The 144,179-nt window shown below is 42.6% G+C and overlaps 1 protein-coding gene across 2 annotated transcripts; it reads right to left on the reverse strand.

The window, feature by feature from the left end:
* Positions 1-609: 609 nt before the first annotated feature.
* LOC126335234 (estradiol 17-beta-dehydrogenase 2-like) lies at positions 610-112,379 on the reverse strand. Of its 2 annotated transcripts, none has more exons than XM_049998284.1 (8): positions 112,199-112,379; positions 77,907-78,068; positions 61,505-61,726; positions 54,970-55,152; positions 38,939-39,071; positions 22,442-22,553; positions 8,718-8,810; positions 610-919 (listed from the first exon to the last, which is right to left on the reverse strand). In XM_049998284.1, the coding sequence occupies exons 2-8, from the start codon at positions 78,052-78,054 to the stop codon at positions 797-799; spliced, it is 1,014 nt and encodes a 337-aa protein (XP_049854241.1). In that variant the 5' UTR covers positions 78,055-78,068; positions 112,199-112,379; the 3' UTR covers positions 610-796. The 2 variants fall into 2 exon arrangements, with proteins under 2 accessions (XP_049854241.1, XP_049854235.1); XM_049998278.1 differs by having other exon boundaries at positions 61,484-61,726; positions 112,199-112,335.
* Between the last annotated feature and the right edge of the window lie 31,800 nt (positions 112,380-144,179).

Consider the following 144,179-nt stretch of genomic DNA (forward strand, 5'->3'; position numbering starts at 1 on the left):
TTCTCTGTAACGACCAGAGACCAAAAACAGAGGGTTTCAGAGGCAGTTGATCTATAGGACAGTACTGTAGTCTTTGATCAAATGTGATCAGTGGGAAAAAACTTACCAACCTCAAACTCGAAGCGTCTGAAATGAAGAAGTGCAGAAGCATACTAAATTTTGGGTGCACAAATGAAACTCCAAAGTAATGGATGAAAACAGAAATCTTGGGAAAATCCAGAACGAATGAAAAGGCGAGGTGATACACGTCCAAGAGTATTAGGACAGTACAGAGAGCTACTAAAATTACGTTCGACTGCAGTTTTTTTTTCTCCTGAGTTTTTTGATCAGTGCTGCTTACATGCCCAAACAATAACATTTGCTTGTGTGCTCGTACAGAACATTTGTTTCAAAATAAATTCAGGTATTGACAGTATATGATTATTAAATGAGTGTTCATAAATGCTCTGCTGCGTAAAAATCGAAAACACATGTGACAGTGGTTTCTATTTTCTACTTGCATGCCACTTCCAATTTCAAAGAGGCCTCTTCACAATCAGTCGGCGGTACGTGTATCTGAGGAAGGGCAACAATTTTCTTCAGAAATATACCAGTAAATAAAAGACAACATTATATTAAATATTTTATTGTTAATTAATAGAAGTATTTCACATACGTAATAGGGAGTACATAATCGAGTAACGTCACTGACAGGTGTTTTCTGCATCTACTGACGGGACTCTTTGCACCTGTGCCTGGACGCCCTTCTCATCCACCTCAGAACGTTCTTGCTCTGGACGTTGTGTCAACAACTTTCTTATCCCCATATTATTTTTATTATCGCCAGGCATGCCTGGGATATGATCTCTCTCAGCCAGTCTGGTAGGTTGGCAGCTACCGTCATTATTATTGTCGGTATGAAACCAGGCATGTGTACTCTCTGAAATCAGATGAAAGCAAATGAACAGAAATATGAAAAACACTAAAATGTAAGGGTCCATTTGCTACTAAGTATGACTGCTACTTTTCGAATTAAAAATCGACATAAAAACGTTAATGCTGTACAACTATTGCGGATGTGTAGCGCCATTGAATCGGTATTTTCTGTTTCCGGTCTGAATTCTACTTCATATCCTCTTACTGGATGAATTAGTTAGTCTCATGTTCTATGGATCGTTTGCTGGATAAGTACACATCTCAAATTATTTTGAAAATACACCAATATACTGATCATTGCCTAGATGTTTAATTAATTAATTTATATTGAATAAAAAAGAAGACATGCAGGAGTGAGATAGTAATTCCTACCCATCATCTTTTACACATTACAATAACAGAAATTTTCATACGAATTTCAAGGAGTGGTCAAGGTGAAACTTTTTCAGTTTATTTTCAATTTTTGCTTTGCTGTCAGACATTTTAAATCACTGGGTATGTGAACCAAAAATTTCGATTGCAGCATTATGCAGCTTTTTCTATGTTGAAGACAACCTTAGTGTGCTGCAATGAATGTCATTCTCTCTTCTGGTGTTGTAATTATGTTAATCGTTGTTCATTTTGAACTGCTGTAAGTTATTTATAACAAAATTCATGAGGGAATCAATGTACTGTGAAGCAGTAGTCAAAATGTGCACCTCCACAAGCAGATGTCTACAAGATGTTCGTGGGTGAGCACCACATGTCATTCCTACAGCACGCTTTGGTCAATGAATTTACCCCAGAACATCATTCCATGTGAGAATACTTTATGAAAATATGCAAAATATGTCAGGTTACTAATTTGTCTCTAGCGAAGATTTGCAATGACTGTAAGTGCAAATGTGGCTGAACTAAGATTTTTAGGATTTCCAGAATGTGTTTTGTTATGTTTAAATTCTCATCAGTGTGGCCACCTCAAAATTTTTAAGTTTACATCCCATTTATTATTTTCTAACCCTGTGTTATACTTATTGCTCGTGTAGTACCCTTAGATGTGCAAAACTGGATATGTTGTGGGTTTTTTGAGTTGAGGGTGAGACCATTTGCAGATAACCGGTCCCGTGTAAAAAGAACTAAATTCGCTTGTTGTATATTACAGAAAAGATCGTTTACATATAGAGGGAACAATACTGGACCTAAGATTGATGCTTAGAGATCGACATACGTGATTGTTTTCCAGTTAGAATAATGCCTCTGGACTACCTTGGTTGAATTACTAAGTACAACTTTCTGCATTCTTTTGGTCAGATATGACATTATCTCTTGGTTGGCTACATCATCAATCCCACAAACCCTCAGCATATCTAGAAGAATATTGATTCACACACTTAAAGATCTTAGATATGATACAGAAAATACCAACTATACATATGTTTTATTTAATGCTTGTAAAAACTTGATGACCGAACATGTAATTGGAATTTTCAGTAGAGTAACTCTTTTGAAACCGAAATGTAATTTTGTGAGGAGATGGTTGTTGCTCAGAGGAGTTACTATTCTAAAATACATCATTTTCTCAAAATGATGTCAGTAGCGGTCAGGTCTGTAGTTACTGACATCTCTCCTACCATCTTTCTTAAAGACAGGTTTAGCAAAGGCATATTTCAATCTTTGTGGAAAAACACTTTGAGTGTTGATGTGTTACAAATTTCAGACAAGAGAGGGTTTATTATATGAGAATAAATCTATAATACTCGATCTGAAATACCATGAAATCCCGGTCAGCTTTTATTTTTGAGAGAATATATAATTTTCTTCATTTTAGAAGGAGAAGTTGGTGATACATTCAAATGAATGCATTTTATGAGAGTTTTTTCCCCAACATACTGCTGTGATTTTTCTCTTAAACTGTTTTTCTTTATACTTTCTACTATATTTAAGAAAGGGTTATTAAATATGCTTGCTACCTGTGGCTCATCAGTTATAGCCCTACAATTCAGTTCAGAAACGATGTTATCCTTTCTGTGGCTGAAGAGGTACCAACATTTGTATCTGTAGATGTATTTTACGGACCAGTAGGTCTATGAGACTGCCACAAGAATCTATATTGTTTTATTCTTCATGTCACGTTTAAAAAAGCTGTTTACATCTGATTCAGATTTTTTTTACTGATTGTTTCTGATTTAGATGAGATATTACCATTTCTCTGTGACATTAGTAAATGGGACTGATTTACACTGAGAGACAAAGCAACAGTGGCCTTAGCCCGCTGTTGCCTGTACCGAAACTGTTTACTGTATGATTTCCTTCTCCATTATTACAGTAAGGCAAGCCAAAAGGAGACCCTTTACCAGGTCATTATTACACACAATTTCTTCAAGATATGATTAGCCAAATATTCTGTGTCTTTATTCTGTGTCCTTTAATTTCGAATGCTTCGCATCAGAAGATTAAATGTGTTGCGGTTTTATGCTTTTCATGGCCGCCGACTTGCAAGTCTTTTCAGTTGACATCTCACTGGACGACCTGCGTGTCGATGATGATGAAATGATGATGAGGACAACACAACACCCGTTCTCCAAGCGGAGAAAATTCCAACCTGACCAGGAATCAAATCGAGGCCCGCAGCTTGGCAGTCAGACGCCCTGAACATTTAGCTGCCCTTAGTGACGGAGTGCAAGCCAACAAACATAGTCGTAGCTCTTGTCCTGGTCAGTCAATCAGCTTGTTCATTGCACTTATTCCTGAGTGGCCAGGGACCCAGATCAAGTTTATTATGTTGTTTTCCGGTAGCCCCACAATGGATTAATGGGATTCCGCAATGATCTTTGACCTAGGTGCAGGGGTTAAGAGATTTCAGAGCTGCTTGGTTATTTTTATTATGTAGATAAAAAAAAGAGAAACATTCAAAAGTGTTTAAACCACTGATAAAGTGTTCGTTCTAATTACGCCACCAAAAGGTTAAAATGACAGTAGAAAGAGTTATTCTTTTTCAAAAACGGAGTAGAATCAGTGTCAGAAATCGGAGCGAATGAAATAACCTTTATGTTTGAACCATATATATTATTAAAAATGGCAATCCTCATAGTGATATGCTGTCAAGCCAGTACGATGCAATATGTATAAGGTATGTTACAGACATAAATAAACAAATGGCTTTAATTAGAACCATGATTACCATAGAGTATTGTATACTGTACTCACATGAAGTAAGGAAAGAGAACTAAGTAAATTCCTAACAGTCCTGCATTTGAAGAAGGGCTATAAATTACAGAACACCTGTTACAGAAGAGATATTAATGGATACATGCACTACGAAACCAACTAAACAACCGACTGACGAGGACAGTATCCTCTATAATGCAACCCTAAAAATGGCCCAGTCAGAGCACACTGCACTGGGAGAATACAGACCTCATACGTGGATTAAGTAGCTAATTATTCGGATACCAATAACGATAGATACTTCTATCATATTGTGGGGGCCTCGCATTTTACAATTGAAGATGCCTTGAACAGGTGCCTAAATGTAATGTGCAAGCTGACAGTCATATAACCAGGAATAATTAGTCAAACCTCATGGTAACTATAACAGGTTATGATCTATAAAATTAATATAAATCACATAGGATAATTGAACAGTGGTCACCATTTAGCCCAAAATAACAGTAAGATTCAAGGTACCAAAGAGGGAAGTTCAGCCCCAAAAGCTACGAGCGTCATGTAACGGTAAGTATGCACTTCTTTTTCTCTACTAAATATTAATGACAGAAGATATATCTGCCTATGCTTCGAGAACAAGTCAGAGTATCAAAGTGGGCACAGTATCAAATTACTAGAATATACTGCTATATTCTATTATTGGTCTAATTAATGTAGTGACTCCTGTATCACTATATGCATTTCCTATGCAGCGTCTTTACCAGCCAGCTGTTGTATTCTAGCTGTTGACTTGTGTGGAAACCGTGCATACATAGGCAGGTAGCATATGTGCTGGCGACTATTGTTTCTGTATTGCTGAACTCCCCTGAAAATTTTTTACTTTCCTCTTTCATCGATCAACTGAAGTCTTTCTTCTGCTATCCATGGTTTCTTCGCATTTTCTTCTTTGTACCTATGTCTTTCTTTCCAACTTCTGTGATTGTCCTTATTAGAAATCACAACTCTTCTTCAGCTGGACTGGTTATTGAGCTATTACTTATCGCAATATATAAACACCCGTAAAGAACTTCAATCATGTCTGCCTGGCCAGAGTGGCCGAGCGGTTCTAGGCGCTACAGTCTGGAACCGCGAGACCGCGACGGTCGCAGGTTCGAATCCTGCCTCGGGCATGGGTGTGTGTGATGTCCTTAGATTAGTTAGGTTTAAGTAGTTCTAAGTTCTAGGGGACTGATGACCTCAGAAGTTAAGTCCCATAGTGCTCAGAGCCAATCATTTCTCTTCCTTCCTTAGTACTTCCATATCCAACTTACTTGCGTATTAATTCTACCTGACTAACGTCTTAAATTTCAGCCTTCCCTGCATCGCACTACTACAATTGTGATCTGAGTCCATATCTGCTGCTGGGTACGCCTTACAATGCAGTATCTGGTTTGGAATCTTTGTCTCACCATAATGTAATATAACTGAAATCTTCCCATACCTCCCGGCCTTTTTTTGCAAGTATACTTCTTCCTCTTGTGAGTCTTGAACAGAGTATTCGCCTTTACTAGGTGTATTATATTACAGAACTGAATTAGTCTTTCTCCTCTCTCACTCCTAGTACCAAGGCCATATTTCCTGTAACTCTTTCTTCTATCCCTTCCCCTACAACCACATTCCAGTCCCAATGACTACCAGATTTTCATCTCCCTTTACGTACTGATTTAACCGTTCAACCGTTCAATATTCTCATATACTTTCTCTCTCTGTTAATCTTCAGCGTGCGATATCGGCAAGTATACCTGAAATATAGTTGTCGGCGTTGATTTGCTGTCGATTATTATGAGAACAACCTAACTGTTCACAGAAACACACTCTCTGTCCTAATCCTTGTCTTCTTTCCATTCCACTTCACTGACACCCCCCCCCCCCCCTGCCCCTCCACCCTACATCTAGATTGAGCCTTCGCAGTTCACTTCTCAGATTATCTAGCTTCTATACCAAGTTCAAGCTTCTGATGTTCCACAACCCGATTCATAGAATGTTATCCTTCCGATGGTTATTCAGTATTTATCTTATGGTCGTCCCCCCTTGGCAGTCCGTCCCGGAGATCCAAATGGGGCCTATTCGGGAATCTGTTGCCAATGAAGAGATCATCATGACACTTTTTCAGCTACAGGCCACAAGTCTGTCGATACACATTATGTGCCTTTAATACGGTGGTTTCCATATCGTTCTGCATCCTCATTCCGTTGATCACTGATGATTCCTCTTCATATAGAGGCAGTTTCCCATCCCAAGGGCATGAGAGTGCCCTAAACTTCTGTCCGCTCCTCCGCCCTCTTTGACAGGTCCATTGGTAGAATGAAGTTGGCTTCTTATGCCAGAAGTCTTCGGCTGCAGATGTTGATTTTTATTTAAAATTCAAGAGCTGGCGGCGTTCGAGCCCAAAAGATAGGACGTTTTGATTATTAACCAGAAATGCTACAGCTAGACCATGCGTACAGAGTGTATCACATTGTCACAATCGCAAGATGTTTGGAGGGCCCTGCTCATAATGTCCCAAACGTTCTCAGTTTGTGGAAGATCTGGTGACCTTGCTGGCCGAGGTAGGGCTTGGCAGTCACAAAGACGAGCTGGAGAATTTCTCGACATTGCTGACGGGAATTGTCTTGCTGAAATATAAGCCCAGGATTGGCTTACCATGAAGGACAACAAAACGTGGAGCACAATATCGTTGGCGTACAACTGTGCTTAAGAGTAGGGCGGACGACAGCCAAAGGGGTCCTGCTATGATATGAAATGACACCCCAGACCACTACTCCTGGTTGTCAGGCCATATAACTGGTGACAATCAACTTGGTACCCCATCAATGTACAGGGCATTTACAGACATGTCTTTGATGCTCATCGAAACTCAGTTGGAACCTGGTCTCACCACTGAAGACAATTCTGTTTCATTCAATGAGATTCCGGGGATCGATGACCAGTGAAGACTTGTCTGGAGACGTCCAGGACAGTGGTAGGATAGCAACCTGACTATCACCCACTATACGATCTGACAACCAGGAATGATGGTTTCGGGTACCATTTAATTTCACACCAGGCCTCTTTGGTTGTACGACACCCTTACAGCGCATCCGTACATACCTGTAAACGGTATTCGTTGCCCTTCGTGGCACTTCAGCAAGACAACGCCCTTCCGCACATGGTGAGAGTTTCTGTTAGTTGTCTTTGTGTTTGCCAAACCCCACGTTTGCCAGTGGGGCCTCCAGATCTCTCACCAATTGAGAACATTTGTAGCATTACGGGCAGACCTTGCCAACATGTTTACGGTTTTGTCGCTCTAACGCTCCAATTTGACAGAATTTGGCACGATGTTCATCAGGACATCCAACAACTGTAAACAATCCTATCAATCAATGCCAAACCTTATAAGGGGCAGAGGTGGACCAACATGTTATAGACTTGCTCAGTTTGTGAAGCTGTTTCCCTTGAATAAATCATAGAAGTTTTCTGAAATTGTAATCATTTTTTGTCTGCAGGTGTGAGTCACATTTATCGATTTCCGACCCATTAGAATAATTCCTTCGTGGTGCGTTTTATTTTTCTTTTTGTCTTAGAGTGTGTACTACATGTGGAAATACGGCAAGTTATACCATTTGCATAATTTTTTTGAATGAATATTTTTGGTCATGACTCAAAACATTCAAAGCTTTCTGATGCTTTTGAACATGACAAAAAGTATCTGATAGTTGAAGATTTTTGAACATGGTGCTATTTTCAGGTCGCCTGGATACTTTTGAACATGGCGCAAATACTATATGGTTTGGATACTTTCGAACATGGCTCTATAATGGACACCATCGCAAGTGAGATAATTCTGGCATCTCCGGTATTTTGAAACTTTCAAAGATTTTTATCTAATTTTTAGTTTATTTATTTTTCCCATTATATTGAATTTGTTAGTTTGCGGCCATCATCATCTTGCACTTTGGAATTTAGTGCCTACGCCATTTTGGATTTGTGGATTTACCGCCATATGAAATCTTAGGATTTTAGTTTTCCTGCCACTGGCAGCGACTTCAGCGACGTGACTACAGGTGTTACTAGTGGACGCTGTTTGATCTGTGTGCTGGAATCCCTACAGACATGTTACTCACCAAGGAACACATTCATTCTTTTTCCTCTTCAAGAGAAATGTAACTTTCTGAAACACGTACTCACCATTATGTCGATTAGGACAGCATGTTCCTTTTCGTATCTTGAAAATAAGTCAATGAATTTTTTTATTTTTTATCTTTTTTATTCAGCATGGTGTAGCATGCACCGGCACGCGTAGTGTGGGAAGCACTGTACTATGGAATTTTGACATATTATCACGCGCTCATAATCGATAGTGAAATAGCTAGCTGGAAAACCAGAAGAAACAACCGAGAAAACGCTACCGGTTATGAACATACGTTAAAAACAACGTCTGAAAATACGGTACTTCCAAATAACAACCAGAGCAGTTAAGAGCAAACATAATTTGATGCAAATTTTGTGGCGTCTCTTGCGAGAGTCTTGAGTTTTAATGCAGATAGCTAACTGGAAGAATGTTTGCCATTGGCTCTGTGCACTTCTTTTAGCGCCTTTGGAAAGGATTTTGAGAAATGCCGATTTTCTCAAGTACAAACCTGTGTATTACGGCCGACGCAGGCTGACACCATCTCATCAATCACCTCTGTGATGTTCTTCAAAGCGATCCCCTTGGACGCTCTGAGAATTACCTGGTAGGACAGACAGTGTATTAGTATTCAGATTAAAACAGTGAAAAATGAAAAGCTGCAGGAAGACAGGTATATTTTTTTTAGTTGATGCGTAGTACATGCGAAAGCAGGATTTCCAGGATTAAGTAACAAGCGTCACACAATCTTAACATTACGCAAACATTTTGATCATTTGGTATTGTTGGCTAGTCCACCCTCAAGAGTAGGTTTACCTGCCTAATTGGAAACGTTTTGTTGCTGTTGGTGCATTCCGCGTCTTTCCTTTGCCTGGTATGAGTGTTACGTATGTATTAAGTGAAGATGACGTGATGAGGTGTGTGGTTATTCTAGTGATACGTTTGCGTTGACAAGCAAAAGACAAATTCATGATGGCATATAGTCTAATCTCCTGCCCAATAGCCCTAAAGCGGACGCAGAGCGTAATGGCTCCATCTGACGGAAAAATCGTAATCAGGAATGCTAATGCCCTCACTACATGAGACACTGTGGAGAAGCGACCGATACAAGAGGAGAAATGTTGTTAGTACAACTATCACGGGGGTTGATTCCTGTGAGTAGATTGCAGTATGAAACTTCCTGGCAGATTAAAACTGTGTGCCCGACCGAGACTCGAACTCGGTTCAAAAATGGTTCAAATGGCTCTGAGCACTATGGGACTTAACATCTATGGTCATCAGTCCCCTAGAACTTAGAACTACTTAAATATAACTAACCTAAGAACATCAAACAACACCCAGCCATCACGAGGCAGAGAAAATCCCTGTCCCCGCCGGGAATCGAGCCCGGGAACCCGGGCGTGGGAAGCGAGAACGCTACCACAAGACCACGAACTGCAAAGTTTTTCACTCTTGTTCCTCTGGCACTACAGTTTGGCGTCACGTTGTAGTGGATGGGTGCCAGGAGGTGCTGTATTAAAACATAGTGTTTTGCATCTGGTGGAATAGCGGCTGTGTGGTGTTGAAATGGCTCTGAGCACTATGGGACTTAACGTCTATGGTCATCAGTCCCCTAGAACTTATAACTACTTAAATCTAACTAACCTAAGAACATCACACAACACCCAGCCATCACGAGGCAGAAAAAATCCCTGTCCTCGCCGGGAATCGAACCCGGGAACCCGGGCGTGGGAAGCGAGAACGCTACCGCACGACCACGAGATGCGGGCATTCGAACTCGGGACCTTTGCCTTTCGCGGGCAAGTGCTCTACGCTAGAGCACTTGCCCGCGAAAGGCAAAGGTCCCAAGTTCGAGTCTTGGTCGGGCACACAGTTTTAATCTGCCAGGAAGTTTCATATCAGCGCACACTCCGCTGCACAGTGAAAATCTCATTCTAGATTGCAGTAGTTATGCATACATGAAGAGGCTTGCACGAGATAGATTAACATTGAGAGCTGCATAAAACCAGTCTTCAGATTGCAGATCACGGCAATAGCAACACTCAGACGATGACCTATTTTAGTTATTTCCAAACTTTTGCACTTTATTGTCACATTAAAACGCTGGACTTGGTGGCAAGTAATACTCGATTCTATGAGTTCCTAGCGCCTCTCGGGTCTCCGTTGACTCATTTCGCAAAGCAGACATGTTTACGATGCATGTTGTTTCAGTAATTACTAATCAGGTTTCCTCAACCTGATGTCAACCAAAGCACTTTGAAAGGATTTGGACACATTTGGCTGTTAGATATAGATCCTGGCGCCAAAATTTCTTACCTAAAATTCTTACACGTCGCCGGTCGTTAAGGCACGCTTGTGTTGTGACTGTCCACCAGGAGGTAAATATTTTGAATCCTGATGGTGGAGGAAATTTTCAACGTCAGCACATCTCTGTCAAAAGGAGGGTAGGTGGATATCACCAAATGTGGCGGAGGTGTCATACGGTAACTTATTTATTTATGTACTTATTCAGAACTAATCTTCCAGCCCGTTATACAATGTAGATTGTATATCGCACATTTCAGTGGTAAAATTAATACAAATGATGACCTCGTAAAAACCATTAAATAGTTGTAATTTTCTCATATGATGACATGTTGGAGACCGTGGCTGTTGTTTGAAGACAGATGTTGATGGTGTTAGGACAGCAACCAGCCACAAATTTACTTTGAGTTCCTTTATTCAAAGGAAACCGTTACCGGTTTCGAATCGTTGTGATTCATCATTAGACGGTTTACACGCTTTCTTTCTGACATTTGGTGTGTTTTTATAGATTAATTGTCCTAAAATACAAATAAAACATAATTATAACACACAGATGGTTGCGTTACAGATTTTCGTTGCATGTAACTTACGTGAAACGTCGGTTTCGAGTGTTTGTTGTCATATCGTTCGTCCAATCGATGTAAATGCATTCCCACTGCATCCTCGTTGTTGCACACGTAATAGTTCTCACTGTACACTTTAGATTTGTCGCTGAGATCATTTCAACCACGCACCACATGTTTTGATACATACAAAGAGCTTGTCCTATGTTTGGGAAGGATCATATATCCTTTTACAAAACTGTAATGCCTTTTACATTAGTACAGAGACATTGAATTTTTTTAGCTGATGTTACTAATTTAATTATAAAGTTTTTTATGCATATTTAGAACTGTATAGGTAAAAAAGTATATTATTTTATTACATTTGGCATCATGAGAATTATAGTAACATATAAATTTGCTACTTGATCTGCAGATACGTGTATTAATATTATTTACTTTGGAGGCTGGAAAGTAATTTTTGGAAATTTTTCTGGAAAAGGGTATGAACTAACTCTGTTTGTTTGTTAAGGATATAGTCTGGGGTGCTGCTTTTGTGTGTGTGTATTTCTAATTCTGCTAATAAATTTATAGTGGCTCCTTTTTCTGTTAGATGCAAAAATTTTAAGTTGTCCTCAGTGTTTCCCACTGAATGGTTTTCTTCAGCAATATGGGCTGCAAATGCTGATTTGTTCAACTTACCAAGTCTTAGAGCATCAATATGTTCTTTGTATCTAATTTCAAAACTTCTGCCTGTCTGTTCAATGTAGAATTTTGGGCATGTATCACATTTGAGTTTGTATATTCCTGTTTTACGGTAGGGGCTCTTGGCGGCGTTTACATCATGGATTACTTTTCATTGTAATTTATTATTTGTGGAAAAGTTGATTCTGATAGTTTTCTTCTTTTTAAATAAGTTTGCTATTTGGTATGAACGTGGGCCTATGTATGGGAGAGTAGCATATTTAGGTTTGGCTTCAGTGGCACACTGATTTGGCTTGAAGTGACTGCTGTGAAGTGGATCTGTGGTTTTTGTCTACATTTTGTTGTGGAGTTTTTCTATTATTCTGGGTTTATATTCATTATTATGAGCAACTGTTTTAATTATATTGATTTCATTTTGTTGGTCTGTGTCACTCATTGGTACTTTTTTAATTCGGTGTAGCATAGTTCTGAAATATGCCATTTTTTTGGTTGCGGGGGTGGCAAGATGTTGTTGTTGTTGTTGTTGTTGATGTCTTCAGTCCTGAGACTGGTTTGATGCAGCTCTCCATGCTACTCTATCCTGTGCAAGCTTCTTCATCTCCCAGTACCTACTGCAACCTACATCCTTCTGAATCTGCTTAGTGTATTCATCTCTTGGTCTCCCTCTACGATTTTTACCCTCCACGCTGCCCTCCAATGCTAAATTTGTGATCCCTTGATGCCTCAAAACATGTCCTACCAACTGATCCCTTCTTCCAGTCAAGTTGTGTCACAAACTTCTCTTCTCCCCAATCCTATTCAATACCTCCTCATTAGTTACGTGATCTATCCACCTTATCTTCAGCATTCTTCTGTAGCACCACATTTCGAAAGCTTCTATTCTCTTCTTGTCCAAACTAGTTATCGTCCATGTTTCACTTCCATACATGGCTACACTCCAAACAAATACTTTCAGAAACGACTTCCTGATACATAAATCTATATTCGATGTTAACAAATTTCTCTTCTTCAGAAACGCTTTCCATGCCATTGCCAGTCTACATTTTATATCCTCTCTACTTCGACCATCATCAGTTATTTTACTTCCTAAAAAGCAAATCCCCTTTACTACTTTGAGTGTCTCATTTCCTAATCTAATTCCCTCAGCATCACCCGATTTAATTTGACTACATTCCATTATCCTTGTTTTGCTTTTGATGATGTTCATCTTATATCCTCCTTTCAAGACACTGTCCATTCCGTTCAACTGCTCTTCCAAGTCCTTTGCCGACTCTGACGGAATTACAATGTCATCGGCGAACCTTAAAGTATTTACTTCTTCTCCATCAATTTTAATACCTACTCCAAATTTTTCTTTTGTTTCCTTTACTGCTTGCTCAATATAAAAATTGAATAACATCGGGGAGAGGCTACAACCCTGTCTCACTCCTTTCCCAACCACTGCTTCCCTTTCATGCCCCTCGACTCTAATAACTGCCATCTGGTTTCTGTACAAATTGTAAATAGCCATTCGCTCCCTGTATTTTACCCCTGCTACCTTCAGAATTTGAAATAGAATATTCCAGTCAACATTGTCAAAAGCTTTCTCTAAGTCTACAAATGCTAGAAACGTAGGTTTGCCTTTTCTTAATCTTTCTTCTAAAATAAGTCGTAAGGTCAGTATTGCCTCACGTGTTCCAACATTTCTACGGAATCCAAACTGATCCTCCCCGAGGTCCGCATATACCAGTTTTTCCATTCGTCTGTAAAGAATTCGCGTTGATATTTTGCAGCTGTGACTTATTAAACTGATGGTTCGGTAATTTTCACATCTGTCAGCACCTGCTTTCTTTGGGATTGGAATTATTATATTCTTCTTGAAGTCTGAGGGTATTTCGCCTGTCTCATACATCTTGCTCACCAGCTGGTAGAGTTTTGTCATGACTGGGTCTCCCAAGGCCGTCAGTAGTTCTAATGGAATGTTGTCTACTCCGGGGGCCTTGTTTCGACTCAGGTCTTCCAATGCTCTGTCAAACTCTTCACGCAGTATCTTATCTCCCATTTCGTCGTATCTACATCCTCTTCCATTTCCATAATATTGTCTTCTAGTACATCGCCCTTGTATAAACCTTCTATATACTCCTTCCACCTTTCTGCCTTCCCTTCTTTGCTTAAAACTGGGTTGCCATCTGAGCTCTTGATATTCATACACGTGGTTCTCTTCTCTCCAAAGGTCTCTTTAATTTTCCTGTAGGCAGTATCTATCTTACCCCTAGTGAGATAAGCTACTACATCCTTACTTTTGTCCTCTAGCCATCCCTGCTTAGCCATTTTGCACTTCCTGTCGATTTCATTTTTGAGACGTTTGTATTCCTTTTTGCCTGCTTTATTTAATGCATTTTTATATTTTCTCCTTTCATCAATTAAATTCAATATTTCTTCTGTTACCCATGGATTTCTAGCAGCCCTCGTCTTTTTACCTACATTATCCTCTGCTGCTCCTTCACTACTTCATCCCTCAGAGCTACCCATTCTTCTTCTACTGTTTTTCTTTCCCCCATTCCTGTCAATTGTTCCCTTATGCTCTCCTTGAAACTCTGTACAACCTCTGGTTCTTTCAGCTTATCCAGATCCCATGTACTTAAATTCCCACCTTTTTCCAGTTTCTTCAGTTTTAACCTACAGGTCATAACCAATAGATTGTGGTCAGAGTCCACATCTGCCCCTGGAAATGTCCTACAATTTAAAACCTGATTCCTAAATCTCTGTCTTACCATTATGTAATCTATCTGATACCTTTTAGTATCTCCAGGATTCTTCCATGTATACAACCTTCTTTTATGATTCTTGAACCAAGTGTTAGCTATGATTAAGTTATGCTCTGTGCAAAATTCTACCAGACGGCTTCCTCTTTCATTTCTTAGCCCCAATCCATAATCACCAACTATGTTTCCTTCTCTCCCTTTTCCTACTGACGAATTTCAGTCACCCGTGACTATTAAATTTTCGTCTCCCTTCACTACCTGAATAATTTCTTTTATCTCATCATACATTTCTTCAATTTCTTCGTCATCTGCAGAGCTAGTTGGTATATAAACTTGTACTACTGTAGTAGGCATGGGATTTATGTCTATCTTGGCCACAATAATGCGTTCACTATACTGTTTGTAGTATCTTACCCGCACTCCTACTTTTCTATTCATTATTAAACCTACTCCTGCATTATCCCTATTTGATTTTGTATTTATAACCCTGTACTCACCTGACCAAAAGTCTTGTTCCCCATGCCACCGAACTTCACTAATTCCCACTATATCTAACTTTAACCTATCTTTTTCCCTTTTTAAATTTTCTAACCTACCTGCCTGATTAAGGGATCTGACATTCCACGCTCCGATCCGTAGAACGCCAGTTTTCTTTCTCCTGATAACGACATCCTCCTGAGCAGTCCCCGCCCGGAGATCCGAATGGGGGACTATTTTACCTCCGGAATATTTTACCCAAGAGGATGCCATCATCATTTAATCATACAGTAAAGCTGCATGTCCTCGGGAAAAATTACGGCTGTAGTTTCCCCTTGCTTTCAGCCGTTCGCAGTACCAGCACAGCAAGGCCGTTTTGGTTAATGTTGCAAGGCCAGATCAGTCAATCATCCAGACTGTTGCCCCTGCAACTACTGAAAAGGCTGCTGCCCCTCTTCAGGAACCACATGTTCGCCTGGCCTCTCAACAGATGCCCCTCCGTGTGGTTGCACCTACGTTACGGCCATCTGTATCGCTGAGGCACGCAAGCCTCCCCAGCAACGGCAAGGTCCATGGTTCATGGGGGGTTTGTTGGTCTGTGTCACTCATTGCTACTTTTTTAATTCGGTGTAGCATGGTTCTGAAATATGCCATTTTTTTGCTGGCGGGGGTGGCAAGATGTGTTGTTAATACTAACATATGTGGTGGTAGGTTTTCTGTAAATACTGAATTGATGTTTATTGTTACTATTCCAAATTTTCAGGTCAAGAAAGTTAATGCTTTAATTAGTTTTATGTTCCACTGTGAATTTAATATTTTTGTGCATTTTGCTAAGATCTGCTGCTAATGTATCTTTTTCATTGCTTGTACCATCAAAAGCAGTATTGTATCATCAACATATCTTCTGTAGTATATTATTTTGTTTGAGATGTGCTAGTTGGCAGAGAAGAATTTTTGTTCTATATGGTTCATGTAAATGTCAGCCAATATCCCAGCTAAGCTACTTCCCATTGCCAAACCATCATGTTGTTGGTACAGTTTGTTGTTGAAACTAAAGTAATCATGCTCTAGAATAAGTGAAAGTATTTATATGAGTTCACAGATCTCTGCAACACTAATTTTCTTATATTTAAGCAGATTGTTTCTTATAATGTTAATAGCCTCTTTGACAGGGATGTTCGTGTACTGGTTGACTATGTCTAGTGATGCTAATTTAGCTGTTGGTGGGACGTGGATGTCTTTAATTAAGTTTATGAGTTCATGTGTGTTATGTATGGGGTAGTTATTTTCAAATGTATAGTATTTGGTAATGAGGTCTTTTAATTTACGGCTTATGAAGTATGCAGGGCTGTTTCTTGAGTTAACAATCGGGCGAATGGGACAATTTTATTTACGAACCTTGTGCTGTGCACTCAGGTTTGGTGCCTAGGGATTCATTGTTATGCAGTTACGTATTTCATATATGTTCAGTAAAAAGTTACAGTTTTGTAGCAGCTTTCTCCGAACAAATCAGCATTTGCAGCCCATATTGCTGAAGAAAACCATTCAGTGGGAAACATTGAGGACAACTTAAAAATTTTGCATCTAACAGAAAAAGGAGCCACTATGAATATATTAGAAGAATTAGAAGTACACACACACAAAAACAGCACCCCACACTCTATCATTAACGATCAAACAGTGTTAGCTAACACCCCCTTCCTGAAAAATTTCCAAAAATTACTTTCCAGCCTCCAAAGCACGACAGGTAGCATATGGAGAAACAATTTGAGTAGCGGTTGGTACAACAGTGCCACAACGAACTGTTACAAATGGATTGCTTCAAGGACAGCACTATCGAGAAGGCAGAAAATCGTGTTTGTCGTATTGGTCTATCACCTCAGATTGCATCTGCAGCAACAATTTGAGTAGCGGTTGGTACAACAGTGCCGCAACGAACTGTTACAAATAGATTGCTTCAAGGACAGCACTATCGAAAAGGCAGAAAATCGTGTTTGTCGTATTGGTCTATCACCTCAGATTGCATCTGCAGCAACAATTTGAGTAGCGGTTGGTACAACAGTGCCGCAACGAACTGTTACAAATAGATTGCTTCAAGGACAGCACTACCAAGAAGGCAGAAAATCGTGTTTGTCGTATTGGTCTGTCACCTCAGATTGCATCTGCAGCAACAATTTGAGTAGCAGTTGGTACAACAGTGCCACAACGAACTGTTACAAATGGATTGCTTCAAGGACAGTACTATCGAGAAGGCAGAAAATCGTGTTTGTCGTATTGGTCTGTCACCTCAGATTGCATCTGCAGCAACAATTTGAGTAGCGGTTGGTACAACAGTGACGCAACGAACTATTACAAATAGATTGCTTCAAGGACAGCACTACCGAGAAGGCAGAAAATGGTGTCTGTCGTATTGTTCTGGCACGTTAGATCTGCAGCAACAATTTGAGTAGCGGTTGGTACAACAGCGATACAACAAACTGTTACAAATGGATTGCTTCAAGGACAGCACTATCGAGAAGGCAGAAAATCGTCTTTGTCGTATTGGTCTGTCACCTCAGATTGCACCTGCAGCAACAATTTGAGTAGCGGTTGGTACAACAGTGCCACAACGAACTGTTACAAATAGATTGCTTCAAGGACAGCACTACCAAGAAGGCAGAAAATCGTGTTTGTCGTATTGGTCTGTCACCTCAGATTGCATCTGCAGCAACAATTTGAGTAGCAGTTGGTACAACAGTGCCACAACGAACTGTTACAAATAGATTGCTTCATGGACAGCACTACCAAGAAGGCAGAAAATCGTGTTTGTCGTATTGGTCTGTCACCTCAGATTGCATCTGCAGCAACAATTTGAGTAGCGGTTGGTACAAGAGTGCCGCAACGAACTGTTACAAATAGATTGCTTCAAGGACAGTACTATCGAGAAGGCAGAAAATCGTGTTTGTCGTATTGGTCTGTCACCTCAGATTGCATCTGCAGCAACAATTTGAGTAGTGGTTGGTACAACAGTGCCGCAACGAACTGTTACAAATATATTGCTTCAAGGACAGCACTCTCGAGAAGGCAGAAAATCGTGTTTGTCGTATTGGTCTGTCACCTCAGATTGCAACTGCAGCAACAATTTGAGTAGCGGTTGGTACAACAGTGCCACAACGAACTGTTACAAATGGATTGCTTCAAGGACAGCACTATCGAGAAGGCAGAAATCGTGTTTGTCGTATTGGTCTGTCACCTTAGAGTGCATCTGCAGCAACAATTTGAGTAGCGGTTGGTACAACAGTGCCGCAACGAACTGTTACAAATGGATTGCTTCAAGGACAGCACTATCGAGTAGGCAGGAAATGGTGTCTGTCGTATTGCTCTGTCACCTCAGATTGCATCTACAGCAACAATTTGAGTAGCGGTTGGTACAACAGTGCCACAACGAACTGTTACAAATAGATTGCTTCAAGTACGGACAGCTCCGAGCCAGACGCCCTGTAGTGTACATTCCACTGACCCCAAAAGAACCTCAATTTCCGGCTTCAATGCTGCCAAGCGAGAGCTTGTTGGAAGGCAAGGTGGAGGTGTGTTGTATTTTCTGATGAAAGTTGGTTCTGCCTCGATGCCAGTGATGGTTGTGTGTTGCGTAGATGATGAAGATGTTTGGATTGTGAGGCGCTCTACTGCGCGGCTATGAGCGCCCGGACAAATTCCCAACCTTCTCTCAGGGAAATATTGCCACGAGGATGAATGATGATGAAATGGTGAGGACAACACAAAGAGTCGTCTCGAGGCAGGTGAAAATCCTGGACCCCGCCGGGAATCTAACCCTGGATCCCGTGCTCGGGAAGCGAGAACGCGACCGCGGTACCACGAGCTTCGGACGTGTGTTGGTTAGAAGGCGGCCTGTTGAGGACGTGTACCCAACCAGTCTGCGTGCTAGACATCTGGCCCTACACCTGGACCTATTGTCCAGGGCACGATTTCGTTTGACAGCAGAAATATGGTTCAAATGGCTCTGAGCACTATGCGACTTAACTTCTGAGGTCATCAGTCGCCTAGAACTTAGAACTAATTAAATCTAACTAACCTAAGGACATCACACACATCCATGCCCGAGGCAGGTTTTGTACTTGCGACCGTAGCGGTCGCTCGGTTCCGGGCTGAAGCGCCTAGAACCGCACGGCTACTCCCGCCGGCCTGGCAACAGAAGTACTGATACTAAAATGTAGACTTTCACGGCCGGAAATATCATGTCAGTTATAATTATCCGGGCTGACGTGCCGTGGTCGGTTGATGAATTCTGTGTCAATTCCTAATGTTTCGTCTCCGACTGCGGGAGACATCTTCAAGGGGGTCCGTAGCTCGCTGGAAGGTCCAAGACACCCACTGCCTCGCTACTGACTGACAGTCAGTTAGTAGCGAGCCAGTGCGTGTGTTGGACCTTCCATCGAGCTACTGCCTCGCTACTGACTGACAGTCAGTTAGTAGCGAGCCAGTGCGTTTGTTGGACCTTCCATCGAGCTACGGACCCCCTTGAAGATGTCTCCCGCAGTCTAAGACGAAACGTTGGACATTGACACAGAATTCATCAACCGACCACGGCATAACAGCCCTGATAATTATAATGGACAGCAGAAGTACTCTCATTGTTATCTCATGCACCCTGACTGCAAATTTTTACGTCAGTCTAGTGATTCGACCTTTGTGCTGCCATTTGTGAACAGCAGTCCAGGGGTGTTTTACAACAGGATGTTCAAATGTGTGTGAAATCCTGTGAATCTTAACTGCTAAGGTCATCAGACCCTAAGGTTACACACTACTTAACCTAAATGATCCTAAAGACAAACACACACACCCATGCCCGAGGGAGGACTCGAACCTCCACCGGGACCAGCCGCACATTCCAGGACTGCAGCGCTCCAGACCTCTCGGCTAATCCGGCGCGGCTACAACAGGATAACGCTTGCCCACATGCCTCTGTTGTAACACAACATTCCCGTTCGGAGCTTCGACATGTTGCCTTGGCCTGCTCAATCTCCAGATCTGCCTCCAGTCGAGAACACATGGGACACCATCTGAGGACAGTTCCAGCGTCACCCACAAAGAGCATTAACCGTCCGTATATTGGCCGCCAAAGTGCAACATGCGTGTGTTGTCATCCCACAAACTAACCTATGGCATCTGTACAATACAATGCATGCACGTTTGCATGCTTACAATCAGCATTCTGACTTATCTCGCATTTATATTTGCCTGTGATCTTGCAATGTTTATCACTTAAATATGTCACCTAGACAAACGTATTTCCGAAATTTCAATACTCTACATTAATTATTTTATGGCGTTGGAATTTTTTTTCCGTTAGTGTAGTTATATCAGAACAACACAGTTTACGTTATTTTGTGAAGAGTAACATTATACATATGATTTACAATCAGGTTTATTCAGTTTATAGGTCATAGCGGCGAACAGCGTAAAAAACAATGGCGTAGGAGGACAAAAGTGGTGGAATATAAATAATGAAAGAGGAGAAAAATCACGTAGGATAATAAGTATATTTGGTTTAATATTTCACGGCGAGTAACTGACATACTACTACTGACATAGTCAAACACATGGATGTTGCAGACGTAGCGCACACATTTGTTCACAATTCTAACAGTTTGTTTCCACTATTTGTTCCATCGTAGATTACATCGCAGCAGTCCGGAAACATTTAATGTTACTTATAATCCGTTTTGATTTCAAAATGTTTTTTCACACGACCGGTTGCGGTTCCTCTAGAACCATTTTCAGATCTGAAATGACAGATCTGAAATGACAATTATACTAATTTACTATTTCACAAATGCAAACCTATTTCATCCTATCCGATCAACATCAAATGTACCAGAAAGTACTTGCAATTTCGGTTACAGGAGTAACCCGTCTACACACAGCAACCTTCACATGTTGCGGCACATTAAATTGGTTGGCAGAATCCTCGTCATTTATATTAATTATAAAACTCTAACCGACAGGTGGCGTCTGGTACATTTGCTACATTACATATGCACATACTGTATTTTTATTGTGTATTGTGTATTTTAATTTTGACAAGTACAGATTTTAACTTTGACAACTACAGATTTTAACTAAGTATTTTAGAGACAAAAGCAAATTAGAAAAATCTACTTAATACAGTATGTGAATATGTAATGTAACGAGACGTGCATTCTGCCAACCAGCTTAATGTGACGCAGCATGTGAAGGTTACTGTGTGTGGACGGGTTACTCCTGGAACCGAAATTGCAGGTACGTTCTGGTACATTTGATGTTGATCGGATAGGATGAAATATGTTTGCATTTGTGAAATAGTAAATTAGTATCATTGTCATTTCAGATCTGAAGATGGTTCTAGAGGAACCGAAACCGGTCGTGTGAAAAAACATTTTGCAATCAAAACGGATTATAAGTAACATTGTACAACCAGTGATTGAGCTATCCCATCAGACATTATGTCTGTTTTTGCGAAAATATTTACCGAAGTTTCTGGAGGATGCAGAGACGAGAGTAAGTATTTCTTAGCACAGCACGTGATGCCAATTTCAAGTGATAATCCAAAGTTAGGTTTAAGCTCTTAACTGGTTTCTATTAAGCTGAAGTTTTCGGTGAATTTAGGACTTTCTGACTTCTGCTGAAAAACTAAAACTCATCTTAGGTCCAGATTTTGCTCCCATCTGAACGCTGAAGACAGGTCGTCATTTATTCGACCGATAGCACTAATGGTATCTACAAGTCTGATGCTGAAGTAATACTGAATTTCAGAGTTTTAATCGAACGTTTAATAAACGCTTGTATTTGTGATAAAGTAAGAGACAGTAATATGCTGCTTACAATGCGATAACGACCTAGAAGCAGAATTTTCCCTAGTAGCAGTAGAATGCTGTCTTCTACAAAAGAAAATGATGTGTGTTTGGTGGAAGTCCCAATCTCTGACTAACAGAACATTCAAGGAAGATTAGGGACAAACGCCCTGGTGATAGCGATGTCATTTGAGAGGAAGCACAAACTCTTAGTATGTAGGAGGAAAATGCGCATGTCCTTTTCGAAGGAACCATCACGATGTTTGCCTTAAGCGGTATAGGTAAATAACGTAAAACCTAAAGTTGGGTAGGCAGTCGAGAATTTAAGACCTGGTCGCTTCCGAAAGTGAGTCCATTGTCTTAACAACCACGTCGCTTGCCTGTGGGATGAGGTACAGCGTACGTTGCCTGATTGCCAGACGTATCAGTTCGTTCATAACCCCACCAATTTCTGTTCAACATGCTACAGGGACAATAGGAACAAATTCGCGTTCAGTGTATCATATATCAGAGAAAAAGATTAAAGACTGTAGTCGTATAAATTTCACGTTTCGTGTCTTTGGAATGAGCAGCAGTGAGGATTCTAAGACTTCTGGTGATAGGATATATTACACAGAATGCAGATCAGCTTACCTCACAATTCTTTCTTGCCGCCTGTCGAATGCCTTCTCTGTCATCGGACAGAGTCTTCTCACTGTTTTCAAAGTACTTCGCCTGCAAGCAGTCTACGTCAGAAATAGCAGTTCTGCAAGAAACCAAGACATTAGGAAATGAAAATATGTACTGGATATCCCAAAACAACATAAAAAAGAGAAAAACTACGATGTAAAATAAGATGCCACTTCAGGAAATATGAAGTATTTGACGGTATGATGAAAATTAGATTTCGTGGTGTATTTACATTCGTATTGTCTTTGTTTTATAGCTGTATCCATTTTTTTATTTCACAGTATAGCCTGAGCTAATCTTCCTTGAGGCATTCCGATTGTATTAATGGGCATGAATAGAAAAGATCGAAGCAATGGTCGAGAAAAGTAGCCAACGCATTAGTTTTTACAGACTGACTGAGCAATAATAAGAAAATCTTCTTCTTTCACACATTATAATATTTTCAGTAGCGCAACTACAGATACTACGTAGATCTATATTAACCTAAGGGTGTTTTAGTGCACATTACGTTATTTGCAGAATAGTTTTAATTTTACTGAGAGACGTAGTAATGTGGCGAACTTATAAGAAGGCAGACGATGGAAAGATACACAGTGGCAGACACATCTAGGCGCGACGAACCAAACCATTCATAAGTCATGAACGGGTTTGGAGTGTGGACTGAACATCAACGATGATTTTCATGTGAACTGTGTCTGATGACTGCTACATTGTTATCGTGGTGTTCTAAGGGGAAGAGGGCGCAGTCGCTGTCGTTGGCAGGCATATTTTGTTCATCTCCGGCACAAGCCTGGATAACCGTTGATCTGAATGTATCGTATCCTCAGTCCTTCACTGCTTGACCATCACATCTGATTAGCTATATGGGCAGCAATCAAGTCCACATTTCTGAAACTGCTTAAGGATCACAAAACCATGTCACGAGGGAATATTATACCATTCGTTGTACTTAAATAACGACATTTGTTATGCCACTTTGGGAGAAGAGCTAAAATGCTGATGGGATCACGTTTTCTCGTGTAATTTTACTGCTCTTTCGAGATACTAAATCATCGTAATTGACTGTATCGTATAGTGAGAGACATCAGCGAACCACACCTCAAGCGACGTGAGTAAACCAGCTCCTAGCTCGCTGCTACATCCAATTAAGACCTTCCGGATGCTCGGTAGAGTGTGTTGCGATACTGTAGGATGAACTCGAGAATATTCTGCGCTTTTCAGTGTTCCTCCTTCAACGAGAAGATGTGCACACCCGGTTGGAGGAAAGCCAGACAGTAGGAACTGAGGAAATCAGAGAACGCTCGACACCGTCAATATCCACAAATCGGAAGCACCGTTTGGCCCTGCAGGGTGGTCAGAAACCGTTCGAAAAACTTATGAGAGGTTTCAGGGAAAGCTGTGTTAAGAAATAGTTGTTGAGAAACAATTCAGTACGTTGCACCGTTTCCAAGTTATTTAGCACTGAAGTTAGCCAGTCAGATCGTTGGCCGTGCGAATTCCAAACTTGTAAGCGCTAAAACGCGACAATGCACAGATATCAGTGGTCTGTGTGTATCCACTTTTCGAACGTCTCATTACCAATGAAAATGAGCCGGTTTTGGACGTGATAAATTTAAGCTAGGTGAGAAAAAGTTACATTGCTCAGTTTGAGAAAACCAAACGAAGAACACGTATGGCGACACTCGCAGGCTACTTCAATTTGCGCGGGCAACGACCTGATTGGATAACTTCAATGCTAAATAACACGGAAAATGCGCAACAGATTGCATTTTCCTTAACAATTATTTCTCGCATTACATTCCCTGCAACACTCTTACAAGTTTTACGGGCAGTTTGTGTCCACCCTGTGTATTAACCTGTGGAATCCTGTCGACTCGTGTCTTATAGATTGCCTAGGAAGCTGATTTTTCGGATAGCTAGACAACATACACTACTGGACATTAAAATTGTTACACCACGAAGATGACGTGCTACAGATGCGAAATTTAACCGACAGAAAGAAGATGCTGCGATATGCAAATGATTAGCTTTTCAGAGCATTCACACAAGGTTGGCGCCGGTGGCGACACCTACAACGTGCTGACATGAGGATTTCTCATACACAAACAGCAGTTGACCAGCGTTGCCTTGTGAAACGTTGTTGTGATGCCTCGTGTAAGGAGGAGAAATGCGTACCATCACGTTTACGACTTTGATAAAGGTCGGATTGTAGCCTATCGCGATTGCGGTTTATCGTATCCCGACATTTCTGCTTGCGTTGGTCGAGATCCAATGACTGTTAGTAGAATATGGAATCGGTGGGTTCAGGAGGGTAATACGGAACGCCGTGCTGAATCCCAACGGCGTCGTGTCACTAGCAGTCGAGATAACAGGCATCTTATCCGCATGGCTGTAACGGATCGTGCATCCACGTCTAGATCCCAGAGTCAACAGATGGGGACTTTTGCAAGACAACAACCATCTGCACGAACAGTTCGACGACGTTTCCAGCAGCATGGACTATCAGCTCGGACACCATGGCTGCGGTTACCCTTGACGCAGCATCAAAGACAGGAGCGCCTGCGATGGTGTGCTCAACGACGAACCTGGGTTCACGAATGACAAAACGTCATTTTTTCGGATGAATCCAGGTTCTGTTTACAGCATCATGATGGTCGCATCCGTATTTGGCAACATTGCGGTGAACGCACGTTGGAAGCGTGTATTCGTCATCGCCATACTGGCGTTTCACCCGGCGCGATGCTATGGGGTGCCATTGGTTACGCGTCTCGGTCACCTCTTGTTCGCATTGACGGCACTTTGAACAGTGGTCGTTACATTTCAGATGTGTTACGACTAGTGGCTCTACCCTTCATTCAATCCCAACGAAACCCTACTTTTCAGCAGGATAATGCACGACTACATGTTGCAGGTCCTGTACGGGCCTTTGTGGATACAGAAAAAGTTTGATTGCTATCCTGGCCAGCGCATTCTCCAGATCTCTCACCAACTGAAAACGTCTGGTCAATGGTGGCCGAGCAACTGTCTCGTCACAATACGCCAGTCACTACTCTTGATGAACTGTGGTATCGTGTTGAAGCTGCGTGGGCGGGTGTACCTGTACACGCCATCCAAGCTCGCCAGTCACTACTCTTGATGAACTGTGGTATCGTGTTGAAGCTGCGTGGGCAGGTGTACCTGCACACGCCATCCAAGCTCTGTTTGACTCAATGCCCAGGCGTATCGAGGCCGTTATTACGGAGAGGAGTGGTTGTTCTGGGTACTGATTTCTCAGGGTGTGTGCACCCAAACTGCGTGAAAATGTGATCACATGTCAGTTCTAGTATATTATATTTGTCCAATGAATACCCGTTTATCATCTGCATTTCCTCTTGGTGTAGCAATTTTAATGGCCAGTAGTGTACAAACAAATCATATTAATAGAGTTTATTACAGTAATTGAACTGATAGTAGTTAACTTTGTATTTACAACTAGTTGTCGCAAGCAGTTGCCGACATGCAAATAATCAATATCCTTCAACGTATACAATTTCCTTGTAAGCAGTGAATAACACAAGTTCATAAGTCACTGTTATCGTTAATATCACTGCGGCTCTTATGGCGCGTCTTCTAGTGCCTCCCTTCTAGTCCTTGTCTAGTAGTGCGCCGAGGCCTGGCGGAGCGTCGCTTGCATTCTCTTCGGATAGAGGCCGCTTCTGTCGTGGTGGCGTCTTAGTCAGCGTGCTATTGGCTGACGTCGCCTCACAGCCCTCTGCTGTACCGTTCTTGATCTTCGAGTCGGTGCTGGTCGTTACGCCGGAACATAACAACTATGAAAAAAAGTATCGTCAGGCAAAATTCTGAAGATATTTGAGACGACTACCAGGTGGAGGTCTATATCGATAATTGAAAAAGTCATCTAAGATCAAATCTGAGAAAAGGAAGTAAGTGGAAGAAGATTGACACCATTTTCAGTTACTTCTTGGACAATGTTATCTGTCATCACCGGCGAAAATGATGATTTTGTGTTGCAGATGCATGTGTGCCATGTCGTAGGTAGATCAGTATAGTGTGGCGTAGCGTGTATGGATCCCTTCACTCCTTACCACTAAAGGCGGAGTGGGCTATTCCAGGAATAATCCATACAAGAGTCTGGGATTTTTCAGGCAAATACCAGCCTAAGAGACCCCAGTTGAGGACATCTAGGAGGGATTTACAGCTTCGGAACTTACCGTACATCTAAGAAAAACTTGAGCAGATCAGATTTTTAATTTAATCTGTCCCTGATAAAAATTATTGATGCTAGTCTACTTGAACGTGTATTTGTTCGGGTGTATACTGAGAAAAATCGATGACTTGCTCGACATGTAAAGTGATTTAGGGGTTTTGTTTCCTTTTTCTTTTTTCCCTGCACCTTCCATTCTTTACTCCTGGGAGCAGATCCGACAGATCATAGACTCACGCCTCTGTTCAGCCAATACCAGGCGAACTGACAGTGGGAGTTTCCATTTCGCAAGAAATGAGAGTGGCTTACAAGTTGTGATATTTGCCTGACAAGCCAACGATGCATTCCGTCAGCCTAGACCAGAACTAAGAAACTGAAACTATTTTAATCTGTTTCTGGTAGAATGTCATCATTATTCCAGACAAAAATTAATATTTTGTGTATGTATCTCCTCGAGGAAAAAGCATTTCAGTCGGCAATGTTGAAACTTAAAATTTTCGGGAGATATGTGGACGACACCTTCGTAGTACCGCCACAAGGGGCAGGAACGCTTCTTGCATTTCTGGAGCACCTTAACTACCCCCATCCGAGCATTTGCTTCGCCATGGAAGTGGAGGAAAATGGAGAACTCGCGTTGTTAGCTGTCTTTGTCCGCAGAATAGAAGCGGTTCCTCAGGTCACAGCGTGTTCTACAAACCAACTAACACTAACCTATATCTACTAACTGCCATCACGTACCTCAGTGCAGTGGCGCATTACGAACTGTAGTTCACAGCGCTAGAGCTACCTCAGATGCAGGAAGGTTATCATCAGAGATTAGGGATACATAAACACCCGTGCCTGTGTGGGAAACCTTACATTGGCCAGACGTGTCATACTCTTAGGGGTAGACGCCTCCATGGTCTGGGACTCCATCATTAAAGAAGCGCGTGAAACTGACGACCTGATTAACACATAGGTGTGACTCGAGCTTAGCAAGACGTGAGGTCCAACATTGGCGGTAGTAAGGCATCGTCGGCTGCAGACGAATGAATCCGAGAAAACACAAACGGGGAATTGGAGACCGGACAATTAAATTTGGCGCCAATATTCAGCTTGCTCACGCGCTGGGTCTCGTTTTGCGACCGCACTTTTCCTGCGTTGTGCATGCGAAGAACGTGGGCCGTTCCTCCGGCAAGAGGCACTGGATATAGAGGTCCTCTGTGATCTGTCTACGATGGTGTGGTAGCCCGACCACTTAGGGTCTGCGCTTTTCTAGTGCACCAGTGCATATATTGGCGAGCCTCTGCAGCAAAGCGTCAGTAAGCACCTTAGGATGGCGAACAGCTGTCTCAACATTATCCGGCGTGACACCCGTGAACCAGTGAAGCAGTTATCACGTCTGGAAAGTCTAGAGCAGCACAAGATTTTTATCCCTCCTATTATCATTGAGACAATATTTCGAATTGCTGTATTATTTGATCGTCTAGCGTAGAACGTACTTTTAACAATAATAAGAATTTTTATTTCAATTGGACATCTATGCAGTTTCCATCACCATTTCTTTGTTTGTTGGCTTGGTATGCAAACTGCTATGCTGGTCCTAGCATGTCTAACCTGCATTTTTTCTCCCTTGAAAATTGCTTTACTTCTCAGGAGACTGCAATCATATTTAGTTCTAGATCGAATGATACTCATGAAAACAAAAATATTCTGGTTCCTGTTCATGCTATATTCTACCGTCTACCCGATGGGAGGCCCTAGTCACACATTCCTGCAATCAACACATATCTTTACAAAATCATTGAACGATATTCAGTTCCTCCAAGTGGTTGGTAAATGTGTTTTAAATTCACATTTTCTTGTTTGAAGGCTATAATGAGGTTTGTGAGGTTTGCACTATCCCTAACCAATTGTTTTAGCTAAAGTACATCAGCACTCATATGACAACGGAGACAGAACTGTTTTTCGAATTTGGTCTTGTTTATACACAAAAACATCGTCAAATATGAACATTGTGTTTGGCTTTACTTTTTCCAGTGGAGGGATATCACTGATTTCACATTGCGCGATATCTCCTGTAAAGCTGATACTTGGCCTGAAACAGCGTTTTTGAAAACACACAAGCATGTTCAAATCGTACTCCATCTACATTTGTTGGCAACGTCATGAGAACATTAGTCTTGCCACAATAGCATGGACCTACAGCAATTGCTCGTATATTATAAGAAAGGAGTATTCCATTCCTCTGCCTCTTCTTCTTCTTCTTCAGGTCTTCTTTTGCATCTTCAAAGGACTAGTCACCTAGAACAAAGTCCTTGTCACGTGGATGTTACCCACCCTGCCATGATAGCAAGTAGGTCAGGCACCGACAAGTAGTGGGCACATATAGAAAGAAACACTTGTGAGGAGGGTAATAATACGTGTAACCACCACAGCTTTGTCACCTAACCAACTGAGCTACATTGCCTAAACAGAGAATGGCAACTGTCTGCTGCTGTATGATTATAGGCACAGCATTGAAAATAATGATATTAATAAGTTTAATACTTGGACTATATGCGAGAGGTATTAAATAAAACACAAATAAAGTTTGAGAGTATATAAACATTATTTAGTTAAATTTCCTCATCGGACATAGTATTTTTTTAAAAAATCATCAGACTCTTTCTTTATATTCTTTGCACCTTTACAGTATTTCCAAAATAAAGCTTTCTGTTATGCAATGAATTCCACACATATCTCCTTTGAACATCGGCGCAACTCAAAATACTCTGATTTTTCACATGAACATTTAACCTGTTTCTCTTCCAGCTCTGGGTTCATGCAGAAAGGAAGGTACTGTTCGAAATCATCAACTTGTACACTATGCACACATAGAAAGTTTACAACATCATTGTATGTGAAGACTATCCTTGGCAACCAAAGACTCAGTCTCTACAATGCAAACCATAACTCACTCTCCACATCACATATCTTCATAACTAAAGCATGCCATAGAGAAACACACTTCTCACCAGAATTCACGCTGATTGCAGAGTCATCATACACTGTTGTGGTAGATAGTGTCATACTAGCAAGGCAAATGCCCAGGGAGGTACGAGTTGGATAACACTCTGTGGTTATCTGCTGATTGATGTAGTGTTCTGCACGACATATTTTGTCCAAGTCGAACTTTAACAATCCTCGACGCGTTTTCAGTTTCTATCCTCGCATGGAGCACCCAGTTATGATGTGCTTCTGTACCCGCATTTACATGCTTTGTTCCACTAGAAGTTAAACTGTATGTAGAGCAGAAAAGCATGGGCACACTCGACCCCCTCTTATCAATAGTGTCTGCACCTTACCCCTGCGCCAGCACAGGGATGTTCCGCTGCAATGGATCATACGTTGTGTTTAGGATCACCAACAGCATTCGAAGCATTGGGAACAGAACGCACATCCTCATCACATAAATCAGTGAGCGAAACAGACAATAACAGCTCCTTGTCTTGCTCCAGCAAGTGGGCTTTTTGTGGAACCTTCTTATCCACAGCATCTGCACTCTGCCCCTGTGCTGCCACAGGAACGTTCTGTTGGGATGGGTCATATTTTGGTGACCAGTACTGACCTCCATCATGGTATTGTTTAGGACCGCCAGCAGCATTTGAGATGTCAGGAGCAGGCTGGGCGTCATCATCACCCAAATCGATGAGTAGGACAGACAATAACAGCTTCGTATCCCGCTCCAGCATGTGGGGAACGTGCGCTACAGGATCCCAGGTGATCGCTACAGGTTTATACACGCTGGAGATTGTTGCTACTCGAGGTACAGAGCTCAGTGCGGGTCTCAACAAGATGGCAGCTGAGGTTGGTGCGTGTCGAGATGTGGCAGACGCTGACATGATGGTGCTTGCCCCTGCAGGCCTTGACATGTCGAAGGCTACTCCTGAACAGGGAGGAGGAAGTGTTATGTACAGACCAAGACACGAAAACAACCAATAATAATGCCAACTACAGACAAAGATATGATATGGGATACTTACTTTTTCACTTCCTGTTCCGCAGGGCTGTGCTGGATCTCGACTGCTGATGCTGATGCTTCATAGTTTTTCTGCTGCTGCTGGCTGACTCAGTGAGACTGACGCTGTGGAGAAGCTGAATCCACCCTATATCTCCTCTGATGATGTTAGCAAATATTACCATGCTATTGGCTGAAGCCTATTATGTGACTGGATTCAGCGTTTGTACTGGTTTCTGCCCTTTTTTGTGAACTGTCGTCTTGTATTACCCCATGGGAGGGAAGGGAAAGGGGGAGGGGAGAGGAGGAGGGGCAACAGCACCCTCTGGTGGTGGTGTGGTCAACTAGGCCAGTTGGTCTACAAACCTCGAGGTGAACACATGGTTCATTGTGTAATAGGGGTGTTATGTAATTTCAAAAACGTTGACAGTTACAGCACAAGCATCTATCTACACGAGTATTGAAATGCATCTTCACGCCATCCCACTGCATTGCCATTATTTGTTGAAAAGTATTCAACCCACACTCGTCCATTATGTTTTCTTTCCACTTGTGGGGGATGCTACTGGTACAGTCCTTAGCTGTGTGCTTGTATGTAGTACAGTTCTTAAATTTACCCCTGCTCATCACCAGTATATCCTCAATTGTACACATGGATGCTTGTGCCAGAGTGGATAAACGTCTTGCCTCTTGCACTTCAGAAGACTGACTGGACTTTTATCGAATGATCCACAGTTCCAGCACCCACATTTATCAGCAAGAACTATGAAGTGTAACTTAGCTCCATCCTGCTGCATCTTCATTATTTGATGAAGCATATTTGTCTTCTTCATACATTCACCAAATATCATTGCTTTCCAAGCATGGTGCGAGTGGCTATGGAAACAATCCTCAACTGTGTGATTGCAGATAATATACCCAATAAACTCCTTCTCCAGCACAGACATCTAATCCATTGAACACAATAGTCCATCCACCCAGTCCAGCAGCTAGACACAGACTGAGCGAATTTCCAGTCATTTTTCCCCTGGGCCCCCATCGTGGATTACATCACACGAGGAGGGGAATGGAGGATGCAGCAATGTATACAAAATAAAGACTTGTGTCTGTCCTATCTGGCAGCCCAGCACAGACCAGACTGAGTTCTTTTCCTGCCAATTTCTAGGTGGGGGAGTGGAGGGGAGGGGATAGAGGTGATGAGGAGGGGGAGAGAAAGGGAAGGGTGGTGGAGTTAGATAAGTGAAGGTAGCCAAATTGACCAATTTTTCCGCCAAAATTTGAACTTCCCACCATGACACCAGTTAGACATTGCCGCCATATTGAATAAATTTGGAAACTATGCAGGATGGGCGATGCTGCTGTTGCCCAACTACTTACATTATTTGGTGAGGTTCAACACCCTGTCGCCTACTCATGGATTCACCGTTCATCAATCACTTGTCGTAAACAGTATCAGCAGTATCAGCGAACAACTAAATAGCTTCGCAGTTTCCAAGATACTCGTTCTCACGCCCCAGTTCACAAAAATCTGTCTTTTGTCAAAATCGTTTATGTCAATGGATTTCCCCATTAGCGGTCTGTGTCGTCGGTGGAATGACTCCCCATTCGTCTCTGCTTCATTTATATACTTTCCTTCTCGTGTCACATACCCACAATGCTATCAGACGGCATTAGATCTTGTCAGCAGAGGTCATAATTTCGCTCCTCAGTGTATATGCCACTGTATAGTATTTGATAAAGGATGCCCCCCTATTCTGTTCCGCTGCTAAGAATCGAAAGAAACATGTGAGTTCTTAAGCGAAGAAATTTACTAAGAAAAGTTAAAAACCGTTTATTACTAGTCTGAAGTAAAAACATTTCCATTGCTGCTTACTACTAATCTTCGTAAAACATTGTAATCTTCGTTAAACATTTTGCAGATGCACTGACGGAAAAAATTCCAAGCCCCAAGAAATAATTAATGTAGACTAATAAACTTTCGGGGATATATTTGTCTAGGAGACATTTTTAGTGGTTAACGGTGTAACAATGTAACAACCAGAATGTTGATTGCAAGTCCGTAAAGCTCGTGTATTGTGTCGTACAGGTACCGGATGTAAATTCGTGGTATGGTGTTCCATGCCTGTTGCACATGGTCGGTCAGTACAGGGTCGGTTGATACTGTCTGTGGATAACGCTGGAGTTCTCAGATGATGTCCTACACGTCCTGGTGGTCAAGCAGGCCAAGGCAACATGTCGACACACTGTATGGACATGTTGGGATACAATGAAGGTATTGGGCAAGCTTTATCCTGCTGGAAAGCATCCCCTTGAGTTTTGTTTACAAATGGTAGCTCAACGGTCGAATCACCAGACTGACGAACAAATTTGTAGTTCAGGTGCATCATACGAAATTGCACCCCAGACCATATCTCCAGGTGTAGGTCCAGTGTGTGTAGCATACAGAGAGATTAGGTGCAGGTCCTCAACTGGCCTACTTCTGACCAACATACGGCCATCACTGGCATCAAGGCAGAACCGATTTTAACCAGAAAGCACAACAGATCTCCACTCCGCCGTCCAATGAGCTCTCGCTTGACACCACTGAAATTACAAACGGTGAACGTTTGGGGAACTGGAATGCACGGTACAAATCATCTGGCTCGGAGCTGTCCTTGAAGTAACCGATCTGTAACAGTTCAGTGTGTTACTGCGGCGCCGACTGCTGCGCCGATTGCTGCAGCAGATGCATTACGATGCGCCAGAGTGTAGTGTCACGTGGCCGTCTGGATTTCTTCTTGCGGCTGTACCTTCGAGTGACCACGGCTGCTACTAATCGTGTTCAGAGGCTACATTCCTGCCAAGTCTTTTCGCAGTACCCTGGAAGGAACCTCCAGCTTCTCGTTCAAACTCGGCGAGGAGCGTCTTCGTCGTCTTAAAGGCGTCCTTGACTAACACAACTCACTACGTCCAATCTCAAAGCTAACTAACACTGGCGCCCATTACAGCGCGTGTTCAAAGCAAACCTGATTTGCATCATCACAGTGGCACTACTAGCGGCACTCTTTTGTGACTGACACGAAATTTGAGTAGACGTTAACTTTCGTTTATCTCGCAAAAAATCGTTCTTGGTGTTGGGTATGCACGAAACTTTCTACTGTCTGCTGTTAAGATTGTGCTGCTACACATACGGCAATACTACAAATTTCAGTTGAATTCTCAAATACATCTACACTCCTGGAAATGGAAAAAATAACACATTGACACCGGTGTGTCAGACCCATCATACTTGCTCCGGACACTGCGAGTGGGCTGTACCAGCAATGATCACACGCACGGCACAGCGGACACACCAGGAACCGCGATGTTGGCCGTCGAATGGCGCTAGCTGCGCAGCATTTGTGCACCGCCACCGTCAGTGTCAGCCAGTTTGCCGTGGCATACGGAGCTCCATCGCAGTCTTTAACACTGGTAGCATGCCGCGACAGCGTGGACGTGAACCGTATGTGCAGTTGACGGACTTTGAGCGAGGGCGTATAGTGGGCATGCGGGAGGCCGGGTGGACGTACCGCCGAATTGCTCAACACGTGGGGCGTGAGGTCTCCACAGTACATCGATGTTGTCGCCAGTGGTCGGCGGAAGGTGCACGTGCAGCAACGCACGGATGCACGCCAAGACCGTAGGATCCTACGCAGTGCCGTAGGGGACCGCACCGCCACTTCCCAGCAAATTAGGGACACTGTTGCTCCTGGGGTATCGGCGAGGACCATTCGCAACCGTCTCCATGAAGCTGGGCTACGGTCCCGCACACCGTTAGGCCGTCTTCCGCTCACGCCCCAACATCGTGCGGCCCACCTCCAGTGGTGTCGCGACAGGCGTGAATGGAGGGACGAATGGAGACATGTCGTCTTCAGCGATGAGAGTCGCTTCTGCCTTGGTGCCAATGATGGTCGTATGCGTGTTTGGCGCCGTGCAGGTGAGCGCCACAATCAGGACTGCATACGACCGAGGCACACAGGGCCAACACCCGGCATCATGGTGTGGGGAGCGATGTCCTACACTGGCCGTACACCTCTGGTGATCGTCGAGGGGACACTGAATAGTGCACGGTACATCCAAACCGACATCGAACCCATCGTTCTACCATTCCTAGACCGGCAAGGGAACTTGCTGTTCCAACAGGACAATGCACGTCCGCATGTATCCCGTGCCACCCAACGTGCTCTAGAAGGTGTAAGTCAACTACCCTGGCCAGCAAGATCTCCGGATCTGTCCCCCATTGAGCATGTTTGGGACTGGATGAAGCGTCGTCTCACGCGGTCTGCACGTCCAGCACGAACGCTGGTCCAACTGAGGCGCCAGGTGGAAATGGCATGGCAAGCCGTTCCACAGGACTACATCCAGCATCTCTACGATCGTCTCCATGGGAGAATAGCAGCCTGCATTGCTGCGAAAGGTGGATATACACTGTACTAGTGACGACATTGCGGATGCTCTGTTGCCTGTGTCTATGTGCCTGTGGTTCTGTCAGTGTGATCATGTGATGTATCTGACCCCAGGAATGTGTCAATAAAGTTTCCCCTTCCTGGGACAATGAATTCACGGTGTTCTTATTTCAATTTCCAGGAGTGTATATAGTAAAGTTAAATTTCTAAAAGCTGGCGAGGAACAGAACTTTACTTGTAACGAATAAATACTAATGTTTCTGTCCTTTAATTGATTCCTACCATTATCTTCTTATACCCCGTTTCTTGTTCTTATTGAACATACTGCTCACGACAGCACTACAGTAACCAGTTGAGGTCTTTTCTGCCGCTGGTTCGCATCTTGATTGTGTGCTCACATCTGACACGCGAATTACACCGCAGCGAAAACACAGACACTAGTGCAGTCCTTAGAAAACATTCTGCGAGAAGGTTTTGACGCAACGAAGTGACACATACGCTACAGTTCAACAGAAAATCAGTCATTCAATGCTGACATCATATGCCATAATCCCATGGTAGTAAATGCAAATTCGTGAACGGATATGAATTTATTTATGACGCGGGTGATGCGTTGACACGGCAGTACTGTTTTGCAAAATCGTAAAGCTTCCGGTATTACCCTCAGACACCTTTTATGGAAACTATGAGCACGCAACCTGTACAAACTACTGTAAAGTACACGTCTCACAAGCTTGCCCCTAGCATGCCGTCATGTCCCTGAATAGCAAATAAGACGATTGAAATAACTGAACTTACAACGGTCACAGTAGCTTCAACAGCAACTAGCTAAGAAAAACATCACCTACCACAACAGACCCAAAGTTGGTAGTGGACGAGTAAGGTATTATCCCCTATTCAGCCCGTTATTTGTTTTAACTTTTGTTTCGCAACCGGTTTCGGGTTTTTAAGACCTTGTCGATTTATTATCCACAAATGTTGCCACACGTGTATGGTAGCGCTTGCACACATCGTATTTCCATTTGTTTTTGTTTAACAAAATTTAACTGTTTGTGCTGTTTTGAAAGTTTATGCACATAACGTGGGACATTGTGCACAAACTATCCAAACATCAAATAAAGTTAAATTTTTATAATCCAAAACAATGGAGAAAACATACGTAGACGCTGCTATTTTCATACATGTAACAACTTTTCTTGAATAATCACTGGACTATGGCCTAGGAAGTCTGAACCAACTGTGAAACGAAAGTTTAATAAATGACACCCTTAGTGGAAAAAATGCCTCATTCATTCCCTAAGTATATGTCTGTCACACACTGCTGTTATCCGTGCTATATGCTATCACTACTGTCCAGCCTGAAATCATCTTTTCCACTGCGTCTCCTCGCTTGATACAGCTATGTGCAACAACAAAGCAACTTTTTATATTTATTCCCTCTCGCTGCGCAGTTATTTGGCTAGAAACAGGCTCATATATTTGCATATTTACAAATTGGAGCACTCAGATTTCATCTGGAGAATCAGAGACTGGCAATTTTGGAAAGCATTGTGCGATGGGAGTATATATTCTCGGATGGCGTCAAAGGTTCCCAACTTTCATTATCAGTGGTACACCGGGTTTGATGACGAGTGCCGTATCAACGTCGGTCTGCAGCGTAACATACGGCAGTAGCCGGGTGTAAGGTGGTTGAGGTATCCTAGCTCGAGAAGGAGTCCCGGGTAACAGTCGCCATCCTTTCTCGTACTCTAATTTTACATTCTAAAGAGCTACTGAACGGCGACTATTTGATGTTCGCAAAGTTACCCGCATATCTCGTTCAACGCGCTCGCTGTTTAGTGAGTACAGTACTCCTCGACACCTCGGCGAGCATAAGCCCTAAGCTAGTCGAATACCCCGTGTCAGGCGTCGCCATCACACTGCGGAGTATACAGGTACGAATGTCGGTCGGGCACATAGTTTCAGTTTGCCACATTCAATCGACGTAGCGTACGCATGTCAGAGCAGGAGAGAATTCATTCTCGACAAAGTAAGTAGTTTGGCAACACCCGTGGCCAGTACCGGCATCAGAATTGTTCATTGTTGTGAAAATTGTTGCGAGTCGGCAGTACTCAGCACAACCAGGAGCACCTCCGAAGATGCCCAACGTAGCTTTGGACGAAACGTCAGAGATGGAAGAGTTCCGTGGACCACGGCCATACAACCCGAAAGAATTTTCGGCAGCTGAAACATCCGGTCGTGAAAGCCTTCATTGTATGAAAATATGTACTACTGGCAGAACACCTCGACAAAATACGACTACAGGAGAAGTTAGCGCTGAATGCACTCTATCAAGGCAACACATGCCAAAACTATTAAAAATGTTTCCAATGGCTCTAAGCACTATGGGACTTAACATCTGAGGTCATCAGTCCCCTAGACTTAGAAATACTTAAACCTAACTAACCTAAGGACATCACACACATCCATGCCCGAGGCACGATTCGAACCTGCGACCGTAGCAGCAGCGCGGTTCCGGACTGAAGCGCCTACAACAAAAGTATTCGGTTGGTGCATACGTTCATTGCGTTTCTGGTTTGCTTGTTGGTATTCCGGTTGCTGTGGGCTTATTTATCGATTGTCATCTTTTTGTTCACTTTTATTATTTGGATTTGCATACTGTCATTTTTTCATTTGTAGATAGTGAGTGGAGCTGTGGACGGTAGAAAATGAGTTCCATAGAGGGGTGACATCAGCGGAGGCAACCAGAAATATTTACGCCGTGCATGGGGAAGATGCCATTGGACAGAGCACGGCATAAAAACCATTTTCTCGCTTAAAGGAGCATCGTTTTGACATTAGAGACTTTGCACGTCTAGGAAGACCTTCGGTGTTTGATGAAGATCGCTGAAATACATTAATCCACAATGATCCCCGTCAGTGTACTTGAGTACTGGCGGATGAGATGAACTGTGACCGTTCTACCACGTGCGACATTTGCATGCAATGAGGATGGATCAAGAATCTGGTGTATGGGTACTGCATTCTCTAAGCCAAAATCACAAAAAATCTGCGTGTGGGCCTATGTGTATCTCTGCTTGCGCGTCATCCATTGGTTCATGAACAACACCGACGATTTCTATCCTGTATCGTTACTGGTAACGAAAAATGTTATCTTTACGCTGACATAAGGAAAATAAAGGTTTGGTTGAGCCTGAACAAAGTAACAACTCCCTGTACAAGACCTTCGCGCATCCACAAAACATAGTGTTTTGCGTCTGGTGGAATAGCGGCTGTGTGGTGTTCAAATGGCTCTGAGCACTATGGGACTTAACATCTTAGTTCATCAGTCCCGTAGAACTTAGAACTACTTAAACCTAACTAACCTAAGGACAGCACACAACACCCAGCCATCACGAGGCAGAGAAAATCCCTGACCTCGCCGGGAATCGAACCACGTTTTGTCTACAGTCGCGTAATCGAGAAGTTATCCCAGTGTTGTCATACTGTTGTAAACAGTGAAGGAGAGTATAATATTGATGACAAAATCCTCTGTTACGTGCATATGTTCTGTTTTAAACTTATGGAAAAACGCTGCGAAGTTATGCACCAACGCAACCATTGTATTTATCTATATGTAGCTCTACAATATACTCAAATTGTTGTCCAGTCACGATCTACGACCTTGCTAATGCGACCAACGTAGCGTACAACTTGTGTAATGTTATTGAGCAAAATTTGATAATTTGAGAAGACTGCGTAAGAGGACAGAGTTAACTTATCATTAATGGGGTAATACACTTGACTCGGTACACATGATTTCCTGTCTAATGCACGGGAAAACTTGCATGTGGTATGTATCATAATATACTCACCCATACAAAGTCGGCTGGACCGAACAGACCGTGACGGACCATTTCTTCATTTCCATTCTCAGGACGTCAGTAAACATTATCAGTGCGCTTTTGGACAGGCAATAGGGACTCTGCATCGGGATTGGCACTCTTCCTGTAACGTCACAAACTTCCTCTTAAAGACATCGTTCATCTTTGATTCGTTGTTATTATTGTGTTATTACTGCTACGAGTTAACTTGCTTAGCTCATAGTCACCTACTAAGTTTATCAATTTCTTCAAAAATGGTTCAAATGGCTCTGAGTACAATGAGACTTAACAATGGAGGTCATCAGCCCCCTAGAACTTAGAATAACTTAAACCTAACTAACCTAAGGACATCAAACACATCCATGCCCGAGGCTGGATTCGAACCTGCGACCGTAGCGGCTGCGTGGTTCCAGACTGACGCGCCTAGAACCGCTCGGCCACTCCCGCCGGCCATCAGTTTCTTGTAGGTATAACATATTCGGAAAAATATGACATGTTAATGTCGATTGCGTACTACAGCTTTTATGTTTACTATTTTATATACCTTTTGTGAATAAAGAATTACTGACACTGTATACCTGTTATATAGGAATGAGCGCTGTAAAGTAATGCACTGAATTTTTTAAATATTAATACTCTTGAAGCTTTTTAAATAAAACAAACTTCATTAACATTCAACATCTTTTTTATGCACAACAATATATTTATTTCTCAACATAGTCACCCTGGTGACGAATACAATTCTCCCAAAGAGGGATCAGTTTGTTGATATCGTCGCTGTAGACTGTTTGTTGAATGAGCCTCACTTGTGTTTGTACCGCTTCATCACTATCAAAGTGAAGTCCTCCAAGGTGTTCTTTAAGTTTTGATAGCACTCTGACCTCTGTACATAAAAGTTTGTTTGCGTGGTTATCTTCCGCAGCATGCGGCGAAATATGTCCTTTGTAAATAAAACCGCCTTTTCTGGCTGCAGCTGTAATTTATTTCTCCAAAAAGCTTTTTTGTGTGATCTAGATCGATATAATTTTGTTTTAAAATGTTTTATTTTTATATTATCTAATAGTTTCCGTCAAATTTTATGTGAATAAGTAATCAGTTACAGTTTGTTGGCATCTGTGTTTCCCCTCATCTGGTCTGAAGGTCGCCCTACCACGTCATTTCCGAAACAAACGCACATTTTTATATTTCCAACTTTTTCTTTCACACTGTTCACCATGTTTATACTTATTTTTGTGGTGTACTATTGCTTTTTTGCCACTAGTTATAGATATTTGTTCGAACACTGTGCTTTTAAAGACGTAAATATTGTGAGTTCATTATGTTAAACAACCCGAACAGGAGGAAACACAGTGTTAGAGCAAATATCTATAACTAGTGGCAAAAGAGTAATAGTGCACCACAAAAATAAACATGTTGAACAGTGCGAAAGAAAAAGTTCGGAATGTAAAAAAGTGAGTATGTTTCGGAAATAAAGCGGTTAGGGCGACTTCCAGCCCAGATGAGAGGAAACGTAGATGCCAAAAAAAAAAAAAAAAGGTGAAACGTGGGGTGGCTGGGAGAAGTAAACTGCAGGTGTAGCAAAAGGATGTGGTTTTATTTGCAAAACAAAAATCTCTGTACATTGGTTGAGGTTATCCTCATTGTTCCGATCATTACGAACACCAACAACATAATGCTGCACGTTACTGATGTTCACACAGCCATCACCGTACACAGCTTTTCTTCTTGTGTAGATTTTAATGGAGGCACGTTTTTTGTAATCAGAAACTTGGTTACAGTACTCTATTTCTCACACACCGGCGTAGTTACGTTAGTTCAAATGGCTATCAGCACTATGGGACTTAACATCTGAGGTCATCAGTGCCCTAGACTTAAAACTAACCTAAGAACATCACACACATCTTGTGGGTGACTTCCTTCATGATAACGACATTGCTCGACTAGAGTGGCCAGGATATTCTCCAGACATGAACACTATCGAGCATGCCTGGGATAGATTGAAAAGGGCTGTTTATGGAAGACGTCACCCACCATCCACTCTGAGGGATCTACGCCGCGCCATTGAGGAGGGACAATTTGGACCATCAGTCCCTTGATGATCTTGTGGATAGTATGCCACGACGAATACAGGCATGGATCAATGCAAGAGAACGTGCTACTGGGTATTATACTGGTGTTACAGCAATCTGGACCATTTCTGAAGGTCTCGCTGTATGGTGGTACAGCACGCAATGTGTGGTTTTCACGAGCAATAAAAAGGGCGGAAATGATGTTTATGTTGAGCTTTATTCCAGAGCTATTCTAGAACTTGGATACAGTTGACCAAGTTGCTAAGGATGTAGCGATTCATAGAAATCTCTACATTAAATTTCTCTGTTCTCACTCTAAAAGCTGTATCCAGCTGACATCTCATATCAGCTTTGCCAAGCGTAGCAAATTCGATGCTACTGTTTATGTGTAGTTAATTTAATTTATGTTTTTTTTAACTTTGTCAGTGTTTTATGTCTGTTACACATCCAAGGACGTTCTGTAACATTCATTATAAGACTCTTGTGACAGAAGAAAGCATTTCTTATTTCATATCCATACAGCCAATCTGTACTTTACATAAAGTAGTGGTAAATAATCTGGTAAAACTACTTCTGCACGAACTTTGAATGTGTAGAATGTTTAAATCAGGTCTTGGCGGTCCTATCTTTTTCAGATCCAAAATTTTCTCAAAAATGAGATTTCGATTACCGATAGTTATAATTTAACGTTACTCACACCATTCACTCTAAACAGAAAACTAGCGCCTACAAGTACCACATGCCCAGAACTATTCATATATCAACCAACTTCCCATAAACCCACCATACCACACAGATTTATTGCATGCCTTTAAATTTGTTGGACTGTTCGCCAAGAGTCCGACAGTCGACTATCGACGTTGATCACTCACATACAGGGAATGGTGGCATACGAAAATTAAATAATATTTTTATTTCACAATTCGTACTTACTGCAACCTTTCCTTAGTCCTTAAGAAATGGCTGCCACTGGTTACATTACACACTGCGACCTTATACAGTATGATTTGGGGACATCTTGTGGCACAGGGTTGTACTTGCGTCAGTGAAGCACGAAAGTTGACCGAGTAATATGCATGACATGTAATACCTCAACCAATATCGAGTACAGAATACAAAATTCGGCGACATTACTTTTCAGCACGCCCTAGTAGACTGAGGATAGCGTCCCTCATGACCACTTGCAAAATAATATGATGATTACGGTATGTCTCTATCTTTAACTCACAATTTTTTTGACATTCGTTTTCCTTTATTTCTACATAACTGTCTATGATCACTTTGACTATTTACTTCTGTTCTTATTGGCGAGTCTCATATGTTACTGTCAGCTAGTGGATTCTGTGGCTGCTTTCTGTGTACTACACTAAAAAGATTAATAGTATATGTATGCCGTTTCTGGCACAAAGAGCACATTTTTTTAAAAATATCCTGTTTTAAAACCAAGATTTCAGTTTTGCTGTATCCTCTAGCTAAAAATTTATCTTTACCCACGAACAATATTTTCATTTAATTAAAAAAATAAAAATTATTTTGTCAAAGTTTAATATTCTACAAGGGCGATGTACTTGAGGACAATATTATGGAAATGGAAGAGGATGTAGATGAAGATGAAATGGGAGATACGATACTGCGTGAAGAGTTTGACAGAGCACTGAAAGACCTGAATAAAAACAAGGCCCCCGGAGTAGACAACATTCCATTGGAACTACTGACGGCCTTGGGAGAGCCAGTCCTGACAAAACTCTACCATCTGGTGAACAAGATGTATGAAACAGGCGAAATACCCTCAGACTTCAAGAAGAATATAATAATTCCGATCCCAAAGAAAGCACGTGTTGACAGATGTGAAAATTACCGAACAATCAGTTTAATAAGCCACAGCTGCAAAATACTAACACGAATTAGTTACAGACGAATGGAAAAACTAGTAGAAGCCGACCTCGGGGAAGATCAGTTTGGATTCCGTAGAAACACTGGAACACGTGAGGCAATACTGACCTTACGAATTATCTTAGAAGAAAGATTAAGGAAAGGCAAACCTACGTTTCTAGCATTTGTAGACTTAGAGAAAGCTTTTGACAATGTTGACTGGAATACTCTCTTTCAAGTTCTAAAGGTGGCAGGGGTAAAATACAGGGAGCGAAAGGCTATTTACAATTTGTACAGAAACCAGATGGCAGTTATAAGAGTCGAGGGACATGAAAGGGAAGCAGCAGTTGGGAAGGGAGTAAGACAGGGTTGTAGCCTCTCCCCGATGTTATTCAATCTGTATATTGAGCAAGCGGTAAAGGAGACAAAAGAAAAATTCGGAGTAGTTATTAAAATCCATGGAGAAGAAGTAAAAACTTTGAGGTTCGCCGATGACATTGTAATTCTGTTAGAGACAGCAAAGGACTTGGAAGAACAGCTGAATGGAATGGACAGTGTCTTGAAAGGAGGATATAAGATGAACATCAACAAAAGCAAAACGAGGATAATGGAATGTAGTCGAATTATGTTGGGTGATGCTGAGGGAATTAGATTAGAAAATGAGACACTTAAAGTAGTAAAGGAGTTTTGCTATTAGAGGAGTAAAATAGCTGATGATGGTCAAAGTAGAGAGGATATAAAATGTAGACTGGCAATGGCAAGGAAAGCGTTTCTGAAGAAGAGAAATTTGTTAACATCGAGTATAGATTTAAGTGTCAGGAAGTCATTTATGAAAGCATTTCTATGGAGTGTAGCCATGTATGGAAGTGAAACATGGACGATAAATAGTTTGGACAAGAAGAGAATAGAAACTTTCGAAATGTGGTGCTACAGAAGAATGCTGATGATTAGATGGGTAGATCACATAACTAATGAGGAAGTATAGAATAGGACTGGGGAGAAGAGACGTTTGTGGCACAACTTGACCAGAAGAAGGGATCGGTTGGTAGGACATGTTCGGAGGCATCAAGGGCTCACAAATTTAGCATTGGAGGGCAGTGTGGAGGGTAAAAATCGTCGAGGGAGACCAAGAGATGAATACACTAAGCAGATTCAGAAGGATGTAGGTTGCAGTAGCAACTGGGAGATTAAGAAGCTTGCACAGGATAGAGTAGCATGGAGTGCTGCATCAAACCAGTCTCAGGACTGAAGACCCCAACAACAACAATGATTTTAAAGAAACATCTAGTAAATGATACTTTTAATACTTTGGAGACACCAAGATTAATTAATAATGGTTAATACTGAGAACAGAATAATAATTTTTTAGATGTTAAACATACCCATTACACACAAATGTTGAACATAAATAATTTACATAATGATGCACATAAAAACTGAAAATAAGATGAACATTAACATTGGACATAAACACTGAACATCAACAATGAACATAAATGATAAACAGAACTAAAACAAGATATTGTTTTAACCTTTGATAAATGTTCCAAAATCCATGTCAGAAGTTGTTAAAGAAGCTAGACGAATTAGATGAGTAAAGGAACAGTTAAAAGAAAAGATTAAAAAGTAGAAAAAAACTAAGAATGGAATGTGAGTAATTGTACAACTGCACCAATAACAGATTAAACAAGGAATCAATGTGTTAAAAGCTACTGAATAAAGTACAGAAGCTGAAACACTAATAATTCCTTAGAATCAATATTATTTAGAAGAGTTTAATGATCCTTCCACAGTTAACCAATGTGATACTGATAAATGAGATTATATGTTAAGTATATCAGAAATTTATAATTTGTTAGAGAGTAATGAAAAAGAAAGAAAAGATTAAAGAAGAAAGATGTTAGAAAATAAATACAAATGAAAGAATATTAGAATTTATCAATCACAGTGAAGACACTGTCTTCCGATTAAGACCTGTTGGTAGTTTTAAAGATATTGCTAAATACCCAATTGAATTCAGTGGTCATAAATAAAAAATTTGAGGAAAAAAGATATGAAGGTACTAATGAATTAATGAATCTGTTAACTTAAAAACAAATTGCTATGGATGATTTAGGTGATGAATTTGATTCTGTTGATTTACAAAATTATGCTAGATTTTATAGACTCAAAAGTTGTATATAATAAAAGAAATCCAAATAAAATAAAATCAAGTAAAGGAAATGAACATACTAATTTGATAGAAACAATGGATAACAATTATTTTCCTGGTTTTTAGAAAGAAATCTTGGAGATTCATTTCAAAAAGTTGATGTAGGTTTTACAAAAGATATACAGAAAAAGTCAGTGAATATATTTGGTTGAATTATATTAGAGATTTAATCGATAGATTCATGGTGTAGAATTAGCAGGAAATAAAAATTATCATAATGAAATATGTAGAATAGCACAAATGTTAACATATAAATTTGGTGATTTTATTATTGATAATCTAAGAGGATTTGCATATTTATTTATATTTTTAAGTAATCTTATCCACATTTTTTGTAAATGAGAAAAATATGAAACTTCCTGGCAGGGTAAAGGATTAGTAAATATATTAGTTAATAAATTGCCTTACAAAAAGAATTTTTCTGGTTATAATTACTGTGGTTCTGGAACACATTTAGAAGAATGATTATCTGGAGGAGACAAGGAAAAATCCATTTGACAAAGTCCATGAAAAATTTACAGAGATAATAAAGATTTAAGAAGAAAGACTCAAATCAGATAAAGAACTTCAGTTAATTTCAAAAGGTAGAATGCATTCTTCAGATGCTTCCATTTACGATAACTTAGCTGCAATTGTAGTTAATGTACAGAAAACGAAAATTAGGAATGGGATTAAATGTTGATGAAAATGGTTGGGGTTAAAAAAAAATTCCTTATGTCTTTCTAATCTATAAAAAAGTTGGTTTAGCATTGATTATACTTTGCTACCCAGTGGCAAGACTAAGTCACAATCAGAAAGGGAGGGAGATAACAAACCTGGTGGTATTTTTAGCTATTACATCAGGTATTCCAGGTGTGAAAGAAATTATTGAATTTATCACTAAAACGGAAGAAGGTTCAAAACATCAAGGTGGATTTTTACCAATTTTACTTGTTACGTTAGGTGCAATTGATTCATTAGCTGGTAGTGTAGCAGCAATTGCAAAATCGGTTCAAGATGAACATAAAAGATAAAGAATTAGAAGAGAGGAAAAGACATAAAAAGCATTGGAGAAAAATGGAGAAGGAGAAAAAAGTTAGAAAATTTAGTTACACAATTAAAAATCAGACCTTTTGTGCTGTATTTGTAACTGATGAATTACCAAGTCATTCTAAAGAATATGAATCTGGAATAGTAAATTTAGATACATCTGATCATGTTGATACTAATTGGAGATGTTATTATAAGAAAAAATATAAAATTAGTTTTGATTCACTTGGCTGAAATATGTCAAAAACACGTTAACTATTTGGGAAAAAAGACTTATATTGTAATGATGAAATAATACAGAACCCATATGTATTTATTTTCAGTCATTTATGCTTATTTGTCTCATTCTATTGTCAAACTGTTACACCTTTAATGACTTTTAAACTTAATAAATGACACTTTTGGAAATAAGATAAATATGAAAAACACTGGAGAATTAGAAAAGGCAAAGATATTCATTTATCAATATATCCTAAAATGTAGGATGAATTAGTGTCACAAATTAAAAAAGAAAACAATCAACAGAGCCATTACAAAATAATTAAAGATATTTTATGTTTTCAGACATGAATAAAAAATAAATCCAAAAGTAAATGGAATAATCAAGCAGTTCCAAAAAGAAATAGATAAAATTTTAGAATCAATGAAACATTATATTACTTTTAAAGGCAGAAGACGAGTAGATTTAAAAGATCCAATAAGTGGTTATGGTGCAGATATGAAACAGTACTTAGAAAAGTATTTATTAAATCTAGTTACAAAACCTGTCTACACAATTATTCTAATGCAATTTTAATGCAAAGATGAATCAACTTAATAATACTAAGCTATGAAATTGCTTTACAATAAAGGGAGTAGAAAAATCTTTTCAAGATTATTTATCAGAAACCTAAATTTAACTCATCACTAAAATGAATTCAGTTTTGTGAAAGATGAAATATATGGTAAACAAATTAGTGCATTCACATTCATGACTGAGGTAAACAAAAAATTCGCAGTTTTGAATACAATTTTAGACATAAATTAACTATTGATGCCTGGAAGAATAGTAACAAAGATCAGAAATTTCATGAATCTGATATCAGTGTAAATTTATCTAGTGATCTATATGAAATAAATAACAGTAGTCAATGAATAATGATACATAAATGAAATTTTCGAACCTCAAGATTAAAAGAGCCCATTAAAACTGTACCAACAGATGTTGATTAATTATATTAGGTGAAATTAAAATTTGGTGGTTTTTGACTCTAAACAAATACGGAACCACAATCACATATGCTGCTTAAAGTGAAAAAAAAATTACAGAGGCATAGAATCATCACAGAGTCACAATAAAAAATGGAAAACAAAGAATAGAATTGCTTGTTCAATTTGTTAAATTACAAAAGTAAATTTGATAAAAAATGGAAGCTCTTTTGTTTAACAACCTAACATTTGTGAATAAATGATTAATGACTTACATAAACCAATAAGAAAAAATCTGAAAAGAAAAATATGTAATTTTTTTGGTACTGATTATTTATATATAATGTGTTCTGTCATAATTATTCCACAGTTTTCATATTTCCTTTTCGTACAATTTTCTTGTTTTAATATGGAATTTCATAGATATTGTCATTTCAATAAATGCTTGTGCCAATTCGTTTATCTTAGATTTCATAATTTTATAAAAGTTTTCAGTTCTTCTGTTGTAAATATAAGGATCAGTATCCATGTAACATAAATCAATATTCTGACGATATTTTTGTCTGGTAGTATTATAATGAAGATTGTGCATTTTTATTTTTGTGATTTCTAGAATACTCATTCCAATGTAAACTGCTTTATTAAATTTTAGTATTTTTTAAAATATGAACAGCTGCTAGAGTTTTCACCAGTCTGGTTGTTCAGATGACAACACTCTACTGATGTTAAACTAAGGTTTAAACACTGTTTAAATTTTTATAATGTAAAATATATTTTTCTTTATTATTTTATGTTCTTAATTGTTATATTCTTCTGGTAATAATGGTAAATTATTAAAGAAATAATATAATATTTTTTGTATATTTTAAATCAACTGCTAAAATATAGCCACATTCACTATCACCTGGTGTTTCAAACATTTTTTCAGGATTAAATTATTTTGAATTTAATGACTCGAAATTTTTGAATGTTCAAAAGTGGAACATTGCATAGCTATACAAGTTATTTGTGTCTAAATGTGCAATATAATATTTTCTGGCTAAAATATTTATTACCTGATTTAGCATGTCTTTTAATGCTTTGAGAATTACCACCTCAGAATCTTTTCTCAAGAAATAAAATCCTGTCAGTATCATAAATAAGTCTAATTAAATTTTTTGGCATAGAATCCCAAGATAATACTGATGCTATAAAATACCAGACTGTATTGAGTTTAGAAGATTTAATAGAAGTACCTTCAAAAATTTAGAAGATATTCCTAATATTAATATTTTGAATTTATTATATAATTTTGTATATTCTACTAAATTTTTTATATTGAATGTTTTGTGCAGTTATAAGTTTCATCATAAATATTTGGTTTATTAAGTAATGGTTTACACTTTGTTATTTAGGTTGGTTTGTTTTTGTAATTTTATTGAGAATCGAAATATTTGTAAAGATTAATGGGTTTTTTAATTATTAAATCTAAATGTTCACCTTTAAAACAACTTGTTCTTTCTCTGAACTGTCCTTCTATAAGGTCAGAAGACAATTACCAATATATGAGTCCAATAATTTAAACATATCCAAAAATCTTTTTTCCACTTCCATGTGTTTTGCTAAAAGCAATATAGTTTTTTCATTATTTGGAATAGTATTACTATCTATTGCAAATCGTTTGATAAACAAATGACTGACATAATTGGTTAATTAGTAATATAAACAGGAATCATTTAGGCATCCGATAGTTAAGTTTAGAATCTTCATGTGCAACTTTTCAATCCTTTCCTGTAAAAAGACAATAATCACTTACTTTTCTCTCCTTTAGTATGTTCTTCTTCACATTTAAAACAAGTTTTTGAATTTTCAAATTTGATATTATATAAATTTCTAAATATCATTGGAATATTTCGGTTATGTATTTCAGAAATATTTCTAGATCCTTGTTTCAACATTACACCGAATTTTTTTTGCTGTTACTTTGCCAGTATACATTACAGGCATTTTATAATCACAATAAGAATTTTTCATTCTATAGGATAATGTTAAGGTTCAATCTAGATATTTAAAGTTCAAACCAGTAATGTTTATGAATTAAAGCTTGCACACAAATGAGGAATGTGGCCTCACATACATTTGCAGATTGAAATACAGAGAGTTAGACGAGTAGAGCACTGTCAACAGAAACTCGTATGGGCAAAGTTCATTTAACTGTAGAATAATTCATAAAAAATCAAAGGACTCATTCAGAGTCTAGATGTAGACACTTGCTTTCTCAATTTGAATTTAAGTTCCTTTTTCTGAATAATGAATATGAAAGATATGCAATAAATTCATTACACATGTATATAGTATCAACTGCTGCAAATGATCATAGTTCACCTGTGCCTCCAAACCCATAAATCAAATTAAAATTCGGGTAGACACACGAAAATAGATCAGTGAAAAATACATCAAATATTCTGAGTCCCATAAACGTTATGTCCCTAACTTGCCCTAAGCCCACACAATTCGTTGTTGCTTCCTGCTCTGTTACCTCAACAAAAAATCTCATGAAAGACAGTACACAAAGAATGACGACTAGCAAAAACCCATAATGGCGCTCTTACTCTTTATTAAATGCTCTCTGTGATGTCACACACTACTGAGCCCAAATTATATACTTGACACTAATTATAAATAGTCATATTACAGCTACTTATGAAAACAGTAGAGATGTGATACAGTACTAAAAGACACAGAAAACTATTGCAGTCACTGTGAAGCCTCTCATTAAATTTGTGAATCAGTATTAAATAAGTTATTATAGTAAAACTTGGTCAAAGTGGAATGTGTTTAACTCTGAAAGCTGCCCAAAGGATAGAAGTATTTAATCGTGACACATTCAGTACACTTCTATAAACTAATTTTCTGTATAAAGCAGACAGTGGCTAATGTGGGAATGGAATGCAAATTTTAAGATTTAATTAAAAATTCGTTGTGTAATAAAGAAAAGTAGCTTATACAAAGTAGCAAGGTAATGTCTGTGCTGGTGAACTTTTTATATCAAATTGAAATTAAAAGTAATTAAGCTCATCAATTAATTAACTCCTTGCCCCATGTCACGTGCTTTCCTGAGCCAGTGTCAGGGTCCCCACCTCCTTCCTCTCCCTACATCTGCCCCTCACCATCTGTCACTTACCCTATTGGTGGGGATTTTGTATTTTTGAGGGAATTCTGAATGTTCCCAGTAAAACAGAATTTTCGCTATAAAATTCGATTGCCATTTCGGAGGACATAATATTAATGAAAATCGTTGATAGAGCTTGAAGAGGGAAATTGTTTATGACGTGGTGATAGGGAGCAGAAATCGAGAAACATCAGAGGATGGGAAATTGGCAAACTATCCACTGCAGAGGACAAAATTAGATTTTGTATGACAGGGATACTCTTGTCTGACTTCTGATAATGTAGTATACTGCGCTCCCACCGCTGTTAAGATGCTCTATGGGGCACCGCCGGTTGCTACACACAGCACTCGCATTGCACTGCACAGCGTGCCATGCCAAGCAGTTGCAGCTATACAGTGAGGGGTGTCACTCGTGGGGTGTTCTGTAGTTGAATTAGAATGTGGCGGCCCGCAGTAGAACCATGGAGACCGTCCTGCTCACCCCATATCAGACCATGCCACAGTAGAACCATGGAGACCGTCCTGCTCACCCCATATCAGACCATGCCGCAGCTATTTTGTGCAGCCCTGAGAGCTTGGCCCTCACACACCGCCGGTTGCTACACACAGCACTCGCATTGCACTGCACAGCGTGCCATGCCAAGCAGTTGCAGCTGTACAGTGAGGGGTGTCACTCGTGGGGCGTTCTGTAGTTGAATTAGAATGTGGCGGCCTGCAGTAGAACCATGGAGACCGTCCTGCCCACCCCATATCAGACCATGCCGCAGCTATTTTGTGCAGCCCTGAGAGCTTGGCCCTCACACACCGCCGGTTGCTACACACAGCACTCGCATTGCACTGCACAGCGTGCCATGCCAAGCAGTTGCAGCTGTACAGTGAGGGGTGTCACTCGTGGGGTGTTCTGTAGTTGAATTAGAATGTGGCGGCCTGCAGTAGAACCATGGAGACCGTCCTGCCCACCCCATATCAGACCATGCCGCAGCTATTTTGTGCAGCCCTGAGAGCTTGGCCCTCACACACCGCCGGTTGCTACACACAGCACTCGCATTGCACTGCACAGCGTGCCATGCCAAGCAGTTGCAGCTGTACAGTGAGGGGTGTCACTCGTGGGGTGTTCTGTAGTTGAATTAGAATGTGGCGGCCTGCAGTAGAACCATGGAGACCGTCCTGCCCACCCCATATCAGACCATGCCGCAGCTATTTTGTGCAGCCCTGAGAGCTTGGCCCTCACACACCGCCGGTTGCTACACACAGCACTCGCATTGCACTGCACAGCGTGCCATGCCAAGCAGTTGCAGCTGTACAGTGAGGGGTGTCACTCGTGGGGTGTTCTGTAGTTGAATTAGAATGTGGCGGCCTGCAGTAGAACCATGGAGACCGTCCTGCCCACCCCATATCAGACCATGCCGCAGCTATTTTGTGCAGCCCTGAGAGCTTGGCCCTCACACACCGCCGGTTGCTACACACAGCACTCGCATTGCACTGCACAGCGTGCCATGCCAAGCAGTTGCAGCTATACAGTGAGGGGTGTCACTCGTGAGGTGTTCTGTAGTTGAATTAGAATGTGGCGGCCTGCAGTAGAACCATGGAGACCGTCCTGCCCACCCCATATCAGACCATGCCGCAGCTATTTTGTGCAGCCCTGAGAGCTTGGCCCTCACACACCGCCGGTTGCTACACACAGCACTCGCATTGCACTGCACAGCGTGCCATGCCAAGCAGTTGCAGCTATACAGTGAGGGGTGTCACTCGTGAGGTGTTCTGTAGTTGAATTAGAATGTGGCGGCCTGCAGTAGAACCATGGAGACCGTCCTGCCCACCCCATATCAGACCATGCCGCAGCTATTTTGTGCAGCCCTGAGAGCTTGGCCCTCACACACCGCCGGTTGCTACACACAGCACTCGCATTGCACTGCACAGCGTGCCATGCCAAGCAGTTGCAGCTATACAGTGAGGGGTGTCACTCGTGAGGTGTTCTGTAGTTGAATTAGAATGTGGCGGCCTGCAGTAGAACCATGGAGACCGTCCTGCCCACCCCATATCAGACCATGCCGCAGCTATTTTGTGCAGCCCTGAGAGCTTGGCCCTCACACACCGCCGGTTGCTACACACAGCACTCGCATTGCACTGCACAGCGTGCCATGCCAAGCAGTTGCAGCTATACAGTGAGGGGTGTCACTCGTGAGGTGTTCTGTAGTTGAATTAGAATGTGGCGGCCTGCAGTAGAACCATGGAGACCGTCCTGCCCACCCCATATCAGACCATGCCGCAGCTATTTTGTGCAGCCCTGAGAGCTTGGCCCTCACACACCGCCGGTTGCTACACACAGCACTCGCATTGCACTGCACAGCGTGCCATGCCAAGCAGTTGCAGCTATACAGTGAGGGGTGTCACTCGTGAGGTGTTCTGTAGTTGAATTAGAATGTGGCGGCCTGCAGTAGAACCATGGAGACCGTCCTGCCCACCCCATATCAGACCATGCCGCAGCTATTTTGTGCAGCCCTGAGAGCTTGGCCCTCACACACCGCCGGTTGCTACACACAGCACTCGCATTGCACTGCACAGCGTGCCATGCCAAGCAGTTGCAGCTATACAGTGAGGGGTGTCACTCGTGAGGTGTTCTGTAGTTGAATTAGAATGTGGCGGCCTGCAGTAGAACCATGGAGACCGTCCTGCCCACCCCATATCAGACCATGCCGCAGCTATTTTGTGCAGCCCTGAGAGCTTGGCCCTCACACACCGCCGGTTGCTACACACAGCACTCGCATTGCACTGCACAGCGTGCCATGCCAAGCAGTTGCAGCTATACAGTGAGGGGTGTCACTCGTGAGGTGTTCTGTAGTTGAATTAGAATGTGGCGGCCTGCAGTAGAACCATGGAGACCGTCCTGCCCACCCCATATCAGACCATGCCGCAGCTATTTTGTGCAGCCCTGAGAGCTTGGCCCTCACACACCGCCGGTTGCTACACACAGCACTCGCATTGCACTGCACAGCGTGCCATGCCAAGCAGTTGCAGCTATACAGTGAGGGGTGTCACTCGTGAGGTGTTCTGTAGTTGAATTAGAATGTGGCGGCCTGCAGTAGAACCATGGAGACCGTCCTGCCCACCCCATATCAGACCATGCCGCAGCTATTTTGTGCAGCCCTGAGAGCTTGGCCCTCACACACCGCCGGTTGCTACACACAGCACTCGCATTGCACTGCACAGCGTGCCATGCCAAGCAGTTGCAGCTATACAGTGAGGGGTGTCACTCGTGAGGTGTTCTGTAGTTGAATTAGAATGTGGCGGCCTGCAGTAGAACCATGGAGACCGTCCTGCCCACCCCATATCAGACCATGCCGCAGCTATTTTGTGCAGCCCTGAGAGCTTGGCCCTCACACACTGGGCCGCTTCCCCTGTCCCCCCACTTCTGCTCAGCGCCACCCTCCCACGAACACTAAGCCACCTCCCCTCACCCACTATTGCTCATTGCCGAGCCGCATGGGGCCGCAGATGTCATGCGGCCAGCCAGCTGTCAAAGGGAATTCACAGATGACTGTAATGCGAGCTACTATTCGCGAGGCGCGTGGCGGAGGGTGCCTGCCAGTTCCTTTAGAATAAACAACAGATTTTTTCGAAGTTTAGCGTCTTCCCCCCACAGTTGTGTCCTGATGAACGACAACATGTATTTCGAAGTCTGCGGCTGACGCCAGGAGTGCAAAGCTATCTGTTTGTCCCAGAATGAAGAAAGGGTGTTATTCCAAAGATAACAGCCGTGTCCTATTTTCCAGCCACATGCAGTCACTTGCGAGCAAACAAAGGATATTCTCGAAAGTTCCCTCTGTCTGTTTGTCCCAAAATTTTTTTCTTTCCCATAGCAACATTCTACTTCTCAGCCAATTGCATCAACCCTGCTCCAACCTGATTCAACAAAAAGAAAGCACATTCTAACTTTCGGGTATGGCATTCTGAGTTCCTATTCGTCCTCTGCAAAATAGGGGGTAGAGCCTTAAGGTACATAAAGCCCAACTCAACTTCCCCACAACCATCATCAGCCTTTTACAGTGCCTAGTGGTGTTTATATACTCTTCGCAAGATGAAACTGTCAGCCAGTAGCAATGTCAGTGGCAGTGGCGATAGGAAACGGCCAAGCTTGGAGCAACTGCTGTGTAAGTCTTTATACAAAAATTTTAAGCTGAAATTGCGATAATTACAAAATTTCACAAAGAAGTATTCAAAATTTTTCGAGATTGTAATACATTTTCGTACAAAAGTTCTCTTTCTTGCTGTTGCAGCATTCATTCTCGAAATGCTAGAAATGCTGACCTCTGAGGGGAATAGAGCTGTCACCATGTGCAGCCAACTTGCGAGAGGGCGGGGCCAATGCAAGATACTATCTCATCAGAACATGTTTCTATATGAATCCAATCAAACTTGCTGTAATTCGTTTGTTATTAGTCTCTGTTTTTACGAGTGCTGAATCTAGTCTGTTCCAACAGTTATCCATTACTATACTTACCGAAAGGACTGGTGACGTTGATGAGGCGGCCCTTGGATTTCTTGAGGAGCGGCAGGAACGCCTTGGAGACCCTTATGGCGCCCACCGTGTTTACTTCCAGAACTTGCTTGAATTTCTCCAGCGGCGTGACGTCCATTTCGCCGAAGTCGGCAATTCCTGCGTTGTTTACCACCGCCCACAACTCTAAAATGGGAACGAAAATATCCCACACACAGTTATATTTTTCTCGTGTAAACACAAAGAAAAGTAAAAATGTGTTATGTTGTGAAAGGACTTCCCGGAAAGTTTAGCTTTGACCAGCTGTAACTGTAACCATGCTCAAATACGTTACTCAATGTACACTCGTCAGGAGGTAATTCCGTAAGGCAAAATTTAATGAAGTGTATTGTTGTTATTCTGCTCAATGAATCTGATTTGGACATACAATTAATGTTTGCATCTACTTTCTCCCTTACCTAAACGCCTTTTCTATCTCCCAGACCTTCCATCATGAAAAGTCAGCAGAACAACAAACCTCCCTACAAATTTCGCCCCATCATCTCCAAGATGGCTTTGAACACACACAACTTCCTCTGTGATAGTACCACATTTCTGTTTCCTAAGTAAACTGACTACAACATACCATCATTCCCAGTACTATTGTCTTTATTCTAACCGAACAACCAGCCAGCGGCCTACTCATGAGTATTGCTGTGAAATGTATGTCAAATTTGTCTGTTGAACTGAGAGACAAGAGTTCAGTAATTCAAAAGTGCTTTTCTGGGATTACAGCACGCTGGTTCAAGCAGTCACAGAATTTTAACGACATGCTGAGGAAGGCTACACGAGAATCTTTGCAAGAAAGCCGATGTTCTTTTTCGTCTAATGCTTTTTGACGAGTTTAGAGAGACAATAATTGAGGCAGAAGTCAAACAATTTCAAATGCCTCTGACAAACACCTCACGTTTTAATCATAACAACGATGTGAGGATCCTTGTGAAGGCCCCCTTTGCGAGTGCAAAAAGAAATAAAGTTACTAATAACGGTATGAAGTACCGCCGCCGTCTACTGATAACAGTATGTGGCGAAAATACACGGTCCAATCACATTAATGTGATCACCGCCTGTGTGCGATGTCAACGTGCAAAAACTACTGCCAGAGGGCAGGTGGCAGCACTAGCAGCTGAGGATATACTGGGTGGTCCACTGATCGTGACCGGGTCAAATATCTCACGAAATAAGCGTCATATGAAAAAACTACAAAGAACGAAACTGGTCTAGCTTGAAGGGGGAAGCCAGATGGCGCTATGGTTGACCCGCTAGATGGCGCTGCCATGGGTCAAATAGGTATCAATTGCGTTTTTTTAAAAAAATAGAAACTCCAGTTTTTATTACATATTCATATAGTACTTAAAGAAATACGAATGTTTTAGTTGGACCACTTTTTTCGCTTCGTGATAGATGGCGCTGTAATAGTCACAAACATATAGCTCACAATTTTGGACGAACAGTTGGTAACAGGTAGCTTTTTAAATTAAAATACAGAACGTAGGTACGTCTGAACATTTTATTTTGGTTGTTCCAATGTGACACATGTACCTTTGTGAACTTATCGTTTCTGAGAACGCATGATCTTACAGCGTGATTACATGTAAATACCACATTAATGCAATAAATGCTCAAAATGATGTCCGTCGACCTCAATGCATTTGGCAATACGTGTAACGACATTCGTCTCAACAGCGAGTAGTTCGCGTTCCTTAATGTTCGCACATGCATTGAAAATGCGCTGACGCATGTTGTCATGCGTTGTCGGTGGATCACGATAGCAAATATCCTTCAACTTTCCCCACAGAAAGAAATCCGGGGACGTCAGATCCGGTGAACATGCTTCGACGACCGATCCACATGTCATGAAATATGCTATTCAATACCGCTTCAAACTTGCGCGAGCTTTGTGCCGGACATCCATCATGTTGGAAGTACATTGCCATTCTGCCATGCAGTGAAACGTCTTGTAGTAACATCGGTAGAACATTACGTAGGAAATCAGCATACATTACACCATTTAGATTGCCATCGATAAAATGGGTGCCAATTATCCTTCCTCCCATAATGCCGCACTACACATTAACTCGCCAAGGTCGCTGATGTTCCACTTGTCGCAGCCATCGTGGATTTTCCGTTGCCCAATATTATGCCGGTTTGCGTTACCGTTGTTGGTGAATGACGCTTCGTCGCTAAATAGAACACGTGCAAAAAATCTGTCATCGTCCCGTAATTTCTCTTGTGCCCAGTCGCAGAAGTGTACACGACGTTCAAAGACGTCGCTATGCAATTCCTGGTGCGTAGAAGTATGGTACGAGTGCAATCCATGTTGATGTAGAATTCTCAACACCGACGTTTTTGAGATTCCCGATTCTCGTGCTACTGATGTGCAGATTAGCCGCGACAGCAGCTAAAACACCTACTTGGGCATCATCATTTGTTGCAGGTCGTGATTGACGTTTCACATGTGGCTGAACACTTCCTGTTTCCTTAAATAACGTAACCATCCGGCGAACGGTCCGGACACTTAGATGATGTCCAGGATACCGAGCAGCATACATAGCACACGCCCGTTGGGCATTTTGATCACAATAGCCATACATCAACACGATATCGTCCTTTTCCGCAACGGTCCATTTTAACACGGGTAATATATCACGAAGCAAATACCGTCCCCACTGGCGGAATGTTACGTGATACCACGTACTTACACGTCTGTGACTATTACAGCGCCATCTATCACAAAGTGAAAAAAGTGGTCCAACTAAAACATTCACATTTCTTTACGTACTACACGCATATGTAATAAAAAATGGGGGCTCCTATGTGAAAAAAACGCAGTTTATATCCGTTTGACCTATCGCAGCGCCATCTAGCCTGCCAATCATAGCGCCATCTGGTTTCCCCCTTCAAGCTGGACGAGTTTTGTTCTTTGTAGTTTTTCGTTTGACGCTTATTTCGTGAGATATTTGGCCCGGTCATGATCAATGGACCACACTGTATAAAGTTTATTGGGAGGATGCCGACAACAGTGCTGTCGTTGTAATGCGGAAATGGAGCAATTGTTCTGACGTTCATAAGAGCATGATCATTGGCTTTCGGGCTAAGGGTGGAAGCATTACAGCTAACTTTGTAAACTGAGCTGAGGCAACTCTGGTGCACTGCGGACCATGGACGGCAAAGCTGAACGGCAGCTGCGGAGGTATATATGGGCGAATAAACGAGCAACTGATCGCCCAGATGAACCAAGCGGCTACCAACAGTGTCTCCTGAACGACTGTTCAGCGAACTTGGCTGTTACTGGGCCTCCGGAGCAGGCGCCTGTTTCATGGACCTATGCTGATTGCTGTTAATCAGCGACGAGGGCCGGAATTTGCAAGCCAATTCCGTAACCGGACGTCCACAGTTTGGCAACTGATGACATTTTTAGATGAATCATATTTTATGTTCAATTGGGAAATGACTGTTAGCGTGTACTGCATGAAACGTCTGAAAGCAGACAATCGTCGGAAGAGTTCTGGGTGGCGGAGGGAGCGTTATGGTGTGGGGGAATGTTTTCGCATCATTCCCTGGGTGATCTCGTCACTCTGGAAGGCACAATAGCATTACAAGTATGTTTCTATCCTTGGGGACCACATCCAACGCTACATGCAGTTTCTGTCTCCTCGGCACGATAGCATCTACCAGCAGGACAAGGCAATGTGTGACACAGCTCTCGCCCGTCCAGTTACGCGAGCGGTCTAACGCACGGCTTTCCAGAGGAGGAAGGAGCGCCTGGTCCCCGGCACGAATCCGCCTCAAGAGGCCTGATCTCTTTTGTCGAATGGCGGACCTGACTTTGGTGAAGATGTCATAGTAGTGTGCAGCATTGATGGTTCCTTTCTGGAGCAAATCATGAAGAATCACACATTTGCCATTCCAGAATACTGTGGCAATAACCTGTCCTGCTGAGGTGGTTCACAAAAAAACATAAGGTATTCGTTTCCAACCACTAATTTCTTTCCTCAAAGTTCACTGTTTAGGAATACCTATCATCTGCGTAACTGCGTTCGTGAAGTGGGGCACCCAACGTAGACTGATTTGTTTTACTTATCTGTTATTTTATATACAGCAGAATATAACTGCTCTAAAGCTGTATACGGTTTTAAAATACAGATTTCTGAAACACAGATAATAAATATGAAGAAAGTCTTGTTGATTTAAACAAGTTTCTTAGTGTGGCAACGATTATTTCTAGGTAGTCATTGTGGCATCGATGATAGACGAGGTGACGATATTAATGCTTCTGCAAGCCATTGAAGGATGCCGATGTTCGTTATAGTGTCAGCTTATTTCATATGGTGACAATGTTTTCTTTCAGAAGGCTTGGAAGCGACAAAATGTAGAATCTTCGATCACAATAAATATTTTCAACCGCAGTAAGTGGAATGATTTAATTCAGTAACTTGGGGAGGTGAGGAATAGCTCCAGGTAAATAGCTGAATAGAATATGAACAACAGAAGATAAATACGAAGCTAATGAAAGAGGTTGTATGAAAGAATTATGTTTTATTCTGTGGGCTGGCGTAATAAGACAGGATCTGATTGTACTTGTGATAGGGATTTGGTGCAATAGTATTAGGGATACCGAACATGGTACAATGTAAGTGAGATGTCACAAGAATAGCTAAGTGGGAGACATTGAAATGTGTGTAGGCTGGATACTACTGGACTGGACTATAAACTCTATGACAACCTTAATGCCAAGAGAAAAGTCAGTTTTTAAACATCTTATCGGTGTACAACATGTCCTTGGCAGATATTAATTACTATTAATAAAACTCTCAGCCACGTTGTCCTTTAGAATACACACTACTGGCCATTAAAATTACTACACCACGAAGATGACGTGCTACAGACGCGAAATTTAACCGACAGGAAGAAGATGCTCTGATACGCAAATGATTAGCTTTTCAGAGCATTCACACAAGGTTGGCGCCGGTTGCGACACCTACAACGTGCTGAAACGGATTTCTCATACACAAACAGCAGTTGACCGGCGTTGCCTGGTGAAACGTTGCCTCGTGTAAGGAGGAGAAATACGTACGATCACGTTTCCGACTTTGTTAAGCGTCGGATTGTAGCATATCACGATTGCGGTTTATCGTATCGCGACATTGGTGCTCGCTTTGTTCGAGATCCAATGACTGTTAGCAGAATACTGAATCGGTGGGTCCAGGAGGGTAATACGGAACGCCGTGCTGGATTCCAACGGCCTCGTATCACTAGCAGCCGAGATGACAGGCATCTTATCCGCAAGGCTGTAACGGATCGTGTAGTCACGTCTAGATCCCCGAGTCAACAGATGGGGACGTTTGCAACACAACAACCATCTGCACGAACAGTTCGACGACGTTTGCAGCAGCATAGACTGTCAGCTCGGAGACAATGGCTGCGGTTGCCCTTGACGCTGCAACACAGACAGGAGCGCGTGCTATGGTGTACTCAACGACGAATCTGGGTGCACGAATGGCAAAACCTCATTTTTTCGGATGAATCCAGGTTCTCTTTACAGTATCATGATGGTCGCATCCGTGTTTGCCGACATCGCGGTGAACGCACATTGGAAGCGTATATTCGTCATCGACATAGTGGCGTATCACCAAGCGTGATGGTATCGGGTGCTATTGGTTACACGTCTCGGTCACCTCTTGTTCGCATTGACGGCACTTTGAACAGTGGAAGTTACATTTCAGATGTGTTACGACCCTTGGCTCTATCCTTCATTCGATCCCTGCGAAACCCTACATTTCAGCAGGATAATGCACGACCAGATGCTGCAGATCCTGTAGGGGCCTTTCTGGATACAGAAAATGTTCGACTGCTGCCCTGGCCAGCACATTCTCCGGATCTCTCACCAATTGAAAACCTCTGGTCAATGGTGGCCGAGCAGCTGTCTCGTCACAATACGCCAGTCACTACTCTTGATGAACTGTGGTATCGTGTTGAAGCTGCGTGGGCAGTTGTACCTATACACGCCATCCAAGCTCTGACTCAGTGCCCAGGCGTATCAAGGCCGTTATTACGGCCAGAGGTGGTTGTTCTGGTTACTGATTTCTCAGGATCTATGCCCCCCAATTGCGTGAAAATGTCATCACATGTCAGTTCTAGTATAATATATTTGTACAATGAATACCAGTTTATCATCTGCATTTCTTCTTGGTGTAGCAATTTTAGTGGCCAGTAGTGTACTACTAGTTTCCTGGCATTCATTCTAAATCTTCAGTCACTTAATTGTGGAAAATTACAGTAACAAGGTATAAGCTATCAGCTTCAAAATTTATTTAAGGCGTGGCAGCAGGTAAAAGGAATTGCGGTAATTTTCCACCATAAAATCCCTCAAGATTGTGGATTAATGATCTGAGATTAGTATCATTTAAAAAAGGGCACTGTTGGAGAAGTAGAATTTTCTTGACTGAATTTTAAAAGTATTTCATATTTGCAGTACCTTCCCGTCGTTTGTTGATACCTGTGCCTGATGCGTCCGAGAGTGCTGCTTGGACGGAGACGACGGCGTCGGCCACCTGCTGGTCTGAGGTGACATCTAGCGGCAGCACGCACAACCTGGAGGAGCAGTCTGCGGCGAGTCTGCACGCACCAGGACCCTCAGGGAACAGGCAGCCCGCGAACACTGGCACCCCCAGCGCGTCCAGGCGACGCGCCAGTTCGTGCCCGAAGCCAGAGTCGCAGCCTGCGCAGCATCTCAGAACTAGAAAATATGCTGCTCCTAACGGCCAATATTTACATTCACAAACATTTCACAACTACCAGACTGAAATTTTCACTCTGCAGCGGAGTGACCGATTCAAACTGTGTGCTAAACCAAGTCTCAGGACCTTTGCCAGTATTAATCCGCCAGGAAGTATATCAGCGCACACTCTGCTGAAGAGTTGATGATGATGAGGTTTGGTTTGTGGGGCGCTCAATTGCGCGGTCGTCAGCGCCCGTACAAAGTCCCAATTTTTACACAGTCCAATTTTTAAACAATCCAGTCTATGGTGATGACGATGATGGTGAAATGATGAGGACAGCACAAACACCCAGTCCCCAGGCAGAGAAAATCCCCAACTCGGCCGGGAATCGGACCCGGGACCCCATGATCCAGAGCCAGCAATGCTAGCCACTAGACCACGAGCTGCGGACCTGCTGAAGAGTGAACATCCATTCTGGAAACATCCTCCAGGCTGTGAATAAATCATGTCTCCACAAAATACTTCTTTCCAGGAGTGCTAGTCTTACTAGGAGAATTTTTGTGATGTTTGGAAAGTAGGAGACGAGGTACTGGCGCAAGTAAAGCTGTGAGTAAGGCTTGTGAAACGGTCTCGGGTAACTCAGTTGCCAGAGGAGTTGCCAGTGAAAGATAAAAGTCCCCATTTCGAGTGTCGGTCAAGCACACAGTTTTAATCTGTCGGGAACTTCGATTGCCCATCTTTTTTCCGTTCAATCTGTCAAATGGTTCAAATGGCTCTGAGCACTATGAGACTTAACATCTGAGGTCATCAGTCCCCTAGAACTTAAAACTACTTAAACCTAACTAAACTAAGGACATCACACACATCCATGCCCGAGGCAGGATTCGAACCTGCGACCGTAGCTGTCGTGCGCTTCCAGACTGAAGCGCCTAGAACCACTCGGCCACGCCGGCTGGCCATTGTAATCTTTATGGTAAACTGTGCATTCATGTCGAAACATGGTCATTTCCTCAACTTGGAAACCTATCTTCCACATTACCTCTCTTTTATCACGTCCAGGAGGACATGCAGCAAAACTCCATCGCATCGATACTCCTGTAATGCTGATCAACAGAAAATTCTGACTGCCTTCATGTAACTCAAACGACTCATTGAAATCATGAAATCACGTTCTCGATACTAGGACGCATGAAGAAAGTCTGTCAGGTTACCATAGAACCTGACCTCACTGGACATGGTAGCCTTGCACTGTGTAGCTGGAAAGAATACTTAACTTCTTCTGACACCGTTGGACATGCGATATTGGAATGTCGTTCATTTGTTTGCAGTGTGTGAAATCGATTCCAGTGTGGCCCTCCAATGCAACAAAATGTTGGGCCATAGCTTGTAATCGCTATAAAATTGACTTTCTCATTAACCGTTGGACATGCGATATTGGAATGTCGTTCATTTGTTTGCAGTGTGTCAAATCGATTCCAGTGTGGCCCTCCAATGCAACAAAATGTTGGCCCATAGCTTGTAATCGCTATAAAATTGACTTTCTCATTAACCGTTGGACATGTGATATTGGAATGTCGTTCATTTGTTTGCAGTGTGTCAAATCGATTCCAGTATGGCCCTCCAATGCAACAAAATGTTGGGCCATAGCTTGTGATCGCTTTAAAATTGACTTTCTCATTAAATTCTAGCAGAGCCACTCTAGTCAACCTCCAAAAAGACATACAGTCTTAGTATCATAATAAATCTTGCCAATCAGTCAGACAGGACTGGACCAAACCGTGTTTGGTACAGAAATGTAAGTGAGCGGTAAAAGTGTACATTTTTCAGTGACCACAAGGCTTCGAAACTTTTGACTGCTGTTAATGCAGAACAAGCAAAAAATATACGAAAGTCAAAAATGCAACAGTTTTCGCTAGAATATTATAAACCACATTAACCTATTATTGAATAGTTAAGATTTGCCTGCTGTCAAAGAAATTGGAAGGCTGAATACACATATCAACAAAGAATATTGCAACATTTGGATAGTGCTTTCCCTTTCAAAGTGGCGAATATTAGACCAAAAAGAATGCATAATCATATGTGCATCAAAAGTTATTCAAGTAAATGAAAGATATCTGGGACATTACAAAAGCGAAACGGATAAATAAAATAAAGCAAGTAAGAATCCAGTCTTGTTAAACACAAAAAAAGTTACAGAGTTTAGTGGAACTGCAAACACATTCAACAGCTACTTCACTGGAATATCTTAAAATTTAATAAAAACGCATTACAGTGAGAATCAGGGGCCAATAGAAAACGAGACCAACAGTTGAAATTCTCAATGTTTATTGATAATGTCGATTATGAGGAAACAGTCAAGGTAACGAAAGAACTAAAAGCCACATGCTCAGCAGGAATTGCTGGGATGTCATGAGCCAGTTTGCACCTATCTCTCCAAAATATAACTGAACTTTTCATTACTCTATGTAACCAGCCACTGAAATCTCCCATCTTTCCGGAAGTGTAAAAAACAAAGAAAGAAACATAAGGATATTTTCTTATTAGTTGTACATTCTTGACCAAAGCACCTGAAAATCAGAATCAATTCCTGAAACGAGGCATGCAAATGATACATGATTATAGATTAAATGTTTAATCGTAAGTATTTATTTAAGATGTGTACTGAGCGTAGTGGAGCGTGATGGAACCAAAACGCATTTTAACATGGATAACTATCTGTTGTAGTGTTGGATCATTAGATCGGCAACACTTATGGGAACGTGATGTTGCTACCAACCATAGTTGCAGCTGCATAATAGTGCATGTTTTCCAGTCCCGGTTCTACAGGAGGTCGAGATGCCAGTAACATGGCTGATGAATTGATTAAACGAACAGTCAGGCACCTAGAAGAGTAGCACAGAATTACAGTAGATTGTTTGTGCAATCAATTTCTACTTTAAATAATTTGAAACTATGAACATGCAGTGCATAGTTTGATAACCCATTATCGCTCCTGATCGTCTTCTTCCTTAAGTAGACTATCGATGTGTGGTACTACATACTACTGTTCACGAATAACTACAGTATTCCACATAATGTACACACCTAACTAAAATATAACACTATTGTATTCTGATTTTAGGCGTCATAAACGAAAAAATGTCAATATCATGCAATCAACATACAAGGTCGTATTGCTTCCCAACAGGCAAATTGCAGAACGACATTGGGACTACATAAACGAAGACTTTAATAGATAATGCTCTAAGTCTGATCGACACATTGCCTGCGTTACGTACCAGGGAGGCGTAGTTTGTTCTACATCTTTGCCAGAAGACGGACTCTAGAATTTTCTATACTCGTACCAATAACACAAAAGCTCTGTGTAGGTATTGTATCCCATACTGGTCCTGAAATATGATTTGCATACGACGAATAGTCAACCAGGTGAATAACATAGAATACCATCAAGACAGAGTCTCCAGTAGAGCCATCGGCATCACTATTTGTTAGTTAATGTGATCGATTTCCACGTTTAATAATTAAACCAATAATCCTATAGAGCACACTTTACTAACCAATTATAGGTCCTGATTAGCTGTAATGTTTGTATTTACAAATCAATAGTATTTACTTTAAATCTCCAGAAGATGCTGGTTTAGGTCTCGTGTCAGTCTGTCTTAGTATTCGTAAATGGGCAGGACAAAGTGATCCATGGACGCACCTTGATATCGATTCTGGGGTCAACTGAAGAAGAGGATACAACCCGTCGGCTTTGACCAATGACGTAATGGTTTACTCATAGACACTAATGTCTTTATTTTCGAGCCTTAGATAATAAATCGGTTATTTTCTGTGGCGAGGGGCCATCATTGTAAATTAATATAAATGAATGTGTTTTTAAAAGACAGGGTTAGACAATGCGTACGATTTTTAGCTCTTGTATTAATTTAAATCATTTGTTAGTTCCAACTCATTCTGTTCTTATTTTCATTCTTAGTGAGTTTGAGATATTTTGGAAGAATTTTTTCATTTTGGATAGTTTTTGTTTCTTGATTTTCGTTTGTAGGTATGGATTTATCAGCACAATTGAAGAATGGATACTGGTTCAAAATAATGGAGAAAAATAAAGTGGTAGAAGTACCGTTAGCGTGGAATACCTGAGCTGACATATGTGAGTTGCATCCCAAACTTCAGTTAATCTGTACCAGTTAACTGCAGTACGGGATACAAATTTAGCTTATGTAGACTTTTCCGCTTTCGCTAGCACACGTATCCTATTCTTCAGTCGATCTATGTAAGTCAACTGAAGTATGGGATAGAAATTTTGCAGGTGTTGCTTTTTTCGTCTCCGCTACTACGAGCATCCCATACTTCAATTGACCTATATAGGTCAACTAAATTCTGGGCTACGAATTTTTTTTCGCCTTCGAGACTTGCAGTATCGACTGAAAATATCGTCTTAGCAATACTAGCAACAGTAAAATTTTTATCCGTACTTCAGGTAAACTATATAGTTCAACTCAAGAACAGGATATTAGTGCTAGCGAAGGCGAAAAATAGCGACATACGTAAGATTTGTATCCCGTAGTGCAGTTGATCCATATAGCTCGAGTGCAGGAAAGGATAGTACCTTCGTCGTTCAACTGTTACAGGACGCCAGTATTACGTATCTCACTTTTTCGTCTTTGCTAAAGCTGGTATCCTATTCTTCAGTTAACCTATGTGGTTCAACGGAAGTACAGGATACAAATTTTCCGTATGTTGGTCTTTCCGCCTGAAAAATTTCGTTGTAGTACTAGTGCTGCCGATGGTGAAAAAAAAAAGTGACAGCTGTAAAATTTATATTTGTAGTGCAGTTGACGAACCAGGCTTCAAGTCTTCCATATTTATAGGAACATATAAATCAACTGAAGAATAGAATACTAGGACTCAAAGAAGCGATATGCTTAACATTACGTTCGAAATATGAATGTACGTGCTATGTGTCTATCATCTGTTTTCTCCGTCCTACATTCCTTTGTTTCTCAATACTCGACTCTGATGTTAAATCTGTACAATACATCATCTCTGGTAAGTTTTGACGTCATTGGTGAAAGCCGAAGTGTTGTATCCCAATTCTTCAGTAATTCCCGATTCTGAAGCTCGTTGAATCTCTTTGGTTGTGTTACCAAGTTACAGTCTCTCAGGCTAGAGTGAGGAGGACTTTAGCAGTAACGTGAGGGCGACTTAAGCGCGCGCACAGCTAGTGGCTAGGCAGTCTGCTTACGGGGGCGTAGGCCGGATGTCTGTGGAGAGTTGGCCGGTGGACGGAGCGGTGCTCGGAACCGTGGCTTGTGCCGAGGTGTCGTGTTGAGCTACTGCTGTATTTGGGTCGCCCGTGTTTATTTCGCATATCGTGCCTTTGCCTGCTGGAGAGTTATGCCTTACTGTGTCAGGCGGGTGACGAAGCTACATGCTACAATTCGTTTTGGTGAGTTTCCGGATAAATTCTAGTGTCCGATTCCACTCGTCGGTTTTGAGCAATGACGTTATACCTACGGTAAAGACGCTACGTATAATCAATCTATGAAAGCAACGGATCATATTTGTAAACAAACAAATGTAGCATATGATAAAATTACAATCACATTCACGCAGTTATTTACTTAGTCATGAATTACATAGAAAGGAACTGAAGATAACGAAAACAGTTAAGAACAAGAATTAAAAACAAATGTTCATTTCTGGCAAGAAGTATTCTCGTAATTTAAGCTACTAGAAAAGCACAGAGAACCTTTAAACTGCATTACAGTGCCGGCCGCGGTGGTCTCGCGGTTCTAGGCGCGCAGTCCGGAACCGTGCGACTGCTACGGTCGCAGGTTCGAATCCTGCCTTGGGCATGGATGTGTGTGATGTCCTTAGGTTAGTTAGGTTTGAGTAGTTCTAAGTTCTAGGGGACTAATGACCACAGAAGTTGAGTCCCATAGTGCTCAGAGCCATTTTTTTTGCATTACAGTAAAGCACATGGTGAAGTCATACTGTTATAAAATAGTTTTAATTTTATATTAATTATTGAATCTATCGGGAGAAGCTCATGAAAGTTGGGATTTTGACTGGGGAGAAACTAGAATGTATCAGAGAAATTGGAAAAGTAAACGAATCACAACAAATACGAAAGAGTAGCATAAAATGTGGAGAAACCGGCACACTGAATTCTAAAAGAAAAGCCAGTACATGACAAACGAATATCTACAAAAAAATACAGAATTTTGGAATCGATAACTAGAATTAACCTCTGCAGGTAAATGCCAGTTACAGATTCCAATCGCTCCATGATTCACATATAAATTATTTTTGCAGTTACATGCACTGAAACGTAATACAATTTCTACATTTGTAATTGCTCTCTAAAACTACTACTATGTGTAACAAAAACTGCACCAGGTAACTAGACTACGTTTTTGTAGGATCTCTTATTGATTTCAGAACTACTACCAAAACTGATAGGTATTGTAGGCACACCTTCCAAATTTTTCTATTTTTCGTAGTAATGAAGATAGTAATACCGTATGCAGAAATCCTGTAACACTTTAGTGTACACACTTGTTGATAAAACGATCTAAATAACGAATCGTGGAATGGTTGGAATCAGCAACTAGAATTAACGTACAGGGTGCCCAGAAAAGGGCTTCCTGATTTCCAAATTAAATATCTCGAAAACAAAGATCGATAGAGGAATACAGTAAACGGTATGTTTATTGTAAAAGTTGTAAGAAGTTCATACAGCAGTTTGAAATAATAGTTACAAAAGCTGCTAACAGATGGCGCTGTACGCTGTACAGCTCATATCAGCATACATAAGTGAAATAATCGTATGAAAACAATCTTTGCAAACAATCACATGACAATGTTTTCAAAATGTTCACCATTGGCACTACAGAGGTGGCGCAAACGAAGAATGAAATTCGCCATCACATTTCGTAGTGTCTCAAACGAAATGGATTCACATGCAACAGAGATCGCCGATTCAAGCTCGTCCAGCGTGACGGGATGCGTCGGGTAGACCATTTCTTTCACTGTGCCCCACAAAAAAAGTCACAGGGAGTCAAATCCGGCGAATATGGAGGCCAATCCATGCCTGCACCAGTAAATTTGGGATATTCCAAAGCAATGACTCAATTCCCGAAGTATTCTTCAAGAAAGCGAAACACTTGTTCGGTCCGATGTGGTCGGGCTCCATCTTGCATAAACCATTCAGTACCTGGTTGATCCTCTAACGCTTGTTGTGTGGCGACAAATTGTTCCAAAACTACAACGTAACGTGCACCAGTGACAGTTTCTCGAATGAAAAAAGGGCCAATAATGCCTCTGCTGCATACTGCAGCCCACACAGTAACTTTAGGAGAATACAGGGGTTTCGCTTCACACCAATATGGCTTTTCGGAACCCCAAAATCGCCAATTCTGCTTATTCACGTATCCATTCAGTTGGAAGTGTGCTTCATCAAATCGTTATCAATGATTGTGAGCATCTGATTAGCAAAGGCTACCCTTTGTTGCACACCTCGTACTGGTATGGCCTGGTGCGTTTGAATTTTGAATGGAAACATGTGTAGGCTCTTTCTCAGTATTTTCTGCGTGCTGGAACGCTTCAAGTCAGTCTCAGGTGCAATTCTGCGGACGGATGACATTGGATTTCGCTGAATAATTCCAGAAACTGTGGCGATATTTTCAAGCGTAGCTGCGGTTTGCTTGCGGCCAACATGCCCCACTAGATCATCAGTTACGCTGCCTGTTCGTTGAAATTTTGCGAAGAGCGTACGGATGGTTTCCTCAACGGGTGCTTTTGGAACATTAAATCGTGCTTGAAAACTTCGCCTTGTTGCCGTAGGTCTCTCTTCTAACCTGTGGTACTCTAGCACCAGAAAAACGCGTTGTTCAATGGAGTACATGGTTTTAATCTCTTCCTTCGTTACGCTAACCTCCTTTCACGTTTCAATAGTGGAACTAGGCATTACGCATTGCGATTAGAGCGCCATCTGTTTGCAGCTTTTTTAACTATTATTTCAAACTGCTGTATAAACTTCTTACAGCTTTCACAATAAACATACCGTTTACTGCATTTCTCTATCGATCTTTGTTTTCGAGATATTTACGTAATTTTGAAATCAGGGAGTCCTTTCCTGGACACCCTGTATATAGGTCAGTTCCAATTACCGATTTCCGTATTTGTTGGACCCTAGTTTTTGTCAAATTTCATTACTTGTGTAGGTTTAACAGTTAATATTAAAAGTTAACGCTGATTTATAATATTATGACTTCACCAAGCGCTATACTGTATTGGATTTAAAGGTTCTCTGTGCTTTTACTCGCATAAATTACGATAGTTGTTTTTTCAGACTTGTATACTCCTCTTTTGCTATTTTCGTTACCTTTAATTCTTGTCGGTACAATTTGTGGCTAAGTCATTAATCACGAGAATAGTATAATTTTATCGTGCGCTAAATTCGTTTGTTTATGAATGTGATCAGTCGCTTTCAGAGATTGCCTCTATGTAGCTTTTCTGCCATAGGTATGTCGTCATTGCTCAAAGCCGACGTGTGGAATCGGACACTAGAATTGATCTGAGTTTCCTGCTGTCTTGGTTGGTGGACGTGGAACCCTACGTCACCCATGATTGTCATTAAGCCTAATTCTCATTTAACTGCAGGTCTCGCTTTGCCCTACTGGTGTATTCATTTGTGAATTTAAGTATTTTTGTGTTCCTGAAGTCAAACACTTACACTCAAGTATACGACTTGTGCTCTATTTCCACTGTTGTGGGAAAGGCCTGTCTGGTCCTTAACTTGCTACCCGATTTTCGTTCTGAGAGCGTATTACAGAATACTTACAAATTCTGTACTGTGTTCGCCGAAGCACGCAGGGTGCAGTGTAGTGTAACGGTCTGTGTATATCTACAAGTCAGAAATGTTCAAATGTGTGTGAATTCCTAAGGGACCAGACTTCTGACGTCATCGGTCCCTGGACTTACACACTACTTAAACTTACTTATGCTAAGAACAACACACACACACCCATGCCCGAGGGAGGGCTCGAACCTCCGGCGGGAGGGACCGCACTATTAGCGGCATGGCACCTCTAACCGCACGGCCACTCCACGCGGCAGCAAGAAGTCAAAACTTTATTTAACTTTAATTTGCGCTATTTGTACATGTATTTCGTATGTTCTGATCTAAAATCGTTTCACTGATTTAAGTATTGTTGTTGCAAGTTTACATGTCACTGACGCTTTTAATGCGCCTGTGTATGATTTGTGATTCATTTGCTATGTAATTCTAATTTCTATTCTGTACGTTCCGGAAGCTCTTCTGAATCAAGCAGTCACCTGCACTCCTAAAAGTAAAGCTCCTGTTAATAGTTGATAGGTTTCAGCTATATTGCATCATCCTCCCCCGTCCGTCTCACGGGGAGGCGTAGTTTGTTTTTCTATAAAATATTTTTATTAACGTCCTGGTTTGTCTACTTCACAGACGTGTACGGCTTGTTTGTTTCTTAAGCGTTTGATGGTTTTACCTGTTTGTTTTAGTATTCATCAAAGAGCGTTCTACATTGACTACTTCATAGACATGTACAAAAGGTTCTCTTTTAAAACCTTTAAATTAATGGTTTTACTCTCTGCTTCTCAGATGTGTATAATTTGTTGTGCCTTTTAAATTTTGCTTAGTAATGGTTTCAGTCACGTTCTTTGGTAAGATTTGAACGCACTGTTGAGTCTGCTTAACAGACAGGTGCAATTTTTCGTGTTTAAAAATTACTTTGCGTTTATGGCTTCACTGACTGCTTTACAGATACATATATGACCTTAAATGTCAGCTGTCTGTTACTGTTTTTAACGAGAACTGTTGCTAAAATCTGTTTTAAATTATTGTAAATTTATCGGAATATAAAGATTTGTTTTCAGCTGGCTGATCCTTGTAATCAAAAGTTCGTCCGTTGTGTAGAATCAGTTTTACTTATTTTGATATTTGAAAGATAAACCTCTGTGATAAATAAATAATTATTTTTTCGATAATTTTATTTACGCTCAGCACCTTACTACTACCACATCTAAGCTCCCTACGTTTTCACAAACACTGGAATGCGATGTAGCGTAGCAATATTCTGCCGGCCAACAGCAAATGCTTTTTACTGATGACGATTATTCATATCAGTTTAAAAAAAATCTTAGGGTAAAGGACACGATGATAACACGTCCACTGACATTATCTTCTGGTCATACCTTCTAAATCTGATTTGACGTGGAATCCAATTACACTATTTTCAGCGTGCTGTAACGTGGATACCACAAGGCTGTCAGGTGTGGTGTAGGTCTAGCAAAGACAAACAACATGCTTGTGTTTTGTTTGTGCGCATGGCGTTAAGCTGCACACCAAAAACGCATACTTAACGGCGCTTATTTATTAAAATATCAGCCCTGATGTCTATAGGAATGCGTGGTACAACTCCCAACCGAACAGCAGAGTCCAGCCCTGAAAACCGTATGAAAGAACGTGATAATGTTACCTAGGATGGAGGGTTGTCATAATGTATGGATGACTTCGACAGCGTTTTAAGTAGAACTAAAGTCCATACTTTGATAAAATAATACATTTAATCTAGACTTAGGCGCACAGTCCTCCACTTTTGCTCCTTCATTAGCAGCAAACGTCTCAGAATTCATTATTTCATACAAGCGTGTATAATTAATTTCCAAGTTAAATATGTGATCCATGTGTATCGATTTATGTTTATGGAATCACACCACTCTACAAAGCATTCAAATATTTTGACAACGCGTGCGTTTTAGCTTTGGCACTTAGTGTTGTGTAGGCTGACATTTGGAGGGACTATCATTTGTAGTCGCACTGGTTGGGATGGGTCTATGTATCACAGCTGGGTAGTAAAAAAATAGCAACCCATGCCTGATAATGTAAGCAATACGAGAGTATATACACTTGCACATATACGTATAGACTATGGAAAAATATGAAAAAATCGGAAAAGTGAAAAAAATATGAAGAAAAATGGATAGATGGAACAAAAACGTGGAGAGACGATAAAAAAAGTAAAAAATACGGCAGAATCTACATATGACATGGTCGTAGAGGATATCTTTAGTTATCCATAGGGTGTAGTCGAAATTTGTGGTATAAGCACTAGATCAAAGTGTCTGTAGATCTCTCGGATACTTTCCTAGAAAGCTACAACTTTGCACGAAGGAAGAGAACTATTAGAATCAGAGTAAAATCTGCTCCCATAATGACCGAGATCAGTAGTAAAGGTTGAGAGAGGTTACAGACCTCCACTGAAAAAATATGTGGAGTTCGTTTACACAGAGAAACAGACGTGACGTCACACGCATATGTTTAGAAATAATAGACAATTGTACGCATGGGCAGAGGCTGTAGTTTCTTAATGTTACTACTAGCTATAAGTGATGGACTGACAATGCAGAGTCATGGTGACAAGACGAAACTGTCATGCTCTCACTGGTCCTGTGCATGAGAAACCGATAGCGTTCTCTTATTTGGATTCCGAATCCTTTGGTATTCCCTCCCAATACATGCAAGTTGCAAGTCATACATATTTGGGATCGTAAAAAGCGACGTACGTAGCTCACGTATTGTCACTACTGTAGATGAAGTTACGAGAAGCTTGCTTACAGAGGATAAAAGGGCTCTGCACACATCATGGATAGTATACATCCTATTTAGATGTATTTGATAAGCTAATAATACTACTGCTCGGCATTTGTCTAATTTTTTAATTATTTTATTCACTTTTAGCCAATTCTCCGATTGTTCTCTTAGGCTGTATCAGTTATGGGACTTACACTGCTTTCGACACATGTACATTGGCTATTTTGGAGGATACTTGTCAGACACAGGAAAGAGAGGAGTCTGGGATGCTTTCAGCTCGAGTGCTGTTCATATCTCTAATCACTACGGTGAGGAAGGTTATGCTCATCATTGTTCACTTGACAAGGTCTCCCGATAGCTATATCTGCCAGCCTGCAAGATCCTGTCATGGTCCTATAGTTTTTCAATCTTTAACATTTTAATATCATGCATTATTAATTTTTAAAAAAAAAAAGCAGTTACGCTCTTGTTATAAAGCGGCTCTGGAAGATAGTTAAAAATGACGTTCCGCCATTAGTATGAGTTTTGATGTATTGAGTAACACTGTGCGTACAAGAAATTCACATCCACCCTACCCCTAGCCCTGTCCACGTCACAGTACACACACATAATAGTGTAACTACATTCACACTTGTAGTGTATAACCGAAAATGCTGCTGTTCTGCGTCTTTGCTCAGAGGTTTTTGCTACCGATACAGATAACTCAGTAAAATGTCTTTGAAATGTGCTAGGCTGGTCCCGGCGGAGGTTCGAGTCCTCCCTCGGGCATGGGTGTGTGTGTGTTTGTCCTTAGGATAATTTAGGTTGAGTAGTGTTTAGGGACTGATGACCTTAGCAGTTAAGTCCCATAAGATTTCGCACACATTTGAACACTTTGAAATGTGCTAATCTAACATTATCCCCCTGTTTTTAATTTAAATTGAATCTTCCTGGCAGATTAAAACACTGTGCCAGGTCAAGAGTGGAAATTAGGAAGTTTGCCCTCCAGGGGGAACAGCTCTACCATCTGAGCTAGCCAAGCATGACCCATAAACCATCCTCAGGACGTACTTCCACCAATAACTTGTCTCTTACCTTTCAAATTCCACATGATTTTTCCTGTGAAACTGGAAGAAAGGAGAGACATGGCTTGGCTACAGCTTGGGGGATATCTCCAGAACGTAGTTTTCGTTCCGCCCGCAAAAGGCAAACGTCCCGACATCCAGTCTCGGTCTAGTACAGTTTTAATGTGTCAGAAAGTTCATATCACTCTGCCCGCAAAAAAAAAGGCAGATGTCCCGATTTCCAGTCTCGGCCCGGCACTCAGTTTTCATCTGCCTGGAAGTTTCATATGAGCACTCGGCCGCAGAACGTAAACTTCATTCTATACTTCCGATTATTTAACGTGGAAATCGGTTACATAAACTCATGCTGCTGCCGTGCTCGAATAAAATAATACACACTCTGTGGTCAAAAGTATCCGGACACCTGGCTGAAAATGACTTTCAAGCTCGTGACGTCCTCCATCGGTAATGCTGGAATTCAATACGATGTTGGCCCACCCTGAGCCCAGACCACAGCTTTCACTCTCGCAGCCATACGTTGAATCAGGTGCGGGAAGGTTTCTTGGGGAATGGCAGCCCATTCTTCACAGGGTTCTGCACTGAGGAAAAGTATCGATGTCGGTCGGTGAGGCCTGGCACAAAGGCGTTCCAAAACATAGCAAAGGTGTTCTATAGGATTCAGGGTTCAGGATTCATGACCTGACATCACAACTCAGCTTCCGCTAGTGCCTCTCCTACTAAAGCGGATAGTTCTGGCGACAGAGCAGTTGTCCGCGAAAGACAAAGGTCCTAAGTTTCAGTCTCGGCCCGACACACAGTTTTAATCTCCCAGGAAGTTTCAAAACAGCGGAGAGAGAAAATTCATCCTGGAAAATAAATTATATCCATTTACTGTGGGCACACGTATATACAATGTACACTGACCAGCCAGAATATTACGACAACCTAGCTAACAGCCAGTGTGTCTATCTTTGGCACGGGTAACAGCGGCGACGCTTTGTGGCATGGAAGCAATAAGGCCTTGGTAGATAGCACATATGCACACACAGGCCACTTAATCCCCGTAAATTTCGGGAGGTTGGGCGATGAGGTCTGACGCCACGTTCAGTAACATCCCAGATGTGTTCGATCAGGTTCAGGTCTGGCGAGTTGGGGAGACAGCACATCAACTGGAACTCGCCACTGTGTTCTTCGAACAACTCCATCACGCTCCTGGCCTTGTCACATGGCACATTATCTTATCTAAAAATACGCTCGTCACCTGGAGAAGCTGCGCCTGAAACGGTCTCAGTTGCTGAGCAATCTGGCTTTTTTTACAACGCTGTCGTGACAAGGAGGAAGTACCAAAGTGGGAGCCTCGCTAGTTTACGACAGTCAGTTCTCGCCCTGACGAAGGTCATGGAGGTAGTAGTCGAAAGCTTGGAGTCTTATCCTGAATTGACGCGGCATGCACACCGAGAGATTTTTATTCAAGAAATACGACGCGAAAGTCTTCGTAGCCATATTACTGTGCGGTATTCCTTGGCAGTCATGATGCATTGCACGAGCTCCACTGGACACATGGATGTCCACGTGAATGTTCCCCAGCGCATAGTGGAACTTCTCTCCGCCCCACAGTACAGATGTCAAGGAGCTGTTCCGCTGGTAGACGACGGATTCGCCCACTCCCATCGGCGTAATGAAGAAGGTATCGGGATTCGTCAGACCACGCAACGCTCTGACGCTGTGCCAACTTCCAGTGCCGGTGGTCACGTGCCTGTTTCAGTCGTAGTTGCCAGTGTCGAAGTGTTAACACTGGCATATGCATGGGTCGTCGGCTGTGGGAGACTTATCATCAGGAATTTTCGGTTCACTGTGTGTCCAGACACACTTGCAGTCTGCCCATCATTAAAGTCTTATGTTAGTTTCGCCACAGTTCGTGGTCTGTCCTGTTTTACAAGTCTGCCCAGTCTACGACGTCCGGCATCTGTTACGAGGGGTAACAGCCACTCCTCGCGACGCCTCGACGTGGTTTCACCTTGGTTTCGCGATGTATTGAAGACACTCACCACAATATTCCTGGAACACCAAACCCGAGATGCCCGTGCGGAGCCTCTGGCCTTCACAATCCGCCCTCCGTCAAACTCAGTTCGGCTGCGCGCTTTCCCCATCCTACACACGAAGAGCACGCTCTCTGACACCAGATGCACCGTACTTGTATCTGACCAACACCGACTCAAATGAAGGCCTCGGCGCTTGTTCGTGACGTCACGTCAGCTAGGCACGGCGAACGATAGGTCTGTTGCAGGCATACTCATAATGGTGGTGTCTCCCTCTCTGACACAGGAAAATGTGAAACTATTGGCGGTAGTTGACCAACGCACATTGTTCTCAGAGATTTCTGCAATCAATTAATTGTGCAATTCATAATACTTCTTAACAAAAAGTGTACTCTTTAACTTAAATTTCCACCTGTTTTAAGGATTGACATGCAAAAGCAAATTCATGGTCCAGCAGCAACAGAATTCGTGCTTCTTTGCCTTATTTGTAAATCTGAGGAAGTTACACTTGTACTGGGTTGCTTTTACAAGAAACTGTGAACATATTGGTGCTCTTCTTTACGTGTCTTGGTTGACTATGGCGTGAGGAGCACTGAATGTTAATGAAATATCTTGCGATTGTACACATTGGGGGAGAGGGTGGGGGAGAGAAGAAGAGGCAAAAGAGAGATACTTGTTTTATCAAATAAAATTTTTTTGTCTTATAAAATTTATCCTTTCAGTTGTAAGAGGGGAACATTTATATTTTATAATGTGCATGTTTAAAAAAGTTTAAGCCCAGCAGTACTTTCGATGTATGAAGCTATTTTGTTGCCTGTTTGGAATTCCTTTCGTTGGAAACGACTGCAATCTAATGACTGGCAACAGCTGGACATTTACACATGTAAATTAGTTCACATTTCCAGCGACGATGTCAAACGAAAGTAAGTAAATAAATAAAAGAAACGAGTTAATTGTAAGGGGGTTGGGGTAAGTTTCGATAACAAAACGGATCTAGTAAATATAATTGCTTGAGTGTAAAATTTCCGAAGCTTGCAATGGGCCAAAGCATCTTCTCATATTGATCTACGTTTGTTTCGATGGGATTCAGTATACAGAACTATGATCTTCATTTGTAGCTTTACGATAGTAAGAAAATCTTTCATCTAAATAAAACAACAAAATCCAAAACAATACCAAGCCTTTTGTCCAAAAATAATAGGTTTATAGTGATAAGCACGCCCAGGCGTTTCTGCCTGCAACAGACCCGGCGATCGCCGTGCCTAGCTGACGTGACGTCACCAACAAGCGCCGAGGCCTTCCTTTGAGTCGGTGTTGACCTGACTGGCAGTTAACCCTCACTGGGTGATGATGCTGTCCCCTGGACTGGTTTATTTAGATGGTAGGTTCCGTGGCTATAATGTTATGTGGCGCCATAGTGTGAGAAATATTGGCGTTAGGTGTGCTGGTTGCTGACCTGTGATGAGGACGGCGCGAGAGGGCAGGCGGTCGAGCAGCTGCAGCGGCCTCAGCTTGTCCAGGGCGACGGTGGCCAGCCAGGCCACGAGCGACGCTAGCACCGCTGCGCCCACCCACTGGCACACCGCCGTCAGTGCTGCCAACATCGCTCCTCCTATTCCTGCCACAACAGGAAAAACATGGGAACACGGCCTCCGTCACAGTTTGCGGCACTCATCAGCTACACGCTGATACACGAAGCTAGACTGAGGCTAAAGGGAGAGCGTTACTCGACGAAGCGAACCGGTGACCCAACAGGGTGGCAGCACCATCGTGTTGATGCATGAGAAGCAGGGAGGGAAAGCAGTAACAGCGTACTGTCTAACGTCCTTAGCAATAGGCCGCTGTCACATGCTACTCGTCTACACGCCGATGTCTCGTAGCGCATCGATTAAACACTAAAAACCAGTTTTCTGTGTCGGAAGTTCCATGCGGATGATGCTGTAGTATACAGAGAAGTTGCAGCATTAGAAAATTACAGCGAAATGCACAAAGATCTGCAGCGGATAGGCACTTGGTGCAGGGAGTGGCAACTGACCCTTAGCATAGACAAATGTAATGCATTGCGAATACATAGAAAGAAGGATCCTTTATCGTATGATTATATGATAGTGGAACAAACACTGGTAGCAGTTACTTCTGTAAAATATCTGGTGCGGAACGATTTGAAGTGGAACGATCATATAAAATTAATTGTTGGTAAGGCGGGTACCAGGTTGAGATTGATTGGGAGAGTCCTTAGAAAATGTAGTCCATCAAAAAAGGAGGTGGCTTACGAAACACTCGTTCGACCTATATTTGAGTATTGCTCATCAGTGTGGGATCCGTACCAGGTCGGGTTGACAGAGGAGATAGAGAAGATCCAAAGAAGAGCGGCGAGTTTCGTCACAGGGTTATTTGGTACGCGTGACAGCGTTACGGAGATGTTAAGCAAACTCAAGTGGCAGACGCTGCAAGAGAGGCGCTCTGCATCGCGGTGTAGCTTGCTGTCCAGGTTTCGAGATGGTGCGTTTCTGGATGGGGTATCGAATATATTGCTTCCCCCTACTTATACTTCTCGAGGAGATCACGAATGTAAAATTAGAGAGATTCGGGCGCGCTCGGAAGCTTTCCGGCAGTCGTTCTTTCCGCGAACCATACGCGACTGGAACAGGAAAGGGAGGTAATGACAGTGGCACGTGAAGTGCCTTCCGCCACACAGCGTTGGGTGGCTTGCGGAGTATAAATGTAGATGTAGATGTGCGACTGTGCTCCTAGTACACTATCATTCACAGTTTGACGTTTGTGAAACCAGGCTTCGCTTGAATAAACTACGTGTTGCTTTCATCACAATACTTAATTTTTTTTGTAAAAATGTGATGTAACATGCCTTTCCAGAAACTACATAGTCGCGTTCGCACACATGATGACTCGTTCATTCTGGTAATTTCTAAAACGAAGTCCCATAGACATAACTTTTTTTAAGCCAGTTGTATGGAACAAGAGCTATGAACTCTAACAGTCCACGGGTGTACTGCCGGTCCATAGTGTCCAACGGGCACACTATTTCGGCGATCAGACATGTGGCCACCGTCAGTTGCGCTGACGAACTGAGAGCTCCTGAGGGCGGGTTAAATCCCCTCCCCTCGTGAGGCGTTCCCTCCGGGGTCCGCGCCCGCGCGTAAGCGGTCGGTGAGACGCTGGTGTCGGCGTCTGTGGTGGCGTCGGTGTAATTGCCTCGTCCGCCCTAGCCGCCCGTTCGTTTCCTTTGCTGAGCGTCTCTTTGATTAGACTCAATGCTAGTTCCCATTCCCTGCTGAGATTGTAGCCGCGATCTCGGTTGATGAGTCCGTCCCTGGTACGAATTTCGATAGCCTCTCTAACGACGCTGTCGCAGTATTCAGATGTCTGTGCCAGGACCCTGGTATGTTGGTACCCCATTTCGTGATTTTGGGACAAAGAGTGCTCTGCGACCGCGACTTGTTGGGGTACCGAAGTCGACTGTGCCTCTGATTTTCTCGGCAACGATCTTCGATGGTCCGCACTGCCTGTCCAATATAAGTCTTCCCACATTGACACGGAACCTGGTATATGCCGACCTTCTGCAAACCGAGATCGTCTTTGAGACTTCCCAATAATGCTCGCGTTTTATTTGGTGGGCAAAAGACAGTTCCTATTCGGTGTTTCCTCAATATTTGTCCTATTTTCTCCGATAATTCGCCAGTATACGGTATATAGGCAGTGGCTATCTCTTTATCCGTGACTTCTTTCGTCTCCACATGCTGTACTTTAGAGGTGGGGCAGAGAGTGCCTCTGATCTCCCATTCCGAGTAACTTTTTTTCCGGAAGACAGTTTTTAGGTGTTCCAGCTCTTGGGGCAGACTCTCTCCGTCAGAGATGGTGCGCGCTCTGTGCTCCAGTGTTTTTAGCACCCCATTCCTCTGCCCAGGGTGGTGGCAGCTATGCGCTTGCAAATACACGTCGGTGTGCGTTTTCGTGCTGTATACCCCGTGGCCCAGGGTATCATCCGCCCTTCTTTTGAACGTGACGTCCAGGAATTGTAATCTTCCTTCTGCTTCGATTTCCATAGTGAATTTCATGTTCGGATGTATGGAGTTCAGTTGTGTAAGGAAGTCTAGGAGCTTGTCCCCTCCACGGGGCCAGATCACGAACGTGTCATTCACATAACTTAGAAAACAAGTATGTTTCCACTTGGATGACGCCAAAGCTTCCCCCTCGAAGAAGTCCATATAAAAATTCGCGAGCACAGGCGAGAGTGGACTCCCCATTGCGACTCCTTCTGTTTGTTCATAGCGTTCTCCGTTAAAGAGAAAATACGTGGATGTCAGAACGTGCTTGAAAAGGTCGGTCGTCTCCTCGTCAAATTTCTGTGCAATAAGCTCAACTGACTCTCGAAGAGGCACCCTGGTGAATAACGAAACAACGTCAAAAGTCGCCAGGATACCTGAGTCTTTCAGCTTGAAGTTGTCGAGAGGTTTTACCAATCCACAGAATTACGAACGTGATAAGGGCATTTACCCACATAAAAGCTTAGTAATTCTGCCTGGTATTTGGCCAGCAAATACGGTGGCGGACAAGACTGGAGCTCCTCTCAAGGACGCAGATTTAGCAGAGAGTGTCGCCAAGAAATTGATACCTCAAGGACCTCTACCGCCAAGACTTTGTGGACTCCCTAAAGTCCACAAAGAGGGGGTGCCGTTACCCCCAATTGTCGGCAACATTAGGGCACCTACATGTCTGATCGCCGAAATATTGTGCCAGTTGTACACTATGGACCTGCAGTACACCCGTGGACTGTTCGAACAAGAAATACGCCGGGAGAAACTGAAGAATCACAAGAGCTATGAAGTTCACAAAAATTTGATACTATTTCAACCACTCATTATATCACATAAATTTTTGTGGCAAGTTCCTATGGCACCAATCTGCTGAGGTCATCGGTCCCTAGGCTTACACACTACTTAATATAACTTAAACTAAGTTATGCTAAGGACAACGCCCACACACCCATGCCTGAGGAGGACTCGAACCTCCGACGGAGGGGCAAGGCGAACCGTGGCAATGTGCCTTGACAACGAGGCTACCCTGGGCGGCCCTGTATTGCATACGCTACTGCATAATGATATTTTTATCCATATCGCCAATTGGATATTTACTGTGTTCACCTTGCTTTTACATGCCTGAATACCACTGCGCTCTACATCGTTCCCTGCTGCTGTAGTTTTCATACGCTCTACTTAAGTTTAACATTTTACGGTCACATTCCATCACCTTTTGCGCTTCAGTCTGGAACCGCGCGACCGCTACGGTAGCAGGTTCGAATCCTGCCTCGGGCATGGATATGTGTGATGTCCTTAGGTTAGTTAGGTTTAAGTAGTTCTAAGTTCTAGGGGACTGATGACCTCAGATGTTAAGTCCCATAGTGCTCAGAGTCATTTGAACCATTTGCACCATCACCTTTTCCATCCTTTCGTCATCGTTAATAAACTAAATGCCTTTAAAAGAAAGCCATGACGGAAGTGTTTACGCTGCGACCTAACGACGTCCACTACTTTGTACTGAAGTATGTCAGCACCTCTCAAGTGAGCAAGTTAGCTGCTACTACTGCCGTGCATATAGTTCGCTTTGTCGGTTAATGTAACGCTACAAACAGTGTCAAAGTACAACTCGGAAATCTGAGACCATTAACTGGGCACACGGCTACGGTACTTTTCACCTGATAATTTCCATCATCAGAATTGAGAAACTGTAGTACTGTGTCCACTAATAAGATGAAACTTTAATGTATATATAATCAAACAATTTTAACTCATGTAATTTACAGTTTTGATTGTGTTAATGAGTCTTGAAACCTCGAGCATGTAATCTGATAGTGATCTCTGTAAAGTTAGATGAATGTCTTTTTTTATTTTATTGACTCTGTTTGCGGCGCTCTGAAGAAAACGATTCTCAGATATCTACTTCGCGTAATTTGATCGTGTTTTTCGATTATTTAAATCTAAAAGAACCCGTTTAACTTCCACTTAACAAAAGTAGCCACGTCTGAAATTGGCAACATCAAAAGAAGATGCAACAGAAAACTCGCATACATTGATTCACAAGCAATTAAGGAAACGGCTATAATTTTGTGCAGTTATAACTGAAAGATCTAAATAAATTCGAAATTGGTAATGAGAATGCCATAATATAACCTGTTATTGAATGTAAACACAACTGTCAAATACCTTTCTACAATAGCGAGATAGCAGCTTAACTATGATTGATTGGCGCTCAGAATCTAATGGCGAACACCACAATTTACGCTGGATGCCACATACAACGATAAATAAGTAAATTCACCTGCTAATAGAATGTCCACATACATAAAATACACCCTCAAAAAGAATACGCAAAACCACATACAATAACAGCTACAATAAAATAAATGAATAAGCCAGAGAAAATAAAAAGTAGTAACTACTGTTAAGGGTGGTCTCGTCAATGTCAAGATTTTACGATATTTTCCTTTATTATAAGTAAATACTGAGGAATATTAGTTGCAAAAGACAAAAGAAATTACAACTCAAATAGTTTGAAACGCACTGAGTCTTTATAGGGGAGAGCGCTTGGTGTTGAAGCTTATTTGTTTATAGACGTTGCGTCATGACGTCAGCGGCAGTTTCTTGGTGCTGGCGACGAAATTATTATGGCTCCATTAGTAATGCAATTGCTGTGGATACTTGATAACCATAGGCTCCACCATGCCATAATATCATGCTCCTTTGGTTTTCTGTGGGGACAGAAAGATATAACAACAATCAGTATTGTCGTAGCCTCGCTGGAAAAAAACCAGAGTTCCAAGCGCTCATAGAAAGTACTGAATCTCAAATCGTTATAAGTACTGAAATCTGGCTAAACCCGGAAATAACTTCAGCCGAATTTTTTACAAAGAACCTAACCGTGTTAAGAAACGATAAATTAAATACAGTTGGTGGTAGAATGTTTATTGCTGTACTAAGTAGTGTATCTTGTAGTGATATTGTATAGTTGCTGTGAGTTAGTATTGGCAGAGGTTATACTCGACAATCTGAATAAACTAACAATGGGTTCCTTTTATCGATCCCCCGACTCAGATGATTCGGTTAATGAACAGTTCAAAGAAAACTTTAGTGTCGTTTTAAATAGATATCCCACTCACAGTTAGTGGTGACTTCAATCTACCCTCCATATGTTATTGAAAATACATGTCTAAAGTCGGTTGCATGCATAGGACGTCGTTAGGAACCGTACTCAATGCCTTCTCAGAAAATTATTTTTAACGATCAATTCAGGAACCTACTTGAAGTTTAAATGGTTGCGAAAAAATACTTGAGGTCTTGGTAACAAATAGTCCGGACCAAGTAAGGAGCATCGTGACAGATACAGGGATTTGTGACCACAAGGTTGTTGTAGCTAGGCTGAATACGTTAACATCCAAACCCACCAAAAATAATCGCAAAATACACATATTTAAAAAAGCAGATAAAAATTCGCATAACACCTTCCTAAGAGACTGTCTCTATTACTCCCAAACTGACTGTATAAGCGTAGACTAAATGTAATTTAGATTCAAGGAAATAGTATGGACGGCATTTGAAATATATGTGCCACACAAATCAATATGAGATGGTTCTGATTCAAATGGTTCCAATGGCTCTGAGCACTATGGGACTTAACTTCTGAGGTCATCAGTCCCCTAGATCTTAGGACTACTTAAACCTAACAAATCTAAGGACATCACACACATCCATGCCCGAGAGAGGATTCGAACCTGCGACCGTAGCGGTAGCGCGGTTCCAGAATGTAGCGCCTAGAACCGCTCGGTCACAACTGCCGGCTGGTTCTGATTCCCCACGTTAGAACACTATAGAAGAAGCACTGAATAAAGCATGTCAAATTTAAAATAACGCAAAATCCCCAAGATTGGTGAAGTTTTGCAGAAGCTCGTAATGTAGCGCGAACTTCAGTGCGAGATGATTTTAACACATTCCACAACTTTTCGAAGCCCGGAAGAAAATCCAAAGAAATTGAGGTTGTACGTAAAGTATACCAGAGAAAAGACACAATCCGTATCTCCACTGTGCGATAACAATTACGATGTTACTGACAACAGTGCCACTGAAGCAGAGTTACTAAATGAATGTAAACGTAGGCTTCCGCGGCCTTTATAACAGTCCATAAAATTCTCCTGGGTTTGTGACCGTATTGCCAACTATAAAATTTCGACGTCTCGGCGGCAACTGCAAGACGCTTTCCTCAGGGTGTATTGCTAACTGCTGAATGGGCGCTTGTTTATATAATATTGAGAAGTGCTGTCATTGGATATGAGAGTGAGGAGGAAAGGTATTAGATGTTCTTTTATTGGTCTTTGCATGGCGTCTTGTCATTGGCGGAAATTGGCGTTTTCCATTGGACGTACCTTTATGGCTTGCCATTGGTGGATGTCGGCGAATAGGGTATTGAGCGGCGACTGCAGCGTAGCGCTGTTTACTATCTGCCTAGTATCGGCTAGGGCGCGTCAGTGCTCTGTGTACCCTGCACCCCTGTGGCCTACCGCACGCCTTTTGCTTGGCGAGAGCTGTCCTTCCGCACAGCTGTCAGCCAAGACGCTGGAAGTCGGTACCCATCTTCTCTATTCAAGTTGTCGGGTCGCTTGGCTATTTCTATAGCCTCTCTATTCTTCCTCCTCAAACTAAACGGCTGTTTCGCCAGTACGCGGGCCTCTCGTAATTCGATCTTCATCCTGCACTGTTCCTGGTGTTCTGCCATTGCTGATTTGTTGTATTGTCTGAGACGGATATATGTCTCGTGTTCAGATAACCTTGTGCTTGAATGAGATTTTCACTCTGCAGCGGAGTGTGCGCTGATATGAAGCTTCCTGGCAGATTAAAACTGTGTGCCCGACCGAGACTCGAACTCGGGACCTTTGCCTTTCGCGGGCAAGTGCTCTACCATCTGAGCTACCGAAGCACGACTCACGCCCGGTACTCACAGCTTTACTTCTGCCAGTATCCGTCTCCTACCTTCCAAACAACCTTGTGCTTGTTGGACGCCCAGTCTGAAATAGGCTACATATACCAGTGCACATTCGCACCCGATTTCATAAACTCCGACTGCATGAAACTTGTTAATTGTATCTTTCGTCGAGACCAGAAAGTCTTTTACTTCGTTGTTGCTACGAAAATACCTCCACGACGGAGAATTTTGCCCTGACGTTCAGTGACGCCTTGTACGTATGGAAGCAGGACGGTGTCCCGTGCTTCATTCTGCATTTCCCTGCAACATCTTTATTGGGAACTTTAAAAATGTTCCCTTACAGAGAGAGCCAGTCACTGATTTCTAAGCGGCCTTAGATTTCGCAGATGGCCAGCAAGTGTTAAGTGAGCTGACCTAGCACCACTCAACTGAGGGATGTTGAAATGGTTGCCACCACACCAGCGCCTAGGAATCAATGAGTGGCTATCTCTGCAATGGTAAATTTTTGAGGTGCTCAACAAAGATGGACAAGCGGTATAGAAGGTGTTGCCAAACGGGGCTTCACGTGTACGTCTGCATCTACATCTACACGATTACCCTCTACCAGAGGGTTCATCAAACCACCTTCAAGCTATTTCTGTGCCATTCCACTCTCGAAAAGCGCATGGAATAAAGGAACACTTAAATATTTCTGTGCGAGTTCTGACTCATCTTGTTTTATTCCGATGATCACTGTTCTCTATGTAGATGGGCGCCAACATAGTATTTTCGCATTCGGAGAAAACAGCTGGTGATTGAAGTTTCATGAGAAGATACTGCTGCAACGAAAAACGGATATTAGTGAGTGTCACCTCAGTTCGTAACATATCTGTGGCACTTTCTTTCCTGTTTGGTGACAGTACAAAACGAGGTGCCCTTTTTTTAAACATTTTCGGCGTCCTTTGTCAGCCCTATCTGATTGGTATCCTATACCTCAAAGCAGTACTCCAGAAGTGGACGGACAACGCAGTGTAGGCAGTCTCTTTAGTAGACACATTGCTTTTCCTAGATGCTCTGCCATTGGTTCACTCTCCCCACAACATTATCTATGTTACTCGTAATTGTAATCTACATCTACAAATACTTCCACATATCTACTCCGCAAGCCACCCAACGGTGTGTGGCGGAGGGCACTTTACGTGCCACTGTCATTGCCTCCCTTTCCTGTTCCAGTCGCGTATGGTTCGCGGGAAGAACGACTGTCTGAAAGCCTCCGTGCGCGCTCTAATTTCTCTAATTTTACATTCGTGATGTCCTCGGGAGGTATAAGTAGGGGGAAGCAATATATTCGATACCTCATCCAGAAACGCACCATTTCGAAACCTGGCGAGCAAGCTACACCGCGATGCAAGAGCGCCTCTCTTGCAGAGTCTGCCACTTGAGTTTGTTAAACATCTCCGTAACGCTATCACGGTTAGCAAATAACCCTGTGACGAAACGCGCCGCTCTTCTTTGGATCTCTGTCTCTTCCGTCAACCCGATCTGGTACGGATCCCACACCGATGAGCAATACTCAAGTATAGGCTGAACGAGTGTTTTGCAAGCCACTTCCTTTGTTGATGGACTACATTTACTAAGGACTCTCCCAATGAATCTCAACCTGGTACCCGCCTTACCAACAATTAATTTCATATTATCATTCCACTTCAAATCGTTCCGCACGCATACTCCCAGATATTTTAAAGAAGTAACTGCTACCAGTGTTTGTTCCGCTATCATATAATCATACAATAAAGGATCCTTCTTTCTATGTATTCGCAGTACATTACATTTGTCTATGTTAAGGGTCAGTTGCCACTCCCTGCACCAAGTGCCTATCCGCTGCAGATCTTCCTGCATTTCGCTACAATTTTCTAATGCTGCAACTTCTCTGTATACTACAGCATCATCCGCGAAAAGCCGCATGGAACTTCCGACACAATCTACTATTATATTGTGAAAAGCAATGGTCCCATAACACTCCCCTGTGGCACGCCAGAGGTCACTTTAACGTCTGTGGACGTCTCTCCATTGATAACAACATGCTGTGTTCTGTTTGATAAAAACTCTTCAATCCAGCCACACAGCTGGTCTGATATTCCGTAGGCTCTTACTTTGTTTATCAGGCGACAGTGGGGAATTGTATCGAACGCCTTCCGGAAGTCAAGAAAAATAGCATCTACCTTGGAGCCTGTATCTAATATTTTCTGGGTCTCATGAACAAATAAACCGAGTTGGGTCTCACACGATCGCTGTTTCCGGAATCCATGTTGATTCCTACAGAGTAGATTCTGGGTTTCCAAAAACGACGATACTCGAGCAAAAATCATGTTCTAAAATTCTACAACAGATCGACGTCAGAGATATAGGTCTATAGTTTGAGCATCTGCTCGACGACCCTTCTTGAAGATTGGGACTACCTGTGCTCTTTTCCAATCATTTGGAACCTTCCGTTCCTCTAGAGACTTGCGGTACACGGCTGTTAGAAGGGGGGCAAGTTCTTTCGCGTCGTCTGCGTAGAATCGAATTGGTATCCCGTCAGGTCCAGTGGACTTTCCTCTGTTCAATGATTCCAGTTGCTTTTCTATTCCTCGGACACTTATTTAGATTTCAGCCATTTTTTCGTTTGTGCGAGGATTTAGAGAAGGAACTATTGTGCGGTCTTCCTCTGTGAAGCAGCTTTGGAAAAAGGTGTTTAGTATTTCAGCTTTACGCGTGTCATCCTCTGTTTCAATGCCATCATCATCCCGGAGTGTCTGGATATGCTGTTTCGAGCCACTTACAGATTTAACGTAGGACCAGAACTTCCTAGGATTTTCTGTCAATTCGGTACATAGAATTTTACTTTCGAATTCACTGAACGCTTCACGCATAGCCCTCTTTTCGTTAACTTTGACATCGTTTAGCTTCTGTTTGTCTGAGAGGTTTTGGCTGCGTTTAAACTTGGAGTGAAGCTCTCTTTGCTTTCGCAGTAGTTTCCTAACTTTCTTGTTGTACCACGGTGGGTTTTTCCCGTCCCTCACAGTTTTACTCTGCACGTACCTGTCTAAAACGCATTTTACGATTGCCTTGAACTTTTTCCATAAACACTCAACATTGTCAGTGTCGCAACAGAAATTTTCGTTTTTATCTGTTAGGTAGCCTGAAATCTGCGTTCTATTACTCTTGCTAAACAGATAAACCTTCCTCCGTTTTTTATATTCCTATTAAATTCCATATTCAGGGATGCTGCAACGGCCTTGTGATCACTGATTCCCTGTTCTGCACATACAGAGTCGAAAAGTTCGGGTCTGTTTGTTATCAGTAGGTCCAAGATGTTATCTCCACGAGTCGGTTCTCTGTTTAATTGCTCGAGGTAATTTTCGGATAGTGCACTCAGTATAATGTCACTCGATGCTCTGTCCCTACCACCCGTCCTAAACATCTGAGTGTCCCAGTCTATATCTGGTAAATTGAAATCTCCACCTAAGACTATAACATGCTGAGAAAATTTGTGTGAAATGTATTCCAAATTTTTTCTCAGTTGTCCTGCCACTAATGCTGCTGAGTCGGGAGGTCGGTAAAAGGAGCCAATTATTAACCCAGCTCGGTTGTTGAGTGCAACCTCCACCCATAATAATTCACAGGAACTATCCACTTCTACTTCACTACAGGATAAACTACTACTAACAGCGACGTACACTCCACCACTGGTTGTATGCAATCTATCCTTTCTGTACACAGTCTGTACCGTTGTAAAAATTTCGACAGAATTTATCTCTGGCTTCAGCCAGCTTTCTGTACCTATAACGATTTCAGCTTCGGTGCTTTCTATCAGCACTTGAAGTTCCGGTACTTTACCAAAGCAGCTTTGACAGTTTACAATTACAATACCGATTGCTGCTCGGTCCCCGCATGTCCTGACTTTGCCCCGCACCTGTTGAGGCTGTTGCCCTTTCTGTACGTGCCCGAGCCCATCTAACCTAAAAAACTGCCCAGTCCACGCCACACAACCCCTACTACTCGTGTAGCCGCTTGCTGCGTGTAGTGGACTCCTGACCTGTCCAGCGGAACCCGAAACCCCACCACCCTATGGTGCAAGTCGAGGAATCTGCAGCCCACACGGTCGCAGAACCGTCTCAGCCTCTGATTCAGACCCTCCACTCGGCTCTGTACCAAAGGTCCACAGTCAGTCCTGTCGACGATGCTGCAGATGGAGAGCTCTGCTTTCATCCCGCTAGCGAGACTGGCAGTTTTCACCAAATCAGATAGCCGCCGGAAGCCAGAGAGGATTTCCTCCGATCCATAGCGACACACATCATTGGTGCCGACATGAGCGACCACCTGCAGATGGGTTCACACTGTACCCATCATGGCATCCAGAAGGACCCTTTCCACATCTGGAATGACTCCCCCCGGTATGCACACAGAGTGCACATTTGTTTTCTTCCCCTCTCTTGCTGCCATATCCCTAAAGAGCTCCATTACGCGCCTAACGTTGGAGCTCCCAACTACCAGTAAGCCCACCCTCTGCAACCGCCCGGATCTTGCAGACTGAGGGGCAACCTCTGCAACAGGACAAGCAGCCATGTCAAGCCGAAGATCAATATCAGCCTGAGACAGAGCCTGAAACCGGTTCGTCAGACAAACTGGAGAGGCCTTCCGTTCAGCCCTCCGGAATGTCTTTCGCCCCCTGCCACACCTTGAGACGACCTCCCACTCTACCACAGCTGAGGGATCAGCCTCAATGTGGGCAGTATCCCGGGCAACCACAGTCGTAGTCCGATCGGGGGATGCGTGGGACGAGCTGACCGTCTCCGACAAACCCCCATCCGGACCCCCACAGTGATGCCCATTGGCAAGAGCCTCAAGCTGTGTGACTGAGGCCAACACTGCCTGAAGCTGGAAGCGAAGTATCAAAACATGGATCTGGGCACTATGGGACTCAACTGCTGTGGTCATCAGTCCCCTAGAACTTAGAACTACTTAAACCTAAGGACATCACACACAGCCATGCCCGAGGCAGGATTCGAACCTGCGACTGTAACAGTCTCACAGTTCCGGACTGTGCGCCTAGAACCGCGAGACCACCGCGGCCGGCAAGCGAAGTATCCCGAAGTATTTAGTAGAATTCACAGCCTTTAGATTTGTTTGATTTATCAAGTAACCGAAATACTGTAAACGGATACCTTTCAGTACTCTTATGGATTGCTTAACACTTTTCGTTATTTAGAGTCACTCGCCACTTTTCGCACTGTACAACTATCGCGACTAAATCACTTTGCAATTGTTTTTGTCCATCTGGTGACTCAACAAGACGGCAAACGACAGCATCATCTGCAAACAATCTATGACGGCTGCCGGAGGACCTATACCACTTTGTAGGGAAACGTCCAAAGCTCGTGGTCTTGCGGTCGCGTTCTGGCTTCCCAACCACGCAGACTCGGATTCGATTCCCACCGGGGTTTCTCTGCTATTCACAATGAAGTGCCTGGCAGAGGGTTCAATGAACCACCTTCAAGCTGTCTCTCTACAGTTCCACTCTCGAACGGCATGAGGGGAAAAACGAGCACTTAACTTTTTCTGTGCGAGCCCTGATTTCTTTTATTATACCGTCATGATCATTTCTCCCTATGTAGGTGGGTGCCAACATAATGTTTTCGCAACCGGAGGAGAAAAATGGTGATTGAAATTTCATGAGAAGTTCCCGTCGCAACGAAACAGTCTTTGTTTTAATGATTGCCACTCCAATTCACGTATCATGTCTGTGACACTGTCTCCCCTACTTCGCGATAATACAGAGCGAGCTGCCCTTCTTTGTACTTTATCGATGTCATCTGTCAGTCCCACCTGATAAGGATCTCACACCGCACAGCAATACTCCAGAATAGGGCGGACAAGCGTGGTGTAAGCAGTCTCTTTTGTAGACCTTCTAAGTGTTCTGGCAATGAATCGCAGAATTTGGTTTCCTCTAGCCACAAAATTATCGTTTCAATTTAAGTTATTTGTAATTGTAATCCGTAAGTATTTAGCTGAATTGAGAGCCTTCAGATTTGTGTGTCTTATAGCGTAATCGAAATTTATCCTATTTCTTTTAGTACTCATGTGAATAACTTCACACTTTTCCTCATTCAGGGTCAATTGCTACTTTTCGCACCATACAGTTATCTTATGTAAATCATTTTGCCAGTCGTTTTGGTTACCTGATGACTTTACAAGTTGGAAAACGACAACATCATCTGCAAACAATTTAAAATGGCTACTCAGATTGTCTCTTATGCCGTTAATATAGATCAGGGACAATATGAGCCTATAACACTTCCTTGGGGATCTCCAGATTTTACTTCTATTTTGCTCGATGACTTTCCGTCTATTACTACGAACTGTGACCTTTCTGACAGCAAATCACGAATCCAGTCCCACAATACTTCGAAGGCAAACAGTTTGGTTAGAAGACGCTTGTGAGGAACGGTGTCGAAAGCCTTCTGGAAGTCAGGGATTTTCACCTGCCTCTAGATGCATCATTCATCATCAATCATGAAAGTGGTAAGACTGGACTGAGCAAATCTGGGAATTTGTACGGGCGCTGTTAACCGTGCAGTTGAGCGTCCGACAAACCAAACATCATCATCATTTTTGGGGAGCGTCAGACATTACTTCTGTTTTCCTCAATAGCTTTCGTCGATTATTACGAACTGTGACTTTTCTGGCAGGAAACCACGAATCCCAGTCCCAAATCCTGCTGAAATGAACATTGGTAATAGGGGTCTGTCATTCAGGGGATTACCCATTTTTTTCGCATTGTCCACACGTGGCTGTTTGAAGCGTCGCTTATCCAGAAAGTGACGTCACTAGACGCCTCGCTTTCGCACTACTTCAAAGGAAGGTTGTAAGCACCGTTGAGTCAAATTTCGAACTTCTGCGTCACAATGCGAGATACCTACGGGATTTCAAATAAGTTATGCTGAGTCTTACCGGCAAGACTCAGCACAACGAGAAGCACCTCCGAACATGTTCAACGTAGCCTTGGACGACGCGTCAAGGATTGAAGAGTTCCATGGAACACGGCCATACAACCTGGAAAAAATTACCAGCAGCTGAAACATCCTGTCCTGAAAGCCTTCATTGTATGATGCAATGTATTGTTTCGATGAGCAATAAAAAGGACGGAATTGATGTTTATGTTGATCTCTATTCCCATTTTCTGTACAGGTTCTGGAACTCTCGGAACCGAGGTGAGGCAAAACTTTCTTTGATGTGTGTAGAGAGGCGCCAACACTGGAAGAGGTGCTGTGCTGGCATAAACTGGCCAGCACACCATGCTGCATAGAGGTCACAAGAAAGTCAATCGAGGCCAATGACAGACTCGCTGGAAACGCGCCGCCGACACCTTCTCGGCTGCAAGTATTTAGGATCGCCGTTGTGGACCGGAGAGCCAGATAATTCGTTCGACTTAGAGTTTGTACGCCGTGTGAGTTCCAGCATGTCTCTGAGATGGAGCCGCAGTCACAGACTTAGAATCAGGCAGCACATAGCGAACATAACATTGTTCATAGTGGACTTTGTACTTCAACAGCAGTGAGGCTAAAGCGGCCTATATAGGAGAGCTTATACCGAAGCACATGGAAGCTTAAGTAGCTTTTCATTTATGAATAAAGAAGCCATTTATTAATTGTGTGCAGTTTGTGTTATAGAACGAGGATACCGGCCAGTGACCAACATCCTCTCCTTGCTTCCCATACTACAGCTCTTCAGAGACGAGATGATATAAAAGCAGTTAGCGAGCATTCAGCAGGCGCCGTTATCGTTTTTGTTGACACGCAAGCGCCGGTGGCAGGTAGGTCTTTTTTAAGTAGTTCCCTTATAAATAAATAAGAAGACGTAAGCAGGACATCCCAGGTTCGAGTACCATCCGGCACACGTTTTCACTCATCGCCACTGATTCCACATGAAGTCCCAATGCAGCTGATATTATTAGTTCCTTTCCTTTCCTTTCTCCCCCTCCATCTTCAATTCAAATAATCTGATTTTGCCTGATCAACGTTTTGTAAGTTAGTTCTTGGAAAGAGCATATCTCAAGACGAGGCTGTATTTGAAAGATTACAGATAGTAGATGTAATCTGGATTGTCACTTTATTGTATGTACTATGTTTTGTTTTCATTAAATGGAGATGAGTCTTTTGCGAAAAATATGTTTGAAGAAAGTTAGTTTTTCTAATGCCAATGGCGAGGTAATCGTATTTGACTGTCGCAGTACCAAGTTGGGGGAAAAAGCACTCCGTCATCAAGCCACAAGTGCCCCTTGGATCCATCCGACCGCCGTGTCATCTTCAGCTGAGGATGCAGATAGAAGGGCCGTGTGGACAGCGCACCGCTCTCCCAGTCGTTATGATGCTTTTCCAGGATCAGAGCCGCTACTATTAGGTCGAGTAGCTCCTCAATTGGCATCACGAGGCTGAATGCACCCAGAAAAATGGGAACAGCGCATGGCGGCCCCGATGGTCACCCATCCAATTGCCGGCCACGCCCGACGGCGCTTATCTTCGGTGATATGACGGGATCCGGTGTACCCACTGCGAGAAGGCCACTGCGCAAGTTGGGGGAGGGGGTGCGCTGTAACTTTATGCACACCTTTCGAAAATTTCGTAATCTGCTTTGGTATTTTATATTTTAAAATTTCGTAATATTTTTGGTTTGTTATATCAGTTTCCGTACCTGTTTTGAGTGTTTCAGTAAAACTTGACCCAAATATTTACGTTTCAGTAGGGAATGTGACTTTTCACAACAAATATCATATTCATATTTTCAAGTTCACGATACTTCTTACACATCTTTAATGCTTTAAAATGCATGTAGTGGACGAAATCAACGACAATTAGGTAAATTTGTGTTTTCTTTATTATTTATTGTGGATACAAAAGTAACCCATCCCACTTCTTTGGTATTACAATATGGAAAATATGTTGGTATTGTTAGTGTTAATATTGGACAACAAAGAAAAAAAACTGTAGTTGAATTTAAATAACGGAAGTCATTCAGGATGATTGCAAGAGATGATTAGTTTTTCTATTGTATTCTCGTTTTACTCAGTTAATTTTCATAAAGTGGTGAATACCCGTTAGTCTTGGACAGAGAGTTAATTTTGATTAGTGGGCCATTGATTGAAACAGTGCACAGTTAGAAGCTCCAGAGGGAAGTAAAGGCGGCCGTGGTGGCCGAGCGGTTCTAGGCGCTACCTACGGTCGCAGGTTCGAATCCTGCCTCGGGCATGGATGTGTGTGATGTCCTTAGGTTAGTTAGGTTTAAGTAGTTCTAAGTTCTAGGGGACTGATGACCTCAGAAGTTAAGTTCCATAGTTCTCAGAGCCATTTGAACAATTTGAACCAGCGAAGTAAATTTTGACTACAAATGTTCCTAGTTGGCTTTCTACTTTTCATTTCTCCTTACACCACGAACAGCTGCATTTGTTTTTCTTTTGGATTACAATACCATGGTACAGAGCTTATCTTATCGCCGTGTTTGGCTCCGCTGGGCTATAGGCCGTAATTGAGTAGTTTCCGCCCCCCTTCCAAGCCGCTGTTGTTAGCTGACTCAGCGAGGCAAACGCTTTGGGGTCAGCTTCACTGCGTACCCAGTGCATTAATAACAATAGGTACCACGCCCCATTACTTTCTTCTGCCTTCGAAAACCTTTTTATTGAGATCTCCCCGTCGAATAGTTACTGGGAGAGAAGCAGTGTATGACGTCCCATGGCCAAGTTTATGAGAACTATAAATTATTATACGTTTTTCCACGATATTAAGCAATTATATTTGTCATATGTAGAAGAAACTGTGCTGAAAGTCAAGGAAGAATGCGATTATAAACACAAACTTATCTGTAACATAGGTATTATTATTAGCATCTTTGTTCTTTTTCATATCGGCGTGAAACAAAAAGCGCCAGACTCTGTGTTGCTCTGTCTTGCTCTGATAGGACGCCATTATGCGGAGTCTACATAATACGATGTATACATGTTTTATTATTTGAGCAGTGAGCTCCAATAATAGCCTAAGGTATTGGCGTTGTTAATTTTAACTATAACCTGCACCATATATCCCGTTTACTTATCCTAGCATTTTTAGAAGAATGTCAGACGCCGCACCGGCAGCAAGTTGAACATCGCTGGACGGCGACAATTTCAAATTATCGTAGTTATAATCCCGTTCTTTTCACAGGTTGATATTATTTCTTTCATTTATGATCGATAGGAAACTGATATTTTCAAAGTACTTAACGGTTTATTCAGACGATTTATGTTACATAAAATAGAACACAGACTTGGCCTGCACTAAGACGAAATTAAATCACACATAGGTCCTTACGTAGTAGAAATGGTGAAATAATATTTTGTGTGTGTATATAGCCTATAATGATTAACTGTTTTTGAGCCCGGATTCGTCTAACTTCAGTAATCATACAGAATCTCACGCTACATTTTTGTATGAGTAAAATCTAAGAACGATCCGTGTCTTCGCATAGCTTTGCAGTGAAACCAAAATTAGATAAAATAATAAAATCCCACATTCACATTCCATTCAACAATACACATATTAATAAGTTGTATATATAAATATCACAAATGAGGATGACTCCAGAATTCGACATACAGCAAGAGGAGATTATGTGACGACACAAGAAAACAGAGATGTATGACTACTGCTGCTAATCGCGTCTTACATCGTCTTGCTTTTGTTTACAGTGGCACGACTCGGTAAAGGTGAAGACTGTCAAATATTTGCTTCACACATACTTCGGTATATAAATTGAAATCAGGGCAACAGTAAAGTAGTTTTATAGCTGAAATGGAACGAATGTTACACACCTCTTCCCTTCCCCTCCCTTCTTTTCCTTTCGAAAAAAAGAAGAATAATAATGGGGAAAATAAAAGTAAATTCTGATGACTAAAATTAAGGTGGCAAATCCTTCAGTGTAAATAATGGTCTGCCAAGAAAAACGACTGTTAAACCACTACTGTGAAGATGTCATACCGCCAGCCATTATTCTTTCGCAATATGCCATCCGGTTAAATATTTGTGTCTCGCTCTGTTGTTAGTTGATCATAACCTGTTATAGTTTATGGATGGAATAGAAATATCCTTAAGTATTTGTATCTGTAAGATATTTGTATAGACATGTAGCGGGATGTAGAAATATAGTGACACGCACAGAGGGTAGCACATATGTGCCGAAACACATCTGACCTAATATTTTAAGGAAAAGAAAGCATGATTAAATTGTAATTATAAAATGATTAACTTCATTTCTTAATAATTATGCAATCCCCTAGCTTTATTCATTTTGATTTAGTGGAGTATATATAGCCTCAGAATATCAATACGACAATATTCTTAAAATAACATTGAAGGTACATACGTGTGAGGCTGGCGTATTACGTACTCGTATTACTATTTTTGACGTAGAAGTATTCACGAACGGTATTTCAAAGCACACTGGGCCTCTCCCCAATCCGACAAATAGCAGCGCATTGGTTGTCACTGCGCAATACACTACATTGCTCTCGGACGCTAGGCGGCTGCATTGGGGGAGGACGAAGGCAAACAATTGGCGCACACGAAAGTTTAAAATCTGTTCTTTGAGAAAGCCTTAACCGCGTACTATTACATTTATGTCCCAAATTTTCGCGCGGGGGGTACATTGCTGGGGCTGACATCTTTCAAGTGTGGTTTTTCTTTGCTTAAAATAAAGTGTCAGGTTAGTAATGTTTCCTTGTGAATAGCCACACGAGATGAAGACAGAGCTGTAAAATGTCGAGTGATGTACACTGTCGGCCGAAAAAAAAAAATGGTTCAAATGGTTCAAGTGGTTCAAATGGCTCTGAGCGCTATGGGATTTAACATCTGAGGTCATCTGTCCCCTGGAACTTAGAACTACTTAAACCTAATTAACCTAAGGACATCCCACACATCCATGCCCGAGGCAGGATTCCAACCTGTGACCGCAGCAGTCGCGCGGTTCCCGACTGAAGCGCCTAGAACCGCTCGGCCAGAGCGGCCGGCCCGTCGAAAAAGTACCAAAAAATTTTATTACTAGTGTATAAGCGACCTATGTGCAGTAACTACAGAGGCAGAACGAACTAACACCGGTAAGCAACAAATGTGCATTCGACCAGTCAGTTGTCAGCCAGTAGTATTAAGTTGTGAACGTGTGGCCGTATTCTGTCAGAGTTGTTGTGTCAAAATCGCAATGAAGCAATGTCTCTGAATCAAGTTTTAAATATATTCTCTAGAACGTTTCTAGGAACAGAACAAAATGTGCGGAATGTTCGTGCCGAGCATTCTGACTGCCGAACAAAGACAACGACGCGTGGTAGGCTGCTGTGGCTTGAATGAAATCCAAAACGTGGACAATTCTTTTCTGGGAAAAGATATCATGTGTGACGCTACAGGATTTTGTCGACACAACCTCACCACAAAACGACAAATTACAGAATTTTACATTGAGGGTCAACGCTTTGACCGACACTGATGCCAATGTGAGGCAAGAAAAGTTCAAATGGCTCTGAGCACTATGAGACTTAACTTCTGAGGTCATTAGTCCCCTAGAACTTAGAACTACTTAAAACTAACCAACCTAAGGACATCACACACATCCACGCCCAAGGCAGGATTCTAACCTGCGACCGTAGCGGTCGCGCGGTTCCGGACTGTAGCGCCTAGAACCGCTCGGCCGCCCCGGCCGGCTGTGAGCCAAGAGTTGAACAACATCCTAAAGAACGACTTCTAAGCTCATCGGAAATGCAGTCTTAAACTTTCTCTGTTTTGTATTAATTCGCTTTTTTGACTGGTGAATTCTGAGAAGTCTTCATTTAGATTACCGCAAGTAGAATAGTAACACTGCAGGGGATTCCTGCTCCATTGTCACTTACCTCATTACCGCTTTGCCCCGTCAGTGCCACTGTTGTCAGAGCTGGGGGGCCTTGACCACTGATTAAAGTTTTTCAAAAAAATTGTTCAAATGGCTCTGAGCAGCATGGGACTTAACATGGTCATCAGTCGCCTAGAACTTAGAACTACCTAAACCTAACTAACCTAAGGACAGCACACAACACCCAGTCATCACGAGGCAGAGAAAATTCCTGACTCAGCCGGGAATCGAACCCGGGAACCCGGGCGTAGGAAGCGAGAACGCTACCGCACGACCACGAGCTGCAGACAAAGTTTTTCACTCTTGTTCCTCTGGCACTACAGTTTGGCTTCACGTTGTAGTGGATGGGTGCCAGGAGGTGCTGTATTAGAACTCGGCGAGAGCTTTCCAAGTCATTTATTGCTTTTTAGCTACCCTCGTTTCTCTTGGTCTGCGAACAGGGCCCCACAATGCTGAGGAAGCACACCAGCGGCCTGTGAAATGCAATGCTGTGTCGAGCTGGCCTTGTACGCCAGTGGAGTTACAGAGTCGTCAGGATGCCGGGAGTTGGCTCAGCGATCTGCGTCCCTGCCGATTCAGCGCCGCTCAGTGTGAAATGCAGGCGGCCAGCTGTGTTTCTTTTGGCCGGCGTGGCCTGGATCGTGGCGACGACAAGCGCCCGTGATCTGGCGTCAGAATCGGCGGCCCTCGCTCCGGGATGCCTCTGGCGTGTGTTGGAAGCCAGGATGACTGCCTGCGTTAGCGAGCTGCGGAGTGTCTGGCCGCTGGCTGCCTGGTTTCGGATCTCGCGTCGGGCTCAGAGAGTCGAACCAATGACCTGCCGTGGACTGAAATGCTGGCGCCTCATCTGCTGCCGTGTGTAACTGGTGGTTTGACACGCCCCGCCGTCGAGGAGAAGTCACACTACAATGAATCTCGTTAGAAAACGACACCTATTTATACTCGGCTGTGCGCCTCTGTTTTGCTAACGCGGTGCTTTGTGTCACGTACACATAACACTTAGGTTGGCCAGTGCCGCTCTTTTTCCTGTGACTTGCGCCATGGAAACTGCTGTTTGTGCCCTCTCTGGCAGTTCTAGCCCCTGTGGCCTCTCCTTCGCAACTGCTGGTATACATAACTCACTGCAATCTGGCCCACACGTGGCTGTAACTTGTGCTCAGTATATCGTACAAAACTAACTTTCTCTATCCTAAACGGTGGTACCGCTACAACGTTTAATATATGGACAGAAGCACGTTAACTGGCAACATGACTTTCCTTTGTAGCTGTCAGAAATCGGCAACTTTTTCCACCACTTCTTTCTGCAAGGCTGATGATTTTAGGTGATTATGTTTTATATTTTATAAGAAAATGGGCAGCAGCAAGGTTGCAGATCAGACACAGGAAAGGTGACACAGAGACTGCTGGAACAAAGGGGCAGTTGCGGGCGGTCGTTAATGAATAGTTCACGTAGTGAACGACCGTCCGGAACGAAGTACAGAACACAGCACAGGTTGTCGCACAGCGTGGTCAATCCGTCCAATGAGTAGTTCAATTCACGAACAATAAACAAAAAAACGTGAACTATAACTATCCGCTTACCGAGATAATTGAGGTTTCATGGAATGCTGGAGAGTGCCCTAGCCTCGTTAGCCTGCGGTATTTACCTGTGTTTGCAGTACGATGCCAGCGGCCAAGCTCACCTCACCTATCGCCTTGCAGCCCCGGATGTTTATGTCAGAATAACATGCCGTTGCCTATTTCTCAGTCGCCTCCGTGGCCACAGGACAACTTCCTAGCTGGGCTCCATCGACATCAATACACGAGTTGGGTGGAGGGTGAGTTACTATGAGCTGGTAAACGCACTACCTGTGGGCGATGACTGGCAGTCTTTCGAAACATACCCCATTTATTCAGTCTGTATTTTGAATAAGCAGTAAAAGAAACAAAAGAAAAATTTGGAGAAGGATCAAAAGTTCAGGGAGAAGAAATAAAAACTTTGAGTTTTAACCATGACATTGTAATTCTGTCAGAGACAGCAAAGGAGTTGGCAGAGCAGTTGAAATGAATTGACAGTGTCTTGACAGATGGATATAAGATGAACATCAGCAAAAGAAAAACAAGGATAATGGAATACAGTCGAGTTAAATCAGGGTAAGTTAAAGGAATGGAATTAGGAAACGAGACACTTCAAGCAGTTGATGAGTTTTTCCATTTGGGCAGTAGAATAACTGATGATGGCCGATGTAGAGAGGATCTAAAATGTAGACTGGCAATGATAAGAAGAGTATTTCTGAAGAAGAGAAATATAGATTTAAGTCGCAGGAAGTCTTTTCTGAAAGCCTTCGTCTTGAGTGTAGCCATTTATGGAAGTGATACATGGAAAACAGTTCAGACATGAAGAGCATAGGAGCTTTTGAACAGTGCTAAAGATCGGATGGGTAAATCACGTAATTAATGAGGAGGTACTTAATACGAGGGTGAGTCAAATGTAAACCTAAAATCATGTAATAACAAATCGAAATTTCGCGCCGTTACCCTGTAAGTTGGTAAGCGTGCTACAAACAGAGTGGAGAATGGCCCGTAGGTGGCAACATAGTGCAGATGCACACATACCGTCGCAGTATCAGCATGAAGATGGCCGCCCCACTTGCAACTTGCACCTTGGAAGAACAACGTTCTGTTATTCGGTTTTCGCGTGGTGAAGGTGTGAAAGCTATTGAAATTCATCGATGAATGAAGGTTCAGTACGGTAATGCATGTTTGTCACAGAAGCAAGTCTACGAATGGAGTAGGAAGTTCGCAAATGGCGTGACTTCAGTGGAAGATGCTCCTCGTCAAGGTCAGGCACAACGATTTGTGACTCCACAGAACATTGCAGCAGTTGAAGCCATAGTGAAGGAAAACCGCCGGGTGACACTGAATGACACTGCAGCATGTTTACAGATTAGTCACGGGTCAGCACACCACATTGTACATGATGTGCTCCAGTTTTACAAAGTGTCTGCAAGATGGGTGCCACGGCAGCTGACTCCTGAAATGAAAGAACAACGTGTTGATGCTTGTGAAGAATTTCTTCCGCGCTTTGACGAGAAGGTGATGGCTCCTTTCCAAGAATCGCTACTGGGAACGAAACTTGGCTTCACCAAAACCAAAGAAGTTTCGAACAGAACCATCAGCAGGGGAGGCTAAGCTGACTCTCTTTTGGGACGAAAAAGGCGTCATTTTGGAGCATTACGTGCCTAATGTTCAAATGTGTGTCAAATCTTATGTGACTTAACTGCTACGGTCATCAGTCCCTAAGCTTACACACTGCTTAACCTAAATTATCCTAAGGACAAACACACGCACACCCATGCACGAGAGAGGACTCGAACTTCCGCCGGGACCACCTGCACAGTCCATGACTGCAGCGCCTTACATGCCTAGAGAGACCACTGTCACCAGTGCATCATACACAGAGCTCCTAATAAAATCATCTGCGGCCTGCAATGAAATCAAAGCAATTGGATTGCTGTCAGCAGGCGTCCTTTTGCAACATGACAATGCAAGGCCCCACACTGCCCGTACAACAGTTGCAACAATCACAGACCTGCATTTTGAGTGTCTTCCTCATCCACCTTGCTCACCAGATCTTGCCCCAAGTGGTTTTCATATTTTTTGATCTCTCAAAAGCGCAATGAGAGGAAAGATGTTTCGTTCTGATGAAGAGGTGCGCCACGCGGTGCATGAGTGGCTGCGCGGACTACCAAAAGAATTTTTTTCTAAAGGCACTTTGTAAGCACTAGAGAAGTAGCGCTGAGCGTGGGGGAGATCATGTTGAAAAGGGATACAGATTTGTACCACTTCTGCACAATAACTAACATTTAAAAAAATATTGAAGGTTTTCATTTGACTCACCCTCGTAGAATTGAGAAAAAATAAATTTGTGGCACAACATGCCTAGAAGAAGGGATTGGTAGATAGGCCACATTCCGAGACGTCAAGGTATCACCAATTTAGTATTAGACGAAAGTGTGGAGGGTAAAAATCGTAGAGGAATACCAAGAGATGAGTACAGTAAACAGATTCAGAAGGATCTAAGTTACAGTAGTTAGTCAGAGATCAAGAAGCTCGAGCAGAATAAACTAACATGGAGAGCTGCATCAAACCAGTCTTCGGACTGAAGACCACAAACACACAACCCCATTTCAGGAAATGCACGGATTTTAAACTTTTGGCGGCAGACTGTTCACATTAAAGAGTTCAGAAACTTCTTCTAAGAGATCGACTGCTGGAATACGAGTAGTACAAAGCTAAAAGGTGTTTCCATGTGAGTTATAGGAATAAATGCTATAGAGGATCAAATTCTCGAGCGCTATTTTGTGACAAGGAATCCCCTGAGCGCGAGGTCGCAAACGGCCAATGACGTTTACGGCATTCGACGCTCCGCATATTGTCTACCCTGCAAGCACAAAACTCGCTGCTAATGCTAACGGGAGACGGCACTGGACGTATCCAATGACGAGCACACCATGAGGCTACGGAGGGTAGCTGAACAGCTTAGTCGACGAGTAACTCACAGCAGACCTACAATACGAGTGGAGTTGATACAAAGCAGAGAAATGGCAAGGATAAACAAAGCAAACACTGCATTACATCTACGACAACAGTTGCCGAAGTTGACATTTCGTCGTAAAGAAACCCAAGGAATTTCGCAGAGTCGCAGATGAAATATTAGTGTTTCTCTAAGATAAGTCAGCGGAATGGGTGATGTCAAAAACGCTCGACCGTGCGGACAATATACACTCCTGGAAATTGAAATAAGAACATCGTGAATTCATTGTCCCAGGTAGGGGAAACTTTATTGACACATTCCTGGGGTCAGATACATCACATGATCACACTGCCAGAACCACAGGCACATAGACACAGGCAACAGAGCATGCACAATGTCGGCACTAGTACAGTGTATATCCACCTTTCGCAGCAATGCAGGTTGTTATTCTCCCATGGAGACGATCGTAGAGATGCTGGATGTAGTCCTGTGGAACGGCTTGCCATGCCATTTCCACCTGGCGCCTCAGTTGGGCCAGCGTTCGTGCTGGACGTGCAGACCGCGTGAGACGACGCTTCATCCAGTCCCAAACATGCTCAATGGTGGACAGATCCGGAGATCTTGCTGGCCAGGGTAGTTGACTTACACCTTCTAGAGCACGTTGGGTGGCACGGGATACATGCGGACGTGCATTGTCCTGTTGGAACAGCAAGTTCCCTTGCCGGTCTAGGAATGGTAGAACGATGGGTTCGATGACGGTTTGGATGTACCGTGCACTATTCAGTGTCCCCTCGACGATCACCAGAGGTGTACGGCCAGTGTAGGAGATCGCTCCCCACACCATGATGCCGGGTGTTGGCCCTGTGTGCCTCAGTCGTATGCAGTCCTGATTGTGGCGCTCACCTGCACGGCGCCAAACACGCATACGACCATCATTGGCACCAAGGCAGAAGCGACTCTCATCGCTGAAGACGACACGTCTCCATTCGTCCCTCCATTCATGGCTGTCGCGACACCACTGGAGGCGGGCTGCACGATGTTGGGGCGTGAGCGGAAGACGGCCTAACGGTGTGCGGGATCGTAGCCCAGCTTCATGGAGACGGTTGCGAATGGTCCTCGCCGATACCCCAGGAGCAACAGTGTACCTAATTTGCTGGGAAGTGGCGGTGCGGTCCCCTACAGCACTGCGTAGGATCCTACGGTCTTGGCGTGCATCCGTGCGTCGCTGCGGTCCGGTCCCAGGTCGACGGGCACGTGCACCTTCCGCCGACCACTGGCGACAACATCGATGTACTGTGGAGACCTCACGCCCCACGTGTTGAGCAATTCGGCGGTACGTCCACCCGGCCTCCCGCATGCCCACTATACGCCCTCGCTCAAAGTCCGTCAACTGCACATACGGTTCACGTCCACGCTGTCGCGGCATGCTAGCAGTGTTAAAGACTGCGATGGAGCTCCGTATGCCACGGCAAACTGGCTGACACTGACGGCGGCGGTGCACAAATGCTGCGCAGGTAGCGCCATTCGACGGCCAACACCGCGGTTCCTGGTGTGTCCGCTGTGCCGTGCGTGTGATCATTGCTTGTACAGCCCTCTCGCAGTGTCCGGAGCAAGTATGGTGGGTCTGACACACCGGTGTCAATGTGTTCTTTTTTCCATTTCCAGGAGTGTACATGAGAGCAATGATGACGACACGTGCATAACACGTGAAAGTGATACTGAAACAGGTGTCGTGCCATTTAGTTCATCAACAGAGAGCCACAAATCCCGTCTCCAATGAAACGTAGTAAAGGACAATCATCGTCCAAGGAACAGGTACTAAACTTAATTACGTACATGAAAAAAAAAGTGAACAGGTAAGTCCGCAGCAACATGACCGTGTAGTGTATAAGAAAAACATAACATATTCAAAGAAGAACAAGGCGCACTTTTTACAAAAAACTGATGTGTGCGCGTTTCAAGGATACTCGATGCAATTTACAGGATGTCCGTCATAGTGACCTGTTACGTGATTCACATCCAGCTGCGCGTGGCGTAGATTGCTGCATAACTTCAAACACTGTTACAGAATTGGAAGACGTAACGTAACGAAATTTCAAACAAACAGTCAACTTGACGATTTTCAGCAAACTGTGGAATCGGCCCGAAAATTTGTAGATGAAATAAACAAACTCACCCCATCGTTTAGTAAGGAATTTGTTTTCAACCCCGACCAATTGGGATTTGAAATGGATACGCGTATGGAGGGGGCCCTCGAAATTAGATGTCAGCTAACATCGGTGCATAACGCATTCGTATACAATTATATCGACTGTTAATCTGGATAGTAAATTCACTGGAAAGTTATTCATTGTTGTGCGAGAAGTTGGAGGGGGTCTGCTCGCTACAGTTCCTCTCGTGTGAATAATATAGCAAGGGCAGTATGGTATATATATGCCACAGCAAGCAAGAGTAGGAAATTGGGCGTAAGATAACTACAACTATGATATGAGCAGTGCTTCTGGCCAATAGCTGGTGAAAATAACTTGCTTTTGCTTGATTTCCAGCTGCGTATAAAAATCATACTCCTTTAGAGCAAATTAGCCTTCCTAAATGTGTGCTAGTCCTCCCTCGGGCATGGGTGTTGTGTTGTCCTTAGGGTAAGTTAGTGTAAGTTAGTTTAAGTAGTGTGTAAGACTAGGGACCGATGACCTTATCTGTTGGTCCCTCAGCAATTCACACACATTTGAACATTTTTTTGAAAAGTGTGTGACACTGCAGTTCAGACTACCTGGAATCACTGGATAAATTCTGGCTCTGGATGTGTGTTTTCCCCGTGCCTATGAGACATGTTATTGCACTATCTGCAGCTACGTCTAAAAAGATAGCCAATTTCACGATAAGCTCCCCGACAGACTGATTCGCATTCGGTTGTATGCCATCACATTCCGTCAGTTCTCATCACCCCATTACACGAACCTGAGTCTGTACGCATTCATTCAGAGTGGAACGCCCTGCACAGTTTGTAATTCCCAGAAACTCATTTTCTGTGCTGATGCACAGGGTGAGTCATTTCCAGCTAATATTGTTCCTGTCATAATTGTTAACACAACACTTTCAAACGAGCCTTACCACAGATTGAACTTGCAACCTCGCATTTGAGGAGTTCCTTGTGAGTGTTTTGGTATGATGGAGCCGTCGTCTCCCGAGCCTGCTTACAGTGTAACTACAGCGTATGCGATCTGTTACCCAAAGAATTTTGTTCCTGTGCAAACACCTTCAGATGTGAAAAACCTGTAACATGCAATCACCAAAACGTACAAAACGAAATACATAATTGTGCAACAACTGACAGATGCAAAAGTACAGTGATTTGATTGCTGTCTATGCGAGAACAGCTGAGCATAGCGCCGTTGCGCTATTCTGCCACTGCATTCACGTGCATATCGACCACCTCGTCATCAACAAAACTACCCTTAGTGCAGGCTTCGGACCGAAGAGTAAAATGGCTATTACTCTTATCAACATAAAGCACTGTGAGTGACAGGAACAAGTTTGTTCCAAACATGACACACAGCATACATCGCCGATAGCGTCACTGTACTGCATGCATTTTCATTTCCGTATTGGAGGATAAATGAGGATAAGAAATCAAAGAAAATGCAACTGGGCCTGCATGTAAACGCGATACAAAAAAATGGTTCAAATGGCTCTGAGCACAATGCGAGTTAACTTCTGAGGTCATCAGTCGCCTAGAACTTATAACTAATTAATCCTAACTAACCTAAGGACATCACACACATCCATGCCCGAGACAGGATTCGAACCTGCGATCGGAGCGGTCGCTCGGCTCCGGACTGTAGCGCCTAGAACTGCACGGCCACTGCGGTCGGCCTAAACGCGATACAAAAATAAATTATGTTATTTTCGTTGTTGTGGCCCCATACGAAGACAGAGTCCCGCGACAAGTTGGGACCTAGCGACGGAAGCACCAGTAAGCACAGCCGCTGCTAGACGCAACGACGAATGAGAGACATTGGCGTAGACACGCCCCCAAGAGTTTCCACGGAACACCTTATGGCGCTTGTTTATGTCAGAGCGGGGTGCCGATAAGCCCAGTCAACAGTCATCGCCAAAGGCGACAGCATCGTCTCTCTACAGTACCCAGTGTTAATAACAAATTAATGTAGCCCTACATGAGTTTACTGTGGAAATGTGTTGTTTCAAAGTTAAGTATTTCGTATTGTTCGACTTAAAATAAGCAACTACTACTACTACTATGTAGCGAGCGACTGAAGACCGCAGCTGCTTTACACCAAAATACTCATTAAATATCCCTGAATAACCTCAGAAGTTTGTCGGTGAGTTTTAAGTTCACGCGGTGTAATCTATGCAGCACGTTTTCATAATGGCAGAGACATGACCCTATGAAATGAGTGGCATAAATATCTCAACACCTTGTCTCAGATAGTTATAATACATAAGAGGAGCCTGCTGTAGTGCTATTAGTGTCCACAGAGGCCGGCCGCTGTGACCGAGCGGTTCTAGGCGCTTCAGTCCGGAACCGCGCGACTGTTACTGTAGCAGGTTCGAATCCTGCCTCGGGCATGGATGTCCTCAGGTTAGTTAGGTTTAAGTACTTCTGAGTTCTAGGGAACTGATGACCTCAGATGTTAAGTCCCATAGTGCTGAGAGCCATTTGTCCACAAAGGCGCGGATTTAAAAAAAAAAGAGAGAAAGTCCCCTCCCGCACAGGCCATGAAGGTCCAAATGTACCGACCGGCCGCCGTGTCATCCTCAGACCACAGGCGTCACTGGATGCGGATATGGTGGGGCATGTGCTGAGAACGCCGCTCTCCCGGCCGTATCTCAGTTTCCGTGACTGAAGCCGCTACTTCTCAAGCAAGTAGCTCCTCAGTTTGCCTCACAAGGGCTGAGTGCACGCCGCTTGCCAACAGCGCTCGGCAGACCGGATGGTCACCCATCCAAGTGCTAGCTGAGACTGACAGCGCTCAACTTTTGTGATATGACGGGAACAGGTGCTACCACTGCGGCAAGGCCGTTGGCGTGCTGGTTTTACCTTAGCGTTTAATGTTCCATGCGACTTCCATCTTTTGTCACAACTGACCAAAGGCCGTAACCGAGAACGCAAGACCGTAAGCTAAAATATGTACACGTAACTGTGCCAGGAACAGAAGAGAATCGAAGCATTTGAGATGTGGTGCTATAGACGAATGTTGAAAATTAGGTGGACTGATAAGGTAAGGAATGACGAGGTTCTACGCAGAATCGCAGAGGAAAGGAATATGTGGAAAACACTGATAAGGAGAAGGGACAGGATGATAGGACATCTGCTAAGACATGAGGGAATGACTTCCATGGTACTAGAGGGAGCTGTAGAGGGCAAAAACTGTAGAGGAAGACAGAGATTGGAATACGTCAAGCAAATAATTCAGGACGTAGGTTGCAAGTGCTACTCTGAGATGAAGAGGTTAGCACAGGAAAAGAATTCGTGGCGGGCAGCATCAAACCAGTCACTACAAAAAAAAAAAAAAAAAAAAAACCGTACCATTTCGTCCGAGGCGGTCAGCTGCGATTTCTTTTGACGTTGGACGGCGGCAGCCGATCATAGTGGTGAACTGCGGGGAAGATCAGACGCTTTCTCAGTTACAGGACAGCAAATCCTGCGCTCCAACCATCTTTTAGCGGGGGGGGTACCGAGTTTTGCACTAACAGAGAACGACGTGGGAAGAAAACTTAGTACGAAACTACCATTTACGTTCGTATAGATAGTGCACTTGTTGAGCGATCTGTTAATGAAATGAACCGGACAGAGTATGTCTCAGTAGACAGCGAATCGTTTACATTCTTACGAAGGAAAATAAAAATGAACTGAACAGCGCATAATGAGAAGAGGCTGCTTGTCTGGTGGTGGGCATTCTCATAAATGCTGACTGGCTGAACTTTAAAGCTGAGCTGTTACAGGTCGGTGGACGTGACACCTTCCGAAGTGCTGAGAATATCAGTCTGCTTCTAGGCGTACTGCTGGTGAGGCAGAAAGTGTCTTCCTTGCTTGGGTTCTGTGTCTCGCGTACAAGAGGAGAAGTATTAGATTCTGTAAGTGCATAGTAACCCATGTGAAGGCTCTGTAAGCTAAGTAATCCTTAGTATTTGATTGTATTCAGTTGTTTTGTAATGGTTACATTGGATTTGAGTGTCACTTAACATGCCTATTGTGGAAGTGCTAACAAATAAACCAGGCAGTGTACTATCGATTTAACCCAGTTCGCGGACATGTGTTTTAAGATCGGAATTTTTAATGTGTCTCTAGGCACGAATTACTTATAATTACTTTATTTAATAAGCGTTTGCACATTATTTGAGATTATGTATTGCAATGTGAGTCATCCTGCATCTGATTCAATATACAATTACTGTCTATGTTTTAAGGGTTAGTGCGTTTTCATTCACAAATTAATGTTGATATGGTATATTCCATACTCACTTCGTAGCCTTGCTACAGGCTCTCAAATATAGATTTAGTGTATAAAGTGCAAGTAAAAGCGTAAAGCAAGTATTACTCACTGCGATACACCCTTATAGGAGACGCCATCACATTATACCACGCGGTCTACGTGTGGTGTCTAAGTATAATTACAAAAGCGATTTGGGTCCCGGGTTCGAATCTCACCAGTGCTTAAATTTTGAATAAAAATCCTCAGCAATGTCGACAGACGAAAACCTTATTCTACCAATGACCATGACAAGGAGGTCGGAGGAAGGAATAGATGTTCAGAGCACCCTCTTACACGTGGGGTGCGAAACTGCTCCTACAAAGGAGGAAGAATCATCAACGATCAACAAGATGAGGATGCAGAAGCCAATGGAAACCACTGCATTAAACACACCTAATGTGTGTCCACAGGACATGTGGTCTCTAACTGAAAAGATGTTATGAGGATCTCTCCATTGATAAAAAATTTCCTGACAGGTTCCCACTTCGGATCTCAGGGAGGCGACTCCCATCTATGAGTCGTGGCGTGGAATATAAAAAGTTTAAAAGTGGTAGGCAACCTAGAAAATTCGAAAAGTAAATGCTAAAACTAAGTCTGGATATAGTGCGATTAGTGAAACGGAAAGAAGACAGTGATTTCTGGTCAGACGAATACCGGGTTATAGCAACAGCAGCAGAAAATGATATAATGAGGGTAGGTTTCGTTATGAATAAGAATGTATGGAGACAGTGAGTTATTGTGAACAGTTCAGTGATAGGATTGTTCTCATCAGAATCGGCAGCAAAGCAGCACTGACAACAATAGTACAGCTACACGTACCTACGTCGCAAGCGGAAGGTGAAGAAATAGAGGGAGTATAAAAGTATACTGAATGGGTAATGCAGTACGTAAAAGGAGACGAAAATCTAATAGTCGGGGGTGCTTGGAATGCGGTTGTAGGGGCAGGAGTAGAAAGAGAGTTACAGATGAATCTGATCTTTGTTGTAATATCGAGAGAGGAGAAACATTCATTGAGTTTTGCAATAAATTTCATTTGGTGATAGCGGATACTCTGTTCATGATTTAGAAGAGGAGGAAGTATATTTGGAAACGGCTGGGAGATGCAGAAAGATTCGGGTTAAATTACATCATGGTCAGGCAGAGATACCGGAATCAGATAGAGGCTATAGAGCATACCCAAGAGCAGATACAGACTTAGATCAGAGTTTAGTAGTGATCAAAAGTAGGCTGAAGTTTGACACTAGTGAGGAAGCATCAATGTGCAAAGAAGTGGGATATGGAAGTACTAAGGAATGTAGAGATACGCTTGAAGTCCTCTGAGGCTATAGATATTTCAATAAGGAGTAGCTCGGTAGGTAGTTCGGTTGAAGAACAATGGACATCTCTAAAAAGGGCAATCACAGAAGTTGGAAAGAAAAAAAAACTAGGTACAAGGAATGTAGCTAGGAAGAAACCATGGGTAAGGAGAGATATACTGCAGTTGATCAACGAAAGAATGAAGTAAAAGAAAAGTTCATGTAAATCCAGACATACAGAAATACGAGGATATATGAATAAAATAAATACGAAGTATAGGGAAGCTGAGGTGAAGCGGCTGCATGAAAAAGTGAAAAAATCGAAAAACAAAAGATTGTCGGAAGGACTAACTCAGCATATAAGAGACTCAAAACATCCTTCAGCGATATTGAAAGCAAAGTCGATAACATTAAGAGTGCAACGGGAAATGCACTTTTAAATGCAGAGGAGAGTGTGAATAGGTGGAAAGAGTACACTGAAGCCCTCTACGACGGGGAGGGGAAAATTGTCTGATGGTATGATAGAAAACGAGTGTCAAGAGGGAAGAGATGAAAAATCCATTATTAGCGTCAGAATCTGAAAGAGCTTTGGATGAATTAAGGTCAGATAAGACAGAAGGGTTAGATAACATACTCGGAATATGTAAAATCATTGGAGTTAGTGTCTGCAAGACGACTATTGATGTTGGTGTGTAGAATATATAAGACTGCCGATATACCACTGGACTTTCCGATAAATATCATCCACACAATTGCGAAGATTGCAAGAACCAACAATTTCTAGAATGGCAGCACAATTAGCGTAACACTGAATCATCCAACTTGCTGACAAGAATACTATGCAGAGGAATGGAAAAGAAAACTGAGGATTTGTTAGATGAGTTTGGCTTTAGCAAAGGTAAAGGCACCAGAGAGGCAATTCTGACGCTGCGGTTGATGCTGCAAGCAAGACTAAAGAAAAATATTGACACGTTCAGACTGGAAAAAGCGTTTGACAATATATACTTGTCTTATCCACATGTATTCCTTCTCTGTGTGTAACAGTAACAAAGGGTTCTAGTTACTACCCCACGGGGTGGCGGTATAATTACGAGTACATCTTTCAGTTCTAAGCACGGCACACACATCGCTGTCGTCATGACAAATCAAACTGTTGAGTGTTGGATAATTTTCACTTTGGTGACTGAACTCTTGCAGTCAAGGCTAAAGGCGACCTCCACTCAGGTCGCTCCCACAACTCAGTAAAAGAAAGGAAGTTACGTTAGAGCTTGGCGGCTCGTCGTCAAGAGAGAGGAAATCATTTGCGTTCCTCTTTAACGAATCATAACCGTTTTTGCCACACCTTAAAATCCCTGTCTGAACCAGGTAAAACGCAGGATCAGACGAGGGGATGTTAATCTACCTTTGTGATCATGATTCCCTAGCGTTAACCACTGTACCCCCTCGCTGGGTGGCAAGTTCATAAATCTCTAATGACTTGACTGCGAAGTTAAGGGATATGCTGTATCGAAATAAGCGTTTGACTTACCTTCGCTTAGCTGAGAAGACTTCGGGACACAGCGGGTTTACGGCCACTGCGTTCCTGTATTGTGTCCTGGTGTTAGCCGGCCGAAGTCCGAGGCTGCACTGCTCAGCTGTCTCCTCCACAACGCGTGCAACCGGTTTGTGTTGGCAGGCGACAAGGGCTTAGGTCTCACACATAGCTCTGCGTGGATTGCCCAAGCATCTCCTCCACAGCGCGTGCAACCGGTTTGTGTAAAGTCATGCGGCTAGAGTTTAGTTCCCACCTCTCACCTGCTGGACATAACAGCAAGTATGTTTTGATAACAGCTACAATGCGGTCCTCAGCACTTTCCGAAAAATGAATGGCTACTAGACGAGATGAAAAGCTACTGGTGTTCCATAATGTCAACCACAACAAAGACGCCCTGAAATTAACCTTTTAAATCAGTGTCTTGTTTACTACCGTCCTTCCCAGCGTCGACGATGTTTTGTGCGGATGGACCAAAGATCGCAGTTGATGGCTATAGAAAACCCCGCAGGAAATCTTCAGGGTCTGTTTCATCTATGTAACGAATATAAACAAGAAACTATGCATATTATTCTACGATTAGGTAGCAGTAAAATGTTATACCTTTCGAATACGGTTAATCATTGTAGTACTAACCGATTTTCTAAGCATGTTGAAGAGCATCTAGAGTACCAACTAAAAAAAAAAAATTCACAAAATTACTGACGTAATATAGAAGTTACTACGAATATTCAAGAATTTAAGTTAGTTCTGATAGATTCCATGGCATAGTAGAATATTTCGTAATGGAACAGTGGGTAGTTCAGCCAAACAAGCTTTAACCTGATACGCAATCTTAACTTCCTTATCTAGAAAAGCTGAGCTTAATAAGAAATTGAACTACTGGAAAATGTACAACAAAGGTAATGAAAGAGGTGGATTAAGGTAATCAAGATTAAAAATTTCACATTTGGTTATTATTCCTAATATGACATGATTGTCCGTCTGTGACTGAACAAAAGTAAAGTTCAAACCTGTTACGGTTACCGGTAGGACTGAATACATCTTCAACAAGCGATTCCTGCAGAAAGTGTCTCTATGCTGCTCATTTTTGGAACAAACTTTACGACCGGCTTAGAAGTGATGACACTTTCTGCAGGACCTGACCATCGTTTTGCAGGACAATGCTCAAGCACGTACAGTACAAGCTGTGTGGACTGGTAGTGCCAAGTTGTTGCATGAGAATAGCCAAACGTCCAAAAAAGGGAAAGAAAACCTGAAGAGCAAATAAAATATTTAGGATAGTGGTTCAATCACAAGCCACGTAAATTATAACGATAATACACATTCGTTCATAGTTTGGTTACAAAGCATCCACTTCTATGCTCTGAATAACGAATTATTAATGCATTTCATTCCAACTTCGTCTTGTGAGACACATTTTGAAACGTTATGGTAAGGAAAGAAGGAAAACTGTCAGCAAAATACGAACTGTAGACGCAGTACTGCATACGTGAACACCTCCTGCTTGCTATGAACAATCTTCAAACCTAAAGAGGATGAAAACATCAACACAGAACTGATGTGTGCGTAATCCATAAAGTGGAATAAATAAGGTCATTAACTGCAACAGATGCCAGTTACACGTATAGGATAGATGATTTTGCATAGTGTCTTGTTCCCGAAACCTACTTTAATAAAGAAAGTTTGAGCAGACTTGTGAAAGCCTTCGACGCTATCCTTCTGTTACTTGTTGATTTTCTGGTGATGACTGACCACACATTATGGTAAACTCGACCCAGGCCGTCCCGTAAGTGTTCGGTACAGCTGACTTCCACTTTTCATAACAGAGAAGTAACTGACTGTATTAGTCATCATTGTTATACATAGATAAACCTTCGTCTTCTGCACTCCACGGATTACGGAATATTGCCTGTTCCGGTTTCAAAACGTAACTACCCATCGCTTTCTTGGTCTTCTTGAGTATCATGTTTCCTTAGGCTGTAGTAGAACCTTCTTCTTTGAATCCTCTCCTTCGACATACTGTCAACTTGCTGTTTACAATAATTTCTATAGTTTACAATTTTTTCGTCCAAAGAGCTTATTCCCGAATCTTCCCATAGTTTCTCATCAGAAATTTTATCTCAAAGTGTCGATCCTTTTTACTGTTCTCAAAATTGTCATTCCGGCAACGTGTGTCTTGTTTTTGTCAGCTTTAATCAGTATCGATGTTTCAGATCCATGTAGGAAAGTAGGCACACTCATTCCTTTATAGAGTTTCAGACGTGTTTCTTTTTTAGTTTCAGTTTTTGGGCTTCTATTTATTGTACCGCATGTTCCTGGAACGTAGGTAATTTGCTTTTAAAATATTTTTCATATTTTATAACTGACGTACGTCCCTAAGTAGTTAAAACCCGTAAGATGTCACTGATTACGACTGAATCGGTGAGTCTCAGAAGGAGTCAAGTCCCAGAAAGTAAATTTTTAGGTGACTCAAAACCTTGTTTTACTACGCTGTGGGTTTAAGCATGGTGTCGTAGTGGAGTTTCCATACAGTAGGTGTCCCCAGGGTGAATCGGTATGCACAATTAAAACATATTTGAGCCATAGAGTGTGGTCAGAAATAAAGTTTGACTATCCTAGTGATTTTGATGAGGCTACTAGCATTCTGTTTGCATGGGAATGACTGTGTTATGCAAGTTTATATTCATATTGATTATAGCAATAGAAGAGTGTGTGAAGAGCATACAGGTTTCTTCATAATGTACTCAAAACACAACCACAAGCAAAGTACAGCAATACAGATAATAGCGAGATGCTCCATCCTTCGCTGGCGACTGTCACATGCTGTTATAAAACTGTTTCTCTTCGTCAGGAACGTATCACAGAATTTTCTTTACATAGTCCACTGTCTTCTTTTTCATTGGAACAGGTCTACCATAAGCTTTGTTTTTACAGATACGGCCACCTCTCTCAGCACTTTTCTAACACGCACTTTTGTTGTTGGTACATGACCCCTTGTTATACCAAACGATGCATACAAATATAAAGATCAGATATCTCCGGTAAACGTAACTTGAAAAAAAAAAAAAAAAGTGAACGTGATTCCTTTTCCAACTCATCGATTCACTTTCGTTTCTAACAGTATATCTACTTTTGAAGGCCATTTTTATCTTATTTATCCAAATTTTAAAACCACAAATCTTACATAATTTCTGTAACATATACAGGGTGTTACAAAAAGGTACGGCCAAACTTTCAGGAAACATTCCTCACACACAAAGAAAGAAAATTTGTTATGTGTCCGGAAACGCTTACTTTCCATGTTAGAGCTCATTTTATTGCTTCTCTTCAAATCACATTAATCATGGAATGGAAACACACAGCAACAGAACGTACCAGCGTGACTTCAAACACTTTGTTACAGGAAATGTTCAAAATGTCCTCCGTTAGCGAGGATACATGGATCCACCCTCCGTCTCATGGAATCCCTGATGCGCTGATGCAGCCCTGGAGAATGGCATATTGTATCACAGCCGTCCACAATACGAGCACGAAGAGTCTCTACATTTGTTACCGGGGTTGGGTAGACAACAGCTTTCAAATGTCCCCATAAATGAAAGTCAAGAGGGTTGAGGTCAGGAGAGCGTGGAGGCCACGGAATTGGTCCGCGTCTACCAATCCACCGGTCAGCGATTCTGTTGTTGAGAAGCGCACGAACACTTCGACTGAAATGTGCAGGAGCTCCATCGTACATGAACCACATGTTGCGTCGTACTTGTAAAGGCAGCACAGGTAGAGTATCCCGTATGAAATCATGATAACGTGCTCCATTGAGCGTAGGTGGAAGAACATACTGACGAAACCAAATTTGCTGAAACATGGAAATTAAGCGTTTCCGGACACATGTCGACATAACATCTTTTCTTTATTTGTGTGTGAGTAACGTTTCCTGAAAGTTTGGCCGTACCTTTTTGTAACACCCTGTATACTGCTCTTTGAAGCTCGTCTTCAGTTTTACGTACAGTAACCTGGCCGTCACTTAATAGCATCGAATTATGTGTAAAATTTGGTGCAATAGAAATGCCTCCATTAATTTCGTACGATTACACACATTCTCTGATTAGATCATCTGTATTAATTGTAACCAAAATAGGAGACAAGCTACAACCCTACCATACACCTTGTTTTATATGTATCTTTTTACTATATTTTCCGTTTCCGACATGCACGCTGAAGGTTGTTTTTATATATTCATTTTCGTACTTTAATAAAGTGATTCGCATATCCTCTTCACTTCAGGAATTTCCATAAGTGTTTCTTACTTACCTGGCCAAACACTTTTTCACACTCAATATGAGTTTCATAATCAGTATGAGTTTCAAGGTTATATCCCCTTTTCTTTCCTGTTACTTGCGTAACTGTGAAAGTGGCATGTATACAGGATCGTCCCTTTCCAAAACTGTTTTGCTCTTCTACTAATAAAACATCTTTGCACATGTTTTATATCCTGTATTCAGAGTACTTATTCCCTTATAATTTTCACACCTATTTCTAGCATCTTTTTTTTATATACAAGCGTAACCTGAGCATGTGACCAGGATCTTGGAATATGCATCTATTCCAACATCTGTTGAATAGATTCAGAAATTTCTGATCTAGTATTGGCCAACCATATCTCAATAATTCTGCATTTATTCCATCTTCTCCAATAGCCTCCTTATTCTTCATTTTTTAATGCTGTTTGTAATTCCTTTGAGGTGATAGGATCTACATTTCCATAAACAGGTCCATTGCTTTCTTCTTATTTTTCTAGGAAGCTGTTAGAACACAAATCTCCATAATGTTGCATCCATTGTCCTTCTATGATTATATTTATATTTGCTAAATGTCTTTTTTCACTAGCTGGATGCTTAAGCATTCTATAATTCTTAGTAAAGTTTCCTTAAAATGCTTTTCTCTTCATTCAATTTTTCCTTATATATTTCTCTTGCTTTGTCTGTTTGCTTTTGTAAAGCTTTCAGATGAGCTAATTTTTTTGCTTTTTATTGTGTTTGCAATTTTTTCATTCCCTATCCTTAATCCTTTTTTCTTCTAGAGCTTTCTTTTTTTACTTAATACTACGTTAGCTATAGTTCTTACAGCTTATATGGTACATTCCTCTCCTCATTAATATCTTGGATAATTCCTTGTTCTTGTAGGTAAGAAGATAATCTTCTCTGCTATAAATTTTTATCTTCTTGTAATAGTATGTTTTAAACACTTACTGATTCATTATTTTATGGCTTTTCATTTTCTTCCATCATGTTAGGAGGTGTATTTTTGATATCAGCAAATAGTGATCCACCGATGTACCACTTGCTCGATAGACTCTTACATGTTCTACTTGCGATGAAAATTTTTTATTCTTAGTGACTTTCTCAACTAGCGGTCTATGACCGTTTGCACACCAAGTAAACTTATGGATGTCTTTTCTCCTAAGGAAAGTATTTGTTATCCTTTATTTGTTTAACACCGCAAACTGTCTTAGGTGACTGGTGAACGCCGTCCAGCAACTCATGAAATGCATATTTGACCGGTAGATGATCTATTGATTGCGTTAAGCATCAACCCGTTTCGGTCTCAGGCCATCATCAAGGGGTATAAGGTTAAAAACAGTTCAAATAAATACATCTGTCTTGTCATTATTTCACAATGGACACATCTCTGGTGTTACAATATGTAACATGTAAATGTCCCCTGTAGAACTTACTGTCTGGAGTTCATTACACATTATTAAACAGAGATGTATCCACTGTCTAATAATGAGTTGAGAGATGCATTTACTTGACCAGTTTTTAGTCTTATATCAGTTGATGATGGTCTCAGAGAGAGACCTTTTGATGTTTAAGATTTTCGACGAAACAGCTGCTGATCAAATATACATTTCATAAATGTCTCAGCTAGTCTCCATTATCATTCAAAGTATCTATACCAATAGTGTGTACAACATCTTTATTTGGTATTTTACCAACTCGTGTATTTAAATCTCCTGATAATATAATGTAATCTCTCTTTACATATTTATTTATTTTGTTCTTTATAGAATTTTTCATTATCTTCCTTTTTTGTTTCTTCATGGACATATTCTCCAATTACAGTCATGTGACCTCTAGGTATTTTGAATTAACACTTGGTATTCTGTCATTTACAAAAGTGTAAGATTCTGTTTCATTGGATCACTTCTCATCAATAACTGCTGCAACTCCTCTAGCTACTCCTTGTTGTTTACTTTAAAATGTGTAGTCTCCCATATATTGAATTACTTTGAGTTGATTTTTTGTTTCTGTTACAATCATTATATCAGATTTTGGTTTCTTTAATTCTTTAATTAGTTCTGTTTCCTTATTAGCAAAATCAAAAACATTCCAAATTCCCAAGAGCAGTCTACCCCATATTCCAAAGTCGTTCTCCTTTTTCTTGCCCAGTCGCCTTGGTTGTTGTCCATCAGGTTTATTTTCATGAAGCTTTTTAGTAATAAAATCTTGCTTGATAGAATTATGGGCCCTCCGTATGCAAGACCTGTGCTGTTGGGCCTGCCACCTTATTGCCTCGATTTTCGAGGTTTCCTCCTGAGCCATTGTGGCTTCACCAAGTGCATGGTTTGTCCTTCAGTGCGTAGTAGAGGGATGTTAGTGCGCTCTGGCGGCTAATGAGGGGGAACTAAAAGTTAGGCCCCGTCGCCAGAGTTGGTAATCGGCGCTGAGGGGAAGCGGATCACTCCGTGGTCGAGAGCGGAGTGAGGGCGGAGAGAGGGAAAGGGGTGCTGCTTGCCTGTCGTGAGTCCAGCAGGATAGCTTGTGCTGTTGGCATCTTACGTCACTGAAGGACTGGTGTTGATTTCAATAAGATGGTAACATGTGGAGCCGAAGTCACACGGTTAGTTGATGGTGATTGCTTCTGTTTCTAGTGACAATGTTCTCGCCTCCGGACTTATAACAGCAGCGGTCTTGTCTCTGACATGCACTCCGTCTGCAGGCCACAAGTAGCCCACCGGTTCCATCCGACCGCCGTGTCATCCTCAGATGAAGATGCGAATAGAAGAGGTGTGTGGTCAACACACCACTCTCCCGGTTGTTACGATGGTTTTCTTTCAACGGAGCCGCTACTATTCGGTCGAGTAGCTCCTTAATTAGCGTCACTAGGCTGAGTGCAGCCTGTAAAATGCATGGCAACCCGGATGGTGACCCATCCAAGTGTCGGCCACGCCCGACAGCGCTTAAGTTCCGTGATCTGACGGGAACCGGTGTATCCACTGCGGCAAGGCCGTTGCCTTTTCTCTAACATGATCGCAAAATTTTGAATCGATCGTTAGCTGTGTTTTGAGACGAGAAAAGGGCGTGGTTGGTCCGTTAGTCTGTTCCTGAGCAGTAACGTCAAGTGATTTCTCACGCTATTAAATTTATGCTTGTCATATGCTACCATTTATATGTTACTTTTTACGAATTTGTTTGTTGAAATGTTTTTTTTTCTTAATGTTGAAGTGTTCTTTTTATGTCTTGATTTAGTCTGTTGCAGGCTATTTTATGTACTGGGAAGTGGGTGACATATTTGTTAACCTCTTTCTCCTGGTCAGAAGCCTAAAATATTTGACCATGGCCTCTCCCTTGCGCAAAATTATCCTATGTAACATTTAATATAACAGTTTAAATGCTATATGCATTCAGCTACTCCCAGTTCTTGGACTTTGTGTGGCTGTGCAGTAGGCCAGGATGATAATCAAATTTGGTCATTGAAGCATTTTTAAAGTTTGGTCTTTAATTTATATTTGTATTTCTAAATGATTGCTAATTTGTACTATACTAGATCAAGTAGTCTCACCTGGGATTATATTTGATGTTCTATTCCGATAGCCTTATAGAGGAAGTAGGCCTTGTTATTGATTATAATGTGGTTCTTACGTGTACGTGTGTAATCACATACTGCTTCTCAGATTTCGTTAGAATTTGTGATCGGTTATAAGTCAGTGGGACAGGGTGGCCGAAAGTGCTGAGAGCTACGATAGCTTGTCTAGTGACTTCTTGTTTGTCACATTTGATCTTTGTATAGTATCTTTAAGCTTGTTAATTCAGTCTTCTGATCCGTGGTTTGTATATCGGGTAGCCAAGCCACGATTATATTAGTCCTGGTCCGGGATAGTGGCTGTGCACCATGTGACTAACTTTCTCTATGCATTTTCTTCCCTGTTTCATCTATGTTGGGTGGCCGAGTGCAATTTTCTGACTTCCCAGCGACACAAAACACGACGTTAGCCGTCTACGCGGATGACACAGCCATCCTAGCGCAAGACTGGAAACCGTCGAACATCAATTCACGAATACAGACAGCACTCAGAACAGCTGAGCCTTGGTTGGAGAGATGGCGTATTAAAGTAAACGTCGACAAGTGCGAAGCAGTTCTGTTCACGCGCAGACCGAAACTACTGCGCAAACACCAACACTGTAGACCGATAACACTACATACACGCCCAATACGTTTCCGAGAGAAAGTCAGGTACCTTGGTGTCTGGCTGGACCGGAAACTTACATGGGGGGACCACATTGAATACGTTGCCAACCGAGAGCACGCGAGGCTCAAACAGCTCTACCCAGTGCTCAACAGGGAAAGCACACTGAACAGGAGGGTGTCCAGGTCCATATACATGACACTGATTAGACCTCTGATGACGTACGCAGCTCCCGTCTGGGGATATGGACCTCCTACACGACTGCGCCGCCTGCAGATCATACAGAACAAAGTGCTACGAATCATTAGCAACGCTCCACACCACACACGCACCGTGGATCTTCGCCATGAATACCGCCTTGATACCGTCAAGGAAGTATTCAAAAAACACGCCACACGACTATACAGGAACTCGAGACACTCGAACAATCCTTTTATCCTCACTCTGGGAAACTACGATCACAACCACAGGTGGAAACACAAGCGGCCAAAGACACTGGTAGCGAGGGCATAGCCACCTGTGGTAAACTAACATACGCAAACAGCGACAAACGTCGGTAAGCCCTTGCACATCAGCAACACTGACTGGCAACTATCAGCTGCTACTAGAGCCGATCAACAGGCCACAGCAGGGACACCGACCGAGCTCGCCCACAGGCGCACAAACAAACTGCCAACATTCCCTCACACTGTGTCCCCGGTACATGACCTATCGGACATAAGATCGATAACAAACCTAACTGTTGGACTCCGTCCCAGCACCCAGCGCCAGCCGCCGAGCAGCACAACGCACAACGTCAAGGTATCGACAAACATGATACCCACTACTAACAAAGCCTATCCTTGCACAACCTATAGCAGGCAGCAAGACAACCGCTACTGCTCTTACCACCCGACCTAACTATCGCAAAGGTTTTTTTCCCTTGGCTCTTGCCCCGGCACTTTTTTTCCTCTGCCCTCAAAACCGCTACCCTTCGTCAGATTTCGACCAATCTATCTCCAGATGAGCGCGTATTAATGGTTAATCCTAACCAGACGTACGCAAACATCGCAGTACCCACATCCTGCGACACCTCACTTTAGTGAATACTAACCCTTATGCTGAGATGGCAGTAGACCTTTTGTGTTGCCCATCATGCCGGTGTGGGCGTGGAGGGGCTCCACCTCTATTAAATAAAGTGGAATTTGACTGCGACGCGGACAAGTTGTGTCCGTTCTAGAGGTTCCGTGGTCCTGCGCTGGGTCGCGAAACTTGGCACTAGGCCATGCCATATCGTCCGGAAGGTCCGGGATAAAAGTTAAGTTGTTTACTGGATCTTTTTCAGATATTTTGGCATCAACCACTAGAGTCAAAGCCCTGCAAGAGTCCGCTAGTCCTAATGTATCAAGAAATCAATTACTAACTTAGCCATTAGTTTGTAAACCTATGGTCCAGTTCTTCCAGAAATTCCCGATGGTCACGTTTCACCTCTCCTAGAGAAATTGCATTCAGTGAGCCATCGAACAAATCTTTAGGTCACAAATAAAGTAATCGAGCTTATGATTAATAAAGTAAAACATTACTGAAATGGAACTCACTGCAATTGTGATGATCACCTGGATCCTAAGAATGGGAAGTGCGTACTTTATGTCGTCTGCTTCCTCAGACCGTTTTCGTTTATCGCTCAGCTCGTCCGTCTGAGATTGTTTTGGATTGGGAGCGGGAGGGGGAGAGGGGGGCGGGACTCTGAGTATCGAATTCAGAAAAAGTTAGAAATCATGCTAGACTACAGAAGCTATCAGGCTCACATATAACGTTTATTGGCTAAACCTATTTACACAGTCGCGTCACTCTGAATATCCCATATAACTTCTTAGCCATAGTTCTTGTGGACTCCTCAGGAGATGCACGCTCCTACCACATACTATACGTTGTACGGGCTGTTGAGAATGTCTTAAATGTCGGAATCCGTTTAGCCAACAAACAATATATCTGCGCATTGACTATAACCCCTGTAGTCAAATTTAGTGTGTTCACTGGTGCTCTGTGCCAACAACATGACGAATGTGAACGTAGAAATCGTATTTCTCTTGTGTTACCCAAATTCATTATCATCGTCTTGCATCAAAGAGTATACTTCAAAATTGTTCAAATGACTCTGAGCACTATGGGACTTAACTTCTGAGGTCATCAGTCCCCTAGAACTTAGAACTACTTAAACCTAACTAACCTAAGGACATCAGACACATCCAGGCCCAAGGCATGATTCGAACGTGCCATCGTAGTGGTCGCGCGGTTCCAGACTGAAGGTTCTAGAAACGCTCCGCCACACCGGCCGGCTATACTTCCAAATTTTCTGGTTTCATTAGTAACTGCATCGCTCGTGTGGGCTGCCTGCACTTTTTTTTTTCTTCGGCGTTTTATTACTTATTTCCTTCGATCTTAATCCGTCTGGTAACCAACGTCAACATTTGCTGGTCTAGCACTGATTACTCATTGATTTGCCCCCGCACGTTGTAGTGAACAAGGGAAACAGTCTCTTGTCAATTCTTAGGGCTCTCGTACTTACTTCCTCGATTTTGTTCTCATGGACTATACTCATGATTCAAAATTCAGTGTCTTACGGAGGTAGTACTGCGTCTATCGTATGATACTTGGTGGAAATATTTTTAAGTACATGGAGAAGAAAAACAATGAGTAAAAACTGAGAAGAGCGCATTTTATGTTCCGTATGAGAGAGTTCAAATCTAGTGACCTTGGTAGTTGTGACCTTGGTGGTAGGGCTGTTTGGAATGATTGGCCGATGATTCAGTTTTCTACAGATGTGTTACCGAAAAACCGAATGAACTCTCTAGTAATATGAGGTGGACCTCCATGGTGCATCAAAACAGTTAAGTCCAAAGTAGCTCTCTCCCATAGAACAGCGATCACACGTTGGCGAAACAGATCAATGTAACGTGTGCCGTTGAAGCTGCATGTCCTTGGTCCTTGGGGGCTGAGTTCCTCAAAGAAAAATGGGCCATTCGCGAACCGTGCCGCAAAGTCGCACCATACAGTGACGCGTTCACTATGCAAGAGAACTTCAAGAACGTTCGTTGGCGGTAACAGTCACCAAATGCGACAGTTGTAAGTATGAGTATTTATTCTATCAACTTCTTGCTACATTAATAAGACATTATGTAGCTTGTCAACTTCCATGTTTTTATCTATAGAAATAGATCCTGGGAGTTTCCAAATAAAGTGAGGTTATGGGAAAGAAAAAAGATATTTCACCTCGGAAAGTTTCTGCTGGGTTAGCACTTCTTGCTGAAAATATTTATATACAGCAAAAAATTTCTGACAGAATGAGAGTGTCACAGAAAACTGTCAGTCTTTGCATGCATGCAGTATGCCAAACAGAATAAAAATGTTGATTAAGAACAGAGGTATGCATACAAAGTATTGAATGTGCAAATATAATCTGTATGTGGATGTAAATGGGTAATAAATGTAAAGTTTTGGAAAAAATGTCTTTCGTCTAATAATTTTAACACGCCTGTAAAGTTTAATTCATCACTCCACAAAATGTCGAAAGGCCACATGTCATCAATTACAACCCATGCAAAAAAAATGTAACACCAAAGTCTACTCGAATGTCCGACTCAATTGTAGAGTGCTGTGTTAATTAGATCGGGCTCCATCCTAATGTCAGTGGCATCTCTGAACACGCAGTGCCAGAAGGAGAATGTCCGCGTACCTTGATTTTATTGTAGTTTATAGAATGGGTAGTTTTTAGGATTTCGTAACTCAGTCAGCACAAACGAAGCCCTAATCGGATCATATTGATGTCCGTCTCTCTGTCCATCAATTAAGATTTCTTTTCTCAGGAATGGATGGAGGTATCAAGTTGGAGTTTGTGTAAAATTAAATTCTGTGGTCTCACTACGCCCCCCCTCCCCTCCTTGCACTGAACCATGGACCATGCCTTGCCGTCGGAGGGGAGGCTTGCGTGCCTCAGTGTTACAGATAGCCGTGCCGTGGGTAAACGGAGGGGTATCTGTTCAGAGGCCAGACAAACGTGTGGTTCCTCGAGCGGGCAGCAGTCTGTTCAGTAGTTGCAGCGGCAACAGTCTGGATGATTGACTGATCTGGCCTTGTAACAATAACCAAAACGGCCTTTCTACGCTGGTACTGCGGACGGCAGAGAGCAAGGGGAAACCACGGCCGTACTTTTTTCCGAGAACATGCAGCTCTACTGAATGACAAAGTTATATGGCATCCTCTTGGGTAAAATATTTCGGAGACAAAGTAGCCACCACTTGGATATCCGGATAGGGACTACTCAGCAGTATGTCATCACCAGGGAACACGGAACTGGCATTCTACGGATCGGAGAGTGGAATGTTAGATACCTGAATTGGGCAGGTAGGTTAGAAAATTTAAAAAGGGGAGTGGGTAGGTTGAAGTTAGATGTAGAGAGAATTAGCGAAGTTTGATGGCAGGAGGAACAATACTTCTGCTCAGGTGAATACAGGGTTATAAATACGAAGTCAAGTAGAGGTAATGCAGGAGTGGGTTTAATAACGAATAAGAAAATTGAAATACGTATGAACAGCATAATGAACGCATTATCGTAGCCAAGATAAACACACAACTCGCGCCTACTCCAGTAACACAAGTTTACATGCTAACTACAATCGCAGATGATGAAATTGAAGAAACGTATGATGAGATAAAAGAAATTATTCAAGTAGTTAGAGAATACAAAAATTTAATTGCGATGAGGGACTGAAATTCGATTATAGGAGAAGTAATAGATGGAAAAATAGTAGGAGGGATAAATATGGACTGCGGGAAAAGAATGAAGGAGGAAGCCGCGCGGAGGAAATTTGCTCACAGCATAATTTATCCATCGCTAACGCTTGTTTCAAGAATCATAAAAGAAGGCTGTATACGTGGAAGAGACTTGGAGACACCGGAAGGTTTCTGATTGATTATATAATGGTTAGACAGAGATTTAGGAACCATATTTTAAATTTTAATACGTTACCAGCGGCATATGACGACTCTGACCACAATTTATTGGTTTTGAACTGTAGATTAAAATTGAAGATATCGGAAAATAGAAGGATATTAAAGAAATAGGACCTTGGTAAGTATAAAGATCCACACAGATTATTGAGAGCTGCAGAGGGAGCATTAGGAACGGATGACTAGAACAGGGGAAAGAAATTCAGTAGAAGACGAATGGGTAGCATTAGGAGATGAAGAGATTAAGGCAGCAGAGGATGAAGTAGATGAAAAAACATGGCCTAGTAGTAATCCTTGAATAAAATGAGAGATATTGGATTTAATTGGTGAGAGCAGAAAATTTAAAAATGCAACACGTGAAGCAGGTGAAAGGGAACACAAACATTTAAAAAATGAGACTGCCAGGACGCGCAAAATTGCTGAGCAGGTATTGTTAGAAGACATAATTTTTCCTTCTATTACTTCTCCTACTAGAAGCATATTTCACAAGGGGAAAGATAGATAACGTCTACAGAAAATTAAAGAGGCCTTTGGGAACAAGAGAAGCAGCTGTATGAATAACAAGTGCTCAGATGGTAATCTAGTCCTAAGGAAAGGAGAAAAAACTGAAAGGTGGAAGGAGTATACAGAAGGTCTATACAAGGGAGATGAACTTGAAAGCAATTTTATAGAAAGGGAAGTGGACGTGGATGAAGATGAGAGGTGAGGTATGGTGCGGCGAGAAGAATTTGACAAAACTCTGGATGATCTAAGTCAAAACAAAGCCCCTGGAGTAGAAGACACTCTGTCAAAACTACTGACAGCCGCGGGAGAGCCAGCCATGACAAAATTCTTCTATCTGGTTTGCAAGATGTATGAGACTGGCGAAATACCCTCAGCCTTCAAGAAGAATGTAGTAATTCCAATTCCAAAGGAAGCAGTTGCTGACTGGTGTGAAAATTACCGAACTGTCAATTTAATAAGTCATGGTTGAAAAATATTAATACGAATTGTTTGCAGAAGAATGGAAAATGTGATAGAAGCAGACCTTGGGGAAGATTCGTTTGGATTCCGGAGAAATGTAGATACATGCTATGCAATACTTACCCTACGAGGAATCTCAGAGGATGGCTTAAGGAAAGGAAAACCTACGTTTATAGGATTTGTAGACTTAGAAAAAGCTTTTGAAAGTTTTGACTGGAATACGCTCTTTGAAATTGTAAAGGCAGCAGGGGTAAATACAGGGAGCGAAACGTTATTAACAACTTGTACAGAAATCAGACGACAGTGGTTGTGAACGGAATGAGACAGGATTGTAGCTTAACCCAGACGTTATTCAAACTGTACATTGAACAAGCAGTAATGGAAATCAAAGAAAAATTTCGGGTAGGAATTAAAGTTTAGGGAGAAGAAATAAAAACTTTGAGATTTACCGATGACATTGTAATTCTGTTAGAGACAGCAAAAGGCGTGGAAGAGCAGCTGAACAGAATGGACAGGGCCTTAAAGGAGGCTACAAAAGGAAGATCAACAAATGCAAAACAAGGATAATGGAATGTGGTCCAATCAAATCAGTTGATGCTAAGGAGCGCAGATTGGGAAAGAGACACTTAAAGTAGTTGATGCGTTTTGCTATTTGCGCAGCAAAATAAATGATAGTGGCGGAAATAGAGAGGATATTAAATGCAGACTGCCAATCTCAAGAAACACATTTCTGAAGAAGAGAAATTTGTTAACATGAAGTATAGATTTGTGGGTCATGAAGTCTTTTCTGAAAGTATTTGAGTGGAATGTAGCTATCTATGGAAGTGAAACGTGGAAGATAAACAGTTTAGATAAAAAGAGAGTGGAAGCTCTCGAAATGTGGTGCTACAGAAGAATGTTGAAGATTAGATGGGTAGATCACATAAATAATGAGGAAGTACAGAACAGAATTAGGGCCGCAAAAACTTTGTGGCACAACTTGACCAAGGGGAGGTATCAGTTGATAGTACAAATTTTGAGACATCAAGAGATCACCAGTTTAGTACTGGAGGGAAGTGTTGGTGGTAGAAATCGTAAAGGGAGACCAAGAAATGAATCGAGTAAGCAGATTCAGAAAGATGTAGGCTTGCCGTAGGTACTCAGAGATGAAAAAGCTAGCATAGGGAAGAGTACCATGGAGAGGTGCATCAAACCAGTCTTCGAACTGAGGCAACAACACAACTATCTCTTTGAGACAAAGAAGACTGAAATTTCCTCTGTAATGGTTTCTCTGTAATGATGCAAATGCGTGGCACCCTTCGACGTCAACCTTGGGCTCGGTTCAAATCGATCAAATCGTTCTGAGTTCTATGGGACTTAACATTTGAGGTCAATAGTCCTCTAGGCTTAGAACTACTTAAACCTAACTAACCTAAAGACATCACACACATCCATGCCCGAGGCAGGATTCGAACCTGCGACCACAGCAGCATTGCGGCTCCGGACTGAAGCGCCTGCAACCGCTCGGCCACAACGGCCGGCTTGGGCTCGGTGACGCTTCAGATAGCGAGGTGTCAATACATACAAATAAAGGGCTAGAGCTCAGAAACTAATGTGAGGTATGAGGTTGGTCAATGGTATCACATTGGCACCAAATTTCGCCACAATTCTGTGGACGTGTCACATGATGGGAACGTCATTATGCCCCCCTTACTCACATTTCCTCTGGGATGGAGGTCAGAACAGCAACACCTAGCACTGAAATTTCACGGGACTCTCATCTGTCTTCGAGGGAAATATTTCGAACACATCGCCGTTCAGTACCGACACGAAAAGGCACCAGGAAGTGGCATAAACGGAGTCAATGAAACTACCATTCCACAGGAGCGTTTACTTTCGCAGATAGCGAGCTTTAAACGATGGTTTATACTGCAATGTATAACAGAATGTGGATGATGCTGTAGTATACAGAGAAGTTGCGGCATTAGAAAATTGCAGTGAAATGCAGGAAGATCTGCAGCGGATAGGCACTTGGTGCAGGGAGTGGCAACTGACCCTTAACATAGACAAATGTAATGTATTGTGAATACATAGAAACAAGGATCCATTATTGTATGATTATATGATAGCGGGACAAACATTGGTAGCAGTCACTTCTGTAAAATATCTGGGAGTATGCGTGCGGAACGATTTGAAGTGGAATGATCATATAAAATTAATTGTTGGTAAGGCGGGTGCCAGGTTGAGATTCATTGGGAGAGTCTTAGAAAATGTAGTCCATCAACAAAGGAGGTGGCTTACAAAACACGTCGTTCGACCTATACTTGAGTATTGCTCATCATTGTGGGATCCGTACCAGGTCGGGTTGACAGAGACAGAGAAGATCCAAAGAAGAGCGGCGCGTTTCGTCACAGCGTTATTTGGTAAGTGTGATAGCGTTACGGAGGTGTTTAGCAAACTCAACTCTGCAAGAGAGGCGCTCTGTATCGTGGTGTAGCTTGCTGTCCAGGTTTCGAGAGGGTGCGTTTCTGGATGAGGTATCGAATATATTGCTTCCCCCTACTTATACCTCCCGAGGAGATCACGGATGTAAAATTAGAGAGATTCGAGAGCGCACGGTGGCTTTGCGACAGTCGTTCTTCCCGCGAACCATACGCGACTGGAACAGGAAAGAGAGGTAATGACAGTGGCACGTAAAGTACCCTCCGCCACACACCGTTGAGTGGCTTGCGGAGCATAAATGTAGATGTAGAAAGACGTTCCTGAAAAATTATGCAACTGCTGTCTCACCCGGTGGATTAAAACTTTTTCTAAGTACACTGCAGATCAGCGACTCATTTAAATGTGGCCTCATTCCTTTGGCGTGTAGCCTGACGGCAAGTTTTGGTTTGGTATAAGTGGCGGAGCCACTAGGGACTGTAAAAAAGCATTCGACAAAATTTGAACGTGATCCAAAATAGAAAAGTGTCTTTCTGCTTTTCCATCCATCCTTTTCCTGTCCTCCTGTGGCGTGCGCGTTGAGTGGTGCGATACTTATACGTACACTATGTAATCAAAAGTATCCGGACACCTGGCTGAAAATGACTTACAAGTTCGTGGTGCCCTCCATCGGTAATGCTGGAATTTAATATGGTGTTGGCACATCCTTAGCCTTGATGACAGCTTCCCCTCTCGCAGCTGCGCGGGATTAGCCGAGCGGTCTAGAGCGCTGCAGTCATGGTCTGTACGGCTGGTCCCGGCGGAGGTTCGAGTCCTCCCTCGGTCATGGGTGTGTGTGTGTGTTTGTCCTTCGGATAATTTAGGTTGAGTAGTTTTGTAAGCTTAGGGACTGATGACCTTAGCAGTTAAGTCCCATAAGATTTCACAGACATTTTTTTCCACTCTCGCGGGCATACGTTCAATCAGATGCTCGAAGGTTTCTTGCTGAATGGCAGCCCACTCTTCACAGAATGCTGCACTGAGGAGAGGTATGATGTCGGTCGGTGAGGCCTGGCACGAAGCCAGCGTTTCAAAACATACCAAAGGTGTTCTATAGGATTCAGGTCAGGATTCTGGGCAGGGCAGTCCATTAGAGAGATGTTACTGTCGTGTAACCACTCCGCCACAGACCTTGCATTATGAACAGGTGCTCGATCGTGTTGAAAGATGCAATCGCCATCCCTCAATTGCTCTTCGACAGTGGGAAGCAATAATGTGCTTAAAAGATCAGTCTAGTCCTGTGCTGTGATAGTGCCGCGCAAAACAGTTAGGGGTGCAAACCCCTCCATGAAGAAAACGACCACGCCACAACACCATCGCCTCCAAATTTTACTGTTGACACTACACTCTAGTAGATGGACGTTCACCTGTCATTCGCCATACCCACACCTGCCGTCGGATCGTCACAATGTGTACCGTGAATTTTCATTTTACACATCGTTTTTCTACTGTTCGATCGTCCAATGTTCACGCTCCTTACATCAAGCGAGGTGTCGTTTGGCATTTACGGGTGTGATGTGTGGCTAATAAGAAGCCTCTCGACCGTGATATCTAAGTTTTCTCACGTCCTGCCTAACTGTCATAGTAACTGCAGTGGTTCCTGACGCAGTTTGGAAGTCCTGTGTGATGGTCCGGATAGATGTCTGCCTAGTACACATTACGACCCTCCACATCTGTCGGTGGTCTCAATCAACAGACGAGGTCGGCCTGTATGTTTTTGTGCTGTACGTATCCCTTCACGTTTCCACTTCACTATCACACCGGAAACGGTGGACCTAGGGATGTTTAGAAGTGTGGAAATTTCCTGTACAGTGACACCCAATCACCTGACCACGTTCGTAGTCCGTGAGTTCCGCGGAGCGCCCTATTCTGCTCTCTCACGGTGTCTAATGGCTACTGACAGTCGCTGATTTGGAGTACCTGGCAGTAGGTGGCAGCACAATGCACCCAATATGAAAAACGTATGTTCTTGGGGGTGTCTGGATACTTTTGATCACATGGAGAACATGAATTCAATAGCTTCCCAGTTCAGCTACACCCGTGGTGTCATTCGAGTACTCTTTAAAAATATCCCTGTACCGAGATACTCACTCATAGATCTTTACCCACAGGTGAGGACAAGCAACCTGCACCAGACTAGCTCCTGCTGGCTGCATGGAAAATCAGAGGAGTGAGAGATGGGTTGCTTATCTGGCCAGTTGGTAGGAATCGGTAGATTGTTGTCTCTGTATAGAGACGTTTTTAAAGTCCCCCAAAAGCTGCACAGGTGACACTGATGGTATACCCGAACTGGTGGGAGGGTTGGGGGTGGGGATGTATGGAGTCGTACCCTTTGCCATTTTATGTACGCGCTTTGCAGTGTCACATTTAATAAGACTTATTATTTATTATTTTTATTTACTCTTTATGAACACAGACACAAGAAGAAGCACACATTGATGCGATTAATAAAATACAGAAACAAAGATGAAAACAAATAATCGACGCTGGGTCAGTTTAACTGAGTCTTGAATCTGATTGACACGTTCACTAGGAATTAAATGTGATCCAGAGAAGAAAAATGTGTTTCCGCTTTTTCATCCCTCCTTGTCCTGCTCTCCTGAGGCGTGTGCATGGAGGGATGACACACTGATACGCAAATGATTACAATGACAAAGGAGTGCAATGAATAAAACAAGACTGATGTTTATCTCATGAAGTTGATCCCCTGAAGAGCACAATGGCTGTTGCGCGAGTAATGATTTCTCCGACCATGTCAATAAACAGCGTATAGGCTCTTCAGGCAAATCTGCAACTCCTTTAGGTCATGGAAGAGCCCTCTGCTACAACACGAAATCTCAAGTCGCAATGTCTGACCGAAGTTAAGAGAAACGAATCGAAAGTATCTAACCATTCTGCTCCCACGCTGCAAGCCATTCTCACAGGAATTGACGGTGCTGGTGGCATTTACTCATCACTTACGGAGTAAAGCGCTGTTTCTTGAATGACCACGTCTCTCATCTCTCTGTTCCTGTCACTTGCTCTCCTCCACATCCCCTGAATGTGTGTGTCTTCAAAAAGTTTGTTTTCCTCTCCGCTACAGTGTCTCTTGCAATACTACGTGCAGCCTGTACCCCACCAGTGCGCTCGGACACAGGTTGTACAGTGAACTGTTAAAAACTCCAACATACCAACATAAGCCAGTCACTGAGATTCTTTCCCACATCCTATGACAAAAACTTTTTGTCCACATTGTTCCGGTCTCTGCCCCGAAAAGAAGAAAAAACTTAACAGCAACTGTCATCACATAGCTATCCAATACGAAAACGTGAGATAGATGGCTTTTGCGCAGGGCAGCTTCATCCAGCTTTCTCCGAAGGCCTGCCTGGGATAATGTGCCACCAGGAGGTTCCTTTTAAGGGGGGAAACTGCAATAGGAGGCTGTCTGACACAGATTTTTTGGGATTTTTTTGGGTGGGAAGAATTAATTAGAATTTAATCAAATTTTGACATCATCTCATTCATATTTCTAACAGTTTTTGTGAGTTTTTTGAATAATTTCAGCCAAAAATAAGTAAGTTACTCTGTAATGTCCGATGAAGGTTGTGAGTATAGTTCCCCAGTCGCGTGCAGTGTAGCCATTCCTATTTCCAACAGAAATAAAAAAAGTTTTGATTTTACATTATAACTTATTTGCTAAGAATATGAACCTCAATGCACGAGAAAATAATGCAAATTAAAAATTTGCAGACTTTGGAACAATTTACTTAGATTTTCACGATTTTTCTCTAATCATGCAAAGAAAAATACCCTTTAAATCATGGTATCATCTCACAAGTTCGTTCATATAATTTGTAATTTTATAGAGAATCATATCATGAATTCTCATAATGACTGGTTTTTAACTTTTTGAGTGAGACTGTACAGAAATCTGACAAAAAGTTATTTCGAGATACACACGCTTGAAAAATAAATTCTCGGAAACTAGAAATTCAAGGGAGTTAACAATAATGTAAAATGAAACCTCCTGGCAGATTAAAGCTGAGTGCCGGACCGAGACTCGAACTCGGGAGCTTTGCTTTCCGCGGGCAAGTGCTCTAGTTCTGCAATGTTAGCAGAAGCTTTTCTGTGAAGTGTGCCTACGCTCTACTGACTCTATTATATGTGTCACACTGGGGAATTGCATATGCATGCGTGATTGTTTTTGTTGCAAAACAGTTTATTGGCTCAAATGTCTCTGAGCACTATGGGACTTAACATCTGAGGTCATGAGTCCTCTAGAACTTAGAACTACTTAAACCTAACTAACCTAAGGACATCCCACACATCCATGCCCGAGGCAGGATTCGAACATCCAACCGTAGCAGGCGCGCGGTTCCGGACTGAAGCATCTAGAGCCGCTCGGCCATCGCGCCCGGCGCACAGTTTGTTGCTTGTAAGATTGAAATAATTTAATGTGTTAAAGTGTGTCACTCACAGGTTATAGTATCAATATGTACCTGTTATTTTCCACCTCATTTGACTCTGTAGCACCTCAGATTCGCACACAATTAATTTGTTTAGGATATTGCTCTAAATGACAATTTTTAATGTTGCTGTAACGTGGGTAGTTTTTGCGTATAAAATCATTCTAAGCAGCGACGGACTCACCTCATTGACACGCCCAATTTAGTAGCTTTGGAATTAATAATGCTTTACTGGATTTTGTGACACTAAATAACCAAGATTTTACGTGGATATATTTCAGTGAGCCCTCTTGCCATCGCACCCATTTCATTTGGTGCATGGGACTGTGATGTTTATTGATAAAGGGAAATCCACTGTCTCTTGCACCTTGGCATTTACTTGGAAGTCAGAAGCAATGCTTCAGCCCTAGCCTTTATTCCGGCAGCAAAGAACTCTTTATCTTGGTGTCTGAACCAGTTTCCCACAAATTTTTTCGCGTCCTCGTCCTGGAACCTCTTCCCACGCAATGCTTCCTTCAGTGTGCTAAATCATGATTGTAAAGGGGATGGGGCAATACATCCCCGGCCATTTTGTCGATGATTTCACGGCGTGGTTGAGCAGTATTAGGACGTGCATTGTCTTGCCTTTCACGGGCAAGTGATCTACCAACTGAGCTACTCAGCCACAGCCTGGGGGATTTTTCCAGAATGAAATTTTCATTCTGCAGCTGAGTGTGCGCGGTTAAGCCATGTCTTTGCAATACCCTTTCTTCCAGGAGTGCTAGTTATGCAAGTTTCGCAGGAGAGCTTCTGTGAAATCTAGAAGGTAGAGGCGAGGTACAAGCAGATTTGAAGCTGTGAGGTCGGGTCATGACTCGAGCTTGGGTAGATCAGTTGGTAGAGCACTTGCCTGCGAAAAGCAAAGATCCCGAGTTCGAGTCTCTGTCCGGCACACAGTATTAATCTGACAGGAAGTTTCATTACCTGTTTGTTGTCTAAGTGATTTTACAGTATTTGACATTTTTAATAGTAATATTAAATTTATTCTACTAGGCTATTTATAAAAAACTTTTGCAATGTAAGTGTGGCATAAGTGTTGTCGACCTGACATAAAAAAGTGGGCTACTGATGAATCCAACCAAAGTAACGTAGCTGTGGGATACAGTCGTTTGACTATACGCAATGGTTACCACAAGAGATCACTACAGAACACTGCGCTCTATGGCAGTCAGTCAGGATGTAAACATACACCGTTATACAACAAATATTAGAAAACACGTTATTAGAGATGCTTGCAAATTAAACTTCTTTACATTAAGTGACATTTCAGAGATATTCACACACCCATTACATGGCATGACGAGTTTTTATTCATGATCTGAATTTGAATCCATCATAAACCAAACAAAGCTCGCATGTTTGATCAAACTTCGACTATGCAAAAGAGACGTAGAATATAGAATTTTTCACCGTCATCAGTTTACAAGTCCGAATGTCCGAACCTGGAAATAAATGACGATACGTTTAGTACTGCACTGGAACTTCCATGAAGCGTATCTTGCCCTGAGAAGAAATCACGAAAGGTATGTAATAAAGTGCAATGCACAAGTGTGAGCTCCAAGAAGTACAGATGTGGTGGCGGGAGGAGACTAGAATACAGTACCTACATGAATTTTTAATTAAGCACAATCAGATGTCAGATATTAAATGTGTTCACGAATAGCACGCTACTGGAACCTTAATCTACGATAGAAATGATTTTTGCCTGGCAGGCATTTGAAACTATCACCTTTTGCTATTGCCTTACAGCTACTAATATACACTACGGGCCGTTAAAATTTCTACAACAAGAAGAAATGCAGATGCTAAACGGGTATTCATTAGACAGATATATTATACTGGAGCTGACATATGATTACATTTTCACCCAATTTGGGTGCATAGATCCAGAGAAATCAGTACCCAGAACAACCTCCTCTGGCTGGCCGGAGTGGCCGAGCGGTTCTAGGCGCTACAATCTGGCTGCGCGACCGCTACGGTCGCAGGATCGAATAGTGCCTCGGGCATGGATGTGTGTGATGTTTAAGTAGTTCTAAGTTCTAGGGGACTGAGGACCTCGGAATTTAAGTCCCATAGTGCTCAGAGCCATCTGAGCCAACCACCTCTGACCCTAATAACGGCGTTGATACGCCTGGGTATTGAGTCAAGCATAGCTTGGATGGCATGTACAGGTACAGCTGCCCATGCAGCTTCAACACGATACCACAGTTCATCACGAGTAGTGACAGGCGTATTGTGACGAGTCAGTTGCTCGGCTACGATTGACCGGACTTTTTCAATTGGTGAGAGGTCTGGAGAGTGTGCTGATCAGGGCACCAGTCGAACATTTCCTGTATCCAGAAAGGCCCGTACATGACCTGCAACATGCGGTCGTGCATAATCCTGCTGAAATGTAGGGTTTCGTAGGGATCGAATGAAGGGCAGAGCGACGGGTCGTAACACATCTGAAATGTAACGTCCACTGTTCAGAGTGCCGACAATGCGAACAAGAGGTGACCGAGACGCGTAACCAATGGCACCCCATACCATCACTTCGGTGATACGCCAGTATGGCGATGACGAATACACGCTTCCAACGTGCGTTCTCAGCGATGTTGCCAAACACGGATGCAACCATCATGATGCTGTAAACAGAACCTGTATTCATCCGAAAAAATGACATTTTGCAATTCGTGCACCCAGGTTCGCCGTTGAGTACACCCTCGCAGTCGCTCCTGTCTTTGATGCTGCGTCAAGGGTAACCGCAGCCATGGTCTCCGAGCTGATAGTCCATGCTGCTGCAAACGTCGTCGAACTGTTCGTGCAGATGGTTGTTGTCTTGCAAAAGTCCCCATCTGTTGACTCTGGGATCGAGACGTGGATGCACGATCCGTTACAGCCATGCGGATAAGATGCCTGTCATCTACATTGCTAGTGATACGAGGCCGTTGGGATTCAGCACGGCGTTCCGTATTACCTTCCTGAACCCACCAATTTCATATTTTGCTAACAGTCATTGAATCTCGACCAACTCGAGCAGCAATGTCGCATACGATAAACCGCAATCGCGATAAGCTACAATCCGACCTTTATCAAAGTCGGAAACGCGATGATACGCATTTCTCCTCCTTATACGAGGCATCACAACAACGTTTCACCTGGCAACGCCGGTCAACTGCTGTTTGTGTATTGAGAAATCGGTTGGAAACTTTCCTCATGTCATCACGTTCTAGGTGTTGCTACCGGCGTCAACCTTGTGTGAATGCCTTGAAAAGCTAATAATTTGCATATCACAGTGTCTTCTGCTTGTCGGGTAAATTTCTCGTTTGTAGCACGTCATCTTTGTGGTGTAGCAATTTTAATGTCCAGTAGTGTACATCTAATTTGTAGTGTTTCTTGACCAGTAGCGATATGTTCGGCTAGAGGTAAGGCTGCCTGAGACTCCAACATCGCGCATATCATCGTCGTTGTCACCACACTAAGAGGTGTTAACTATCAAATTCCCTTTCAGTAGTAGGTAGGATCGCGCCATTTGTAGAGACCTGGAGGAGTTCGTCATAATGAGGAAACAACGAAATGACAGGACAGTATAATGTCGAAGGGCTAAAAAAAATTGGAATCGGAGCTAGAATCACAGTCCAGTGCTAATATTTACAAAATCTCAAGGACACTTTACATAAAAATCAAGGTTCTATAACCTTACATGACGGTTGGTTCACGAACTAAAGTAACAAAATTAGCGTAAAAAGGTTATTAGAGGCAGACTTTCTGAAAGCAGCGACTTCCGTCTCTGACAGCCTAAACTAATCCAACTCTGTTACAATCAGTAGCCAATTGACATGTTTACTGTTAATTTGGAACCACAGCACAGTCCTGAGTTTTTTACTTGGCGTTACTGAAGGTGAAGAGGATATGTTTGTGGCTGTTAAACCTCAACCCTTTCATGCTAACTTCAGTTCAAACAACCACCTAACTTCACGTGTGTTAGCATCACGTTTTTGCCATAATGGGGTACGCAGCACGTGATACGAGGTGTGTTGGCTTCCACTTGAACTGCTGTTGTGCATAAACTGTTTGTGTCTTGTAGTCAACGACGTGCAGTATGAACGCAAAGCCGTATTCCTTCTGTCTGGTAAGCGCATCAGTCTGACAGAAGGTCAGAGAGAGTTTCGTTCATTTCTAACCAACCAGCAATACAAAAATCTCGCAGAAATATTTTTGTGGAAGGGCTCGAGAGTGTCTGTCATTGTAAGACCAATTTCAGCTCCATCAGCCAGCGGCCGATTGATAGAGCCTGGCGTCCACCCAAGTGATCACGATGTATTGGGCGTAGAGCCCATGATCTCCAGTGGCTTTTCTGCTTTCCAATTAACAAGTGTAACATTATGTAACGTTGCTTATGATATGATACTATGGTGTAGCATGTTTCGTGGCGATTTTGTATGGAATGTTGCATTAAGCGTTTTTAACTTGTCTTGTTCAATTTTGTAGTATAGTAGACAATTTCAATATTCCTCACCTTTGACGTTATGAGGATCGCCTTTTATGCATTAGGTGAAAGCGGCGGAGGCCATTGGAAACAGCTATGCCCTTTATGTAGTGAGTGCAATCGAGAAAGTCGTTTCAAGTACGACAGTCTTCACATAAATTAATGGCCACATTCAGGAAGACAAAGAGGCGTTGATGAAGGACGTTTCTGTTTACTACAGTGGTTAATGACAGTGTCTCAAATAACTGGCGAGAGTGACGACCAATTAACTTCGTCTTAAGTAGTCATATTGAGGTTAAACGACAGGAACGAGGATTACGGTACAACAAGTCCTCGGAAACGAGATTAGACACGAAGCAGAAAGTGGGAAGTATGGGGAAAGAATTCGTCTGTGCCCTTGATTTGCTGGAATAGATTTAAAGACGTCACCATAAATCTAAATCAATGTTGCCTGATATCAATTTGAAGTACCGTATGGTAATTTCTTAACAAGAAAGTAGTGTCTTATACACTCCTGGAAATTGAAATAAGAACACCGTGAATTCATTGTCCCAGGAAGGGGAAACTTTATTGACACATTCCTGGGGTCAGATACATCACATGATCACACTGACAGAACCACAGGCACATAGACACAGGCAACAGAGCATGCACAATGTCGGCACTAGTACAGTGTATATCCACCTTTCGCAGCAATGCAGGCTGCTATTCTCCCATGCAGACGATCGTAGAGATGCTGGATGAAGTCCTGTGGAACGGCTTGCCATGCCATTTCCACCTGGCGCCTCAGTTGGACCAGCGTTCGTGCTGGACGTGCAGACCGCGTGAGACGACGCTTCATCCAGTTCCAAACATGCTCAATGGGGGACAGATCCGGAGATCTTGCTGGCCAGGGTAGTTGACTTACACCTTCTAGAGCACGTTGGGTGGCACGGGATACATGCGGACGTGCATTGTCCTGTTGGAACAGCAAGTTCCCTTGCCGGTCTAGGAATGGTAGAACGATGGGTTCGATGACGGTTTGGATGTACCGTGACCTATTCAGTGTCCCCTCGACGATCACCAGAGGTGTACGGCCAGTGTAGGAGATCGCTCCCCACACCATGATGCCGGGTGTTGGCCCTGTGTGCCTCGGTCGTATGCAGTCCTGATTGTGGCGCTCACCTGCACGGCGCCAAACACGCATACGACCATCATTGGCACCAAGGCAGGAGCGACTCTCATCGCTGAAGACGACACGTCTCCATTCGTCCCTCCATTCACGCCTGTGTCGACGCCACTGGAGGCGGGCTGCACGATGTTGGGGCGTGAGCGGAAGACGGCCTAACGGTGTGTGGGACCGTAGCCCAGCTTCATGGAGACGGTTGCGAATGGTCCTCGCCGATACCCCAGGAGCAACAGTGTCCCTAATTTGCTGGGAAGTGGCGGTGCGGTCCCCTACGGCACTGCGTAGGATCCTACGGTCTTGGCGTGCATCCGTGCGTCGCTGCGGTCCGGTCCCAGGTTGATGGGCACGTGCACCTTCCGCCGACCACTGGCGACAACATCAATGTACTGTGGAGACCTCACGCCCCACGTGTTGAGCAATTCGGTGGTACGTCCACCCGGCCTCCCGCATGCTCACTATACGCCCTCGCTCAAAGTCCGTCAACTGCACATACGGTTCACGTCCACGCTGTCGCGGCATGCTACCAGTGTTAAAGACTGCGATGGAGCTCCATATGCCACGGCAAACTGGCTGACACTGATGGCGGCGGTGCACAAATGCTGCGCAGCTAGCGCCATTCGACGGCCAACACCGCGCTTCCTGGTGTGTCCGCTGTGCCGTGCGTATGATCATTGCTTGTTCAGCCTTCTCGCAGTGTCCGGAGCAAGTATGGTGGGTCTGACACACCGGTGTCAATGTGTTCTTTTTTCCATTTCCAGGAGTGTATATGTCCACAAACGTATTGTTATTGATACGTACTATGCAGCTGGTCCCTGCGGAGGTTCGAGTCCTCCCTCGGGCTTGGGTGTGTGTGTTTGTCCTTAGGATAATTTAGTTTAAGTAGTGTGTAATCGTAGGGACTGATAACCTTACAGTTAAGTCCCATAAGATTTCACACACATTTGAACATTTTGAACATTGATGCATATCTGGTGGCATAAATGAGGTGTTTTGCACCTCACAGGGGTGTGTCCTTCTCAGCTGACACTTGTTGCTAACGAATGAGATGCACTGCAGTCACAGAGTAACAAACGCGACCTGGAAAACAGCACCAAGGAACTTGATTAGCAAAAGCCGCCTACTGTACGTCTTCTTATCTGGCGCACTCATCTCTTTACCTTTCTCGTCCTTATTGATCAACAACCAAGAAATTTAGTTTTTGTTTTCTTCTGTTTGTTCTTGTTTTTGTTTTGGTGATTGTGGTTCAAACGTAGCTCAGAATCAGCAATTCGCTACATGTGTGAGACCGAAAAACTATCTGAACATCATCAGATGGTTTTCGATAGCGAGGTGGAATGTATTGTAGACAATTTGTCTAATATTTCTATCTATTTTGCTCAGTGACCTGACGGGAAACGCTATTAATAAGCACCACACTAATAGAACTGGTGTCTCATTGTTGTTGTTGTTGTGGTCTTCAGTCCTGAGACTGGTTTGATCCAGCTCTCCATAACTCTCTATCCTGTGCAAGCCTCTTCATCTCCCAGTACCTACTGCAACCTACTTCCTTCTGAATCTGCTTAGTGTATTCATCTCTTGGTCTCCCTCTACGATTTTTACCCTCCACGCTGCCCTCCAATGCAAAATTTGTGATCCCTTGATGCCTCAAAACATGTCCTACCAACCGATCCCTTCTTCTAGTCAAGTTGTGCCACAAACTTCTCTTCTCCCCAATCCTATTCAATACCTCCTCATTAGTTACGTGATCTACCCATCCAATCTTCAGCATTCTTCTGTAGCACCACATTTCGAAAGCTTCTATTCTCTTCTTGTCTAAACTATTTATCGTCCATGTTTCACTTCCATACATGGCTACACTCCATACAAATACTTTCAGAAGTTACTTCCTGACACTTAAATCTATACTCGATGTTAACAAATTTCTCTTCTTCAGAAACGCTTTCCTCGCATTGCCAGTCTCCATTTTATATCCTCTCTACTTCGACCATCATCAGTTATTTTGCTCCCCAAATAGCAGAACTCCTTTACTACTTGAAGTGTCTCATTTCATAATCTAATTCCCTCAGCATCACCCGACTTAATTCGATTACATTCCATTATCCTCGTTTTGCTTTTGTTGATGTTCATCTTATATCCTCCTTTCAAGACACTATCCATTCCATTCAACTGCTCTTCCAAGTCCTTTGCTGTCTCTGACAGAATTACAATGTCATCGGCGAATCTCAAAGTTTTCATTTCTTCTCCATGGATTGTAATACCTACTCCGAATTTTTCTTTTGTTTCCTTTACTGCTTGCTCAATATACAGATTGAATAACATCGGGGAGAGACTACAACCCTGTCTCATTCCCTTCCCAACCACTGCTTCCCTTTCATGTCCCTCCTCTTTTAACTGCCATCTGGTTTCTGTACAAATTGTAAATAGCCTTTCGCTTTCTGTATTTTATCCCTGCCACCTTCAGAATTTGAAAGAGAGTATTCCAGTCAACATTGTCAAAAGCTTTCTCTAAGTCTACAAATGCTAGAAACGTAGGTTTGCCTTTCCTTAATCATTCTTCTAAGGTAAGTCGTAATGTCAGTATTGCCTCACGTGTTCCAGTATTTCTATGGAATCCAAAATGATCTTCCCCGAGGTCAGCTTCTACTAGTTTTTCCATTCGTCTGTAAAGAATTCGTGTTAGTATTTTGCAGCTGTGGCTTATTAAACTGATTGTTCGGTAATTTTCACATCTGTCAACAGCTGCTTATAACAACACAAAACCAATGGCTATCTTAATTTAACGTGAAGTCTTTTGTCATACTCGAGTAGTTCTACCGGACTGCAACGTAAATACGACAATCTGACTGCGACACTAGCTGCTGAATGAATCACAGGTAACAGAATATTCTGTGCTATGGTTTCTTTAACCGATTTTTGTATTTTCAGTAGCAGTTATGCAGTATTTTATGTTTCTTACCTGTAAATCTACTGCGTATGAATATAGTGAGACGTCTTATGATGAAGAAATCGCTTACGATGTCATCTTGAGTTCGATAAAGCTATGACTTCTGAAATATTCCCGGCTTATTTCTTCTTACAGTAACTTTCGGGTTTGCAGCCGGATCCCATCAACATTCTGCCACGATATTCGGTCCACAGACGCCCGGCCATCCTCAGGTGAGCAAACGAAGTACTGAAGAGACCTGATGCAGTCCTGCTATTTATAGCAAATTCCGAGCATGCGAATCGTACTGGGGGTTTATGGCGCATGCGTTTGGAGGTGACATGCGCGAGGCAGCCAAGTAGTGTGTGAGTAGTGATGAAGTAAGAGTCACTGAGTATTGACTGAGCATGTCGGTTCCGCTGTGACTGCTTAATTTTAGTAATTGGATTCCAATTCTTATCCAGCTGAAAGCCATTATTACGATTCATTAAACTGTCAGCAAGACGTATTTCCACGGATTCTTCAATTACAGAGCCCCAGAAGCTGGAAATCGGTGCTAAAGGTATGGTATTATTGCATTCCGTTGAATGTCCCATGGAAATGCATCGATTCAGTGACTTAAATACTTTTCCTATAACGCAACACGGAGCATTATAGTATTTTTGGTGATGGAGAAGAACGGAAACTTGCACAGACCACATAAGAAAGAAAATAAACGTAATTCATTGCGTTACAGTTTCATATCATTGACATCGACTTGTAGCAGGACGTGTGAATAAATACTTTATTCCAACGTAGTGAAATACCTCGAAATGTATTACCTATTGATATCGAAGCAGCAATGATTCGGAAAGCATCACTCTTGTGAGGCACAGCTGACATTTTATTTGCGCGACGTACTCCATACAGGACCTCTCAAACTGATTATGTATTTGTGAGTTCCACAAAGGCTTTTGGTATCATTCCTCATAAGCGGCTTCCGACCACATTGCTTCCCTACGGACTAGAGTCTCAGTTGTACAAACTAGGTTCGTGGTTTCCTGTTTGAAAGTTCACAGTCCGCAATAACTGATGGGACGTCACCTAGTGATATGAAAGTGGCGAGCAAGTAAAGTGACGAGCAAGTAAAGTGACGTAGACCTTCCAGAATTTCTAACATATATAAACGATTTAGGAGACAATCAGAATATTTCTCTTAGATTTGTGACATGTAATGCTGCCGTAGCAAAGAGCATTGCACAATAATGTTGAAAATATATCATCACAGTGTAAAACGTGACAATCGCCCCTAAACAGTAAAATGTGTGAGGTGCTCCGAGTTAATACCAGAACAATTTTTTAAAAGTTCTCATATACGGTAAATCAGTCACATTTAAAGGTTGTGGATTCAGTTATACAGGTTGTTACAAAAAGGAACGGCCAAATTTTCAGGAAACATTCCTCACACGCAAAGAAAGAAAGTATGTTATGTGGATATGTGTCCGGAAACGCTTACTTTCCATGTTAGAGCTCATTTTATTACTTCTCTTCAAATCACATTAATCATGGAATGGAAAAACACAGCAACAGAACGTACCAGCGTGACTTCAAACACTTTGTTACAGGAAATGTTCAAAATGTCCTCCGTTAGCGAGGATACATGCGTCCACCCTCCGTAGCATGGAATCCCTGATGCGCTGATGCAGCCCTGGAGAATGGCATATTGTATCACAGCTGTCCACAATATGAGCACGAAGCGTCTCTACATTTGATACCGGGGTTGCGTAGACAAGAGCTTTCAAATGTCCCCATAAATGAAAGTGAAGAGATTTGAGGTCAGGAGAGCGTGGAGTCCATGGAATTGGTCCGCCTCTACCAATCCATCGGTTACCGAATCTGTTGTTGAGAAGCGTACGAACACATCGACTGAAATGTGCAGGAGCTCCATCGTGCATGAACCACATGTTGTGTCGTACTTGTGAAGGCACATGTTCTAGCAGCACAGGTAGAGTATCCCGTACGAAATCATGGCGGTGAATCGAGGAAGTACAGTACATATTGACGAAACTAAAATGAGCTGTAA

The sequence above is a fragment of the Schistocerca gregaria genome, chromosome 1 (genome assembly GCF_023897955.1).
Source record: "Schistocerca gregaria isolate iqSchGreg1 chromosome 1, iqSchGreg1.2, whole genome shotgun sequence".
Classification (NCBI taxonomy): domain Eukaryota; kingdom Metazoa; phylum Arthropoda; class Insecta; order Orthoptera; family Acrididae; genus Schistocerca; species Schistocerca gregaria.

Bases quoted from the DNA above. Each gene is read 5' to 3' on its own strand.
- LOC126335234 (XM_049998278.1), bottom strand. From the start codon at position 78,054: ATGTTGGCAGCACTGACGGCGGTGTGCCAGTGGGTGGGCGCAGCGGTG. The intron at 61,727-77,906 runs GTCAGCAACCAG...GATGCTGCGCAG, and splicing joins TCGCGCCGTCCTCATCACAG to GCTGCGACTCTGGCTTCGGG. The intron at 55,153-61,483 runs GTACTGCAAATA...TTCCCATTTTAG, and splicing joins TATCAACAAACGACGGGAAG to AGTTGTGGGCGGTGGTAAAC.